The 125,422-nt window shown below is 49.1% G+C and overlaps 1 protein-coding gene and 3 long non-coding RNA genes across 8 annotated transcripts; 3 read left to right on the top strand and 1 right to left on the bottom strand.

The window, feature by feature from the left end:
• The first annotated feature begins 43,359 nt into the window (after positions 1-43,359).
• On the top strand, positions 43,360-44,483 carry LOC140691280 (uncharacterized). Its single transcript, XR_012066866.1, has 2 exons — positions 43,360-43,449; positions 44,038-44,483. It is a non-coding gene; the product is annotated as an uncharacterized lncRNA (long non-coding RNA).
• A 4,438-nt stretch (positions 44,484-48,921) lies between these two features.
• On the top strand, positions 48,922-50,050 carry LOC140691281 (uncharacterized). The gene is made up of 3 exons (XR_012066867.1): positions 48,922-49,100; positions 49,428-49,493; positions 49,958-50,050. It is a non-coding gene; the product is annotated as an uncharacterized lncRNA (long non-coding RNA).
• A 23,865-nt stretch (positions 50,051-73,915) lies between these two features.
• On the top strand, positions 73,916-103,952 carry PARP11 (poly(ADP-ribose) polymerase family member 11). Of its 3 annotated transcripts, none has more exons than XM_006210836.4 (8): positions 73,916-74,102; positions 90,495-90,623; positions 91,440-91,560; positions 93,952-94,027; positions 96,168-96,240; positions 96,322-96,452; positions 101,813-101,964; positions 103,482-103,952. In XM_006210836.4, exons 1-8 carry the CDS (start codon positions 74,085-74,087, stop codon positions 103,796-103,798), a joined length of 1,017 nt encoding a protein of 338 aa, XP_006210898.1. In that variant the 5' UTR covers positions 73,916-74,084; the 3' UTR covers positions 103,799-103,952. The 3 variants fall into 3 exon arrangements, with proteins under 3 accessions (XP_006210898.1, XP_072810378.1, XP_072810377.1); XM_072954276.1 differs by lacking the exon at positions 73,916-74,102 and adding an exon at positions 79,237-79,355; XM_072954277.1 differs by lacking the exon at positions 91,440-91,560 and having other exon boundaries at positions 74,014-74,102.
• An 8,045-nt stretch (positions 103,953-111,997) lies between these two features.
• On the bottom strand, positions 111,998-115,648 carry LOC140691271 (uncharacterized). 3 transcript variants are annotated; one of them, XR_012066845.1, is made up of 5 exons: positions 115,384-115,648; positions 114,618-114,807; positions 113,729-113,897; positions 113,052-113,430; positions 111,998-112,264 (listed from the first exon to the last, which is right to left on the bottom strand). It is a non-coding gene; the product is annotated as an uncharacterized lncRNA (long non-coding RNA). The 3 variants fall into 3 exon arrangements; XR_012066846.1 differs by having other exon boundaries at positions 111,998-113,430; positions 114,643-114,807; XR_012066844.1 differs by having other exon boundaries at positions 111,998-113,430.
• Between the last annotated feature and the right edge of the window lie 9,774 nt (positions 115,649-125,422).

The following is a 125,422-nucleotide window of genomic DNA, read 5'->3' on the forward strand; positions in this document are numbered from 1 at the left end:
AACATTAAGCATCTTTGCATCTAACTTCGCAGTTTGCTGGAGTTCTGAGCATAGTTTTCACGGACTGGGGCGTCTGGATTTATCCATTTCTTTAATTGGCATATAGTCAGTTACAAGGTGTCCATTTCTGGAGGCCAGCAGCGTGTTTCAGTCGTCCGTATACAGACACATGTTCCTTTTCAGATTCTTTTTCCTTGCAGGTGACTACGAGGTGTTGAATATAGTTCCCCGGGTTATAGTAGAAACTTGTTGTTTGGGTTTATTTTTAACAACCACGAACTAGCTCCTTTATTCTGTTGTGGTTGCTACCAGGGTTAATGTGTCTTTACCTCCTTTACACTCTCTGCTCTGTAATTTGCTGCCACAAGACACTTCTTTTAATGTTCAACCGAAAAACACATGCTGCTTATCCTGCAGGACTGAGGTCCCAGCCAGCCCCTGTCTACATTGTAGGGAATGAAGTTACGTTGTGTCTTTGTGATGGGTTTTCTCTAGAGAGATTTCAGCTTCCATTGTACACCCAGTTAAGTCCCCTTTAACATACTGCCGAAGACGCTTTCATTTTTTAATTTTTTAATTCAAATGCATGTTTTATTTATATAACTCTAGCCACAGTGTACCCCCATTCTTTTTTTTAACTGAAATATAGTTGACTGTCCTCTGTTACGTTAGTTTCAGGTGAACTGCAGTGATGTGACATTTGCTTACGTTGTGAAAGGGTCATCACAATGTCTCGTGACCGTCTGTCCCCATAAAAATATTACAATATTGTGACCGTATTTCTTATGCTGTATATTACCTCCCTGTGGCTCATTTCTTTTCTGTCTGGAGGTCTGTACCTCTCAGTCCTCTTCACATTTTGTGCCCTTTCACCCTTCTCCTCTCTGCCGAACGCCTGTTTGCTCTTTGTATCTTTGAGTCTTTTTTCATTTTGTTTTGTTTGTTTGCTTTGTTTTTTAGATTGCACATGTTAAGTGAGATCACACAGTATTTGCTTTTCTCAGTCCACTTAGCATAATACCCTCTAAATCCATCGTGTTGTCACAAATGGTGAGAGGTCATTTTTTATGGCTGAGTAGTATTTCATTATATATTTATCACATCTTCATTATCCATTCATCTATCAGTGGGCACTTAAGTTGCTTCTGTATCTTGGCTATGGTAAGTGATGCTGCTGTGAACATTTGCGTGCATGCATCTTTTCAAATGAGTGTTTTTACTTTCTTTGGATAAATACCTAGAAATGAAATTGCTGTATCCTGTGGAAATTCTACCTTTAAGTTTTTGAGGAACGTCCATAGTGTTTCCCACAGCTGCTGGACCAATTCGCATTCCCACCAGCAATGCACGAGGCTTCCCTTTCCTCCAGCCCGATTGTTTCAGAACAAACAAGCAAACCAACTTCATCTGAAGAGCACAGTAAATGTTAGCCAGCACCACTCATCACTCCGTGACAGCCCACAAGCTCGTAATCTTTAAAGAAATGCAAGAGCTGTGACATTCCTCACTAAGGATAATAGGCATTCTTTTAAGTGCTTTATATCTTTTAATTAACCCTAGTAGGTAAATGGTTTTCTTATGCCCAACTTATGGGTCATGAGGCTGAAACAGAGTCCGGGTAAGGCTCTTGCCCAAGGTCACTCTCATTTGTGGTGGGCTCAGGTTTGAGCCCTGGAGGTCTGACTCTGAGTGTCACCCAGGATGCTCGTCCCCTGTACGTATTCTGATCTCACTTCAGAACCTTCTTCAGGGAGGTTGAGTCCTTCCCCCCTGGAATATTAAAACAAAACAAAGCAAAAACAGAACAAACCTCCACGTAAGCACAGCAGAGTGGCAGTTCACCAAGTTATCCAGTTTTTTGTTATAGATAATAGAGGACCAAGAATGCTTAGACAGCATGAGCTTTTTCTTAACTTTGGAAATGACCTTATATTATTGCTGCTGGAGACATAACTCTAGTCCAAGGGTCAGCAAACGTTTTTGGTGAAGGGTCAGAGAGCGAACACGTCAGCCTTCAGTGGGCCATGTGGTCTCTGTTGCAACTGCTCACCTCGGGCACTGCAGGGCAGAAACAACCCTCGATCACAGCAAAACCCAGGGGCAGGGCTGGGTTCCAATAAAACTTGATCTATGCACACTGAGATCTGAATATCATGGAATTTCTACTTGCCACAACATACAATTCCTCTTTTGATTAAAAAAAAAAGTGTAAAACTCTGGCAGGCTTTACAAAACCAGGCTTTGGGCCACATTGGCCCAGCGGCCAGACTTTGGGAACCCCACTCTGGGTGCCTCTGACAGCCCCTAGTGAGCTCCCTGCAGGCAGAGACCGGATCAGAGTCAGCTTGGACCCTTACAGACTGTCAGTAGAAGTTTGCTGGATGGAAATGAACTGACCTTGGAAAAGAGGCAGAGGAAGGGGCGTTTTCAGAAAGCCCATCCCACCTCAAGCTCTGACAGGGACTAAACTCAAACAGCGGGGCCGACCCCACCTCCCTGCACACCGCCATTGCCTTTTGCAACAGCACCATGTTCACTTCTGATGGCGCTGGTTCCTGGCTTACCCGGTCTCCCCGGGGGCTCTCTCTCACGCCCTCTGGATGGCGGGTTTCAGGCTGCAATCTGCAGACAGAGCCCTCGGTGGGGGGACGCCGAGGCCAGCAGCACCCCCTGCTGGGCTCCCTGCCAAAGGGCCCCTGGCCCCGCCAGCCGGGGGGACCGGCCAGCGGTCCAGTGCTTCCTCATTTGGCTCCGTAGCAAAGCAGGATGCTGCTTTCTGATTCCTCCTCCTGATAGCAGGGCACCCAGATCAAAGGGCGGAGCGCTCCAAACAATACTGGGAACGTCTGCACAGTGACGATCTAGAAAGTGTGTGAAGCCAGAGGGTTTGCAGCTCCGAGAAGAGCAGAGGGCGCCTCACAGAAAGTCTCTGAAGATGTAGGACTGACCAGCCCCTGTGATCCCAGGACTTCTTAAGGTTGGGGGGCAGCAGGGTGGAGAATTCCAACTGCCCTGCGATAGACTCAGACTCTAGCCTCTGACGTCCTCTCCCAGCGGGCAAGCTTCATTTCTAGAAACAAAACCTCTTCCTCACCTGCAGGAAGTGAACAGCCAGAAGGCTGGGGAGGGGCAGGGCCTGCCGCTTGGAGGGGATGGGGCTTCCCAGGGGCACCCTTCTCCCGTGGGCCCGCGTGCCTGGAGTTTAGTCCTTGGCAAGGCAGGGTGAGAAAACTGGTGTTTTCAGTTCGGTGGGATATCTTCCAGCACGAGCGTGAGAATGGACCCCACACCCACATCCCTGAGACCCACTCTGAACAAGGAACTCCAAAGGCAGCCCTGCAGCGCCCCCCCCCCCCCGCCCCTCGGGCCGTCTCAGAGGGCTCAGCCGCAGGCGGGGAGACTCCCCTGGGCCGTCCCCGTGGACTTCTCCCTTTGATGGATGCACCACCAGTATCTTTGCTTTTTGACCGAAATAATTGGCGCTTCTTTTGCTTTTCTCTCTCGCTCTGACTGCATTTTTCTGTTCCCCGCTTGTCCCTGCCCATGACCCTAGTCTGCAGACTTGAAGGAATCCCCAAGGTTTTGCCCCAGAACTGCCTGAAATTCTACTATTTGTGACTCCCTTGTTTGGGTTTGGCATTGACCTTTTACTGTAATTCTTAAAAATGAAAACAAATGCAAATGAACGAAAGCCCGATGAGCAACACTGGCACTGGCTGCAAGGGCGGCCCCTCAGACTCGGGGCCCCTCTTGATCGGCTGTCTCACTTTTCTACATGACAAGAGCGATGACCCACCACGAGCACAGCGACAACCGTGGGAAAGGCCCGGGGTTCCCCCTGATGTGTTACAAAACAAGGGCAAGGTAGAGGCAGCAGCGTCTAAAGTACAGAGCACTGAGCTTCCGGAAGCTTCTGGCCAAGAAAGCAACCAACGGAGATTTGCCCAACACCCCAGTCCCCCCCCCCAGCCCATGAGCCCCCATGGGGCTTGGCCCTGTCTCCCCAGCTTCGGGCTCCCCTCTTCCCCTGTGCTTCAGCCATAGCGTCTTTAATTCTCTATCTCAGACGAGCTTATTCCCACCGCAGGGCCTTTGCACATTCTGTTCCCTCTGCCCAGAATGTGTCTCCTCCAGACATCCATGTGGCTGCTTCCTTCTTGGCCTTTCAGCTTCCATTTCAACACGGCTTCCCCACCCACCATCTCAAGTTGCCCGCAGACACTCTCTATCATGTTGGCTTGTATTGCTTTTCTTATTTTTCTTGAAATATATTTTATATTTTCTGGCGGCAGGGGGCGGTAATCAGGTTTGTTTGTTTGTTTGTTTATTTATTTATTTAAATGGAGGCACCGGGGATTGAACCCAGGACCTCCGCACCTAGGCAGGCGCTCTACCACTGAGCTGCACCCCCCTTGTGTTACGTTGACAGTAGTCATTACTCTCTGGAATTCTCTTGACTTCTTTCTTGTTGACTCTCTTTAGACTGTAAGCCCCGTGGGAGAAGGAACCTTCTCCACTTTGCTTATTAAACCAACGAATAAAAGAATGAGAGTCAGATATTCCAGCAAGGACTGAACGCAAAGAAACCGGAAGTTTAAGCAGAAGCTTCAGGGGACCTGAGGCTGTGACCTGGGGTCTTAGGCAGGTGGCCAAGCCGATGCTGGCAGCCCCGGAGGGTGACGCCCTTTAGGAGAGAGAGTCGGAGTGTTGACTCAATAAACAGCGCCCCCCGCGCCATCCTGCTCCAGGGCCAGCAGAGGAGCAGGGCAGAGGAGGACGTGCTGGGGCTGGACGCTCACCTCCGTTGTTGATAAACTGGGGAAAGCGTTCTAGAGCTACGGGCAAGAGGGCTCTCGGCTGGAGACACGGGTGTCGGGCGGACGGCCCACTCGGTCACAGCAGCTCTCTGCTGCCTCCTCTGGGGACAGGCCCCTCGTAAAACCGAGGACGGGGAGCAGCAGGGAGAAAGCACGCTTGCGTGGGCAGCTGGCTTCCAAGAGAAAAAGAGCAGAAAGGGCTGCCCAGTTTCTCCTTCCAAACTCGCCGAAGACGCCCCTCCTGTCCCCTATGTGAGGGAGGGGCGAGGCGGGGGCCAGGGAGGCCCCCGACGGCTCAGGGGGAGGTGCTTCCACGTGGAGGGAAAGGTCAGAGCAGGAAGGCCTGGCTCTAGGCCCGTCGCTGCTCACCTTGGGGGCTGGAGGGGACAGGCCGGGGAAGTGGGCCTCTAAGGATAGGACATCCGAGGGCTCTGCCCGCCGGGCTGCACCCAGCACCGGCTCCTCCGGCTGACTTGGTCCTTTCACTCATCTTTCTTTATTCATTTGCAGATTTGTTGCACAGACACTAGAGGCGATGCAAGGCTTGAGGTGAGCAGGACCCACCGCTTCCCCTGGTGGTCCCAGACTAGCGCGGGGGTCCGGCCCCTCCTGCTTCTCTGGCTCCCCCCAGCATCCTCTCTCCAGCCCAGGGCTTGGACCGCTTGGCTTCCTCGAGCCCCTGGGGTGTGGTGCTCCCTCTGCGGCGAGCCCTGCGGTCCTGCCGTCCCCGCCGCTGGAGGTGCCCTCCCACTGTCCTCATTCCGAGAGATCAGCTCGTTCACCGCCTCACCTGAGAAACCCTTTCCCACCTGCGGTGCTTCTCCACGTTCTGCGCGCTTCTGACTCCATCTCTCCCCTTCAGAATCCTCACCACAGATGTATATTTGCATTCAATGTTGTGATTCTTTCATTTACTTAAAAAACCCTTTTTATGGGAAATTTCAAACATTTGCCCAAGAAGAAGAGAGCAAATCACTCCACGCAGCCACCACCCAGTTTTAACGGCTATCAACTCACGACCCATCTGACCGGTTCTGGCGCTGCTGCTTCTCTTGGATAGAATTTAAGGCCAGGACGGCAGAGTGTCTGTTTCTTCTACCTGTTTCCCTAGTGCCTAGCACAGTGTCTCGCTCACGTAAGACCCATGTTTTGGAACGAATGACGGATTGAGTGGGTGAATAACGTACATTATGTAAAAGGACAGCCCAGGTTGCCACGAGAGCACAGGGGAGCAGGATCTAGCCTCGACAGAAGAGTTCTCAGTGTCCACCCCGCCAGCTTGGTTCTGACCCCGAAGCTTTGTGATGACAGAGGGGAGGGTGTGCAGGATGGAGAAGATGGGAGGTGGGGTTGGGGGAGGAGGAGAGGGTCCGCTAAACCCAGGAGAGGACAACACAGACCTGCCTGGCATCCTGGCTAGCACTGGTCCAGCGCACCAGTCTTTCCTCCATGACGGTCGTCTCTACACCAGGACTGATGCTTTGACACTGCTGGCCTCCAACAGCAACCCCCAAGGAGGGTACTCTGGAGGGCTGTTTCTTGAAAAAAGGGACCATCAGTCTAGCAGAACTGGGAACGCTGCTTTTTCTGCCTTCTTGGTTATTGACTCTGGCAGTTTTTTGGTTTTTTTTAAGTTTTAATTTGGTCTAAGACAGATCTCCCCAAATTTATTTATCATGGAACCCATCACCACTTCTGCACAACTATGACTACATGGAGAACCAGTGTCTGCAGAATGCACCTGGGGACACGTCACAGACGCATTTTCTCCAGGATTCGCCATTTCTAAAAAAGAAAAATTTTAAGTTTGCTCCTTTTTATATTTTAATCTTTTTCTCTTTTGATTATATAATTAACACCTGGCCCATAGAGGAGAAACAGAAAATAAAAATAAAGGAGAAATTAAAAACTGCTTAATGACTCCACGACATAGAAATAATCCCCTATTTTTTGGTGCATCTATTTCTGGACTTTAAAAAAATGTGTTATTACTGTACATATTTCTCAAAAGATATTTTAAAAAAGTAATGACTGACACTGATTTCCAGGGACAATGACAAAACAGTTTCAAAGGGGAATGCATCCCTGACAACTTAAGTAGGGGGTTCTTCTTGGAGAATTCCAAAGTGCTTTTTTTTCCTTTTAAACTTTTGTTCCTTTGTTTTATTGGAGTGAGTTTCTTTGCTTTCTTCTGTTTACCTGGCATCCCCCCAGGCTAGAGTTAGTCCAAGTTAACAGACAGATTGCTACTTCAAATGCAGGTAGGACACTAAACTTTTAATCACAGCACGGGGCAGGGAAAGAATGCAAATTGTCTCACCTGGTATCAGAAGACTTGAAAACCTCCTTAATCTTTTATAGGTGGAGAGGTGGGGGCTTTCCTCTGTGCCCCCCCTACTCAAGGGGAGCCCCGGAGACTTGGAAGTGAGCTGGAGTTGCTTCCAGCCACGTGCCTTGGGAGTCCTACAGAAAAGTGGCTTCCGACTTCCACGGTCTGCTCTGCCTCAGAAGTCGGGTCACCCAGCATTTTTGAGTTTTCAGTGCTGGCCACGTTCCTCGTCCTCTTCTCTGAAAATGTCCTGTAGCCTAGATCTATTTGTGTTTGGAGTGAAAGTGATTTGGAGACTTTTGAAAAGAATTTCCCTGACGCCCTGTGAATGGACCGGAAGCTACTTTGAGAGCTTGGAGACGCGTTGGGAGCATCTTTCTTTCAGACCTGACACCACGCGATTGACCGCTGGTCTCCCTGCAGTGCTGTCGGCCGCCTCTGCCTTCGCGCGGCCTCCTGCTGGGCAGGGTGGGCGTCCCTGCCCTGGGCTCTGAGCTTGGCCGTGTGACTTTCTCGGGCCAGCGCCCTGGAAGACATGACATGACATGTGTGAAGCCCTGAACGTGCTTCGACGGGGGGGGCTGGCCCTCGCGGGTGCCCGTCTTTGCCCCGAGATGAATTTCCCCTGGGAAACCACTGGCCCAAGGGGGAAGAGAAACACACCAAGCAGAGCAGAAACCAAGCCAAGGCCAGCTGACCCACAGATGGGTGGACCAAAGTGAATGCTGACAGCCGAACGCCGTGGCCTTTCAGAGGGTTTTCCCCACAGCATCTTTGCGGTGTCGCCGACTGGTAGGCATGTGGGAGGTCTGCACGCGGAAAGCAGAAATGACATAACAACCCACTAACAAGCATTAAAAGTAAACATGTAGGCGGTCTAGTGTGGTGGTAACACAAAGACTTGAATTTTTCTGGGACCAAATTACAAGTATTTGGCCCCATTTCCTTTTAAGAGATGTTCTTACCCAGGTAAGAATGATTTGGAAAAGACAGCAGTGTGTCTGTGTGCACGTGGGGGACGTTACAGACGGCGCAGGAAAGAATGAAGGCAGTTTGGTGTAGAGAGAAAGAGCTTAGATTTTGAAGTCAGAAAGATGTGATTTTTAAATTACAGCGTTTTTGTTTTTGTTTTTTGGGCTACTTACTGAGTCTGGGACCAGTGGCAAGTGACTTGACGCCTCTGAGATGCAGGCCTCACGGGGACCAGAGTGAGCTTTCATCTTCCCCTGCCTCGCGGGGGTTAAGCGTCTAACACGAAGCTGACACGCAGGAGGCGCCCAGAAAGATAGTCACTCCAAGAGTAATTGTCTTGAATCGAGTGTCTCAGGGAGCTAAGGGTCATTTCACACGTACACTTATCATGCAGAAACGTAAGAATGTCAGACGGGGTGTGGAAGATGCCGCCTGATCAGAGGTGTTGGCTGGGTTGGAGGGACCCACGTAGGAGTCAAGAGAGAGGGACTGAGAAGGCAAGTGTGGGCGCCAGGGGCCTTCTCAGACATGGACACGGCTGACCTCAGGCCCCTCGCGGCGCGGCCCCTCCCAAGCCCGGCAGAGGCTCCAGCCCTCTGGTCTGTGTTCTTTTTCTTAAGAAGGGCTTGCAAATTGCACAAGCCCGGACACCCACAGATGCCCCCCTCTGGGTGCGTCTGTCACCCGGTGATGTGGGCTTCGGGCTGGGGAGTGGGGATTTCTCCTGGGAGCCCCGGGAGCTCCCCCACGGGAGGAAGCGACGAGGCTGGCCCTGCTGGAGACCGCCCAGCCGCCTGGCGTGCAGGGTTGCTCGGCCCCTCCGGGCTGGCAAAGAGGCCTCAGAGAGCACGCCCGGAGCGGCAGACCGAGAGGAAACCCTGCACCCTGCGGCCCTCCCTGGGGCAAGCTGGTGCAGGCCCCTCTGCTGGTGTGGGATCCCGGGCAGCTCACCCACCGCTCTGAACAATCCGGGGAATCTGAGGCGCGACGCTGCTCTCCTGCGGGCTCCCCAGCCGGCTGACACCACCACCCGGCTAAGGAGATTAGCCAGGCTTTATTTACCCGGGGACAGCGGCACCCACCACACCCAGTAGAGCCTCGAAGAATGAAAGCACATTCCTTTCTTGTCACTGCCGAAAGCCAGGGCAAAGGCTCCATCAGCCACCAGGAATCCTGGCGAGGCTGCCTGGAGACCTCCCCCCACCCCCCTCGCTGTCAGCATCACCTAGGGGCAGGTGACCCCCAGGCAGGGGCTGGAGCACAGGGGCCAGTGCAGAGACCTGGTCTGATGTCCAGACTGGCCCACGCCACCCGCCGGAACTTAGCAGGAAAGAGACTCTGAGCATTTCCTGAATGCTTGAAGGAATGAATGAATTTTTCGACAAAACGCGTATTTTATAAACACAAGTCTTAATTTTAAAAAATTGTTATTTTATTAATAAGCAAGTGCAATGCCTCCCACCCCAGGTGTGATACTTTCCCTCGAAGACTTTGAAGGGACAGAAATAAATGACTCCTCGGTCCTTCTGCCACCTGCCTTTTACTTGTGTGCACGTGTGTGTGCACGCATGCCGGAAGAGCCGGTCTGGCACAAGAGGTGTGTGTGATTCCTAGAGTCAGATGCTTTGGGCTGGGGATCTGGTTCTTCCATTTATTAATGGAATGACCTTGGGCAAGTGACTTGACCTTTCTGAGCCTCAATTTTCTCATCCGTAAGATGGGATGATGACACCAAACACGTCCCAGGGTTTGTTGTGAGGTTCAGTGAAGACAGTAAAAAGGACCCTAACAACCGTGAAGGTTATTGCTGCCCACAGAGCAGCCCGGATGAGTGAGCAGAAATCTCCTGCTTTCTTCCTGCCCTCTGTCCTCAGTGGGGACCGGAAAAGGATGTGTACTCGTTCCCACTCCATGCGGACGGCGCTGGGTGGGTGCTGCTGCCCCGGGAGTATTTCTGGGTTGTACTGCGTTGCTAAACCTTCAGGGAGAAACTAGTGGGAGGCCGGGGGAGACATCCTGTGAAGGCAGTGATTCCGGAAAACTCCTGCGATGCCTGAGGGCTTGGCACTTACCCTCGCTTTTCAGAAGCCCAAGTACCTGGGTGACCTCTGACCCTGAAAATGACTGCGACTCGTGCTCCTGATTTCTGCTCCAAGACCCACGTGTTTCCCTGAACTTCTGCAGTTTTTGCAGCGTGGACAGGCTGGGAATTTCTAAAACCTACAAGTTCCGGGTTGTTTTTCTGGCTCAACAATCTCATCTTCATGGTGTCTGTCTCCCCCACTTTTTACTGGAAGAGTCCGGAGGAACCAAACTGATCCTCCAACACTTGGCTTAGGAATCCCCTCGGCTGAGCCCTCAATTCCACGGCTCGCACGCCCTGCACAGCAGCAGAGCGCGGAGACACGTGGCACAGGCGTGGGCGCGGCTCTGCCAGGCTTGCTGCCGCTTTCTGACGGGGCCCCCGTGTCTCCAGGTCCCACGAACGGGTTTTGCACCATCTGTGCCCGAGCCCTCCCCGGAATGCCCTCACACACCCGCGGGCCTGCTGGCGTTCTGTTCCTGGTGATCTCCGCCTTCTCTGGGAAGGTGGAAGCCCCCTCTCCAGCCCTGCTTGGACGCACCCAGCTGTCACGGTGAGGAAGCCCAGGCACCGGGTCAGAGCTGAGCTAAGAGACGTCGTCAGGGTGCTTTTCCTTCAGCCAGCTTGCCTTCCATTCTCCCAAACGTCCTCTGGGTCCCAGCCGTCACGCCTGTTGAGTGTGGCTTAATGTTTCCATGTTGGGTCCCTCCCTTTCAATCCTAGTGTCTCAGGGCTGGAAGCCATGGTTTCTTCTCAACAGGACGGAGAGAGGATGCCCATCTCTGGCGTGATTCTCGGTAGCCGCCCGCGTGGCTTTACTCTGCGAGGCGGAAACAGACGGCGTCGGGGGGAGGCGGCCCCGAGCGGCCCCGAGCGGCCCGGCTCGCCCTGGGAGAGCCTTCGGCGCCCGCTCTGTGGAAGGGGGAGAAGCGTTGGAGGACGGGTGGGAGTCATGAGGATGGGTTTGTGATGGGGAGAGGGACGGTGGAGAGCGAGTGGAGGTGGGCAGAGAGAATCGAATGATGTGATGTTGGGGGTGGGAGGACGGAGGTCAGGGAGGGTACCTCCGGAGGCCCTGGAGGAGCTTGGACTGCATTTGTTAGAAAACCAGGGTATGGACGACCTTGAACACTTGGGCCGGCTGGCTTTAAAGGAGAAAGGGGTCTCTCCATCCTTGGCCCAGAGCCGTGCCTTGCCAAAGCTACCTGCTCACGGAGGGAACCGGGGGACAAATGTGGATGCCTTGGATTCCTGGAAACCAGGCCAAACCCAGGTCCACAAGGGGGACAGCGGTGCTGGGACCGTGGGGCGCCTTGCTGTGGACATTACCCACCCTCTAAGGATAGCAAACATTCCACTGACCTCTAGTGGTCAGAATGGCACCCGAACGGTCCCACGTAGCCCTGTGCCACAAGTCGAGCCCCAGGGATGTCTGCTGGGGAGACACTGCTTAGAACAGAGCTTTCCTTCCAGCCGCTTCTTCTCGCCCTCAGGGCTTTCCCCTTCATTCAGCTCCATCTGGCCCCCACTCACACTCTGAGCAAGGGTGCCCGGCGAGGCGGGCACCGCCAGGGTGGGAGGAGACGTGAGCCTTGTCTCCGGCTCGGCCCCGCCTGCTGAAGCTCTTCTCGTCCCACGAGGCCTCCTGGTTGCCGCGAAGGATGCAGGTATTTGAAAGCCAGTGTTCCACTCGCAGTTGAATTCTATTAGCCTGGAAAGTGGGGCAGGTGTTCTCAAAATCAACCCTGATGCTTAGCGCCACGTCAGACGTCACTCTGAGCATTTGAGGTATAAAATTTTATTTCAGCTTCACAAAAACCCTTAGAAGCAGGCATTGTAAAGGTGAGGAAACTGAGGCACTGAGAGGCGAGTGACCAGCGTGAGAGAGCAAAACCCGGCAGTGGTGGGGCCGACCCCTGGGCCGGGCGGCATCACTGCAGAGACCGCTCTCAGACACCACAGCCTTTCGCCTCCAGTGTCACCGTGGACTAGCCGGGGGCATTCCCGAGGTCCCTGGGCCTCCGCTTCCTCACCGATCCCACGAGGGGCTTGAGTCAGGGTAGGTTGCAGCCTTCTCTTAGACGCGGACCAGACACTGACAGCAGGAGACAGTGTTTGCTTTAGCTAATGGGGGGCCAGTAACCCAGTTCACTTCTCCCGTCCTGCCCGCCTCCTTTTCCATCCAGGGGCCTGGGAAAGACCTGAGGACCCCAGGAAACTTGATGACACCACAGAATTATTTAGCAAGAAATTCCTTCTCATTTATTGTGTTTCTGGCACTGTGCTGGGTGTTTTAGAAACATTGTAGACTTAATCCTCACAACAGTCTCACGAGGTAGCAGTTATTACGCCCATTTTACAGAAGGGTAAAGCAAAGCAGAGAGAGAATTAAATAGCTAGCCTGGCAGGGGTGGGTATAGCTCAGTGGCAGAGCATGTGTCTAGCATACATGAGGTCCTGGGTCCAGTCTCCAGTCTCTCTATTTAAAAAATAAATAAATAAACTTAATTACCTCCCCCTACAAAAAAAATTTTTTTTTAAATAACTTGCCCAAAGTCACACAGGCAGTGATCTGCAACATTGGGCTATGAATTGAAGTCTCCCCGACACCAGGGCCTCTGACAGTGAGGGTGTGACCTGGGAATCGGTGTCCTGGGGTCTCTCCTCAGGCGCTGACCTCTCAGCCTGCGACCAGGTGAGGAGAAGGTGACAACAGTCCTTCCCAGGGGAGCGGGGGAGCTGCAGGTGGAGACGCGCTTACAGGAGGGACATCCCAGGCCAGCACAGCAGCTGGCACCCCCCGCCACCCCCCAGGGCCGTGCACGGCCTGTTGACAAGACAGAGGCCTCCCTGCCCTCACGGGAGGTTCCGTCAGAGGAAGCTGCTCTGCCCGCTGCTCCTGCTGGCAGGACCCCTTTGTGGATTCTGGTTCCCGCCCTAGGAGGTGGCAGAAGCAGCCGGTCTGCTGCCACCCCAGACACGAGCTGCCTCCTGGAGGAAATGCTGGCCCGGCTCAGCCCACCTGGCGGCTCAGCCCGCACCGCTCAGCCCACTCGGTGGCTGCTTATCTCCCCACGGCAGGTAAAGCGAGCTCGTGGGTCAGGGGCCCCTGGGAGGCCCCCTTTCTTGAAGTCACGTGTCATTTCTTGAGCTTGTGTTTCTTGCCCTAAATCCAGAGTCTGGATGGAAAAGTGACACCAAGGGACCCCAGATGCCCCCTCCCAATTTAGGAAAGACCCGATCAGTGCGTCTTAGGAGGAGGGGTCAGAAGACGTGCACGCCAGCCCTGCCTCTGCCCCTCCTGGCTGTGGGACCTGGGGGCCGCTCTTTCCCTCTCTGGCCTTAAAGTGGAGAAGCCACTGACCGGGCTCGCCCAGCCAGCGAGGCACACAGCCGGACCTTCTCCAGGAGGTCGTGATAGCTGGATTCATTACATCATGGGGCTCACCCGTGAAGGCACCAAGTGTTTGTGAAGTGCTACTTCAGAGCCGGGGACGTGCTGGGAGCCAGGAATACCGTGCTGCACAGGAACACGCACTCCAGACCGGAGGGCAGCTCTCAAGGCAGCTAGCTGCGCTTTCCCCACTTAGAGATGAAGAGAGGAGCCCCGGCGGGGAGGCGTGGCGACTTCCTCAAGGGAACCCAGAGAACCGGGTGGTGGCCGGGGGTGGGGGGGTGTCGTGGATAAAGTAACCCTGATGCACAGTGAGCAGGACGGTGGATGGTGGAAATTAGTGTATTTGGCTGAATTTTGGAATGAAGGGGACAAAAGTTCTGATAAAGGGAGAAAAGAGAGGAAGGAAAGACTTACTCGGAGCCCGGAAGTCCCAGGCTGAGAGGCCGGTGCCGGAGGAGCCCAGGCAGGCGTTTCACTCCTGGTGCGGCCTTGGCCCTGTCGCTCCAGGAAGAGCAGGCATGTCCACGTTCAGGGCAGGAGCCCGCGTGACGCGTGATTCCCCTAACGTGAGCTAAGGCTGGGAAGGAAGGCGGGGAAAACGGCACTGGGACCAAGTTCAGGGCAGGTGCTCCCCTCTGAAGTCCCTGCTCAGACGCCGGCCGTGTGTCTAAGGGCACCGTGCCCTTTCAGGGTTCCCGACTGTCTGAGCCTGGCGGCTCCAGGGCTGAGTCTGAGGCTGCAGGAGGACGAGCGCCTGGGAGACACACAGCCTGACGGCGCGCTGGAGCCAAGGCTGTGCTCTGTGACCGCAAGAAACGTGCTGCAGCTGACACTGGGCGAGACCCTTCTCTCCCCACGTGTAATCTGAGCGTTACTGTTCACGACTGGGGACAAGCTGGCTTCATCTGAATGGAACACCATGTAGTTTTGAAGCTCACCATTTCATTTCATTTCATTTCATTTCATTTCAATTTGCTCTGTAATTTAAAAAAATTTAGATTGAAGTACAGTTGCTGTACAATATTACATGTTACAGGTGTACAGCGTAGTGACTGACAAGTTTTAAAGGTTATCCTCTACGCGCAGTCACTATGAAACCTTGGCCACAGTCCCTATGCTGTGCAACGTCTCCTCGCAGCTCGCCCTGTGCCTGGTAGGTCGTATCTCTTACTCCCCAACCCCCACGTCCTCCCTCCCCACGTCCCTCTTCCCCCTGGTACCGCTAGCTTGTTCTCTACAGCTGTGGGTCTGCTGCTTTTATGTTATATTCACCAATGTGTTGTAGATTTTAGATGTCACATATAAGTGATACTGTGCAGGATTTGTCTCACCAGTGTGTAAATCAAAAGACTATCTTTCCAGCAAATGTTGATTTTAATCATTTCACGTCAGATTTTTTTTAACATTTTTTATTGATTTATAATCATTTTACAATGTTGTGTTAAATTCCAGCGTAGAGCACAATTTTTCAGTCATACATGAACATATGTATATTCATTGTCACATTTTTTTCTCCGTGAGCAACCATAAGACCTTGTATGTATTTCCCTGTGCTATACAGTATAATCTTGTTTATCTATTCTACAATTTTGAAATCCCAGATTATTTTGAGTGTCTGGACCACTGGGTATGACCATAGTTGAAACAGACTCTAAAGTAAATCCAAAGAGACCAGGGATGGAAGTAGGATTCCCTCCGGGCTGGCTGCATAGCTGTCGTCCTCAGTCACCAGTGAGAGGCCCAAGGATGGATAAGACAGGGCGCTTGTCTTTGAGGAGTCCACGGTCTAGTGGAGGAAACAGGTGTGTGAGGGACCATCTCAGTACGTGAGATACACGCGCTTACAAAAGTGAATTCAAAGTGCAGTGGTTAAGGCCGTAATTCTTAGAAAAGACAAAGCACTTCCATTTCTCTGTATCCTAAGCCCTACAAAAAAAATGTATTTTGTGTATGAAACACAGAGCAAACATGCCCATCAGAACAAGAATCGAATGCTTCTGGCACCTTGACCACTAGCCCACTGAGCATCCGCCAGCCAGCACGACTCCTCGGCGGGGACCGTCCAGCCTGTGGTCCAGGAGGGCCGGGCTCCTCCGTCGCCCAGTGAACGGTGGGGACCAGTGTTCGCTGAACCCCTGGAGTGTGGCTCAGTGGTGGCTCTTCCCACCAGCGTTCGCCCAGGCTCCCGGGTGGAGGGCCTCTCCCTGGAACAGTGACTGCGGAGAAGGGATGAGGGTGTCTCGGGGAGTGGGCCTGGGAAGTGAGGAGATGGGGGTCTGGAAGGAAATGGGGAGGGGGAGTGGAGTCAAGCCACAGTCTGTGGCTCTAGCCAGACCCTAACTGGTGGAGGCTCAGACCTCATCTGGGGGACGTGTCCCCCGAGGAAGGAGTGTGTCTGCCCTGAGCCTTCACGGTCAAGCTGGACCACAGCTGCACTCTCGGGCTGAATCCATCTGTGGAGGTCGGCCCACGGTGACCTTGGCCTCCTCCAAAACCTGTTCAGTCAGGCCAGGCGAAAGCATGGGGTTGGGGTGGGTGGGGAGGCAGGAGGCCAGATGGCCGGGGGCCGGAGCTGGGTGCACGCGGTGGCTGACGGGTCCAGGGCCCCTGGCTGGACTTTGTCCCCCTGCTCGCCAAGCCCTCCCGCTGGGGGCCTGCAGGAGGGGGCGGTGGCTGTGGGGGACTAGTAACGAAATAGGGAGTCGTTCACCTCTGGGTCATTAGTTCAAAACCAGGTCAGTGGGGAGTCAAAGTTCCTGACCGAGGGGCCGTGGCGCGGGCTCCGTTGCAATGGCTTGAAGGCGAGACTCGCGCTCTCAGCAGACAGCGCAGGCAGGCCAGCCTGGACCGCAGGGCCAGGGGCTGTGTCCCTGGTGACACACTGTGAGGGCAGAGAGGCCCCCACGTGGGGGCTGCCCGTCTGGCTCCATTCTCTCCATGACCCCGCTTCTCTGCCCTCAGGCCAGGTCACACCCCCCTGTGCACTCCCCGAGGAGGCCAGGTAGGCTGCACCCCGATCGTCCCTGGGAGCCCTCTCCCTGGAGGGCGGGGGCCACAACGGCCGCGTGTGCCGTGTGTGTTGTGCAGCCCCCCAGGCGCACTCTGAGCCCAGCAGTATTTTGTCTCCTCATTTTCTGCACTAGTGTATTTATCAGCTTACTGGCCTCTCCCCCAAACCGTACTGCGATCCTCACTGCGCTCTTTGAAAGCAGAGCTCTTGTCTGTGCCTGGCAGTTACAAGGTGCTTAAACATTGTTTACTGAATGAATCAATGCATAAAATAAGACATAAATTCCCTGCTGTCTGGTAGGATGTGCTCCAAGATTCTTGTTGAATAAATGAATGAATGAATGAAAGTTTTGAGAAATATCAGCTCCCAGCACGCCAAGGGTACCATTTTACTGCTAGAGGAGCCTCAAGTTTTTCTCAGCACAACACTAAGATCTGTCAGCCCAAAGCACAGTGCTTGGCTCACAGAAGATACCTGGAAGATGCTTCTTGAGAGAATGAATGATAAGTGGATGGGTGGATGGATGGATAGATGGGCAGGAGAGTCAGACAGGTAAGGCTAGCAGGCACGGATGAAGCAAAACCCAAAAGATTTAGGAAAATGAATTTTCCCCTTCTTATCCAAAATGTTGGCCTTTTGGTTTCTGTCTCCCTGTAACTCTAGATCTGAAATGTTCCCATTCACTCAGTTTGCATATAATTTGTTTTCATTCACTCATCCACTCGTTTGCTTAGTCCACACGCGCTGTGCATGTCCACCTGCCAGGCACCTACAGAGATGAATGCGATGCAACCGAAGCCCTGAGGCCAGCGGTGGAGTCAGACACATCTTCTGACTTCCTCTGCCTGCGCCTTGACTAACGTTCCCTTTTCCATCATAGCACCCCCTGCACACTCAGCCACATTTATTCATGTGCTCAGTGGACACTTGCCCCCTGCCCGCCCCCACGCTGCGGGGCTACAGCAGCTGTACCGTCTGTCCGTGATCGGGAGTAACGACTCACACAGCCAGCAAGGTGGAGTTTGGTCATGAATCAGGACCAGCACCTCGTGAGAATGATGGGCAGAGGCTAGACTGAACCTGTTTGCTCTGCCTTGTAACCAACCTAGCACCACCGACAATTCACAGTTATGGGGAGATTCTCAAAAACAAGACAGCTTAAAACACACAAAGGTATTATAATTTCAAGCCTGATTTCTCTAGGCAAGAGTTAAATGGCCTCATAATCTGAGACAATTGCTGTAGCACTTGGGGGGTTCTGCCGTGTGCCACATATGGGGCTGCGTGTCAGGGATGATGGGTGATATCTGGCTCCAGCCCCCCGAAAGATCTGAACAGACTGAAGACGTGAAAACGCTTCATTCAATGTGACAAGGATTCTAAAACAGATAGTTTCAAATGTAGTGGGAGCAGAGGGGAGGGGTGGATTCATTACGTTGGGGGAGGCTGGGGTGGGCTTTACGGAGAAGCCAGTCTGTGAGGTTTGCTCAGAGAACAGAAGGCTGTGTGTGAAAAGAGAGAAGAAGACAGAGCAGCCCCAGTCTGGCGGGGCAGGCGTGGAGCTCAGAGAGCTGCGAGTTGTCTGTGTGGCTGGAATGCAGGGCGTTAGGAGGAGAGAGATGGACCTGGGTCTTTATGTAAGAAAACAAAACAAAACAAAAACACCAACTCAAAGAGATACTAGCATCCCAATGCTCATATCAACATTATTTACAATGGCCAAGACATGGAAACAGCCTAAGTGCCCATCAACGGATGAATGGATAAAGAAAATGTGGTTTATATATACAATGGAATATTACCCAGCAAGAAAAAAGAATAAAATAAAGAATAAAATAATGCCATTTGTAGCCATGTGGATGGACCAGGAGATCATCATATTAAGTGAAGTAAGTCAGAAACAGAAATAGTGCATGACATCGCTTATATGTGGAATCTGAAAAAATACAACAAACTAGTGAATATAACATAAAAGAAGCAGACTCACAGATACAGAGAACAAACTAGTGGTTACCAGTGAGGGGGGTCAGTAAAGGGGGACTTAGAGGTACAAATATTGGGTGTAAGGCAGGCTCCAGGATGCACTGCACGACATGGAGAATACAGCCAGCATTCTGTAACAACTTTAAATGGAAAGTGACCTTTAAAAACTGTATAAAAATAAAATTTTTTTTTAAAAAATAGAGTAATGGGAAACAGAACGTATGGGCCAGACTGTTTTCTGGCGGTCAGGCTAAAGAGCTGGACTGTTAACATCTAGGTGATGCGGAATACTCAAATCAGCACTGTTGACTGTTATGTCTGGGTGGGTCCCCATTTCCTACAACAAGGCAGATTAGATGACCTGAAAACACTTCTATCTCAAAACTCCTAGAAACTCTGAACAAAGGATTAAAAAAACAAAACAAAACATTTCTCTACATGCAAAGCTGAGCTCACAAGAAAGTAAAAAAGATTCCCCCAGGAGAAAAGAAGCAGGAATTGAAAATGAGTGAAGTGATGTGGGGTGACCCTGGGAGTTGGGGCGGGCAGGGGGAGGGCTGGGTTTTTAGGCTTCTAATTTTTCTCATTTAGGTTGGGTTCTTTAGGTCCACAGAAACACTGAGTATGAGGCCTTGGGACTGTGCTGGGTGGAATGAGGGCTTTCAGGGAACTCTAGGGAAAGGTTTATAAGGAAGCATTCTGTTCATCCACCGAGGGAGAAGAACAAGGGCCCCTGTCATCTCACAGCTCCGCGCTCACCAGCGCGTGGCGCGGGGGCTTGTGCTGACACCACGTGGGTGGTCCAGGAGCCCTCAAGTCAACAGTGTAACGACAGGTCATCTCTGGTGGGTGGTACTGCTGGGACCCCGTGGAGAACTGTACAGAAATGGCCCTGGCAGGTCCCAAGCTCAGGGCAGCTCCTTCGGACCTCCCGTGACTGGTAGATGTAGCACATCCTCACCTCTGAAGTTACAGTCTCCTACCTGCCCCGGCAAACCTCAGCAGATGCAACAGGCCATGGGCGGGGACAGCCAGGAGCCTTCTCTCAGGAAGGAGAGCTACCGCAGAGAGACTATAACGTCATATTTTAAAAAATCATAAGACTATGGAAAAAAACCCTGACAACCTGGACAGATTTGCAGAAACAAACAGAACCTAGAAAAACAAAGTACACTAAATTGACATGGGTAACGCGGAGCGGACAGGAGGGTGTAACCAAAGGACAAAAGGCTGAGAATTTTCCAGAACCTATGAGAAACGAATCTTCAGAGGCAGGAAATGAGTCCTGAGAAAGACAAAATGAAACCTATATCCAGTAACATCATAGGAAACCTTTAAAAACTGAAAGTAAATAGAAGCTCTTAAAAGCAGCAAGAGAGGAATGTGGATTGCTCACAAAGAAGTCGTATTTGAACTGATGACTGACTTCTCAAAGGCGACGGTGGAAGCCAGAAGCCAACAAGAACATCTTCAAGGTGCTGAGAGGAAAAAAACGGTCAGCCTTTGTTTTTACCTTCTTCAACTGTCATTTAAAAACAAGAGGAAAGAAAGATATTTTTAAGCAATGACCCAGAGAATGAATCATTCAAGGACACTTGTGGAAAAGATTTCTGGTGCATGTGTTTTAGGAAGGAAGACACTGAACTCAGAGGGAAAGATTCAGGGGCAAGAGGGACTGGCAGTTAAAGATGCTGGTAAGCATCTAGGCAAAACCAGAAAACGCATTAATTGCTCAAAAACAACAGCCATGAAGATAAGAAAACTAAAGTGGAACTATCTAAAATGCTGTATGATAATGACAATTAAGATAGGCTAAAATATTCTAAATTCCTATTAACAACAAGGTCCTACTGTACAGCACAGGGAACTGTATTCAATGGCTTGTGGTGACCGTGACCTATAATGCAAAAGAATGTGTGTGTTTGTGTATATATGTATATGTGTGACTGAATCACTCTGCTGTACACCATAAACTAATAAAAGATTGTATATCCACTATACTTCAATAAAAAATGGGAAAATGTTCTAAATTCCTTATATTAGTTAGGAGGAGGGTGATAATATTAACTTTAGAATTTAGGTCCAGCTGGGTAGACAAAAGTTTCAGGTTAACCCCTCAAAGAGTAGAAACAGAACATGTAATTTCTAAGTTAATAGGGGGAAAGAGAGAAACAGAGAAATTCTGATCAATCCCAAAGACAGAGGAAGAGCATTAAAAAGCAGAGGAAATAGAAAGTACAAAAAGAAATGGTGGAGCTAAATCCAAATATACTAAGAAACGCAATAAATTTAAGTGGATTACACTCACTAGTTAAAAGACAATTGTCAGGTTCCACGTGAAAAAAAATAGAAAAGAAAACTTGCTCATGCTGCTTTCGAAGTACATACCTAAAACAGAATTCCAAAATACGGAAAGTAAGGGATAAAAAGAGGTACACTAGATAAATACTAATCAAAACAAAACTAGCTCTAAGGCGGTAGCAGAGTGAATGTCCTTAAGGCAAGAAGACGGTCATTGTGTAGTGATAAATACACAGGAAGACACAACAAATCCAAATTTGTATTCATCTGTTATGAACCCTCAAAATGTGTAACAGCAAGAAGTCAACTGACTTTCAGGGAGAAACCGACAAATCTGCACAGGAGATGTTAAGATATGCCTGGCTGGCAACTGACAGATCGAGTGGCAGGAAAATTGGCAAAAATCACACGATCTGAATGACACAATGAAGAAGGCGGATCCAACAGATCTCTACAGAATCTTGTACCCCAAACTGAGGTAGGTACGTGTTTTTTCAAACACACGAGAAATAATTCCAGTAACTGACAAGGTACTAAGGCACAGAGCACGTCCCTACAAACGCCGAAGAATCAAGATGTGGAGTCCACCTTCCCTGACCACAGCCTAATTAGTTTACAAGTGGGCCACAAAAAGGAAAAAAATATTTATCTAAAAATATGTATAAAATATATAGTCTAAAATTATATAAAATAAACATTTAGAATTTAAAACCATTCAAATTAATGTATAGGTAAATTAAAAATCATTATATAAGTGAACAAATATTTAGAACAAAATTTAAAATCCTACTTAACAAAACTTGAGGGATGTAGTTAAGAAGTCCTGGGAGCAGTGGTCCTTGGCTGGGGACTACGGAGCCCTCAAGGGGACATTTGACAACATCTGGAGACGTCTTTGTTTGTCACAACCACAGGCAGATCTGCCAGCATCTAGCAGGTCAATGCCAGCGATGCCGGTCTCCCTCAGTGCCGGGGGCTCCACCCACGACGCGGTGGGGGGCCGGACCCCAAGCCCCCAGGTCCCTGCCTTGCTCACATAGATGTTATGTAAGCCACGGAGGAACAGTTGACAATTCCGCCACGGCAGAGAAAGAGACAGACAGACACGACCACACGCACCACAGCTCAGAGCTTCAAAGACCACATTTAAGCTGCACTTCAAACAGTCGCTGTGCAGCTTGAGCTGGTCCCAGACCCGAGACCGTGTCAACAGTTACACTGACTAGCATGGGCCCCAAATAGAAATCCTGCAGTGAGCTCTCCTCTCATGAGAGGTGTCTCTCTGATGCCTCGGAGGGTACCCGTGAAGGGGCCGGTGTCAGTTGTTAACGCCAGCGACAGTGGCTGGTGGGGATGCTCTCTTTGCATTTTATGGGGAACTTCCAACAGCAGCAGGTTCATAGTCTGGCAACATGTTGGGTGGAAACGCTCAGATATTCTTCTCTCTGGCTGTGGCTGGTCTCTGTGGGCTGATGTTTGGTATCGGACGAGCCTCAGACAGGTGGCCGAGAGAAGCTGGAGGCTTACTGCTTAAAATAGTCATGAAATGAACTTCCCTGAGCCCCTTTCAGGGTCCCAAGACGCTTCTGACCAAACGAGGTTTTTCGGTTTTGTCTTTTCCATCGAGATAAAAGACAGTCTCTGAGCCAAGGTAGCTGGTCCTTCTTGTTTGTTTCTCGTCAGATTCTCTCTCTGATGCACATGCAGGTCTTTATTTGGTTTGTCCACGTGTGGGAGAGAGACACACAGACACAGATGCAGGAAGACAGGCACAAAGACAAAGACAGAGCCACTGGCCTGCTATTGTCACCTCCTCTCAGGTCGCATGTCCTGCTGAAGCGTCTGTCTCTGTGAATCTTACAGGGCGTGGGACTTTGTCTAATTAAATGGTGGTGAGAAGGGACCACAGGGAGAAGGACGAGAGGAAGGCAAGACTAAAGGGGCAGGAAGGCGAGGACCGAGGTGGCTCCTTGTCTCTGCTCTTAGCAACCAGTGTCAGGGCTCCAGGTCTGTCTGTGGACAAGTCACGCCCATGTCCCTGACGATGGACCCACTCGGGGCCTCGGGGTAACGAGGGAGGAGCAGAGGACGAGGTGCTGGCAGCTCCACCCTCCATCCAGGAGGGGCGGGGATGTGGGAGGGGGGAGGACGGAGACCTAGGACATCTTTAATGTCTGACCGCCTGGCGCCTCCTTCCTCCTGAGAAGGTCAGGAAGGGAGGTTGGTGAAACCGGTACAGACTAGTTAGAAGGTTTGTAGGCTGAAGTGATGGCTGGATCCCAACTTCAAAACGTGAGTCGATTTGAAAGTTTCCTCTCCTGCAAAGCTGCATTTACTTAGCACCCTTCCAGGAGAAACAAAGATGCTGCAGTGAAAAGTTTCCTCTTTCATCCTGTGAACGAATTCTAATACTACGCCCCCCGGCATATCCATGTTTCTTTAGGTGGTTTTCACAGCTGCAGTCTCGTTTGCGTCTGCAAGGAAGTGAGAGGCAGCCTCTGTTTTTATCCCTGGGGCATTGGTTTGCTTCCTCGTTTCTGATAATAAGAATAATGTGATTGGTCATAACTCATTCTTTGCTTTGGCTGCCAGGAAGCTCAGAACCAGATCTGTAGCCCAGACATCACTGAGTCTGTTTTTTCTGGGTTTTGATTCTTGCTGATATTCTTATTTTCCGTGGGTCAGTTTTTTTCCATTTCTGATTATATTTTGCCATTTTATCCTCCTTAGAGTTTTGGCTAGACGTTCATGGCATTTACTCAACAAATACTCATTACCCCTCACGCTCCCTAGTCCTCTGCCCTTTATTTACGTCCATAGCACTTAACTTCTAACACGCCACGTATTTTATTTCTTTGTTGTTCATTATGTATCCCCCCGACTCCCTAGCACTGCCAATGAAAATCAAGCTCCATGTGGGCAAGGATTTTTTTTCTCCATTGTTCTGCGTTGTTTTTCCAAAGTCTAGAGCAGTGCCTGGCACAGTGGAGTCTCCAATAAATATCTATTGAGTGAAGGAGTCATTGACTTCGTGCCAAGTTCTGTGCCAGGAGGTGGGAACCAGAGCTGGTTTCATGGACACGTGAGCCGTGCAGGATCGCGGGGCCCTGCACTTGGTTGCAAGCTCTTCTGTCACCATCTTGAAATTCCTAATACATTTTGGACAAGGAGCCCTCATCCCACTTGCACTGGGCTCTGCGAATTCTGTGATGAGTCCTGATGGAAACGTTCCAGTGTTACTACCTGTATAAATAAAGGTTTTGATCTGGAAGAAGGAATCAGGAGAAAAGATACATGCCACAAATATGTACTTTAACATAAAAGACATACACGTGTACACACACACACCCCTGCATGGATCTTTTGATGCAGAGCCAGCGCTTTTTCTCTGTCATCTTTCTTGTATAAAACACACCCTCAGAGTATCATTTATGATTTCCTGTTTTCATTTCTTGAAAGGGGAGGGAGAAGTTAAAGACACAGTTGAAAAGAAATCTTACTGCAGAATTGTATTGTTTTATAATCCTTTCTCAATCTTTTACAATTGTTTGACTCACTCCTAAGCAAGTTTTAGTGCCTGACCTTTACCAAGGCTTTCCGAATTATTCAGTTTCATTCTCTTCTAAATGGATACCTTTTTGTACTCACATTTCGTTGGCTTATATAATATTTAATTCAATTATGTAGATCACAATGGCATGCACGACTAGTATGAATCAATTTGGGAACAGATACAAATGGCTCTTGATGAGCAAACACTAAACAAGAGAGAAGTAGAGACATTCAGTCACGTTCAAGAGCGGCCTACAGGCTTCCTGCATGCGGAGTCCATGGGCACCAGTCAGAGAGGTACAAAGTAGCAGTGAATCTGAAAGCCGGTTAAGTGAATGTTGGTTAAAGGAATTTCTCCTGTCATTAATGCTATGAAAACTTATACCAAGGACATTCAGCTGGGCCTAGGAGGTCACAGAAGGCTTCCCTGAGGAAGTTATGGCTGAGATGAACTCTAAAAAATAAAAATAAAGGTAGAGTTTGCCTAGATGAAGAGAGAGGAGTGGTCCAGGCTGTAGGAACAGCATGTGCAAAGGCCCTGTGGGAGGGTGGGCTCACAGCAGATTCAGAGACCTGAAGGAAGGTTGTTGTAGCTGGATCCCACAGAACGAGGAGAATCAGGGGGCATGATGAGCAGAGAAGTTAGCAGGGAAGACCTGGTAAGCTTTATGGGTCATGTTAAGGATTAAGGGTTTTGCAATGAGAGCAAGGAAAGCTACCAAAGATTTTTAAGCAGGAAGTGTGACATTATCAGATTCAAGTTCATAAAGATCACTCTGGCTGCAGCATGGAGAACAGATTGGAGGGGACAAGGGTGATCTGGAAGATCAGCAGTAGTCCAGGTGAGAGGCTCTGTTAGTCGGCTTGGGTTGTGATGATGGACTTGAGGAGGATACTGAGAACTTGGTGACAGATTAGATATGGAGGGAAGGTGATGATTCACCAAGGATGACCCCTAGTTTCTGACTTGTAAAACTGCGTGGATGATGCGTCTATTCATTGAAACTAAATTACAAACTTATAGTAATCAAAACAGTATGGTATTGGCATAAAAACAAACACATAAATCATTGGAAAAGAACAGAGAACCCGGGAAGTAAATCTATGCATACATGGTCAATTAATTTTTGACAAGGAGCCAAGAATATACAATGGAGAAAGAAGAGTCTCTTCCACAAACAGTGCTGGGGAAACAGTACAACAATGTGCAAAAGAGTCAGACTGGACCGCCATCTCACACCACACACAAAAACACAAAAACTAACTCAAGAAGGATTACGGACTTGAATATAAGACCTGAAATTATAAAAACTTCCAGGAGAAAACATAGGAAGTTCCTAGACGTTGGTCTTGGTAACGAGTCTTTGAATTTGACAACTAAAGCAAAGGCAACAAGAGCAAAAACAAGTAAGAAGGGCAACATCAAACTAAAAAGGTTCCGCACAGCAAAGGAAACCATCAACATAGTGAGAAGGCAACTTACTGAGGAGGATAAAATATTTGTAAATCATGTATCTGATAAAGGGTAAATATCCAAAATATAAAAAACTGGTACAGCTCAATAGCAAAACAAACACACAAACAAACAAAAAAAACCCAAGCAATCTGATTTTTATAAAAAGAGCAGAGTATCTGAATAGACATTTTCCCAAAGAAGACACACAGATGGCCAACAAGTACACGAAAGTGTGCTCAGCGTCACTCATCATTAGGGAAATGCAAATCAAAACCACAAGGAGGTATCAACTCATAACTATCAAAAAAATAAATAAATAACAGGTGTTGGCGAGGATGTGGTGAAAAGGGAACCCTTATGCACTATTGATGGGCATGTAAATTGGTGCAGCCACTACAGAAAACAGTATGGAGATTCCTCCAAAAATTTGAAATAGAATTACTATAAGATCTAGTAATTCTACCACTGGGTATTTAGTCAAAGGAAATGAAGGCACTAACTTAGAAAGATAAATGCATCCCCTGCATTCTTTGCAGTATTATTTATAGTAGCCAAGGCATGGAAGCAACCTAAGTGTCCACTGATGGATGAGTGGTTAAAGAAGATGTGCTATTTATATTCAATGGAATATTATTTAGCTGTAAAAAAGAAGGAAACCTTGCTATTTGTGACAACATGGGTGGACCTTGAGGGCATCATGCTAAGTGAAATAAGTCAGACAGAGAAAAACAAATAACCGTGTGATCTCTAATATGTGGAATCTATGAAACAAAAACAAAAACACCAAAACCTGAACTATTACATACAGATAACAGATTGATGGCAGCCAGAGGTGGGGGGGAGGTGAGGGTGGGCAAAATGGGTGAAGTGGGTCAAAAGGTACAAACTTCTAGTGACAATATAAGTAAGTCTTGGGAACATAATATACAGCATGGTCACTACGGTTAACAGTACTGTACTGTACATCTGCAAGCTGTTAGGAGAGTAAATCTTACAGATTTTTTTCAAAAGGGAAAAAAGTTTGCAACTGTGTGCTGTGATGGATATTAACTAGACACCTTGTGGTGGCCATTCTGCCGTAGGTACAAATGTCAAATCACCGTGCTGCATGAAACTAATATAAGGAATAAATAAGGACTGTAAATATCCGTTGGAACTAGCAGCATGGAGGTCACTAATGACTTGAGTGAAAGCTCTTTCCTGGAGTGATGAGAGAAGACAAATTGGAGTGGGTCAATTAGGGAGCGGGGGCTCTGCAAATCCTTTCTAGCAGGGATATATATATGGGAAACACACACACACACACACAAATATATGGGTATATATGGATATCCATGTGGATATTCATCTCTCTCTCTCTGTATATATATATGTTTGTATACATACAAACAAATCCCTATTTTATTGTTGAGAAAACAGGTTCAGAGAAATCACATGATTTGCTGAAAGTCGTGCGGAAAACCTACAGCCAAGTGATGGCCATAAGCCATCCCTCTGACTCGTCGGAGATCGCTCAGAAGAGTGCACGAAGGCTGGGTCTCAGCGCTCCGGCAAATCACCTGCCTCCTCCAGGTCTCAGCTTCCTCGGCTGTACCTCACGTGTGGTGGGGACTAAATGCTGTGACAGCCAAGCAGCCCAGCCCTCGCTAGCAGAGCTCCGTATCAGTCTCCGTGTCCTTCCTACCCCTCAGTTTCCTTTTCACCTTTTCTTCTTAATCCAAGAAGAGAGGGATAACACGAAAGCAAAAGGAGCATTTGGATGTTTACTTTGAGAAGGGCGATGAGCTGGAAATTATGTTAAAATCAGCCAGCGAGACGTCCAGTGGATGGAGCCAGCACGTCGACTGCCGGAACACTGGGCAGGGGGATTATCGCATCGAGGAGAGCTTGAAGCTGTCCTTCCCTGGAAGTCTTTCAGCTAAGGAGACGATTCCTCTCTGCGTCCTTCGAGCCGTTTGTCTAGTGCCGCTGTCTCTGGCCTTCAGAGGGAGTGGGACGTTACTAAGTCTGAGAACTTTGTGAGCCATCCTGAAACCCGTCCTTCATTAGCGTTTCAGAGGAGCGTCTAAATGCAACCAGGGACATGCAGGCTCCTTGGCCCCTCAAAGCACATGTCTCCCGTGGTGCCTGGCCGCTGAGCTGAGTCTCCAAGGGTGACTAAGAGAACGAGGCTGCTCCCTCCGTGGCCCCACCTCTCCATTCTGTCCAGAGTCCAGAAGATGCAAGTTCCCCAGGCACCTATGAGCCGTTGTCCTCTCCCCCGTCCAAAGATGTTAAACCCCCTTAGATAACTGGGTTTTGGCAGAGGCATGAGTCTTTTCGCAAGTGATTTTCAGGCATTCTGTTAGTTCCCTAGTGGAGCCCAGTTTAAGAAGAGAACAGTTCCTGGCCAGCCTGAACCAATGCGTACCTAGGTTTACCTACAGGTTGGTGTGGAATGAGGATGGGCGGTGAGTGGCCCTCTCAAGCCCCGCCCGGCACCAGAGGCGTAGAGTCCGCAACCCTGTCAGTTACACTTGGGTTCTCCTACCAGGGAGCTCTGTGTGTATTTTTCCCATGAACCAGCCCCAGAAGTTGCAAATGTCATTCCACACGCTTGAGGAAACTATTCCCAAGTAATTCATTCAGAGTCGCCGTGATAGCCGGGGGCTCTGTTTCCTGCTAGCTGGGGGAAGGTGTGGCGGAAGAACCGGGGGGAAGTTAAGCCAGCTGGATTCCATCACAGTAAAGAAGAGAGCGCAAGAGCTGCCTGGCTGGTCAGACTCACCTCACGGGAAAGGTTAAGTAAATAACCTTCAGCTACAACCTGAGCGAAACAGGAAACTGAAACCTCCCATCGTATCAGAGAGGTTTCCACAGTTCACGGACTTCGCGGTCCTCAAGGGTCCCCCCCTTCCCACGGCTGTTTTCTCTCCGCCCCACACAAATACTCAGGTTCAAAGCATTCAGTCTTTTCTCTTAAGGCTTGGGTACTCAACCGTGGCGTCTCTTTCCTCGGTGAATTTTAGGCAGTGGTTCAACATTCGGTTACCAGTTTAAACATCACCCTTAAAAATAGCTTTGCGTATTTACAAGCAGATGACATTCAGCCTTCTCTTCTCATGGGATATTAAAGAAGGTTGTACAGAATCTAGAACAATTTGAGCATCAAGATAAATAATACTGCTAAAGGGATGATGAAGAATCCACGAACCCACCTGCCACAGGTGTCAGTCCTTTAGTGAGCCTGTGTCCGTGCAGTGTGAGCTCACGAGGGCCCCCCAGTCCTGCACGCCACGCCTCAGGTGGGATACGGCACCCACAGTGGGCTGGAACGCGCCCTCTCCTTCCCCCCACGGAAGGCTACAGGGGGGTGTCGGCAGGTATCTCCCTTCCCCCCCAGTCGGCCCCCACTGTCGGTAGGCTAGATTCTGCTAAAATAGTTTCTCTTGACAGCAGGTCTTGTTAAGAAGGACAGACCGCTCCTCCTTTCCCCCTCCCCTGCTGGAAGCATTTTTTCCTCCAATAATCCCTGTCACAACCTGGTCGAGATCCTGGAGGAAGAACTGACAACAGCGTGGGGGTCCCCCTCGCGTCGAAACTCTCAGGCTTGTCCATCCTGAGCCGCCAGCAATCTGCCAGCTACAGCTCTCCTAGCCTGGCTGGGGCGGGGGTTTCTCCTCCCACGAGCTGTGATCTCCTGTGCCTGCGTGTCTGTCTGTCCACTTCGCGGGGCAGCGCTTTGCCTCACGACTGCACATCTCTGGTGGATCTAAGAAGATCCGTCGATTTTCAGTTTGTTCAGCTCTTCACTTGTCAGGCTGGGGTGATGACTTCCAGGCTCTTTCTGTGCCAGACCAGACACTGGAAGTCGACACCAATCTTGGTGTGCACACAAATCTGGTCCACATCCTCCTCGGCCTCCACGGTGGTCCTTAACCAGGGAACGGCTGTCTCTGCCACCGCGCCAGGAAGCAGGTGAAGTGTGACTGCCCGCGTCTGCGTCCGCAGCACTCACCAGCTCCCTACTCTGCTTGCCTGGAGGGACTTCCCTTGCAGCAGTGGTGGTTCTCGGCTGGCAAAGTTTGTCCTCCAGGGAACACTTGGCAATGTCTGGAGGTGCTTACGGTTGCCACAGGTGGGGAAGCTGCTCCAGGCATCTGGCTGGTAGAGGACACCACCTGTCATCGACATCCTGCAGAACAGCTCCCTGCACCCCCCTCCCCCCGCAACAAAGGCCCACCCAGCCCCAGATGCCAGCGGCCGAGGCTGAGAAGACCTCCCCTAGATTAGCCTTGAGCTCCTCCTCCCCAGTCGCACTCCACCCCCCATCTTCAGTGCAACCAGGTTTGGACCCACTTGACGCCTTGATATTCACCTTTTCTCATTATTATTATTATCATTATCATCATCATTATTTTTGGTCTTTTCACCATTATCAGGGGCCAACATTTCACTATTTATGGCTCATTTTACTGCTTACTGTCTCGTTACCTTGTTCTGTTCATTCTCGTTAGAGATTAATGGAGCCTTTACTACATGCCAGCAGCACTGCTTCAATATGAGGGGAGGATCCTATCCCTGTTCTTGCAAATGAGGGGCTGAGGCTCAGAGAGGTTAAGCAATGGATCCCAAGTCACACAGCTTGGAACTGGCTTGTCTGCTGGGCACACGTGCTGAGAGTGGCCGCCACAGCCCTCTTCTCTGCTGGGACCTATGGACGCCTGGATGCTCCGGCTAACTGAGGCTTGCACCAGCATTTGCCAAAGTTGGGCAAAGCGAAGCAGGGTTGAGGAGGTGACACCATCATGGCCGAGAGAGGAATAGAGCCCCATGTCCCCAGGCCCCGCCCAGGCGCTCTGCAGGCCTCCCAGGGAGCGGGAGTGGGTTTTGATGGGGATAATAGTCTCCCTCCAAATACACTCCCAGACCAGCCTTTCTTACCAAGCAATTCAGCTTTCAAACGCTCGGTGCATTAGCCCCGGGATGGGTGTTTTGTCTTCTCTTCCCCCTGCCTTTTTCTTTTTTAGGGAAAGCAATTTGCTCCTTTCTGATTTAGAATGAGATCTGGCAAGTAAGTGCTTGCTCTGCCTCCTTTCCTTGTTCCCTGACTCCCTCCCCATCCTTCAGTTAAAAAAAAAAAGTTGTGGGGGGAGCAGGGAGGGGGAGGAACACAGGATCCATGCTAAGCAAAACTATTTGCATAAGCTGCACACTTGGTTCTTAGAGCCGGGGCTGATCTAACCTATGACAAATTCCTCCGTCTCGGCTACCTGCCAGCTGCGTTTTCATCGGAGCTGGCGAGGCAACTGAAGTCTACATTCTGCACTAATTAACGACCTTCAGGGAGAAGGCCACCGATGGCAATGCCAGCACACTCTGCTTGTTAAAGGGGACAGGGGGCCTTGTTGGACATGGCCCAGGATTTTTTCTTTAGGGTGGTGGGCGGGCAGGCCGGCCCGGAGGAGTGAGGGGTGGACTGGGTTGGGTGGGGGGATGTGGAACATGCCAGAGAGACAAACTCTGAAGCTGCGGGAACATTCAGGAGGACGTCTGCACACGTCAGACCATCGTAGTGAATTCTGGTGTCCCGCAAGGTGACTCCAGCAAGTAGGAAAGGGGCCTGGAGTAAGGGGGTCTTTCGAGGGGAAGGGATTTCTGCTGACCCTGAGAGCCACCGGCAGAGCCCATGGGACGAAGGACAGGTAGCCCCGTTGGAAACCACTGGGGCTGCCCTCCCTGCTGGGGCCACGCCCACCGTGCAGCCCGCTGGCAGCTTTGATGGCGTCACCTCCCAGTGTGGTGTGGAGGGCACAGACGGCGGCTACACGCCGCACAGGGAGCTAAACCTCTCCTCCTCCAGGAGTCCGCTGACTTCAGTTTTCCTCGCTGTTGGGGGTGGGGGGCACACTGGGAGGACGTTCCTGAAGGACATCCAGGGCGAGGAGAAGACGCCCATAATCTCACCACCTCCCCCAGGTGCTCGTGCATGTGTGGCCGTGGTGCCCGGCCCTCGGCCGCTTTATGTGGACTCTGCAGCTGTCCCTCCTTTCCTTCGGCCCCTGGAGGGAGGATACCTCCAACTCTAAGACAGGACAGCCTGCAGGGACCCCAGGAGGTCACTTCCCTTACCCTCCTGGCTCCAAAACCCACCCCTTAGAAACGAACCCCAGGCGAGTGAGGGCACAGCAGGTGTTCAAAGACGAAAGGGGATCCCCCAGGGTCCTGCCACACCTGCTCTGGGTTGGATGCAGCAGGGACTCTCTGCGGGGAGGATGGAGGCCAGGTGCACCTGGCTGATCCCCCTTCCCCCAACCTCCCTCCCACCTGTGCCTCATTCCCTTAAGGGAACCCTGCACCCTCCGTCTTCCTCCTACACCCCTCGGCCTCTCATTCTCCAGAGCCTCTGATGTGGACCTGGTTCCTCCTTTACGGGCATGTCCATCTGAACTGTGGGAGGTAAAAGAGGGGCCAACTGTCCTTTCCCCACAGGGGAGCCTGGAGTAGAAAGATGGGGTGCCCCAGCTCACCCCTCGCCCCTGCAGGCCCCCAGCCACCCCCATATCAGCAGCCCCATGCTTCATTAAGGGAGCACAATGTGTCCCCGTGGTCGCCTGCCAGCCGGGATGTCCTGTGTGACGGCAGATGCAAAGAGAATGAACAGGCGGCTGAAAGAGCCAGGGACAAAGAGAGCACATTGTCCAGGGCTCTGAAAGGGCTGCCTGAGAGGGGACATATGCATCTGAAAAAAAAGACCCCAGTGGGTCTCCCCCCTGCTGGCCTCCGCCCGCCCTCACCCAACCTTCCACCGAAACTGCACAAAGGGGTCCCCAGGCCAGGCAGGGCCGGGCCAGGTCCAGCCTGACGGCAGTACGAGTGTGGAAGGAAGGGTCTCAGAGGCACAGGCTCCCTCCAGGGAGGTTTTCCACCCAAGCTCCCCGTCCGCCATCAAACCTCAGTGGACAGGGAGCTGACAGCACCGGGAGAGGTCACTGGCCAAGCCCCCTCGCTTTACAAGTGAGGACGCCCAGGCCCGGGACAGGCAGTGCCCTGCGGCTCGGCAGGAGACGGCGGGCGGCCTGGGCGCCCAGCTCTCCCGCCTCCTGGTCCGCCGGGCTCCGGTACCATGGCCACACGTCCACTGGGGGAGGACGGGCCTTCCAGAGGGGCTGAATGCTACGGCTGACCCCCCTCCCCCGGCTGCTCTGCCAGGGTGCGGACCCCAGACTCAACTTGGAAAGTGGCTGCATCGTAACCACAAGACTCCCGGGCTTGGCCAGGTTTGCCAGGCTGCGGCCCCAAGTCGTGGGAGAAGGAGGAGAAGCTAGCTCACCAGCAAGCTACTGTTTGGTGAGAGGGGACTTTGCAGTTTCACAGAAGGAAAAGTGAATGGGTTTACAAGTCGGACGCAAGTGCCAGGCCCTCTGTTCTGTTTTGTGAACTTGGGCGATCCGTGAGACCTCCGTGGGCCTCAGCCCCCTCGTTGGAGAATCAGGGAGAGCTGCCCAGTCACCGTGCTCATCGCTGCCTCCTCTGGTCCCCACGCGGAAGCGAGCGCTGTCCGCCGCCTCGCCCGGACGGCCGCCTGCGGACCAGATGCGATGCCTTGAGTGAAAGCTCTTTGCAAACAATAGGAACACACCAAAATATTATTAAAATACGCATTAAAATATTATTTTAACACTAGAAAGCTGTCGTGACCCAGGGCCGTGCTCCTTTATGGGATATTTTCCAATCAGCAGTCGCTTCTTGACTCTGACTTTTTGGAGGAAGGGGGAGGGCTTGATGGGAGCGAAGGTTCCTTTTAAGATCAATTGTAAATTTGATAATACCGCCTTTCAAGCGCGGCGGACAAAGGGACTTTCTAGAAAGCAAGCTCCCTCCGTCAAGGCGGGCGTCCGCTGGCCGTCACCCGGCGCCTGCCTCCAGTGAGCCTCCCGACGTGAGAACGTCCTCCCTCCACCTGGGGCCGCTTCCTCCCTGCCCCGCGCCCCCCCCCCAAGGTGCACTTCAGCGGACCCCACAGACTCAGACAGCAGCCCCCGGGGAAATGAGCTCACCGGCTGCGCGCTAGCAGATGTGAGGAGTCTGTGTGGTCTCGCACACAGCTGTTCAGAATTCTTTTCCCCTGGAAGTTTCCATTCTGGAAGTGGGGAGGTGGGCAGGGGGAGGGCCAGCCGGCAGGCAAGGGCAGAACATGGCCCTCCGCCCTGCTAGGGAGCGGCTTTGCTTCTTTGAGACCTCGATGTCTCAGCGACGCTGTGCATGCTGGAAGGTGTCAGGAGTGAGTTTGTTTTGTTCCAGATGTGACACCAGGATCTCCGAATCAGATTATACATATTGTGTTGCCATGCAAACACACACACACACACACACACACACTTCCAGACACACACACACACACACATCAGTATCCCAAACTGTGCTCTGCGCTGAGGAGCAAACAAGGGGCCTAAGAGAAATCATTTTTCTCCCCAAGGAATTTCCCGTTGTGAAGTCAACTAACGTATTTCTAAACCTGTGAGAGGCCTGGTAAGCGTCACGCTGCCCAGAACCCAGAGGAAGGCGAGTTCCCTTCGGACGGGGCTGGTCAGAAGAGGCCTTGCAGAGAAGGTGGGGCTGCACCCGGCTGGAAAGAAGGCGATAACTTGGGCAGAAAGGCAGGATGGGGCGCCCTCCACAGGGTGACAGGGCGTGGGGGAGGCAGAGGCGGGGAGTCAGTGTCTCTCACCCGCGGGCCTCCACGTATGCCTGGAAGTCAACTTAACGACTCCCAGAGCTGAAGGCCACCGGGGAGCCAGCTGGTCTGTCCCCACCTCCAAATGGATCATGACCAAATCATCCTCCCTCCCTCACTGGTAAAACTCACCCAAGAAGAAGATTCTAGAATTTTTGGTACATTTTTCTGGAGTTTTATAACCATAATTGTCGATAAATCCTCCCCTGTATTTGCCTTTAATATCTCTGGCAGCCTGGTCTTCACACCTGAAAGCAAGTCTTAAATTTGGAAAACCCATGGCCCCAAAGAGGTACAGAGGGCTCCAAGGCCCTCGCCACAAACACGGTGAACTCCGACAGTGTGCCAGGCCCTGGGCCGGGCTCCGGGCCTTCACAGGCAAATGAGGACCTTCTTGCCTTCAGGATGCTCACAGTATAATAAGCAATTGTGGCATAATGTCAGAAAGTCTGTTATTAAATAGAGCGAAAAAAGAGTTCACAAGAAAGCTACTAAGTCTGCTTGGAGGTTGGGGGCTAATCATGAAGGCTTCGTGGAGGAGGTGATGACTGTACTGGGCTTGAAAGGATGAAGTGGGCTTTGCAGGGTAAGTGAGGGAGGAATGGGCATTCCAGACACAGGGGTCAGTGGGGGTGAATCCACTAGGGGTGCGTGAGCCTCTCTCTCATTTCCTCCAAGATCTTGCTCTTGGAAAGTCCACTGAGCATCTGATAAAAGATTAATCAGCAAGGGAACGAGCATATAAACAGTGTAGCATGTCACAGCATATCCAGCGGCTTTGTAAACCTTACAGGTACAGGCGCCCACAGGATCTTTTATTAAATGGCTGGCGCCCAAAGCAGCGGGTCCGAGAACCACAGTGAGTGTGGAAGTTCCCGGCAGAGGGCCTTGCTGGGGGCGCTTGGTCGCCGTTGGCGCAGGCACCGACCACCTGAGAATAGTGATGTAGCGGGAGGGGAGGGCGGCTTTAGTGGATGCCACGAAGGCTAGAACGATGGGGAGGAGGTGGGGCGGGGCGGAGGTCACAGAGCAGGTCAGGCAGGTCTACAGAGGGCCCTGGTCCATTGCCAAATGTTTATGTCATGTTGTCTGAGCCCCTTGTCCCTTCCTCGCTGGGCTGGGAGAGCAGCATGAGACAGTGACAGTAACTGCAAAAGTGACAGTAACGCCGGAGACTTCCCGGGAGCCAGGCTCTGCTCCAAGCACGTCACGGCTGTTAACTCACTGAGTCCTCAGGCCTCTGAGTACCTGCGATCGTCAGCCGCCTTCAGGGGACAAGGCAGCTGGGGAGGTGAGTGAAGCGATGGTATCGCTGACAGGTATCAGGACCCGCAGCCAAGCCAGGGCAAGGTGGTCCCAGGGCCTGGGGTCCCAGTCCCGACCCTCTGGCCCGTCCTCTGGTGGTGGAGGGCCTGCCGGGGCCCTTTCCGGCCCCCAGTGCCTGTCTACTGTGTTTAAGCTGTAAGAATCCTGGTTGTTGTTATTATAACTGCCTTTCCTACCTGCCCATCTCATCCTCTCAGGACACAGTGGGGGTGGGGCTGGCAGGAAAAAAGGTGGGCTTCAGAGTGAGGATGGGGGCAGGTGGTGCTGTATAGTCAGATGATCTGAAAGGCGTTCCAGGCCTCCCCATCTCCCACAGAGTCTTCTTTTACTGGGGGGACTAGAAGCTCCCTTTGACTTCACTTCTCCAAAACCCTAAAAGAAAGCTATCTCATGACATAGATGGGAAACTGAGGCACAGGGGCAAAAACTCACTCACAGGATGCTGCGAACATCTGGGCAAGACAGGACAGGGACTCCTATCACACAGTCTGGCTGACCATGCAGCGCCTGGCCCTGGCCCAGGGCCAGACAGGAAGGGACGACAGCCATGCGGCACACGAGCCTCCGTTTCCCACCCCCCATCCAGGACAGACTCCTCAAATCCGCGGGGACCTCCTTCCCACAAGCTTGGGTGCTGCCTCCGCAAACCTCGCAGTTTAACGCTGCACAGAGTCACTGCCTCCCGATCTGATCTGGCCTCTGAGATCCCTGGACTAGCCATTAGCTGTCTGAAGACCTTACTGGGAGCTCGACTTCCCTTCTCGCTCTGTAACTCCTGTACTGTCTCCAAGGAGAGCCGGACGCTTTCTCACGGCCAGGCTGCTGGGCCAGCTAGCGTTTCTTCCCTCTTTTATTGGACCAGTGCAGGAGAAGTAAAAATCTGAGCAGTGGCCTGACCTCGGGTTGAAAAAACAAACTTTTGTTGTGTGCCAGGTCCTACTAAAGATAAGATCTAACAATCCCCAAAGCTGCTGGTTAGGACTGTGCAGGATATATTTGCATGACAACATGAACGGCTTTCCAGAGGCTTGAGCAGTGCGCAACCTATACAGCTGTCCCCGAGGGCCTCCCGCAGGCAGCTCGTAGCCTGTCTAGTTGGGGGAATGATATCTTAACGAACAGGCATAAGTCGGTCTCACCAGCATCATCACTGAGGTACCGCCAAGGGCACAGGGAAGGAGAACACCAGTACCCTTCTGTCGGGAGCTGGGGAAGCCCTCCCAGGACAAGCGCCCTTGAAGCTAAGCACTGAGCAATGAACAGGAGTCGCCCAGCAGGGCAGGGAGGAAGGAGCTTTCTGGGCAGAGAAGCCGGAGTGTGAAAGGCGTCCGTACATGGGGGACGATTCATCATGTGAATCGGGGGCTGGTGGACGTCGGCTCACCCCGTTCCCAGACCTCACGGGTGATGCCAGGGTGCCTGCAGTGAGGCCGGCCCCACCTCCCCGCCAAGAATCCTCTTGTCTGTGCTGCTCGGGGCTGTCTGGGATGGAAAGTCCTCTGAGACAAGCACGTCCCATGCAGAGAGGAGGTGCAGAGATTTATTTGTTTTAAGGCAGAAACCCCAAGCCTCAGCCCCACAGAGCATCAGTGTGTAGCCGTGAGGGCAACAACACCCGGCCTGTGTGCAGGGGCCGGGAAGGGAGGCTTTCTGAGGGCGAGGTGAGGGCCAGGCTGCTCCCGGAGGCTCCAGGCTCTGTTTGTGCAGACAGCATGGAATCTTTTCAAGCCATGAGCATGTGGCGTCCGGTCCGCTGTTTCCCTCCAGGAAAACCCGCGACAGACCGAGGGCTGGGCGGCCTGGGCGGCCAGAGCAGGGGCGGGCGCCCGGGGGCTCTCTGCCCATTGAGGTGGTCAGTCCGCTGGAGAGACGGGCAAAGTTCAAAGACCTTGTAGCTCAATCGCAGGCTGAGCGTCAAACCTTCCCCACAGCGAGGAGAGGGGAGGGTGTGAGGATTCTCAAGGAAAACACTCCAAGGACAAGCAGATCCAGCCCTAAGCCAGATAAACGCACACACCCCGCAGCGGCGGGACCCGGGGCCGGCGCTGGCCGCCCGCCCGGACCAGCACTCGGGCATTCGGGGCGCATGCCACTGCTCCAGAAGCTTCAGTCTCTGTCCTCGCCTGTGAGTAGGACGCAACGTCCCCACTGTGGCTTATTTAGGTCTCAGGTGGTTCTGGCTCCCCGTGCCCCGCCGCCCACACCTCGCAGCAACGCCTTCCCTCCTCCTCTTCTGCTGAGGACGCGGCCTTCCAGCCGGAGCTGGCTCACGCGCGCCCCGTGCTGGGACCAGCACCCTGCGGCCCCGCTTCTCCTTCCTCCACACGCTGCGCTGTGTGGTTTGTACCTTATTTTAATCTAAAATAAAACTCAGTTTATACAATAAAATGATGAGCAGTTGTGTGTCACTCACTGGATTTTGAACTTCTTCAAGGCAGGAGCCATCATGTGATGGTTCTACAGGGCCTCGTACAGGTGTCTCACACTTAGTCATCGCGTACTGCTGAGGGAGGGAGGGAGGGGGGAGGAAGGGAGAGGGGAAGGAAGCCATACATTTCTGTGAAGACTCCTCTGTTAATGAGATGATTCCTTATTCTTGAAGGCAGACCGTACAAATGCTGCCTTCTCCTCTGGATAATAACAAATTCTGTTCGAAAGAGAAATCCTGTAAGCTGGATGCTTTCACAAAGGTATCTACCTGGGATGTGCGTGACATACTTGAACACATGAAGAATATCAGATACTTTAAATAAAATTTGTCCTTAATGATTTTCAATAAAGATTTCTCCAGCACCTGCGCTGTGTCAGCCGCTACGCTAAAAGCGAACTCAAACACGGGACAGAGGTGGGCTCCATCCTCAAGAGCTCAGAGTCTACAAAGAGAGAAAACAAGAGCCAAAATCCACACAAGGTCAAAGTCCTCACGTGGTGGGAGGGATGGAGAACGGGGAGGACTTACCTCCAGCCTGGAAGATCTGGGGAGGAATTATAAATCTGTTTGTTTATTGCCAAAGAACGCTCGCCTTGGAAACTAGAGAGCCTCAGAGGCAGTCCTAGTGATACAGTGTCTCTAAACTGGGTCAGGGACAAAAACAAAGGACGGATGATTCCATAAATAAGGAACTTACAGGGCAGAAGGTGTCAGCTCCAGCCTTGAGAGGCTCTCGCTGAGGGAGAGGGAGGGAAGCGGGAGTGGAAGCATTTGATGAGAGGTTTGGGAAGACTTCAAAAACCAGTTCATCAGTTCGTTCTCTAATTCAGCACCTGTCCCTCCTCCCTGGAACATTACAGCCCCTCCCGGACTGACTTCCCAACTTCAGCCTCTCCCTGGTCTTCTCCCTGCTCTACAGCATTGCAGTGTTGGTTTTCTGGGACGTGTCTTTGATCCTGCCATTTCTCTTCTTCCAAACTTTCAGTAGTTCCACTGAAAAAGAATAAAAGTAAAATTTCGCTGGGCACTGCAAGTCACTTTAGAGGCAGTCTTTTTAGCACGCCCTCCATGTGATGCTGAGGTCCACTAAGGTTTGCGAATTAGCCCCACGTGGCTTACCTCTTCTACCAAGGAAGTTTATCTCCCGGGGCAGGAGCCCTCCCTCACCCTTGGAGCCTCTCAACTCAGAGCCCAGCACAGGGCAGGTGTTCTGGAAATCATGGAGAGTTTACAAGCACCTTCTGAGCAAAGACTGCTCACCCCGTGGAGTTGGGTGCAGCAGAGAACAAAGCAGTTAGATGTGTTACTGGGCGCTGTTTAGAGTCTGTTGGAGGAGACAAAATGAACACATGTAGCATATGATGATAAGAAAGTGCTGCTCTTCAGGGCGTGGCTCCTGAAAGCAACACAAGCAGAGACAAGGGAAGAAACCCTGGGTGGTTCCCTTATATGTCCTTACATGGTTGGAGTCTCCCCTTGTGGTGCTTGTGTTATTCCTTATCTGCCCAGGAGTAGGACAGCAGCAAAGCAGGGGAAGATGGTGATGGTGGTGATGGTGGTGATGGTGGTGATGATGATGGTGTCGATGGTGATGATGTTGATAATGATGATGGTGATGATGACAATCGCAATCCCATCACCACCAGTGAAAAGAATAGCTAACATTTACGAGGTGCCACTCTGTGTCATGCCCTGTTCTCAGCATTTTAAACATTAACTTATTTCATCCTCATCACAACCCAACAATAGATATCAGAGAGACACTGGCATCATGAATATCAATTCAGAAGTTATGGCAAAGTGCTAGATAACCCAATGTGACAATGTTATTAACTGGTTTTACAGAGGTGGAAACTGAGGCACAGAGAAGTAAGGAAAGATTCTACCGATTTGAAGTGACGGTCAGGTTTGAACTGTCATGCACTAAGGAGGTTCAGAACGGAGAGTGAGGGCCCCAGGACCTTGGAGTGACCTGCATGGTGCAGAATGGGGTTTTATTCCAACATTTTCTTTTCTTTTTAAATGGAGGCACTGGGGACTGCACCCAGGACCTCATGCATGCTAAGCACATGCTCCACCACTGAGCTCCACCCTCCCCAGGATGGAGTTTTGAACATAACTAGGAGGTTCTTAGCGTCTCCAGCCGTACCTGCCTTCTGCCTGGCGGCCGCCCCTCATTTGGCCTCCGTGAGCTTTTTGGCTCTGTGATGAGCTCACTTTCTCACCTACGTGGGGGCGCGCTCTTTCTCTTTATCCACCCCACTTTAACATCTCTCTGCTATCCTCCTGCTCCTTGGAAATCCCAGCTGCCTCTGTCTCAGAGGAGCACATTTGCATCCCTTCACTCCCTGCCCCCACTCCCAGCCTGGATGAGCTCTCCCACAACATGGAGAATCTGTGAGGTCTCCTCCACCCTAGAACATTCTTTCCATTCCTTCTTTTACTTCATCCCATAAGGTGTAGAAAAACTAGGTCTTGTAGCCCGAGTTTGAAAACAGAGGCACAGAGTTATAGACCAATGTGGCCCCGCAGGGCCGGTCCTTTGGGGGACTCGCAGCCACCAAGTTTTAGGCCACCCCTGACTTGCTGTGTGACCTTGGGGCCAGTCACTTGCCCTCTCTGTGTCTCAGTCTCCCGCAGTGGAATCATAATATCTCCCGCCCAGCAGCGCTCCGAGCGTGAATGAATTATTATCCAAACGCCCTCTGAGCTTCTGGGACAAAGGTGCTGTGTTAACGCACAGGGTCCCTCTTCTTCTTCTTCTCATTAGTATTATTCAGACCCAGATGGCATTATTATTGCCGCTGATTGACAGCCCCGCACAGCCCCATTCACGGGTGTCGGAGAGCCAGGCGGTAGTTAACACAAGCAGAAACCATGTTTAAAACAAAGGCCGAGGAGCACTCCAATAGTGTGCGCCGGGGTTGCTATTAGAGCCAGAGCAGCTGCGGCGGCAACACGGAGGGACAGGGCAAGGAAACGCGTCCCGGAGCACAAAGGGGGAGAGTGGGTCTTGACACTGATCATATAATCGTGCTGGGCTTTTATAGACACTGGGAGGCCTCAAACAGAATAAATGCTTGAACTTTATCCACGGTTTACAGGCAGCGGCTGTAAAGGTCTTTGTTGCTGTTGCTACCATGTTAATGACCCAGCTTGGGGCGCTGCCGCCGCCGCCGGCCGCTTCTTCCAAAGAAAACAAATCAAAGTGAGTAACTCGATGTCCGGCAATGAGTTTTCCATTATAGAAAAATAAGTATAAATCTTTCCCAGTTGGGCCGCCACACCGCGACGTCGGAGGCTCGTAGAAGGGTCAAGGTAGCCAGGCCCTTTGAACCCCTGAACCAACACATCAAAAGGAGGCGCCTTCTCTTTGTTAATTGCAAAATAAACAGATAAAAATAAACTGTGGTGCATAGCCCTGTAGATGGGCATTTGCACCAAAGGAGAGAGGAGCGGAGGTGGCTGCGGAGGGGGAATGGGGTCCCTTGAACTGGTCCCCCATTACCTCTTCCATGAGTAACTGACCCTCAACAAGTAGAGACATTCATTTGCAGCTGTGGGCCAGGCCTCGCAGCGTTCAAGGTGTCCAGTAAAGCAGTGTCTTCGGCAGACGCAACTGAGCGCCTTGGAGATGTTAAAAAATGATTGTCGATGGTGGGGAGGGTACGGCTCAGTGGTAGAGCGTGTGCTTAGCATGTATGAGGACCTGGGTTCAATCCCCAGTACCTCCATTAAAATAAAGGAAGAAATCTAATTACCTGCCCCGCCCCAAAATGATTGTCCATAAATGTTCTGATTGTCTTAACAGAATCTGAGGGTCTTCAGTAGCATTAGGAAGCTGAGAAGTGGGGGCGGTATGGAGAAAGTGGGGGATTTGGGGAAACGGATGGATAAGGTGAGCTCCCAGGGCGGAGAAAGTGATGAACTGGGAAAGCTGGGATGAGGGAGTGGTGAGCACGTGAAATAAAGCAGGTGGAGATGGAGGAAGAGGATAAAGACACTGAGCAAGAGAGAAGACTAGGGGGAGCTTGTCCCTGGAGGTGGGTGATGGTTTGGGGGTGCAGCCAAGGGGAGAGGCAGGGGCAGAGACAGCACCCAAGGAAGGAAGTCAGGATCCGGAGGCCCAGGGAGTGAGGCCCGAAGGGGTAGGCAGACGATTCCTGAGTGGTGCTGGTTGTAAGGTCTGGGACCCCTACCCCCTCCCACCCCCTCATTGTTCCTTCAGATGCAGCAGAAAGGGCCTACATGCTTGGATGTAGGACTTGCCTCCCCTAAAATAGGAGTTACCAGCTCCCGCAAAAATAAATGTGTTTCTTTTACCCAAACACTTCGTCTTCTTGTCTGTATTTTCTCGTACTTTTCCTCACCAAACCTCCTTCCTTTCCCGGATCCCCCCGACCCCCTCTTCTTCGCACCACGTGAGCGTCCGTCCAGCCGCGCATTCACGCAGTCAGGGTGGAACTCCTTCCAGACACGGTTCTCGATGCTAATAAGGTGGCATCTCCATCCTCAAGCATCAGCCTGGTGCTGAGTGAGCTCTGAATCAGAGGTAAGTGCAAGTGCGCCTGGGTCAGCTTCGGGGACGGGGTGGCCGAGAGATTTGGATGCGTGGAGCTGGGGGCGCGTTGAGCAGGGGGGAGCGGTAACAGCCGGGAAGCAGGGAATACCGCGCATGCTCAAAAACCCCGACGTTAGCCCCGCAGAGAAAGGACGGAGTGGGAGCCGGGTCGACCCAGAACCGACGAGGAGGCCAGGCAGGCTCGGGTTGACCGGTTCCCTGGAGAGGCTGGAGCGGAGGATGGACAGAGGTGAGGCGGGGAGGTCGCAGGGGCCAGACCACGAAAGGCCAGACGCCACAATGAGGGGCTCAGAGCTGGGCTCCACCGCGGGGCTTGAGGGTGGGGGCCGGGGGCAGGATCAGATCAAAGAGAGGTCTCTGGGGGTGTGAGATGCATGCATGGGGCAGGGGTATGGGGGTGGGAGGGGACCGATTGGTCAGGAGGCTGTGTCCCCTCCAGGGAGAGAACCTGGGCTGAACTAAGAGAGAAGAGGGTGAAGAAGAGCATCTGCAAGGTGGACTCAGGCAGAGGAAGGCGTGGGAAGGCAGGGGAGGAGCCTCCCAGGACCCCAGCACGTCTGGGGAACCCTCCTCCGACTCCCTCCTTACCCCGCTTTGCCCTCGGGTGTCCTTCAGACCCCTCTCCTCCATCTCTGTTTCCGTCCACATCTTCCCCCAAGACCCTCCTCTCACAGACACACGGCTCCTAACATGCCTCCTCCCTCATCTCCTAAAATCCCTTCTCCAAGTCTCGTTTCCCCTCCGTCGTCCTCTCCTTTCCCCAGTCCTGCGCTCCTCCCCGCCTGACGCCACCGCTGGAGCGGGGCTTGCTTCTGGTCGCGGGGGTTGGCTTCCAGCCTCTGGTCTCAGGGCTGCCTGGAGGAAGAGCTGAACGCTTCTTCTGGGAAGCAGGATGGAGGAGATTTGGACTGAGGAGGAGAGAAACCCAGAAAGATGACGTCAAGGGTGGATTTAAGGCAGAAATAATAAAACGAAACGGGTCTTGTTTCTTCCCTGAAATCGTCCATTGGGAACAGAGTTAATGTGGTCCCTGGGGAGTTCCACATTCCATTGTCCTAAATTTGGGGTTTTTTTTTTTTTAGTATGGGAGAGATCCCAACTCCTGAGAGAGCAAGAGGGAAGCTGCCCTTCCCCTCCTCCTCTCCAGCAAAGCATCCTCCCCAGGGAGAGGGACTATAGACTCCTGATTCCAGAAGCTTCCAGAGCAACTGGTGGATGCTTCAGAGGAACCGTGAGGAGTCATTTCTGTGCTTTTCATGCTAAGGAGTCCAGAGCAGGTTCCTGATCATCTGCTGGATGTTCTGCTGGTTGCTTCACAAACATCACATCTCCTTCAATCCTCACAGCAACCTTATGAGATAAATGTAACCACAATCCCACTTTAGAGATGAAGAAATTGAGGTTTGTGGGATTAAGAAACGTACCCAAGTCTGTGTGAGTCCTCAGTCACAGCCCTTCCCACTTGGCTGTACTTGCCTGCCCCTGTGAAGCTGATGTTTGGAAATAAAAGTAAAACAATAATAACCCACATTAGCCTAACGTAAATTTAATCCCACATTTTTTTCTTTCTCTCTCTTAAAATGCTAGCCATGGATATCCCTGTCTGGGTTTTGCTTCCCAACAGAGAACTAAAAATGTTTCCCACGGGATTTTGATATTTTTCTCCAGACGAAATATTTAGTACCCTGGAAAGGGTTAAAGGTCACCCTTCTATTAAAATTTGAGGGCAAAGAGGTAAGTTCAAGAAAAAAAGTTAAATATAAAGGAGGCAGTATGCGCAGTTTGAAAACTCCCCTGCCTCTCCAGATGGAAGGCAGTGTTAAATTAAGAATGGCTTCTGTATTTACAATAGCCAAGACATAGAAACAACCTAAATGTTCAACAATTGACAAATGACTGGATAAAGAAGTTGTGGTATATTTATACAATGGAATACTACTCAGCCATAAAAAGACTAAAATAATGTCATTTGCAGCAACATGGATGGACCTGGAGATTATCATACTAAGTGAATTAAGCCAGACAGAGAAAGACAAATACTGTATCATATCACTTATATGTAACATCTGAAAGAAAAAGACGCCATCTGAGAAAATTTCTCAGTTGCAAATATCAGCTACCTTTTAAGGAAAAGTAAGAGTAGCCGTTGGGGCAGAACCGAGAACCACGGTGAGTAATGCCCAGGGCTTGATCTCAAATCAGGGAACCCAGCACGTGTTCCTGCCGGAGTTCAGAGACGCTGTAGGCCAGGGACACCTGGCTGCCTCTTGCTCCCCCCACCTTGAATGGGGGTGTCTGCAGCAGCTGTTCTGTGCCTGTCCCGTGTGGGTGTGGGTGTGAGTGTGGAGGAGGGGAGCAGATGGCTTGTCTCTTTAATCCCCAGGTGTTCCGGCGGGAAAGACTGCCCCGGAGGGACGGAGTGTCTCTGGGTTGTCCGGGGCCCCTTCCTTGACACTTTACACGTGATGCTCCCTCTGCCTTGAGCTGTCTTCCTTTGCTTCCGTGCCTGGTCAGTTCCCATCTGTTCTGTAAGGTTCAGCTCAAAAATTCTCTCCTCCATGAAGCCTCTCCAGTGCCATCAGCTCCAGCCAGTGGCTGTGTTTCCTGTCTCTCTGTCCGGATTATTATGACTCTTATCACCCCGACTGAAGTGGTTTACACACTTCCTTCCTTCCCCACTGGCCGGAGAGTTCAAAAGTGGTAGGGATTATGTCTTATCACTCTTTTTGTTTATCCAACCTTACTGCAGAATTGATACAGATGCTCAACGGATATCTGACAATGAACCAAGACAGACGAGGCTGCAGATGGCATAACGGCTTTGATGATGGAGAGGGAGGTAAGAAAATCTAAATCTAAATGGTGTGCTTAACAGCTGAGGCTTGGAGAGGAAGTTGGATGAGGGGAGTGTGGGGCTGGGGTCTTGTTGGTGACTTGGTGTCTGGGAGATCTGAACGCACTTACCAGGTGGGGAGAGGGCAAGCGCTGGGAAGACATAACCCCGTCTCTTTGGGGGAGGGACGGGCACCTTGTTCTCCCTGATGCGTAATCAGCGACTCACAACTAAGTCCCTTCAGCATTTGGCAACACATTGCAGAACATGAAGGGGGATCCAGAGGTTCTGGAAATCTGAACTTCAAATTCCCAGAGACCATCTCAGACCTAAAATCTTCTGTTTGGAGGAACTCATGTTAAACTGTATGAGACTGGAGAGCAACTGTGTCGTCCTTTGTTGCTGCTGGCACACAGCTGCTTGCACTAAGAATACATATATATATTTTAATGGCTGATCATTGGCATATGGGAAGGAGGAAGATGGGAGAAGGGAAGGGGAAGGGGACATTTTGGAAATTTTCTAACATTACTTCAATGGGTAGGATTTTTTTAAATGAACAGTGTGAGCTTACAGAGTGGGTGTGACATTGTCGGGGAGGTTTTATGCCACCAGGACGGTGATGTCCAAGGGCCGTGTCCCTCAGACCTTTCTCCAGAAGGTCTCCAGATGCCACTCAGTGCTCACCTACTTCTTAGTAAAACTCACTTCTGAGAGGGTCTGAGGCACCTTCTGCTGTCACGGAAGAATCATCTGAATGCCAGGGAGCCAGAGTCTTGAGGAGAGATAGGCCCCGCTGGGCCCCGAAGATGCACCGACACGACCGATATTTCTGTCCTTTTCCTGTTTCTCCCTGTGAGAATCTCTTGGTCGAAACCTAAGACTGATCACAAAGACACAAATACGTGTAGCCTAGACTCCACAGAACTTAGACAAAGACAATGAAGGGGGCCACTTGGACCTCTCCCCAGCCCCCAAGTCCCCCTTCAGCACAAGGCTGCCACTGGCTGATTCAGTGGCTTTGTGGAAATGAGAAAAGCCATCCTTTCCTTGAGAAGGACGCTGCTCTGTGCCGGGGGCGTGGCTGGCTGAGCAGAGCACAGGTGGGTTTGCAGGGTCACTCACCCCCGTCAGGTACAAGTTCCACATCAAGGACAGTCTGCATGGTCAGAGATGAAAGTTCTGTTGTCATGGAGCCCCAAAGTCCACCACTGGACCCGCCATGCTTGGATGGAGGCATTGTTCCCCGCTCCTGCACTGTTGGCGGGAATGTAGTTTGGTGCAGGCACTATGGAAAACAGTATGGGGGTTCCTTTAAAGGTTAAAAATAGACTCACCATATCCAGCAATCCCACTCCTGGGCGTATATCCAGTGGGAACTCTACTTCAGAAAGACACACACACCCCAGTGTTCACAGCAGCACTATATACAGTAGCCAAGACATGGAAGCAACCTAAGTGTCCATCAACAGATGACTGGGCAAAGAAGTTGTGGTACATATATGCACGGTGGAATACTACTCAGCTATGAAACAGAATAAAATAGTGGCATTTGCTGCAACATGGATGGACCTGGAGATTATCATACTAAGTAAACTAAGTTGGACGTAGAAAGACAAATACCGTATGACATCACTTATATGTGGAATCTGGAAAAAGACGCAAATGAACTTTTTTACAAAACTGGAACAGATTCATGGACACAGGAAACAAAATTGTGGTTACTAGGGAAAGAGGGTGGGAGGGATAAATTGGGAGTCCGAGATTTGCAGATACTAACTACTATATACAAAATAGATTAACAGAAAGTTTCTACTGTATGGCATAGGGAACTATATTCAATATCTTGTAGGAACCTAGAATGAAAAAGAATATAGGTATGTATATGTGTGACTGAAACATGATGCTGGACACCAGAAATTGACACAACACAACACTGAAAGCTGACTCTACTTCAATAAAGATAAACAACGAAAAGAAAGCATTGTTCCCCACTTTATAAAGTGCGAGTGGCCCCAGATACTGAGTACACATCCAGCTCCTACCAGCCATCCCTTCATTCTCTTTACCAAATGACACAGGTAGGAGCAGAGACGGGGAGGGCACACCAGGCAGATACCTGAGCTGCAGGGGTCCCCGGGGGGAAGGCCGGCTGTGGGAGGACCTGCAAGGCCAAGGAGGCCGACGTTCGGGGGGCAGGGTGGGAGCAGTGTGCGGGGAGGGTGACAGCGGGGCCAGACCACATTCATCTATTTCTTTTTCTGAAACATTTTTCCCAAATTTCAAATGCTATTTTTTAATCTTTATATTTTTTCAAATATTCAAAAATTTGCAAAACTTATTTCTTTTCAGTTGTTTTAGTGCGGCTCCTGGGACTTCCAGATTACACGCGTGGCTCACATTGTATTTCTAGTGGTCGGGGCTGTTCTGGAACTGGACTCAGCACTTGGCACCTCGCAGGTGCCCAGCAATGTCATTTGAAAAAATAAAATGAAATGAGCCACAGTTATGTGGCTAAGACCTGTGACTGACGCATCCTCTTTAACAGAACTTCCTTTTCTTCATGGCTCCTGCTGGCTCTCCTCTCTTTTTTTCTCCCCCAAAGGTTTACTGAGACATAAGTGGCATGCCTCCCTGTATGAGTGTAAGGTGCACGACATAACGGTTTGACTCTTGTATATTATGAATTTTGTTCTCCTCTTCAAAAATGCATAGCTGCTTAGCACAAAAGATCAAGACAATAAGGCCAAAGATACTTCCGGATATTTTTCCTTCCATTAAAAATATCCCCACGTCCCCTTCCTCATCTCCTTCTCCGGGATGTGCTGTCCCTGCAGTGCTGTGAGCTGGCTGGTCACACGAGAGAAAGACAGTTTGTTGACTTTGGATCCTTTCTGTCGACGTTGACCTTGATTCAGAATTCTGAACTGTCGAAACTCCAGATCCTTCCCCAGGGCCTCCCGTGGCTTCCAAGCCTTAATCTATAAGAAGCGAGCAGAGTACGTAGTTAACGGTTCTCTGTTAGATGAAGTTAAATGAATAAAGCTTTGAGCTCAGATTAGGAGTGCGGAGGAAATAGCAATTTGGAGACAAATTTAGGGTTTCTTTTTTTTTTCCCGCTGAATCACTGAGAAGAAGAAATCTCACATAAATTTCAGGTTTTCGGAAGTCTGTGACGACTCCTGGCAGGATGCAAAGTTCTGAAGATAAAGGGTAACTTCGTCTTCGCTTCCCAAGTCCTTCCCTCCTGCTCTCCACGTGTAGCTTCTGCCCAACACAGAAGAGCCCTTCCAGGACGATAAACTGGACCAGGCGAGGCTGGGCTCATGGGAGCGGAGACCACACTGGCTGGATCCGAGGGGTCGGGGGTACCAGCAGGGGACGGGTACAGGCAAGCACGGGAGGAGACTGTGGCTTTAGGCATTTTTTTTATTTGTTTGTTTAATTACTTGTTAGAGTGGATTTCATTTCTCTCCCCAGAAGTGATACAGATTTGGGATGAATTTTAGATGTTTTTAGAACAAAAATGCTACTCGGTTGAGTTTCTGTTTTTGCCGGAGCCGTGCGGCCGAGCTGGAGGGAAAGAGGGCACAGGTCACTCCCACGACTGAAACCCTTCTTGTTTCTTCCACGTCACAGAGCCTTCATTCTGCTCCCGAGGAAGAAACAGTGTCCTGGAGGAGTCCCGAAGAGCTGGACAATTAGGTAAATATTTTTGCCCCAAAAACATGCCATTTAATCCCACTTTCCTTGATAAATTATCTTTCCCCTGTCAAAAAGGGACCAAAAAAAAAAATAGAACCTTTCTCCCAAGACAGAATAATAATGGATAGAAAGATACAATCAGGTTTTTATAGCATAAAACATTGAAACCTGCTAGAGCTTAAAGTAATTTAGCCTTTTCCATCCTATTTTTAAGTTTTCTAAAAATAAAAAATAGAGTTCATGCCACCATCTTTTCTCCTCTTTAAAAGGATACGATGATATTGAGGAAGGAAATGAGACAGCTGGCCCCAATCTTTTTGCCTTAAGAGTTGTAAAAGCCACACTTTTACAAAAGGTGTGGTGGGCTATCTTAACCGGCTTTAATGGCCATGATGTGAGACAGTCTTCATGGAGAAACTGTCTCCACTGTTTCCCCTGTGTTTCTAAATGCTCTGGATTAACAGGAAGAAATTACAGTTGCTCAGAGAAGACCCTGAGAGAAACAGTTGACCGCAGCGGTAACATCATGGCAGTGAACCACACGTGTCTGCTCAGTCTTTTACACTATGTGAGTCATTCATTGATTCATTCATTCACACGTGTATTGAGTGCATTGTACAGCAAAGAAACACAGAACTCAGCCTGAAGGATCTGGAGCCAACTTCCCACTTGAAACGGTTTTTGGTCAAGGTCTTGGAGACAACAGGGGCGGCCGAGGGCCGTCCTGACACAAAGACCAGCACGTGTAAGCACACGGGAGAGTGAGAGCACGTGCCACACTCAGGGACCAGCAGGTAACTTCACGGGAGCGGAGGGCAGGATGCCTGGAGTGGAGTGGACAGCATCTGAGTGACAAAAGACCTTAAACCCCAGCCTGAGGAGTTCATATTTTAATTTTTAGAAAAAATATTACATGAAGTGGACCTCCAGTCAGGCGGGCTTCCCCTCAAATTTATGTCTACACATTCCCTGTGCTCTAAGCACAAAGCAGTGGAAGAAATGTAAAAAGAGAAAAACAAACCTAACAGGATATAGTCAAATTCAAAAAGGGGAAAGATACTGTCTTCATGGATCATGGCAAAGCAGAGAGGAGAGCTGAAGTCTCGGCTTTCAGGCAGCAGCAGAGAGGAGCCTGGATCCTTGAGGGTAACGGAGGCTGAGTATCTGTGCAAGACATGGTGGGCGCAGACCATCTGTCTGAAGACGGGGTCTGACACTCTTAGGAGCTGTGGGACGAGGCAGGTGGGAGATACAAGACCCAGCCTCCTAACGAGGAACTGATGGAGCTTCTGTGACTGGCTCTGCAGTGTTCTCATGATCACCGTGGGGCAGGAGACCCCGGGAAACCGTCATAAACCTGGCTACAGACTGACGGCTCAGGGTGCTGGGTAGAAGCATCCAGAAAGCTTTTCAGCCGGCGCAAGGGAGCAGAACAAACAAAGCAAAAAGCCTCCGGTACAAAATGAGCCCGAAACTCCCCGGAAAATACATGGGAAATGAGTGCTAAGAAAAACACTGAACAAAGTCAACAACTCACTCCAACTGAAGGTAATTTTACGATGCAGTTTGACAAAGACCTGAATAGTAAGTTTAGGAGGATCAAAGAGATGAAGAAGGAATTGGATTCATTACCAACAAACAAAAGATGGTCATAGTAATTCATAATCCTGTACTTGTGGATGGATTAAAGCCAACAGCTGAAAGCAGAGATTATCAAAATGAATGAACGAGAGAAAGAGACAGAGGTCCAACCATATAGAAGTGACACGAAAGAGACATCCAAAACTGCATCACTCCAGGGAGAGGGTGTAGCTCAAGAGGTAGAGCGCATGCCTAGCACGCACAGGGCCCTGGGTTCAATCCCCAGTACCTCCTCTAAAAATAAGTAAATAAACCTAATACCTCCCCCTCCACAATAGTTACAAAAAAAAAATCCAAAAGTTTGAAAATAAAGGGAGGGGATAAAAAGAGAGATCATTAAAATTCCAAAAGAATATTGAGCATGTCTTAGTATTAGGCAAAACAAAATTTGTGGCAAAAAAATAAGGAAAAAGAGAGACGTTCATAATAATAAAATGAATCGTCCCCCAAGATGACATAGCAGTCATGGCTTCACACACCCCAAACGACATGGTTTCAAATGATACAAAAGGGGGGAACTGACCATTTTATACAAACAGTAGATTTTTAAGTCTTCCAATAGAAAATTAGGAATCACAAAAAAACATTGTAAGACTACACAATATTTGATGAAAATGTCTATAAATTTATTTAATAGTGTTGTGTAGAACCCAGCACACAATAAAGATTATAGTTTGTTTTCATGTTAACATGGAACACTTGCAAACTTGACCATGTGACAAAGATTTTAACAACGTTCAAGGAATTTCTATTCTTTTCTGATCACTGCATAATTAAATTCAATATCTGCAAGCCAGGGGAGGAGGGTTTTTTTTTTAACAAGTGGGGAAAAAACATGTTTGGAAGCTTATAAAAGCTCTCCTAAATAACTTTTGGATTCAAGGCAAAATCATAATGAAAAGTCCAAAATAGTTTAAAGTGAGCAAACATGAAAGGATCAGTAAACACATGTGATGCAGTTAGAATAGACTTATCAGGTACAATTAAGACCTAAATTTAATTTATAAAAAGAAGGAAAAGTAAAAAAGGTAAATGAGTTTACAGTCAATTCAAGAAGCAAGGGGACAGAAACAGAAAAAGCCAAAAAGAGCAGAAGGAAGGAAAACATAAAGGTAAAGTAGAAAACAGTAAATCTGAAAACAGTAGAAAAGATCAACAAAATTAAAATTTGACTTTTTGAGTAAAAGAAAAATGTCTAGCGAGTATAAAAAAGGCACGAATAAACAATATTAAGAACAAATCGAGGCCCACAATCACAGCGCCTTAGAATGGAGATTAAACACATCATAAGGGAAAATGATACACTTATGCAAATAAGTTTGAAAATTCAGAAGAGAGGATTGAGGTTTCTTTTACAGTGAGGAAGGGAAGTATAAATACTGGAGCAAAGTTAGCGATCTCAGTCACCCCTTCTGGTCTCAGTTTATTAAGTTTTTTTTTTTTAATCAGAAGCCAATGATGAATTCTATTGAATGCTTTTTCTTTATCCCTTGAGAGAAGCATACCTTTTTCCCCCTTTACATTCAGGTGGCAGAGCAGCACGGCACTAGGAGCCTAGGTCTCTGAGACGTGATGCACCGTTTATGTCCCAAACAGGCTGGATTTCTTGAGCATGAGAAATAAATGTCCATCTTGTTTACTCCACTGCTGCTTAGTCTTTTAGTGTTACTCTCAGCCAAACCTAAACCTAACTGATGTGAAAAAGGAACATATTAACCTAGTAAAGAATATTCATTAAAATACTACAGAACCGCATGCGGTGGCACAGTAAGGTGAGCGGGGCGCCTGCAGTCGTGCCACGTAGGGACCCTGAGAGGTGAAACGTAATGCACGTTCTTGTCAGTCGGAAGGAAACAGGACTGCGCCCTCTCGCTGCCTCTTTTCAGGCCTGTACTGGAAGTCTTAGCTAATACAGTCAGACAGAGGAAATAAATAACAGACACAAGAATTTAAAAGCATAAAGGTAATGGTCTTTATGTGCAGGTGACATGACAGTCTGCAAGACATTTTATCAATAAACTTTTGGAATTAATAACAGTGATCACTAAGCTGGACGTAAGACCAACAGACAAATCAGTAACCTACTTAATCACCAATAATAGACTATTAGAAATGTAATTTAAAAGACGTCATATTCACAAAAGTGTAGACAATGCTTGTGGAGAAAATGATGGAATATTATTATTGAAGAAAGTGAAAAAATTAGCATCCTATTAATTAGGATGCTTTCACATGCAGGTAGCAGATGCCAACCAGAAATGTCTTAAATATAAGAATATTTATTATTTTGTGGAACAAGAATTCCAGGAGAGACAAGTGCGCTGTTTTTAATCTTGTGATGCAGAGGTGTCAGCAAACAGTCAAGCTCTTCTCATCTTTCTGCTGCGTCCTCTCCAGCGGGGGTGCTCCCCTCAGATGTGTCCTTTTGCGACTGCCGGTGGTAGCATTTGCTTTGTATGTGTTTGTTGGTCTGTATGTCAAGTCCCCTTCATACAGCCTTGTTCTGAAGGAAATAAAAGAAGTACGTCTTAAAAACAGACTTACCCTCTGACCCAGCAATCCCACACCTGGGCATATATCTGGAGGAAGTTCTAATTCAAAAAGACACCTGCACCCCAATGTTCACAGCAGCACTATTTACAGTGGCCAAGACATGGAAGCAACCTAAGTGTCCACTGACAGATGACTGGATAAAGAAGATGTGGGGTGTATGTGTGTATATATATATATATATATATATATATATATACACATACACATACACACATATATATATATACCCACACATATAAACACACATATGTACACACACACACACAGAGACACACACACACAGTGGAATACTACTCAGCCATAATAAAGAAAATAATGCCATTTGCAGCAACATGGATGGACCTGGAGATTGCCATTCTAAGTGAAGTAAGTCAGAAAGCAAAAGAAAAATACCATATGATATCACTTATATGTGGAATCCAAAAAAAAGACATAAATGAACTTATTTACAAAACAGAAACAGACTCACAGACGCACACATTTATGGTTACCTGTGGAGGGGGAAGAGGGTGGGAAGGGATAAATTGGGAGATTGAGATGTGCGGATACTAACTACTGTATATAAAATAGATAAACAACAAGGTCCTACTGTGCAGCACAGGGAACTACATTCCATACCTTGTAATAGCCTATAATGGAAAAGAATACGAAAACGAATATATGTGTGTACATGTATAACTGAAACATGCTGCAGACCAGAAATTGACACAACGCTGTAAACTGACTACACTTTGATTGAAAAACGATGTCCTGACACATCCATTTTTGCCACCCGTTTCTCATAGGACGTCACCTGATGTCCGGCTCCCCGGGGTTAAGCTGTGCCATCATGCCCCCCGGCAAGGGAGGCTGGGACAGTGTCTCCCATGTTCAGCCTTTATGAGGGAGGCGTGCTCTGCCAATAGGACCGGCGGTGGGCGGGGCAGGTTGCTGGTGAACAGGCCACCTGCCTGCCCTGCCACACCTGAGCAAATGGACAGAGGCACCAGCCGCCTCAGGTTGGCAGCTCTCCCCCAGTTTAAATCTATGAACTCAGTGCAATTACAATCACAACGGAAATAAGTTTTTTTTTCCGAGGAACTTGGAAAGCTCATACTAAAAATAATATGGAAGAATGAAGGGCCAAGAATAGCTCAGACAACTTTGGGGGGGGAAAGTTAGAAGTGCTTGTCCTACCAGAGATCAAAACATCTTACAAAGCCGTGATAACTAAGATGGAATTGCTCTGACACAGAAACCATAGACCAAGCGCAGAGAGGGAACGCTGACGCAGGCCCAGACGTAGCTGGAAATGTGATCTGTGACTGAGCTGGCGTGCCTTCACCTCCTACGTCAGTGTTGCTCAAGCAATGCCCACAAAACCTATGGCTTGCAGGGCAAAATCTCATGCACTTCTTTGCACCCTCAAAACAATATTTAAGGATAAATTAAGAGTTTGGGATTAACAGATACACACTGCTGTATATAAAACAGATACACAACAAGGACCTACTGTACAGCACAGGGAACTACATGCGATGTCTTGTAATAACCTATAATGAAAAAGAATCTGAGAAAGAATATATGTGTGTAACTGAATAACTTTGCTGTGCACCTGAAACTAACAGAACAGTGTAAATCAACTATACTTCAATAAAAAATGTTTTTAAATATATCCTCCTAAAAAGATTGAGAATTCTGGTATTGCCTACATAGCTCTACCAAGCAGGAAATATGTAAGTTCATTGCTTTAATTTTGTTTTCAGATAATGTTGCATTGCTTCGGATGCTTCTACACATCCTTTACTTCCTCCTAAGGCTCTGAAATGTGCACCACTCTCTTCTCCCGGCCCCTCCCCAACTGGGTGAGGAGCGCCTGTGGGAGGCTCCGGGGAGCTCAGATATTCTAAAGCAGGGCTGGCATGACCAGATCTGCGTTTTAGAGGAATCGTTGTGCAGGAGGAGGATGGGATGCAAAAGAAAAATAACATATAATCTTGCCTTAAAGGGTTTTTAAAATCTAGCTGCAGAGAGTCACTAAACACAGCGTGAAGGACCACAGACTCGCGTACAGCTGCCCATGAAGCGCGCGCCCAGGGGCTCGCACCAGAAGGGCGGCACCGTGAGACGTGCCAGGAAGCCAGGCTGGGGGGCTGGGCTTTGTCCCTCCAGCACTTCGGCTTCAATGCTCGCACCTTTAAAAGTGGGAAAATGACAATACCGACTTGGCAGAGCTGGCACAGGAATAAAGTGATGAGGTCTATGTGAATAACGCTTTACTGCCTGTGAAATGCGGTCTAGCTGGGAGCCAGTCCAGAGCACAAGGAGGTACCTTGCATCTCTGAGCTGCAACACTTGACTCTAGCAGTAAAATCAGTGGCATCGACGTCTCTGCGCCTTACCTGCCGTGAGTTCTCCATGTGAGCAAGGTCACAGGAGGGCAGGAAGGAAGCAGGAACGCCTCCAGTTGGGAGAAACCTTTGAGGTTATTGTTCTAGTCTCCCACTCACTGGAGGAAGCCTGTCTACACATTCCTGCCCCAGGTGGCCGTCCTGCCTTGGCTTGAACACTTGCCATGATGGAGGCGTTACTCCCCTACGGAGCATCTCGGTCCCTTGGGGGTGGGGGTACGAAGGAATTGTTATACGTGGGGCTGAAATCAGACTCCCTCCGGTCTCATTCCACCTACGTTAGTTCAGCCTCCTAGAGCAACACGAAACAAACAAACTTCCTTTCCCCCTTGACAGCAATTCGAGGGTTTGGATTGTTATCCGGGCTCTCTCAGTTGGCTCTCCCCTGGGATAAACGTGCTCAGCTTTTTTAGCTGCCCCTGTAAGACCCCTCCCTAAGCAGGCTGACCTCCCGGGCTGCTCACTCCTTTGCCAGTATCCCTTTAAAAACCCAGTGCCACCTCCCGGCCGTCACCTCCAAATGGAAACAACTTGAACGTCCACACGTGAGTCACTTTAAACAAATGAAGGCATATGCATGTGATAAGAGGTTGCGTGACTATTAAGACTGTTTCCAAAGAATGTAGAATGAGTTGGGGAAATTCAGGGTATGATGCCAGTTTCAAAGCAAGAAAGAAGTACAAACTCTACATAAGCCACGTGGTAAGGTCTTCGCTCCACGTGCCTTCATCCCACACAAACAAGACTTGATGGACTCGCACCAGCAATACAAACACGGTGATGGTCAGGTAGCTTTTATCTTCTTCTTTTCGCCTTTCTACATTTCTAGGTTTTCTGCAACAAATACGCTTTGCTTTTCTAATTAAAAAAAAAATGACAAAGGTCCGCAAAGCTGAATGTGGAGGAGAAACGGCGTCCGGCACCTCCTCCCCAGCCCGATGCTCCGGTGCGCGCGGCGGCCGGCACCCTCGCCACTTCGGTGCAGCTTTTACTCCTCCCTCTGCACGGCTGAGCGAATGTTAGGTTTTTGGAGCCGTCTCAGAGTTTGGGGGTCATATTGAGTTCTGTGTTAACCAAATCCTCAAGACTTTTTTCACACTGATGCTCGTCAGTGGTTTGGAGAACTGAGTTGTTTTCCTAAACCAAAACGAAAATCTTTCATTTTCCCCCGTGAAGTCCCACGTGTTTGTTTTGGTTCCTTGCTCAGCGCACCGCATCCTGCTTCCCGTTGGGCGACGTGTTTCTTATATTTCTCCATTTTGTGTCAGCCCACATTTATCCTTTGGCATATCTTTTGTGTCATTGGAAGATGCTTGGCAAAACCGGTCCCCACACAAGGACCAGCGGCATCTTGTACCGTACCAATTTCTTTGGGCGACTTGGCTCAGTCATTCCATGATTTCTGGATACAGGGGTTTGCCTTCACCCAGCTGTAGATTATCTAATCTTCATCTATTCATCTTTGTCCAAACTGCTGCTGAAAGATTCACTGCTTCTGGGACAATCTGGTGATTTTTGGTAACCTTTGAAAAACCAACAAAACCATATATGAAATGATGTTAGCATGAGGCACCTTGTGCTACGCAGAGCTGTGCTGGCTTCTTGAGATCGCCACTTCCTTTTTGAAGCAATTGCAATCTAACTCCTTAATAACCCCGGTTAGGGCTTGCTGGGGATCAAAGTAAAACTCAACGGCGCAGACTTTCCAGAACCTACACATTCCCCCTTTTGACAACTCGGACAGCTGCCCATCGCTAATCCATTGGCATCACTCCTATGATTCCTGACAGATTGCCGCCAATAGTTCTGTGATGAAATCTACAGGTGCGCTGTTCCCCCAGGGATGGAATCTGTCAGAGCCTGGAGACCCGAGCTCATTTAAAGAGGACAGGTATGGGCTGCCTACGGAGCGTCACATCTGGGGCTGCAGTTTCCTCTCAACCCCGTCGATAAGACCCTCTCCAGGCAGAATATCCTTCCTGGAGATGGAGAAGGCGGCGGGGACACAGGCCTGGAGCCGTTCCGCTCTGTGTCTCTCATCTGCTAGCATTACACCGTCTGCCCCAAGCCCTGGACCCGGCCCTTCCCTGTTCTTCCTGCTCAAAACATACTCACACAAAGCTCTTTTTGCTGTTCCTGAGCATCTGCGGCAAGTCTCAGCTAGATTCTGGGCCCCAGCCTTGCAAACACGGGGCTACAAGCCTGCGACACCCTGTGCTTTCCCCTCCGGTTCCGTGCTCCTCCCTCGCACTTTTGTGAAAGGCTCTTTGAAAAGCCGAGGGTGCTGGAGGGCTTCCTCTGCTGGCTCCGGGTCTTCTCTTCACTTCAGAGTCAGAGTCATGGGAGGTTGTACTGTCAGAATTTAATTCCGAGAAGAATGTTTTTTTAATTGAAGTAACGTTGATTTACAATGTTCTGTTAGTTTCAGGTGTACAGCAAAGTGATTCAGTTACTACATATATGTGTACATATATTCTTTCCCAGATTCCTTTCCATTATGGTTTAGTACAAGATACTGAATATAGTTCCCTGTGCTGTGCAGTAGGACCTTGTTTATCTCTTATATACAGTCGTTTGTATCTGCTAACCCTAAACTCCTAATTTATACCCTCCCTTTCCCCTTTGGTAACCATAAGTTTGTTTGCTATGTCTGTGAATCTGTTTCCGTTTTGTAAGTAAGTTCATTTGTAGCAGTTTTTGTACTACCACATATAAGTGATACCATATGATATTTGCCTTTCTCTGTCTGACTGACTTCATTTAGTTTGATCATCTGCAGGTCCTTCCATGTCGCTGCAAATGGCATTATTTTATTCCTGTTTATGACTGAGTAGTGTTCCATTATATATATATATACCACATCTTTATCCATTCATCTGTCGATGGACGCTTAAGTTGCAGGAAGAATATTTCTTTCATACTTCCTCTGTCCTCTCATCCTTTAAACAACCAAGCAACAACATAATAAAACAAGATACAGTAACAGCAGGAACCAGAAACCTCCTCTTCAGGCTTGCTTCCCGTCGCAGACACCGATGGAGCCTGATGAGCCCCTGGGATTGGGCATTTAGGCTCCTCCTAGTTAACGTTCCTAGAAAAACATATGACAAATGATTAAAAAAAATGTTCCTTAACTTGCTTTGAAGAAGAATGCAGAGGAGCTCTTCCTTCCAGTTCACTGTGCAGAGGCAGAGGGGAGAGGGCAGAAATGGAGGAGGAAGGGACGTTAGCGTGGAGTACCAACCCCATTGTTTCTTTTCACCTTCTTACCAATCCCGGAAGCACCCTCCTGACTTCAGAGATGGGAAAAACGAAACTTAGGTTAAGCAACTTGAAATAACTTTGTCTGTGGTCCATTAGGTAAGGCCAGGAGCTGAACTTGAGCGATGCAGTTCTCCGACTCATGCTCCTTTTCCTGCGGAACGGGTTGTAAGTGAGCAGCTCAGAGGACTACTCGGCCCAGGGATATGGTTCTTGGACAACACGGCACTTAAAAATTTTTGAATATACTGCCCATACTCACAATTTGGGAGATGTTGCATCAAATTCCAAATTTCCAACTTCTTTCACAAATCTCTGGACTGGCATTTCCCTCTACGGTGACCATCAGCCGAGCTGAATAGTGGCGATCCCTGTAGAGAGACCGTGCCCTTTCCAAGCTGCCATAATCCCCAGTCCTGCCCTCATTTATATTCTCTGCTTGGTCCTGCTTGGTCTTTGAGTTTGCAGTGCCCTTGGCCATGCTGCTGCTCCATTGTTTTTCCTGGTTTTGAAGAGAAAGATTTCTGCCACGTGGGAAAGTAGGAAGCAAAGGTTATGAAAACCACAGATGTGTCTCTTACACTCAGCTCAACCACATTGCTGCCCTAGAGGAGGGGCTCCCAGAACCAGGGAGCCTCTAAGGACCAAACAAGACATTTTGAGGGAGCTGGAGGGTGACATAAGGAAAGGGCCCCTTGGAGAGGGCGGGGTGGCAGAGATGGCAGTGGTTGTCACACCCGCGCGGTGATGCAGGGTTTCTGTCTCAGCATCGTCGCAGCAGCTTCTACAGGGCAAGTCATTTCAAGACCCTTCACGTGTCCCAGAGCCTCCCAGCAAGACTGTACAGAGGGAGGAGGTGGGAAAGTGAGATGCACTGTGTCCTAAAATCCCCCCGGTCCGTGTGGTTGGAGGGCTCTGCCGCTCATGTGAGACAATGTGAAGCAGGACGTGTAGATGTCCAGTCTCATGCTGCTTTCCTCATTCTCTTTGTCACTTACTGTCTCCGCATGCCTCTCAGTCTGGATGCAAATGTGTGTCCCTGGGGGTGTTCTGACAGGACTCCACTCAACATGAGAAGTCCCAAAATTTCTTCTTGGGGATGGTGCCTTCATGGCTGGACTCTGCAACCTTCAGGGAATAATAAAGCCTTGTGCCAAGACGTGGAAGCAACCTAAATGTCCATGGACAGAGGACTGGATAAAACAGTTGTGGTATATCCATATAATGGAGTACTACTAAGCCATAAAAAGAATAAAATCATGCCATTTGCAGGAACATGGATGGATCTGGAGATCGTCATACTAAGTGAAGTAAGTTAGACAGACAAAGAAAAATACCATATGATATCACTTATATGTGGAATCTAAAAAAGAGTGACACAAATGAACTTATTCACAAAACAGAAAGAGACTCACAGACATAGAAAAAAAATGTATGATTGCCAATGAGGGGAAAGGAGGGAGGGAGGGATAAACTGGGAGTGTGGGGTTTGTACATACTAACTATTATCTAAAAAATTAACAACAAGGCCCTACTGCACAGCACAGGGAACTATATTCAATACTCTGTAATAGCCTATAATGAAAAAGAGTATGAAAAGGAATATATATGTGTATATTCTGCTGGTGGAAGGCCGATTGTGCAGACACTCAGAGGCTCACAAAGGAGCCAGGTCACGGTCCACAGCCGCCCTCCCCCCACCCCAACCTACAAGTGTGACCTTGGGGCCATTTGCTCAGGAGGAAGGACGGACTGCTCTCCCCCTCCCCCTGGGAAAGGTCCAGCAGGGGACTGGGGAGGGCAGGAGCCCTCCCTGCCCAGGCATCAGGGACCAAGCTGGAGGGGAGGGGGAGAGGTGGCGGGACAGCCAGGGGCCAGGCCATGGACTGGCCTGTGGTTTGCGACCTGGAAAGCTGGGGGGATGAGGGTCAGGGGGTCAGGCATGTGAGGGATGAGATTTCCCAGGGAAAGTACTTCCCCCACTCAGAGTGACGGGACTGGACAGTGCTCTTTGGAAACAGGATGTGGCGTGACTGCGGTGGTGTCATTTCTGGATGATTGTAACTTAAGAGGGAGCCGGGGTGCAGGCGTTCATGTTCCCACACCTGATAATACTCTTCCAGCCGCGCACGCAGCTGGCTGTTTCTCTGCACGTTTTACTTTTGCTTTCCTGGAAGGGCTTCCACTCTTATCATTCTATTTAACAGTTATAAACACTCCCGTTTATTACGAGCTTACTAAGCCCTGGATGGACTTCATTCGCCTGGGAAATGTGGGCTTGTCACCCTCAACCACGGCAATGAAAGAGCAGTCCAAACACTGCTCTGCAGGCCGGGAGGGATGTGGTTTGCAGCGTTCTTTACAGCAGGAAGCGGTGGAGGCTCTCAGCTCCTGACTTCCTCTGGGAGATGGAAGACCCCCTCTCGGGCAGAGGTGGTGACCCCCAGAGAAGCCCGTGAGCCTCTTCTCCCAGTCAGGGGAGCTTGCGGGAGCGGGGAGGAGGGTGCTTGCAAGGGCACGCGCTGCAGGAGCGCTGCAGGAGCAGAGGTTCCTTCCTCCTCCATGGTGGCTTCGCAGTTCCCGGTTACAGCTCTTCTCATAGCACGCGGATCTCACCTGTTTACTTGGCGGTCTTGCCCCCAAGACCGTGAACTTCTCCTAAGGGAGGTCCGTGTATCTTCTCTGGGTCTCCGCGTCCCAAACGCCACGTCCCCAGCAGGGTCTGGTGCGAGCCGGATGCCCAGAGCCTGGGAAGCCAGCGAGCGGCTTTCGTTGGCTTTGTGAGCTTGTGAGTAGCTCATGTTTGGAAAGACCTTATTTTTCCTCTGTTACAAGCTCATCACAAGTCGTTTGTCACAACTGTGGTACTTTTATGGCAGTGGTGGGATTCCGAAGTGTTGTGCTGAGATTACTCACTACAATTTACAGTGTACTGGGACGCGGATTTCACACCTGTGTGGGGAGGGGACCGGGGGAGCCAATCCTGCCTCTCCAGGTGTGTGCGCGTTTGCGCCGTGCGCATTTGCTGGGACGTCCGCCTGGTTTGATGGGGACACGCAGAAGTCGACCCTTCGTGGCCAAGAAATGTGTCTGCACTGTTTATTAGATAAAGTATAAACCTGGCCTCCATCCCAGCGCCTCAGGCTGTGTCGCCACGCTGGCCAACAGAGGAAACGTCAGGTCTGGATAGCCTGGGCACCAGTGAGTCACACTCGACCCTGAACCAGTTGGTAACTTTGTACATTCAGCACCTCTTCTCCAGTCCCTTCCCTGCGCTGGCTTCGGGAGGAAAATGAGCCAGTTTGGGCTTCATTGTCAATTGTGTACTAGAATCCTCTTCTTGTCTTAAAATATATTAAGACATCAAGGGTTAAATGACCTGAGCTCACCTTTCCATGACTCCTAAGGTGAAAAAGACTCTTCCCCACTTTAGGTAATTACCTAAATGCTCTGATTAGGGAAGACTCTTAACAGCCTGGAGTTCATTCAGCATCCACTAGGGTTGACTGGGCATCCTGGCAGTGACCGTCAGGGAGAGATCAATAGCTGTACCGTTCAACCTCCCGCCCACGCCCAGACGCTGCCAGGGTGCTCTCCAGGAAGCGCCAGGGGATCTGCACCGAATGCGTCAGGCATTTAGAGGAAGGAGGGCACGGGGCTGGCAGTGGGTGGGAAACCCCTCCGATGAGAATTGGTACCTGAACTGGGCCTTAAAGGAGGAGTGGAATCTGACGGAGCCAGGTGGCTGGGGATGGTGGTCCACCCTAGGGAAGGGACCTTAGCAGAAGGACAGAGAGGCACATGCGCTTGGAAGATGGGCCCTGCCCATCTGAACAGAGACAAACAGACCCGGGAATGGGGCGAAATGTCCCGCCAGGTGTGTCGGCCCCGAGTGCCAGCTTAAGGCGTCTGGATTCTAAACCGAAATGTGTCCACCAAGCAACACAAAATGGCAGAAGAAATTGTACTGAGCAGAAACTGAAAGCCAAAATAAATAAGAAAAGTTAGTCAGAAAAACGTTAGATGGCTTGAGACACAGAACAAAGAGCATCAGACCTTGAAAGAGCCTCCAACGTCATCTGGTCCAAATGTCTTGTTTCCCAGATGGGGAAATTTCAGCTGAAATAAAATCAAAACCTGCCCACACGCACCCAGCTGATAAATGGAGAAGCCAGAGCGAGAGACTAGTGTGCTGTTTTTCACCCCCCTTAATAAATTCAAATCTCCAGACTCAGACAAATCACATCCCAGGTTGCTCAAAGAACTCCCAGAACCATTGTCAATAATCTTTGAAAAAGCATGGAGAATAGCAAAACGGTTAGCAGACGAGGGAAGAACAAAGTTGTCCCAATTCTCAGAGAAAGGGGGAAAGGGGCACATTATAAAAACGATAAGCCAGTCAGCTTGACAATTGTCCCTGGCAGAATTCTAGAACCGAATTTTAAAAAGCTATTTGCTCCACAAACATTATTATAATAATAGAAACGAAAGGGGAAATAGCCCACAATTTGACCACTTTAACCCATCAGCTGAACAGGTCATTAAGCAGACTCTTTGTAAGCCTTTAGAAAGCGGAGCTCACTCAGCGCCAGCCCGAAGTCTCAGGAAACAAAACATGTCTTCGTTTATTCCTTTTTTGATAGGGATATTAGACTGGTAGAACGAGGAGGCATCAAAACCGTCCTTGCTTTCAGCACGGCGTTTGACAAGATCTATCATAACCTCCTTGTGGGTGAGACGTGAGCTGGCTCCCGGCCAGTGGGAACGGCCCGGCTGGGCTGAGAGTGACACCTAAAGACTGCTGATTAGCGCCTCCACCAGCCTGGAGGGAAGCTAAGCGGTGAGCCGTGGAGGGCTCTCTCTGTTACCCGTCCACTTGCAAGTAGTTTTGTCTGTGTCTTAAAGGGGATGCTGATCAGACTGTCACATGCCGTGGACGGCGGGGAGAGCCAGCATGAAGGATTAGAGTATTGACAGTAACAGTGATAATCACGGCAAACGCTTACCGAGCGCTTGCCCCGTCCTGTGAACTGTGTTCTATTTACTTTTCCCACGGAACGATCACATTTAAATTGTACCACCCTAGGAGGCAGGTAGCAATGTTCTCTCCATTTCAGAGATGAGGGAATTGATGCTTTGAGATGAGGCCTTTGCCCGAGATGAGAGCTCAGGAGGGGAGGAACAGAATTTTCAATCCAGGTGTGTCTGTCACCAGAGTCTGGTGGAAATGGACCCAGTGTAACTCTGACAGATCACAGCTGTGAGCTTACATCCTGCAGCCACAGGGCATAACACCTGCATTTTACTTTCTTTTATTTTTATAAAACCACAAATTGATATTTTACTGGCATATATTTATGCTGCTTCAAATTTATAACATTTATTACTTATAAATACAATAGACAAATATCCCAAGGTTTATTTTTTTAAAATATATTTTTACTGAAGTACAGTCAGTTCACAATGTTGTGTCAATTTCTGGTGTACAGCACCATCCTTCAGTCACATAGGGACATTCATATATTTGTTTTCATTCTCTTTTTCACCATAGGTTGCTACAAGGTATTGAATATAGTTCCCTGTGCTGTACAGTATAAACTTGCTGTTTATCTGCTTTGTATTAGTTAGTATCTGCAAATCTCGGACTCCCAATTTAGCCCTTCCCTCCGCTCCCCAGCCCCCCTCCCCCGTAACCATGAGTTTGTTTTCTCTGCCTGTGAGTCTGTTCCAAGGCTTATTTTACTTCATAGAATCTTAACTACTAATAACTGCTCTACCAACTGATTTATTTTTCTAAATACTTATTTTAAACTGAAGCATAGTCAGTCTACCATGTTGTGTTAATTTCCAACTCCTGTATTTTAATTCTGAAAATCAGTTGCATAGACAGAGAGTGAGCCAGTCTGACTCACCACATTCAGGGGAATGACCCCGGAGTCTGTCCACAGGCTCCAAAGAGGAAATAGTGAAGAGAGTTAACCCAACTTCGGCTGCATTCAGAGATGCCTAGAGCTTAAATCAAGGCAGCTAATGGTCCTGCTGGCTCTGTGATCAGAACACTTGTTTTAAATTTATTTTTCACTTGTGTTTTTTAATTTACTTATTGGAGCGGTAATTAGTCTTATTTATTATTTATTATTTATTTGAAGCGGAGGGACTAGGGCTTGAACCCAGGACCTCGTGCATGCTAAGCTCACACTACCACTGAGCTACACCCTTCCCCGCAGAGCACTTTTTTAAGATGAATCAGAGAAAGGGAAGCAAGACAAGGACAGAAACACGTCATGTGGAAAAAGGTTGAAGAAACGGACAGCGCTTGAGGCTGAGAGACGGCCTGACCGTCGCCTGTTTCGGGAGAAGGCGTATGAGCGGAGGCCCCCGCGGGGTCGCCGGGCACCGCGCTCCGGCTCGCGCCCAGGGCGAGCGTTCTAACTACCGCGGCCGTCCGGAGGGAGGCGTAGCCGCCGCTGCTCCGCGTGGCCAGCTTGCCGCGCGTGTGAACAGACTGGACCAGCCCTCGCTCACGTGGGAGGCGTCCGCGCAGGAGCAGAGAGGGTGGCCGAGACCCCGGGAGCGCCCTTCCAAATCCTAAACCCCGACCCCACTTCGATGTTGGCTCATCAGAGCTGGGTTAGCGGTTAAAATGGAAACAGTGAATTATTCATCAGATGATCCACCGAATAATCCTCGGACAGACCCGGATGTGTTAAAGCAATACGGGTTGCTCCTCCTGCTTTAATTCCTACTTTAATTTGAGGCTCCCTGAGTCCGTGTCCACCTCATCTGTCAGGCAAAGGTCCACCCGTGTCCGAATAAGCATCTAGTACTTATCACCGCTGATCGCAGTGCCTACTTATGTCCCTGACTGCAAGTCTCTGTTTTTGGCCCCACAGAGATAGGAGGTTTATCATTCTTTATACTTCCTTTTACTCCTAAAGACATACCGTTCTGTTTTCATTCAGTCTTGACCATCTGGTTGATTTAGGGTAAAGCGGTACAATTAGATTATTGCTGCTCCAGAAAGCTATTCTGAAATGTGCTTGACCAAAGCTGATCTTGGTCACCCAGAAACAAAGGAAATCTCCGGCTTATTAGAAAGTTTATGCTCACATTTTTAAAAATCAGAGCCACTCTTCCGTGTCTGCCATCGCCATCTAGTGGTGACATGAGCACATTCTTTCCCAGCTGGGAAATAAAAAACCCAGTTTTGAACAATCTATGAGGGACCACCCTTCCTTTCTGGACCCCAGAATTTTGGGATTGGAAGAAACCTCTAGGGGCCAAATATTTAATATTCCTGTATCATCCAGGCAGGCCTTCCCCGAGATATTACCTAGAGATGCCAGTTTTCAGTCTAGTCCTTAGAGTAAATATTAATCCAGGAAGCCAGATCTCCCAGGAAAAATGAAAATGAACAAATTGAATGGGAGAGATCACAGTGATTTTTCCTCTCTATTTCCCTTTCATTTCACTTTTTTTTTTTTTTTTAAAGAACTCAGGGCAGTTTAAGATGACGAAAGGCCTGTGAGCAGAGACTTGTAGAAACACTCAGAAACAGCCTCGGGGAGTGTGAACAGAAGATGCAGGGAAACGCACAAACGATTTTTGCGACTTGGTTGCTGGGCAGATCCGGCCCCACTCTATGCCGATGATAAGACTCATCTTAAAGCCATTTCCTACGTCATCCACTGGGCTTTGAAGAGAAGGATTTTATGTGCATTCCTGTTGTAGCTTCAGGATTATACAGGATCAAGGATAATGTTAAGGACAGTCTACCAAATAAAAATATTATAAGCAGGAGACCAGCATCATCCCAAGTGCTAAGTGAAGATGGAGAGGTTTGGACTGGATGATGCTGAGAAGCGTCTTCTGCTCTGAGAATTTCTTATTCTGTGATTCGAAGCCTTTGTATCGACACAAAAGTGACCAGGAGTGCTTTTGTGTTAGGAGACCTGGCCCATGGGGCCCAGGATTTGGCAGGTTAAGAGCTCCCTTGTCGCTTTAGGTGCACAGGTGAGTCAAAAAGCAAGGTGATCTGGACCAGGGATCTGATTGCTCAGCATTCTCAGCTGCTCCCTGTCCTTGGCATTTTTTGGATGGTTTGTATATTTAACTCATACATTTGTCAAGACTCTCACGTGGCTCTTTTTCATCTCCTCCAGTAAATGAACCGTTCCTCAAAGGTACACAATGTATCTTTTGCTCCCTGTATCTCTGGGCATCTTGGCTGATGTCTCTGAGCCCAGCATCTGACTTCTCTCCTTATGACATCAGACCAGGGGCTGTGAGAGCTGGCAGCAAGCTTGGGTTTACCTGGTCCAATGATCTCATCTTTTATATGAGAAACGGAGGCCCCGAAAGCATGTGGCTTGCTTATTATCACTCGGCTAATGAGAACCAGCACTTGGGTCAGCCCCTGACGCTCTGGACATTAACATGGTGTGTCCCATAGTGGCCACCTCACCCCCTACTGGGAGCCGCTAGCCCGGAGCCAGGAACTGCTTCAAACCCACCAGTGTGTGTGAACACTGCCTTCTTCTCCACAATATGCGTGTGTTTGTCTTAACATAAAAAGGTTACTATTTGTAAAGAAAATTGGTCTTGAAGGTATAATGGGAAAGAATCTTCCTCGGCATAATGCTGTAAGCCTTGGAGTCAAAACAAAATTGTAACTTTTGTGCTTGCGGCTGAGGAATAGTGAACATTTTTCCGTGGGGGTTCTGGGTCCCAAGGGGACAGGTCAGAAGGTAAACCAGGGAGGGGAGAGCCAAGATCCTAGCCTTTTAAACAATTAATTGTTTTAACAGACTTATTGAGATATAATTCATATACCATACAATTCCTCCACTTCAGCTGCATTATTCAGTGGGTTTTGGTAGAAAAGTGCTGTGTCTCGAGAGAACAGGATAGAGAAGGTGAGAAGAGTGGAGACAAACACAGATCCCCACCCAGCGCCTGCTGGAGTAGAAGGCAAGGTGGTGTCTAGTTTTTAAATGCAGTTTATGCTCAGTCCTGCCTCCTTGTGGTCTGTGTTATTAATCACAGAAGAACCCCTTCACCCCCGCCCCTACTAAACTGAATCTATCTACCCGTAAACTCTCTCCATAAACCTGCCTGTTCGTAAACTATCTATCTAGCCATTTATCCATTTATCCATAAATCTAGCCATAAACTATCGATAGACATTTCTTTGATTTTCTGGGCAGAAGCAACGGACCCCAGTGATGAACTTGCAGGAAACAGCAGTTCTCGGGGTGGTGGGAGAAGGGGCAGAGGCTCAGGGAGAGGGTGATAAGCCATAAAGCAGGAAACAGCAGTGGGTTTTTTTTAAAGATCATAAATTTATCTTAGGGGAGTTACTTGAATTCCAGCTGCAACTGGGCAACCAGGGCTGGTGTCAGAAGTGGGAGAATTGAAACCATGGAGAGTGGTGATCGGGAGCTCTGAAGCCAGGCACCAAGGATTGGATGTCCCTAGACAAGTTCAGTGATCTCTCTGTGCCTTACTTCCTTTGTCTGTAGAAGTGGGTGATGAGAGTACCTGCTTTGTAGGGTTGTCGTGAGAATGATGCTTGTTAATGTGCACAAAGAGTTTACAACAGTGCCAGGCACATAGTTATACCGGGCCCTGTTCCATCTGCACCACACCCCCTCCACAAACACACACACCCACACACACACACGCATGCACGTGCTTTCCTTAGGAACTCCGAAGCAGCTGTTCCCTCTGCACGGAATACTCTTGGCCCAGATGTCATTAGGCATTTTCCCCCGTACCTCCTCAAATGTTACCCTCTCAGGGAGGACCACCCCGAACCTTCTCAATACCCCCTACCCCATCTACGTTTTCTCTGTGGCTCGTGTCTCCCCATAGCATCCTATACAATGTGCTTATTAATTACATTGTCTGTGTCCGTCCCCCCAACCCGAAGCCTGCCCACCCATCACCTCACCCAGCACGTAAATTCCACAAGGGTGGGGATTTTCCTCCAGTGTATTCGATGGTACCTCCTAAGAGGCCAGAGACGGCGCCTGGAACATGGAAGGCGCTTGCTGAATATTTGCAGAATGAGGAACGGAAGAGCGGCAGCTCACAGTGGACAACCTGGTGGATAATCTGCCGTGGTCTCTCGATCTCCCTCGGGCGCGCTCCTTAGGGACCGGCGGAAGCCCGCAGGTCTGCAGCGGCCCCAGAGCAGGCCGTGCCCCTCCCGCGGCCCTCTCCACCACTGGGGGTTGCACTTGCCTCCTCCGCTCCTAATTTTTAAAATGATTTCTTAGGGCTGGGCCTTCCTGCTTTCTGCTTTTCACCCCAAAGCTGCACACTCTCTCCTAAGCCGTGTCTGTTGTCCTTTTCCAGAGCATCCCTTGTTTACAGCGTGATGACCGAAGACGCTAAGCGGCGTTTCTGGAAGGAGAGCCCCAGCCAGGAGCGTGGCGGCCCAGCGCCTTGTCAGACTTGGCGTCCCCTAGTGAGCAGGGCCACACCCCGCCGCCGCGTCCGACCGCCGCTGTGAGCTGCATGCTGATGCCCGGCCGCGCGGGCTAATCGCGGCCGCGTTTGCAAGGGAGCCTTGCCATTTCGTGGGAGTGAATTAGTTAGCACTTCATTGTTTTTTCCGGTTGAATTTAATTCCTCGTCGTGTTTCCTAATTAGGAAGGTTTACGGGATTCATTTTGATGTTTTGAAAAAAAAATTCCTTCCCGGGAGTGCTCATCTCGGCTTCAGCAAACGTTTCATCCCCTCGTCCCGCTCTCGATCCCTGCCGGGCTGCCAGCGCGTCAGACCCCAGCGGCAGGGCTGAGTGTGGGCTGCCGCATTGTTGGCTCCTGTTCAGACTGAGGCTGGGTCTCTACATCCAGGGCCGCTGGGTACAGATGCAGCTTTTTCAGCCTCACTCCTGGACCCTCTCGTGGTCCCTGGCTCCCCCTCTGCGCCTCTTCCGGTCTCCCGCCGCCCCTTTCTGTCCAGTCCAGCCCGTGTCCCATATGCACGCCTAGTGCCCCCTCCCCGTTTCTGGCTGTACATGTGGCCTTTAAAAGCAAAAACAATTACGAAAAGAACATTCAAACAATAGTTAACCCTATATCCTGCACCCACCACGTGCTTGGTTCTCCTTTCTCTTTCTGTTGTCTTAGGGGATATTGTTTATTTTCTCTACAAATTTACCTGGCCACCCTCTTCCTTCCCCTACTGTCTTCTCCATGGATTATTTTCTTGCGTTCCAGAGGTGAGAGAGGTCTCCTCTGCTCCTCTTTTCCCCCTCCCCTCTCCTTTCCCCTGGGGCATGTCCTCCCTCCTCCCTTGGCATTCAGAGAGCTGCCATCACTCAGGATCCCTGGGCTGGGTTTAGCATCTGGCTTAAGACATCTCCACCCAGAACCCACGTAGAAAACGTGAAGGATAAAGGAAAATGTTTTCTGTTTGTCTGGCTTTCCTGAGAAAACCAGTGTCCATAGTCAGTATGCATAATTTTTTTAAACACTTTGTATGCTAAAGTCATTAGCTATCAGTTAGTGACCCCAGAAATAAATGTTAATCTAAGGTCCCTTCCCATACTAGCTCAACAGTGGTCATAAGCCCAGAATAATAAGAGAAAATCACTACTGAAGTGTTCACAGCTATTCTAGTTTATGAAATGTGTTCTCTTCGTATGACTTCGGGATGCAGCAGTCATTTTAACAACACATCCACCTGCTGTACATCCGGGTCAGCTGCGTTCTCTCCGACTTGCTCTCTGGCCACCAGCCCAGGCAACCCCAGGTCTTCAGGGAAATGAAGTACAGCTCCAACCCCACCAAACGCAGAGGCCTGGTCCTAGTCTTCCCAGTTAAACTAGCTTTGTGAAAAAGCATCTCCACCTTTGAGGAAGAGCTAATTCCTAAACTGTTTACATTGCTGCTGTTTGCTTTGCAAAACTCGTTCAAGACAATCACAAAAAAACACCGGTAGCAACAGACCAATTTCACCAATATAAATGTATTTCACTCCTAAATAAGAGATTAATAAATTGAACCCAGCAGTTTATTCAAGGAAAAATGAATATATGGCTAAGCAGAGTTTATTTCAAGAAGGTAAGTATGAGCTGAACATTAGGAAATCTACTGGTATAGTTCATTATATTAAGGAGTCAGAGTAGAAGTGAATATAGTACCAGAGCTCAACAGTTGATAAAACTTAACATCCTTTCCCAAATAAAAGCATGTAGTAAATCAGGAATATAAAGAAAGTTCTTTATTTTTTTTTAATATTTTTTATTGATTTATAATCATTTTACAATGTGTCAAATTCCAGTGTAGAGCACAATTTTTCAGTTATACATGAACATACATTCATTGTCACATTTTTTTCTCTGTGAGTTCCCACAAGATCTTGTATGTATTTCCCTGTGCTATACAGTATAATCTTGTTTATCTGTTCTACATTTTGAAATCCCAGTCTATTCCTTCCCACCCCCTGCCCCCTTGGCAATCAAAAGTCTGTATTCTATGTCTATGAGTCTGTTTCTGTTTTATATTTATGTTTTGTTTGTTTGTTTGTTTGTTTGTTTTAGATTCCCCCTATGAGCGATCTCATATGGTATTTTGAAAGAAAGTTCTTTAAAGATGATAGTGTGCTTAAGGAATAGCTAACACCGACTAGGGCAAGTACTTGTCATACCACATTAAAGACTGGATGCCTGTTATCTTGTCCTGTATTCAAAACTTTTCTGAAGTTTTGGCCAATACACCAGGAAGAGTGAACACTGCTTTATCTGTAGATGATACAACTGTCGAAATAAAAATTCAGAGAGATCAGCTGACAAGCTATTTAAACAAATAAGACACTTTCACAGTGTGGTAGGATTCAAACTGTAGATAAAAAACTACAGTTTTTCCAACTTACAGCAATGAAAAATATCTCATTCACATAACAACAAAATCTATGCAACATCTGGGAACAAATTAACAAGACACGAGCAAATCTCTGGGAAAAAGAAGCTTTAATGTATTTAAAAGATATGAGACCTCAATACATGAAGAGGTGTTGTTCCTGAACAGGAGGACCCATGACTGTGAAATTTTTGGAAAGTAGGGAATTAGGAGAGGACTTGCTTCATGAGAAAGCAGATATATTACTTACATAGAGAGAAAGCTATAATATTGTAACAGTGTAGCACAGCATGGAATGAATAAGCAGATGGTTAATACAACAATGAGAATATATATAGTGATTAATTTAGTTCGTGATTAATGGTGTTACTTCAAAGTAGTGGGGAAAGAACAGATTATTCAATAAGTGAGGCTAGGGTAACTCGTTAACCATTTGGCAAAAATTAAATTTACAGAAAGGTAAAGTGAAGGTCCTACCCCAATTCATTTATCAGCATAAATTAGAGATTTCAAAATTACACACTATTCTTGAGTGTAGTTTGGCAATATGTATTAAAATTTGAAATTTCCATAATCTCTTCTTGAACAATTCCATTTCTAGAAACTAATTTCAAGGTTAATGAACAAACGTACAGATACCTGTATGGAAGTGCCTGTTGCTACACTTTTTGGAATAGCGAAAAACTGAAAAGTACTTAAATATCTGTCACAAGGGATTATCTCAGATGCCTATGTGAGTAACATACATCAAAGCGCTGGAATGCTCGGAGTCTACTTTAAAATGGTGAAACATATTTCCCATATGTTTTGGAATGAAGGATATCCACATCATAGTAAGTGAAAAAAATCAAGCTCTAAATCTGTAGGTACGCTTTGATCAAATAAAAAATATATATATTTTTAATGTGTGGAGGTATAGGGGAGCTCAGGTGGATCTTAACATGTCTGTTTTCACACTTCCTATAGGCAGATGCTCCTTCTTTGCCTAGAAGATTCCTCCTCTCCTGCAGACTCTCTTTACTCAGGGAACTTCCTTAGGACTACATCCTTGAGATCTCAGCTTAAATGTCTTGGGGGTGGGGGAACGTATGGGGGCGGGCAGGCAGCCTGTGCTAGGCAAGCGCGCTCTCAAAGAGCCCTGTACCTGCCGAGCTACCCAGAAGCCACACTGCACCTTTTCATTTACCTACTTTACTTACTTCTTACTTTTTTCTCTAAACTCTAAGCTCCATGGGGACTGCACATGGGTCAGTCCCGTTCGTTCCGGAGCCTCCCTAGCACCGCGTTTGGCGAATGACCCTCGCTCACTGCCAAGCGCTGCGCGAGGCGTCGCCAGCGACCGGCCCACACCCTTCGACACCATTATCACCTCCGTTCTGAGCGCGAGGACCCAGGTCACTCTGGAAGCCTGCCCCACAGGCGACTACTTCCCACCCCTGTCTGCCTCTGGGCACCACACTCACTATACGGTGACAAGTAAATACGGGAGGAAGGACGGCCAGCCAGGGTCGAGCATCCCTGCGAGCGGAGGGAGCGGGGCCGTGGGGAAACAGCCCTAGGCGCCCTTTAACCTCCACTCCCAACCGGACCCTCGCAAGCCCCGCCCACTCCGCGCCGAGCCCGGAAGGGAACGTGGGGGCGGGGCGAGCTTCCGGGGGCGGGGCGGGGCTGGCGCTGATTGGCCGGCTTCGGCCGGAAGTCGGGAGTTGGGGGTCCGAAGAGGCCGGCTTGTGACAGGGAGGGGGAGAAGGAGGCCTGTGTGGAGATTGCGCCTCAGTCCCTTGACCTCCTGGGACCCTCAGGAAAAACCCAGCATCCTGGCCCCGCGGCCAGCCCCTTCCCCCAGGCTCTCTCCGCTCGATTTCGCCACCGTTATGTGGGAAGCGAATCCGGTGAGTAGCCGGGCGGGACGGGGCGGACCGATGGGCGGGGTTGACGGGAGAGGGCGGGAGGGGTTCCCGGGAACTGCTCCCCCTCGGCTGGCGCGGCCGGCTGTTGAGTTCCGGGGGCGCAAAGACCCCGAGCCTCCCGAGCGGAGACGGCGGCTCGGCGGGGTCCCAGCGCCGAGTGGCTGTCCTGTCCCGGTGATTGATTCTGACTTGCTGTGGTTTCTCCGCCCTCGTCCCCCCACCGTCTCTCTAAACTTTGCATTTCGCTTTCTGGCTGTTCCTGGGCTTCGAACCTGTCCTCGCCCTTGGCCTCAGGTGTACCTGCCAGCTTCCCCCACCCCCAGTCTAAAGCGAGGGCCTCAGAGGGACCGTCAGGGCTCCTTTTCCCTTCTTGGGGGACAGCCATTGAAAACGTAGGGGTGCCGAGCGTGTGTTCCAAGCCTCTGGACGGTGAAGTTCTGAGGTTTTTTCCAGTGGACAGAACTGATGAGCTGGAACGTTTCCGCTGCAGGTCCTGTGTCTCCCTCCGGCATTTGTATTGTGTCTGCGTGTGTTTTTGTTTAGTTAGCTTTTACACGTTCATTTATGTAATATGCAGCGTTGGGAGAATGGAATCCGCTTGCCAGGAGTATTCCGTTAGTCAGTCTCCTGTTAGAGATGCGGTACCCTAGTAACGGGGCAGAGATAGACTATTTACGCCTTCGAGGGGACTGGAAAAATGGCAGAATCACGTATCCGCAAATTGTTCAACTTCTTTTTTCCTTTCCTAGAATATATTTCCAGAAAAGTTAGAGATTTTTTCAGTAAATTCCCTTATGTTTTTAAATTTTTATCCAGTACAAACTAGTTTGTTGGTCTGGAGTTTTCGTTTCTATCCAAGGCCGTCATGCAACTGTGATCATCATCTAAGAACCTTTTTTTTAAAGTGCATTTATAAAGTCCTTTAACTTAAGGCCACATCAAAGGAAAGCACTTAATGGTATTTGATTTTAGTAAAAATAATTTCAAATTGTGAGAATGTACTCCCTTTTTATGTATTGACTGTCAACAGTCTTTATTCTATGTTATTATATAGGTATATGTGTGTGTGTGTATTGTTTTTATTGGCATTCCTTCTCTCCCTGGTTTTTCCGTAATAAGAATTTTTCCTCAGTCATCCGAGTACATGTCTCGCCTAAAGCCACATGTTTTAAATCCTTCACTACGTTATAAGCTCCATGTAGGCAGAGATTTTTGTCTGTTTCGTTTACTCTGGTATCCTCAAATTAGAGAACAGGGCCTGGCATACAGTAAGCGCTCAGTAAATATCCCTTGAATTAACAGAGGGGATTACATCAGGACTAGGAAGAGGCTTTTGCTCCCATGAGTCAGTCTCCCTCCTCCACCATATACATCAGGATTTGCTGTTGGATCACTTGTATGGCTGTGAGGATTATAAAGGTATTAATGAATATCTCCCATATTTGGTTTGTTATAGCATTATCTCCTTCCTTTGGAAGGAATGTTCGGTTTTCTCTGAAATCACCCCAGTGATTTTGCTTGATTTCAGTAGAGCAGGCTGACTTTGTTAACAGTGGTGAGCTTTCCACCTATAATCCCGAAATTTTCTTTTGACACTTCATGCCACACTGCTAGGTCTTAGTACTGCTGTGTTTTCTTACTGATACTGTTTGTCTTCCTCTGAGTATATAAATGCTGTCCATAAGGACAGTTTCTGTCTTTAAAAATACAACCCACATTCTGCAAACGAGTTTCCTCTTGTAATTTGTTAGTTTCTTTTCATAGAGGAGGCATCTGGATAGTATGTCCAGCTGTACTCATGGAATAAAAATTAATTTTAATGTTTGCTTAAGCCAGACATATCTGGGAGGCTTTAAAAAAAGAAACCACAATGAATGTGAAAGATAAATACAGATGACTTTCGTATTACCCATCAATTTAAATTACTGTTTACCATTCCTTTCCATTGAATGATATAATAAATTCTACTTTGTAGAGGAAGGCCATAGCAAACTGCTTTAAAATTGAAGCCTGCTGCCTAGATTCTCCCTGTAATTTTTTTTTGGTAGCATCTATGACCTTGATTTGCCACCTGTGGTCTGCAGATATACCCCCTACTGCAAACATGCCTTCTGCGTGATACTGTATTCCACTTGCAAGTGTTTTGAGGAAATAATGCGCTGACTCTGGCCATGGTAATACCCAGAAACCCCTTACATGTGGGAAGTCTCCATGACACAGTTTGAGTGTGGAAAATCACCGCTGAATTTGCAACATTTTCTTGGGTGCAAGAACCTAAAATACCATCATCAAGGAGCTATAAATAAGCTTTATCTCAGGACACAATTTTATTGTATTTTTCAAGGCAGTCATGAGGTCAGCGATGCTTCTCCTCCAGCCTTTCACTGACCAGACACCATGGAGTGAGCTTGAGCCTCCCCCCACCACCACAAGGCAGACAGACTGACTGAGCAGCAGGCGCTCGGCTCTGGTGTAAACCGGCCTCCTGGCCGTTCTCGCCCGCCTAGGGGAGGTGGCCCTGACTGACGTCTCCGGTTTAGGAGAAGGGCAAGATCTGTAGACAGGAGCTGGAGGGGACGCCATCGGTGCCTTGCCTCTGCGCACCCTGACTTGGTCCTGCCTTTCTCTGTTTCTGCCACTGTCTTATCCTTTGCTCGAATTAGAGTGAGTACACCAGTATTACAGCTTCTCTCTGATGAGCGAAAATGAAAAATGACAAACGTCTGTAAAAGTAACAAATCATCTATTGCAGTAATAAACTCTTACCTTATGGAGAGTGATGAACTCTCCCCAGATTCCTTTTCTCTGGGTTAGCCAAGGGAGGAGGGAACGGCGCGCCCGAGACCGCGCAGGTGGGTGAGAGACCGCGCAGGTGGGTGAGCCGCAGGTCTACACTAGGTCCGTGTCCTCGCTGCCTCCGTCCTGCCGCTCGGTGGGAGCCGTGATGACGCTGCTGCCTCGGTGCCGAGCTCCGCCTGCTGGGCCAGCGTTTTCTCTCTTACTTTATGTTCACAGCCGCTCGTGGACTCCCTTGGCGCTGCCGTTCTCTCCTTTCTCTGTCCCGCCTCTTGAGGGACTAGTCCCACACGTTTTGTCATTCCTGCCCATCCCTCAGCCCCAGCCCTGCGTCCGCTCCAGCACCTGACTTGCCGGGAGGCCACCAAGAACTGCGGAGCCACCACACAGCGCCACCGGGCCGCCCCTAGTCTCTTCTGTCTGTCTGCAGCATTCATGCCGTGAGAGGTGTTTTCCCACAGGCTCTTTCTTTGGATCTCCTGGGGCTGTGCTCCTTGGCTTCCTTCTCCTTCCTATGATTTATCCCTGAATCATAGTTTTGACCTGGCTGCGCTGTCTCCTTCTGCGCCTGAAGTCGCCTCCCGCAGCCAGTTTGTCCTCTCAGCACGTCCTTCCTGGGTGGGCCCCGAGGCTGCAGCTTTCTAGGTGGCAGCTGTGCCTCCCCAGTGCCCGTCTTCAGTCCCGGTCCCTTTTCTGAGCTGGGGGACGGGCAGCTCTGCTGGTCGTCCCTCCAGGAGTTAGTGTCTCCCCCAGACATCAAGTCAGCATTCACTCAGTCAGTCAGCAAATACTGAACAAGCACCGACTGCCTATAATACACCGCTCTAGACACTAGAGGGGCAGTGAACACGGACCTCAAGGGCCTGGAGATCAAGTTTGGGTGGAGAAGGTGTTGCCAGAGGGTGTCTGGGGGACCAGGAGGGTTTATTGACGTAAGTTACACTTGAGCTAGGTGTTGGAGTTACACAAGGGGTCTTATGGGAAGGTCAGGGGAAGCAAAATGACCAGAGCCCACTGAAGTGAGAGAGAACAGCCAGCGCGGCTTGGGTGGAGAATGAGTGGAGAACGTGCATGTCTGGCGGTCGTCCCTGCGAGGACCTCGTCCGTCCGAGGCCGAGGCCGAGGCCGGAGGGCTGTCAGGGGGGTGGGGTGGCCGCCGACCCCTGCGGGGCCTCTTGTCTGAGCGGGTGGTGTATGTTACAGACATACCCCTAGGCGGGAGGAGGGCGGCGGCAGGATGTGCTCCTGGCCGTGAAAGTTCTAGAGAACTTTCTAGTAGTGTCTATGGAGATGTGTTCCCGGAGCAGCATGCGCTCGGGGGTTCGTGACCGACAGCCTGGCCCTCCTGGCTTCCCCTGTAAACGTGCTGGTCGTGGGCTTAGCTGAGCTCAGAGAGAAGCGTGGCGGCCCAGTGCCCAGCGGCTGGGGCGGGGCCGTGTGGAGGCCCCCCAGCACCTCAGTGACGTGGGGACCAGTAAATTGTCCTCCTTTTTAGTGATAGTACTAAAGTTCAAAGTGTGATGTGCTTTCTGAATGAGGACACAGCCGGGTTCTAAACCCAGAACTTTCTGATTCCAGGACATACACTCCTTCCAATCTCACTTAGGATACAGGATTTAAAGTGAGTGGGAAAGAGCCTGTGGGAAGAGTCGCAGGGAGTCGGCGCTCAAGGAGGGACTCCTGAGCTGCATTTTTGCCACACCAGCTCCCGTGTGTTCAGAACTTTTCCAGCCTGTGAGCAGAAGGACAGAAACCATGTGGCCTTCCGGGGCTGGCATGGTGGTCACAGCAAGGCTAAGGAGTGAGGCTAAGAGCTTTCAGGATCGGGGAGAAACCAGAGTTGGGACCAGTCTGGAGACAGGTGTTTGTGGTAAAGGTCTGAAGTGGGGGCGAGGCGTTGTTCTGAGCGTGGCCCCCGGCCTGGGGCTCAGGCAGCATGCCCAGGGCCTTGGCTTACGCAGTTCCCCTCCTAGAGCTAGACCTGCTTGGGAAAGACTGTCTGATGCCCTGGTTTATTTATTCAGCACCTGCTGTAAGCCAGTCAGTTCCGGGCTTACAGTGGTGAGCAGAACCGAATAGGCCCCAGCACTCATGGGTTTGCAGCCCGGTGCAGGGAGGCAGATAGTGAGCCAGTAATCGCACAGTAGCGTTGAACTGCAACTGTAGTAAAATGCTCTGCAAGGAGAAGAGGACAATGAAATGTGTAACAGGAGGAGCTGGCCCTGGGCGGGGAGGACAAGTCAGGCCATCCGGCGAGAGTTACTTTCACAGAGATCTGAAGGGCTGAACCAGAGTTAGCCAGATAAAGGTTGGGAGGGAGGCGAGGAGGGCTGTTCAGACAGCAGAAATTGCAGGAGCAAAGGCCCTGAGGGAGAGAGGAGCTTGAGAGAGAAGCCGAGTATGGCTGGAACACGGTGAACCAGGAGTCGGGGCCAGTAGGTAAGTAGGAATAGGCCGTGCGTGGCTTTGTGGCACTTTTTTAGGATTTTAACTTTGTTCTTGGACGAGTCGGGGCCATCAAAGGGTCTTACATAGGAAGTGACATGAACATACCTGTGTTTTGAAAAAGATCATTCTGACTGCTGTGTGGAAAATGAATTGTGTACTAGAGGGTGTGCTAGGCAGGGTAGCGGCTTCCCAGAGATACCCACGTCCTCATCACCGGAAACTGCGGTGTGTTAGGTGACACAGCAAAGAGGAATTAAGATTGCTAATCGGCTGACAGATGGCAGGGAGAATATCTTGGATTATCCAGGTGGGCCCAATTCAAACACAAGAGTCCTTAAAAGCATAAGATGAAGACAGAAGTGAGTCGAGGGACGTGTGGCCATGGAAGACTATCGATGAGACACAGCGGTGCTGGCTTCGGAGATGAAGGGAGCTGCAAAGCAAGGAGCGCAGGTGGCTTTTAGAAGCTGGAAAAGCCAAGGAAGCAGGTTCCCCCGGGACGGCCGCCGGAAGGGGGCAAGCCCGCCTTGATTTCAGCCCAGCGAGTCCCACGTCAGACCAGCGGGGCTGTGCAGTTGTAGGTTGTGTTGCTGTGAGCCGCGGCGTTGGTGGCCATTTGCTTCAGCGGCAGTTGAAAATTTACACTGAAGGGCATCAGAAAGGCCATTGGAAGACCCCAAGGAAGCTCCAGTGTCGTCCAGGGTAGAGGGAAGGTGACCTGGACTGAGTGGGGAGAGAGGGGAGTGGGCCAGCCCTGGCTGCACTGGGAGTGATGGGGGCCGAGTTTCTGGCACAGGCAGCTGGGAAGAGGAGCGTCTTTTCTGAGATGGGGAGACTGGAACACAGCGAGACATGGAGGGGGCCAGGAGTTTGGTGGGGCCTGTTACAGGTTGAGGGTGCCTGTGAGACATTCCCGTAATGAGTCACAGAGGCAGTCAGATAAGGGAGTCGAGCTCAGAGAAGGCTGGGCTAGAAATTGCAGTTTTGTCCTCAGCCTAAATAGATAGATGGCTGTTAAATTCATCAAAGTCAGTGAGATCCCTGGGACAGTGTTTCTCAAATTTTCAGCACCCATGCAGATCACTGGCTTTAAACAATAATGCAGTATTTTTTAAATGATTAATGTTTTTATTGTTAAAAAGATGGTGTTTTTGCGGCCTCTTACAGAGTACATTTCTAACTTGATAGATAGCTTGAGGTGTGGGTTAGACCCAGGCACTTTGATCTTTTACCCTCTATTTCTGGTAAATCAGGAAATCCCACACTGTGTTATAGATTGTCAAGATTTGCAGCTCGTGTTCGCTGGCCCCGTCAGAGGTTTTGGAATACCGGACTGAGGAATTACTGGGAGACTGTTCCTAGTGCTCTGTCAGATGCCACACTGATAGGTTTAAAATATTAAATAATTGTAGGGGTGGATGTTTTAAGCAGCCTGAATGTTTGGAAGATGGGAGCAAGTGGATGCTCTGATTACTTCAGCATCTGGAAAGTGTCTGTTCGTGTTTGCTGTAATGCTGGCTGTATTCTGTCTGTATCCGCAGCAATGAGTCAGGCTCACCCTCTGACGAGCAGAGAACCATCAGATTCGGGGAAGGACTCACCCCCTAGCAGCTGAGCCATTCACAGCATCGTTTGGTGACTGAGAAGCCTGATATCTTATTCTCAGCGTTAAAAATTTGGGTATTTTGGTCTTAAAGGAGTAGGTTCAGGTTAATTTAAGATGCTGAATTTATTTCAGCTATACACTTCTGGAAATCGAGAATGACTCGGTATTTTCAGCACCGTGAAGAAATATTTTTATCTCGTCCCTCCTTTCAGAAGTTCTTGTCAGCCCTCTTGACCTTGCAGCCAGTAGACTTGTGTGGGCAGAGTATCGTTGCCAGCACCGCCGTTTCTCTCCTCAGCGTCTGGGAGGACACACTCTGAGTCATGAGGACTTGCTGGTGTTCAGTTCTCACTGTTCCCTCCAACACTCAGTTACAATCAGGAGGCACATTGTGTGTTCTTTTTGTAACTTAATTAATTAATTATTGAAGTGCAGTCCCTTAACAGCGTGCCAGTTTCTGGTGTCCAGCGCAGCGTCCCGGTCATGTACATACATACATATGTTCGCAGGAGGCGCACTGTTGACTTCATGCTGTCCCACATGTTTAGACATCTTTTGGGAACCTAGCATCACCTTTTCCTCTCTTTTCACCCTCTGTCCGAGCTCACAGAAGTATCATTGCCTGAATGAAAACCACCTTCCCTTGTACACGGGCCTTCACTGATAAAGGGAACGCAACGTCGAGCACCCCTGCCGCGTTGCGTACTGGCTGTACTCCGCGAGAGCTGGTCAGCATTTTCTCACAAGCACTTTGTTCAGTTTTAAAACTAAATAAACATCAAGACACTCAAATAGTAATAATCACTCTTCCATATCATGTGTCACTGATAAGCTGTGACTTCCAACAGAGTCATTCAATAAAAGGGTATTGTCAGTAGCTTGTTTTTCTACTCAGTGGTAAAACTGGGCATTAAATTCGGATGGACAGCTTCTCAGCACTATCAAGACTTCTAGCTGTGTTAGCCAGAGAACGCCTCACAGTCTTGGTCTCTTCTCTGTCCTTGTCAACAAAGCCAATTGATGTGGATTTGAAAATTATGTGACAGTTTCTTTGGTTTTACATCATCGTATTTGCTGAACACTCACTGATATGAACTGATTAATACAGACTGAATGTAATGAGGTATTACAGTGAGTTGGTGACTTAAAAAAAGAACTTTTGTGAAAATTGTTATTAATATTATATTTCAGCTTTGCAACCTGTATGTGAACAGATTTCTTTCATAATTTTTTCCCCTGAAAATGCCTGTGAACCACTTCCTAATTCTTGAGGACCAGGTTTTGATGGTGTTGAGAAAGACAAAAAGGGGCTAAGGCTGAGCCCCAGGAGCCCTAAGAGTTACAGGCTGAGTAGAAGTCAAAGTGCAAAGGATTGAGAATTTGTAGCCAAGGGCTAAGATGATCTGGAGGATGTGATTTCATGGAAACCAAGAAAAGAGTAATTCAGGACAGAGGGTAACCTGAAATGTTACTGAGAGGTCAAGTTAGATAGGAACTGATAAAAGTGCTAGGATTTAGTAATGTGAAGCTCATTGGAGATCCTAGCAAGTGCCTGTGTGTGTGTGTGTGTGAGAGAGAGAGAGAGAGAGAAAGTGAGAGAGGGTGGTGGGAGTTACTGTGCCAGAAGCTAGAAAAGCTCAATTAGAGTGGGTTTTAGAGTGTGTGGAAAGGCACCAAAAGAGATAAAGTGGAACCCTTAAAGTACTCAATCCAAAAGACGATAGAAAATGACAAGGGGAACAAAGAACAGATGGGACAAATAGAAAGCAAATAGCAAGATGATAAGCTTAAACCTAACCATATCAATAATCATACCAAAGTAAATGCTCTCCACACCCCAGTTAGAAGGCAGATTGCAAATACTATCTACTATATATAAAGTAGATAAACAAAAGTTTCTACTATGTAGCATAGGGAACTATATTCAATATCTTGTAGTAACCTGTAATGAAAAAGAATATGAAAAGGAACACATGTATGTTCATGTATGACTGAAACGTTATGCTGTACACCAGAAACTGACACAGCATTGCAAACTGACTATAGTTCAATAATAAAAAAAGAAGACAGATTGTCAGAGTGGATGACAAGACCCAACTGTAAGTAACTTGCCTACAAGTAACACACTTTGAATTTAAGGACACAAATAGGATAAAACGAAATGGAAAGAGACATACAGTGCTAACACTAGTCAAGAGAAAGCTTGAGTGGTATATTAATATTAATGTAGATTTCAGAAATAATGGTATTATTCATGATAAAGAGTATCATTTCCTGATGATAAAGAAGCGAGTTAATCAGTAACAATCCTAAATACTTATATACCTAATAACAGATCTTCAAGATACTTGAAGCAAAACTAACAGAGCTGTAAGGAGAGGTGGATGATCCCGTCAGAATTATCTGTTAGGTGGGGACTGTAATGCTCCTTTCTCAGTGATGGACTGAGTGAGCAGACAGAAGTGAGCCAGGCATAGAAGACTTGAACAGCATTGTCACCCAATTTGACCTAATTGGTATTTGTAGCCCATTATACCCAACAGCAGCTGAATACACATTTTTTTCAACTACACAGAGAAAATTTAACAAGATAGACCGTATTTTGGGCCATAAAAGAAGTCTCAATACATTTAAAAGAATTCCGATTATATAAAGTATGCTATCTGATTAAAATGGAATTAAAGTAAAATTCAATTAGATCTGTAAAGTCCTCAAGTATTGGTAAATAAATAGCACACTTGAAAATAACTCATAGGTTGGAGAAATAAAAAGGGGAAAAAGAAAGTATGAAGACATTGAATTTGTGGTATGTTGCTAAACCAGTACTTGGGGGAAATTTACAGCTGTACTGATGCTTATGTCAGAAAAGAACAAATGTCACTAATCAATGACTGCAGCTTCCTCCTTAAGAAGAGAGAAAAGAAGAGCAAATTAAACTCAAGCAGGTGCAAAGAAACTAGAGTGAAAATCACTAAAATGAAAACAACAGAGAAAATCAATGAATCCAAAAGAAAAAGTAAGAAGAGAATACAAACTACCAGTCTTGAGAATGAAGGCGAGAACATCACGATGTATTCTACAAGCATTAAAGAATCACAGGAGGAAGAGAATGTTATGAAGAACTTAATGTCAATCAGTACGGCAGCTGCGATGACATGGGCACGTTCTCTGTAAGACAAACTACCACAGCTCCCTCGAGAAGAAACAACCAACACGGACAGCCCAATAGCTACCAAAGAACTTAAATGTGTGCAATTTCCACAAAGGAAACCCTAGGCTCAGTGGTTTCACTGGTGAATTCTAACAAACAGTGAAGGAAGAAATAATACCAATTCTGCACGAACTTTCAGAAAATTGAAGAGAAGGTAATACTTCACAACTCACTCTATGAAGCTGTCATTACCCCGATACCAAAAACAGGCAAAGACATTACCAGATAACTACAGACCAGTATTAGTAATGAACATAGATGAAAAATTCTAAACAAAATTGTAGCAAATCAAACCTAACAATATATCAGAAGGTTAATGCATCATTACCGAATGGTGTTTATCCCCACAATGCAAGGTTGGTTTCATATTTGAACAGCAGTCAGTATAGCTCATCATACAAACAAACTAAAATGAAAAACCATATGATTATTTCAATGCGTGCAGGAAAAACACTGGACAGAATCCAGTATCTATTCCTGATAAAAACTCTGAGCAACCTAGGACTACAGGAGAACTTTCTTAGCCTGATGAAGGGTGAGGAGAAAAGGCTTAAGTCAGCAGGCCTGGGTTACTCAGACCCTGCACGTTCTCAAGAAAGGCCTATTTCCATGACGACCCTTTGTCCAGCTCCAGAGAACTGAACTCTTGGAGTGATTTGTCGAGTGAGTGTATTTACATGCCCGAGGCCTTCAGCCATGCTCTACCAGTTTGCCCAGATAGTTTATACTAGCAGTGTGACTTATGGTGGGTTCTTGCCCTCCCTCTGGAGGTCTGGGGCTTTGGCAACGAGGTCATTCACACAGACGCTGTATGCTTACATGACCAACTCCCAATAAAAATCCTGCATACCTGTGCTCAGGTGACCATCCCTGGTTGGCAGCACTGTACTTGTCACACATGGTTGCTGGGCAAATTCAGTGTATCCTGTGTGACTCCACTGGGAGCAGACACTTGGGAGCTTGGATGTGGTTTTCTCTGGGCTTCGCCCCACCTACTTTTCCCTCTGTATACATATATGTATATGTATTTATTTTACTCTGTGTACGTTTACTGTAATAAACTGTAACCATGCATAGAACAACTTCTGGGTCCTGTGAGTTCTTCTCTTGTGAGCCTGGTGGTGATCTTGGGGACCCCTGACACAAGGGACATCTGTAGAATACCTCTATCTAATATCCAACTTAATAGCAAAAGACTGCATGCTTTCCCACTAAGATCAGGAACAAGGATACGGTGCCCGTTCTTTACTCAGCATGGCACTGGAGATTATAACCCGTGCAATACGGCAAGAAAAAGAAAGCGCAAAAAAGAAACATGTGCTAGAAGCAAGCAAGCAAGCTATGTTTATGTTTATATATGATGCCTATGTGGAAAATCTGATGGAATGTCCAAAAATCTCCTAGAACTAGTGAGTGAGTTTAGTAAGGTTGCTGGATACAGGAACCATACCCCCAAATCAATGTATCTCTATATACTAGCAACACTCAATCAGAAATGGACATTTAAAATGCAGTTTCACTTACAGTAGCCTGAAAAATATGAAATACCCGGTCGTGAACCTTGCATAAATGATGTGCAGGATCTGTACACTGAAAACTACAAAACATCACTGAAAACAGTGAAAACATACCCAAATGAGTCACGAGATACACCTCGATCATGGGTTGGAATACTCAATATTGTTAATGGCAGTTCTTCCAATAGATCACTACTCAACCCCAATCACAACTGAAAGGACCTAGACTAGTCGAAGCCGTGCTGGGAAAGGAGGACAAATTTTGGAGTGCTAACATGACCTGATTTCATGAGTCAGTATGAAACCACAGTACTCAAGGCAGTGTGGTATGGCTATCAAGGTAGAGAAAATGGCACAGAATAGAGGGTCCAGAAATAGGCCCACAGACATATAGACAACTGACTTTGTATACAAGTCAGATCAGTGGAGAAAGGACAGTCGTGGGTCAGGCCATGCTTGGTCAGAGGTTATGTTTAAGCCCCTTGTGCCAGTGGGGCTCCCACCCGGCGTTGATGGATCCGTGTGCAGCCTTGGGAGTGTAGTCGCGTCTGCCACGTGACCTCTGACCGCTCCTGGGTGCGTGCAGTGGATGCAGCCGGAGCTCGTCAGCATCAGCCTTCCCGATGCCCACGGCTGACGGTCAGCGCAGGAGGGCTCTTCCCGGCTGCCCCAGGTTCCCTGTGTCCCAGCTTCGGGCCCATTTCCCGTTTTTCTGACAGTGCTGTTAGCACGAGGTTCTCTCCTCTGTGTTCGGCGTAGTCCCCTCCGGCAGAGAGATGGGCCTTTGTCCTTAGGGCTTGCCTTTCCACTGTGTCACTGCACCTGGAGCTGGAGGTGGGAGCCCACTCCTCCTAGAGTGACACCTCACTCTGAGTGGGCACTGGTTGGTGGGGGGTGGCCCATGGTCTTGCTGACCTACTCCGCCTGCCGTGAGACCGCTACCCTTATTGCAGACGGGGTGGTAGCAGCCAGGGCCCCGCGTGCAGGGCCGGCTGGGCCTGGACTAGGGCTTCCACCAGACGCCTGGGGACCGGTGAGGGGAAAGGAGACGGGCCCCTGTGCTGCCCTGCCCGGAAGAGACCTGCTGCGCCCCTGGGCAGCCTGCGCCGTCCAGCGTGTACCTGGCCCCAGACCGGGAGCTGGAGGGAAAGGGAGCCCGTGGCCCTGTCTGCACACGCCCGAGGTGGAGCCCTGGGGCACACCTGGCCGAGGCAGGCTCGCGGAGCAGGTCTGGCCTCAGTTGCCAGACTCTTGCCTGTTCTGAGATTTAGTAGATTTTCTTGAATACTATTTCTCCATTTGCCGTATGCTCTTAGGACGATTTTCAGAGACTCTGAATGTTGTCGTCTTAAATAACGTTCACCAGTTAAAATGTAGTTTTACTGGGGAGAGGGCCTGCTGCACCCCACTGTGTCATTCCAGAAGTTCCACTCTGTTTTTAAACTTTTGCTGTCAGGTTTTGGACCTTTTTCCTATAAGAGACAAGGAAGTTTTCATTACCAACTATTATTTCCTCAAGGTGTTATGTTTACACTAAATTATATTTAAAATAAGATTTTAAAACATTATATTTTAAATATAAAATAGATAAAATATATTTTGTACTTTTAAATATAAATATACTTAAATATAAATATAAAATAGATAAAATGTATATTTAATACAGTTTTAAATATAAAACTTTATAAAAATATTAAAAATAAATTACATTTTGTTTATTTTAGTAAACTCATCAGAAAGGGTTTAACCAGTTGGGAAGGCGGCATTATTTTTCTCCTATAGATCAGAATTTTGACTGTAAACTCATTTTCCATGTGGCCTTTCAAGCTGATGCTCCCAGGCTCTGTAAATACTCCCACTGGAGGAGCTAGCAGTGTCGACATGTGGCACCAGCATACTCACCAGACTTGAAACTTTACAGAAAGCCTGTCCACTTCTCACCAGCTTTTTTCCTCCACAGCCTGATGTGCAGTCGGTGTCACTGTCAGCCAGTTAAAAACTGGTAAATCAAGGCAGAGGACGGCGTACTGGCCGATCTGATTTACTCAGCTGACTCACATCCATTGCCACCTCAGAACGGACAGCTGGTGCACGCTCCCTTTCTCCCTGTGTGAATGTCCTACCCTCATTACTACTATGGTTACAGTATTTTAAAGGTTTTCATTTGAGCGCGACTGAACTCTTTGAGCCTGATGACACAGAAGAGCCACTCCTGTGGAGGATAAACTTGTGGAAAACCATCAGTGAGTCTTACGAGCTGAGTCTCTGAAAAAGAAGTAGCATCTGTGGAGCAGAGCAGTCACTTTGGCTCCGAGGCCAGAGGGACCACTGCCGGACGGGAGGAGGAGGCGGTGGGGCCGGCAGCTCAGGGAGGCCTCAGGCGATTCTGTAATCTCTCTGAGCCGCCAGCTGTGATGCTGCACAGCATCATTGTATTTTCTCTGCTCTTCTTCCTCCCCAAGATTAACTGGAGGTTAATGACTTCTGTACTGTAGCTTGTGGAGGAAAAAGCAGTGTAAACTGATGAGGAATTCTATACAATTTGAGGGGCTTCAGGAGCGCTCGGCGCAGTGCTGCCTGTGTGTCCTGCTGCCCCCCTGAACGGGGATGAATGTGAGGCGAGCCTGTCCTGGGCCCAGAGCTGGGTGTGACAGGGCGTCCTGGATGGCCTCGGTGAGACACTCCCACGTGTGACCCACCTGGGTCACAGCGTGGCCGAGGGGACAGTGTGACGCAGCCGAGCGCACGTGTTGCTGTGTGTATGCCGTGTTAAGGCTGCTTTCCTATTTCCCATTTCCTTTTCTACTAAAGATAGAACCCAGAAGCCAAATATTTATCTTAACCGTTTCCTTCAAATACATCCTTCCAAAATTTTCTGGCTGTTTTCAGCAGAAAAGCTCTAACTAGGTCCCTCTTGCTCTCTTGGTCTCTCACAGTAAAATGGGCAAACTGTGCGAACAGTAAGAGAAGAGAGAACAGGGCCCGTGAGGAGTTAACTGCACAGCTGATCTGAGACTCTAAGTCACTGGCTTTGTTGTTTGGTTAAAATACACAAGGCAAACGCGGAATTAAATCTGCCGCTCTTGCTCCAAGGGGGTCCTGGTTTCCATTTCTCAGCAGCCAGTTCGCTTTAAGACATGAAGGAGAAATCCAGAACATCATCCCAAAGCATTCCTTAGAGAGAGTTTCCAGACACGAATACAGAGTAACCCCACTTCGCTGAGCTCAGGCACTGTGCGTGGTCCTTCTTGCAGCGCCAAGCAGCACCACTAACAGCAGCCCCGCGAGGAGGGAGCCTTCCGCCTACACTTTACCAAGAGGAAACTGTGGCCCAGACAAGGCGGCGGAGACATCCCAGGTCACAGCGCTCCTGGAAATGGATGGGCACTTTAAATGATCAAATTTAAAACAAATATTTTCCAAATTACCCAAGGAGCACATATTCTTTGTAAAAAAGGGAAAGTCAAAGAAGCAGGAAATATAATTTTTAACAAATCACCAGTAATTATATGTGTTTGTATGTGTGAGTAAACACACACACACACGTGCGTGCATACATGCACACGTGCGCACGCACACACACACACACAGTCTGAAAGACGCACAGTAAGTGATCAGCATCGGGTAACCCTGAGGAAGGAAGACAAGACATTACCAGGATTTTCTGCAAGGAGAATATTTTCATTTATTAATTTGTGCACATTTAAATTATTAATTTTTAAAAAACCCTTGAAGAATGAGGACAGAAAGCCACATCCCAGATAAAGTTTCATCTTCCTTGACTCACCTCTTTGCCCCTTTTCTTATGACGTCCTCTTCATCGCAATCTCTACCCAAGAATGTTTAAAACTTTTCAAAAATAATGTGCACATGAGTCACTTGATAGAAACAAGATGATGAAGTCATTGACAAGGAAGTCTGAGGCCGGGTTCCGTGGTACCTGAGCGCACAGCCTGGATCCAGACTGCCTGGCCCGGAAGCCCGGCTGCGTCCTTGTGTGCCCTCTCTGTGCCCGGGCTTCCTTATTTGTAAATCTGGATATCGACAGTGCGTGTCTTCTGGGGTGGTTGCGAGGCCCAGGTGAGTTGTCACGCGTACATTTCTGAGAAGGGCACTTGGCACACAGTAGGAGCCATCTAAGGGTGCCAGTTACCATTATTATGCTAACATTCAGGGAAAGCTGTGATAAATGTTTGTATATGCATCCAGACCTCTGTGCGTACGTGCACATCCACACACCTACGTGTACGTGTACAGATGCACACAAACATTCACCTGGGTAAGTGTAGATGTATTTTTTTATTAAAATTGGATCATCCTATTTCTGTTTATTGTAACCTTCTTTGTACTGAACACTGCATATTATAAATGTCTTTCCATGCCCTTAAATGAAGTAATGAATATTTAAAACAAAAGTCAGCTGTATTGGGTGTTAACTAGTTGAGAGCCTGGATCCTTTTGTCCAAATACCTGAACATTTGATAAGACAGGAATTTCTTGGCCCTGTACTGCGAACCCTGAGTACTTATAGGTGCTGACAGAGCTTATGTAAGTGGCTGAGCGGGCACTGATGTATCCTACTGAAGTGTCTAACTGTCTGGCTTTTCTGTTAAGCAGCGATATTCAGCATTTTTAAATGCTTGTCTTCAGAGCCATGTGCAAGGTAGAATGCTGCTTTTAAACATCACGTGGGAAGGACACCTGGAATGCTGTTCTTGCTAAGAGGGGCAATGATGTTTGAGAAGCACGTGGCTTATTAAGGAAACTGTCTCTTCCCTGTCTCTTTGGCATTTCAGGAGATGTTCCACAAAGCAGAAGAGCTCTTTTCCAAAACAGTCGACAGCGAGGTGGATGAGATGGACACATCAGACACCCAGTGGGGCTGGTTCTACCTGGCGGAGTGTGGGAAGTGGCACATGTTCCAGGTACCCCTTCCCTCGCGGCTGGCAGGAGGGACTTGGACTCACCGCGGTATCATCCTTTCCGCGTAAGGAAGGCGCACAGGCGGCACCTGAAGGAAATCAGACCTTCAGGAGATCAGATAGCATGACCAAAAGAAGGATTAGAAATTCTTCTGGTCCTGCCCCCTTTTCCTTCCCCAGGCTTTCACGATATTTATTTTGAGGAGATGGTGTGTGTTCACTGTGTGTACAGAGAGTTGCACAGCCTGGGCACGTGCGGGCAGGTCCAGGCCTGGTCTGGCGGACACACACTGGAAGGGAAGACGGCCCGTGTTAGACGCATCCGTGCGCCAGGCGCTAGGTTAGGGGTTGCACACGTGTTTTCTCCTCTGTCCTGACAGCAACCGGAAAGCAGATGTCGACCCTCGGCCTTACAAAGGCAGTGAAACTCAGAACAGTTCTGTCACTTGTCCGCAGTCACACAGCCAGTTCACGGTTATGCCGCGAGGTGCACCTGCACGCCAAGCTTGTGGTCTTTTTAGACTTACAAGGCTGCTCAAAGAAGACGCGGTCTGAGCCACTTAGGAAGTGTAATGTTTGCCGTAATTTGGAAAAATGCTCATAACTTGGAAAAAGCCCTTCTAACCAGTTGTTGACGTTTCTTTGCCGGAAATCCTTGCCGTCATAGCTGGGGTGCTCCCTGTGTATTTGGAACTAGAGCAGGTGACTAGTAAGCTTCCTTGTCCCCTCTGTTCTGTCTCTGTGCCCACAGCACCACTGCTGTGGCCAAGCCATTAATGTGAACAGCTGGTAAATGAAACTTTCTGGTTTGTCTTAAAGCCGGATACCAACATTCAGTGTTCAGTTAGCAGTGAAGATATCGAAAAAAGCTTCAAAACAAACCCTTGTGGCTCCATTTCTTTTACTACTTCCAAATTCAGCTACAGGATAGACTTTGCAGGTATGTCTTTTTCCCTAATAGTTGTGTGTTCTTAGTATATTGATGTGGTAAAATCTGCCTTTCTGAAGGTCAGGGTTTACTGTAAACAGTAAAGTAAGTCCTTTTTGTAAAATGCCGCTGCAGAAATTCAGGCTTTGCAATCTTTTTGAGCAACGTTGCCTTTTATAAAGGTGTATTTACATGCTTGCAGTTACTGATGTGTGTGGAGATTGTCATGTATTTTGGGTTCATGTAATGCTTCTCATATGAGGAACACAAAACACCTATAAACTCTTTTACTCATCATCATCTTTTTATTTTTAAAGATCAATCAGACAGGTTCAGTGACAAAAGTCATACGTAGCTAGTTTAGTTTTAAGACTGAAGTTGAGCTGAATGACCCACCCCTTGGAGTCTTTGCCAGGAAACCGTGATGGGCGTTACCTCCTGCCACTTTCTGGTCTCAGTGGCTCTTCCCCAGCAGCTGATCTGGAAATCAGCCCCACTTGGATTTCATCCCCAGTACGTGGGCGTGTCTTTAGGGCTCCCACGAAAACCTGTTGGAGTCACCCCTTCAGTTTCAAGCTGCCAGCCGCAGCTGTTTTCTGCTTCAAGGCAAGCGAGACCTGGATGGGGGGGCTTTCTTAATAAAGTGCATTTGGGGTGCCTCACGGCCCGATCCTCCAGGCGTTCTGCCCCAGTTCCTGTGGGCGGAGTCGTGGCGACAGAGCTGGTGCTGCACTGCAGGCAGGAGGGGGCGGGGAAGCCGAGGGCGGTCCTTGGGTGTACCGAGGCCCAGAAGCGGTGGAGGGGCTAGTCCAGTAAAGGTGAGGCAGCCGGACCTCTCATGATTGTCGTCTCCCAGAGCTGTTTTTTTTTAATTCAAGAGTTAAAGCCATTAGATTCTTACTCCTAACTATAACATTTTTATGACATTAGGCAGATAGGCTGCCTTTAAGGAGCCCTGACGTTTGTCTTTCTGCCGCAGTCTAGACAGACGGTGTTGGTAGACACTTAACTCTTGCATGCAAGTCCCAGTTCTGCTGAGAGGGGCTAATTAGGGTTCTTCACTGATTCTCGCTTAGAGGAGGTCCGGGGGATTGAACCGGGGCCTCGTGGGTGCTGAGCATGCGCTCCACCACTTGAGTTGTACCCTCCCCCCCCCAAGTCCCAGTTTTGAAGCAACACTGAGACATAGTGGTACACAGACCTCAGGCATCATGCAGAGGGTAAGTCTGTCAAAGCACTTGGGCGGTAGCCCAGCACACCACATATTTCTGAAAGAGTATTTTCTAGCAAACTGTATTTTTGGAAGCTTTCTCTCAGATGGTGCAGTTTATTTAAAAAAAAAAAAACCTTTATCAAAGCATGGAAGTCACGTATGACAGCTCCAGTCCCCAGCCCTCACTGTAACGATGCTGTTTCAGCAGCGTCAGTGTTCGCGTTTCCCACGTTGCGTTTGCAAAACGAGCCCCATCCGTTCTGCCACAAGCCAAGCCAGCTTCCCTTCGTAAAAATCGTAAAAGTAAACTTGAAATGAGGTGGTACAAGGAGGCACCACAGGCTTCACTCCTCGTGCTGGGACCACCTTGCTTTTCCCTGCGCAATGCTCACGCCAGCACACGGAGCCTAAGGGGGCACGGAAAAAGCGGGGCACACCTGGAGCAGCATTTGCCTGGGCGGGGAGCCCCTTTATTGGGGGTGTTAGGATGCCAGTTAGACAAGATAGACTGGCTAGGCTCTTGTAGGAAGACTTAGCGCCTAACTCTGGGGGGATGAAGAAGCGGGTGTGATGGGTGTCACCGCCGCTGAGGGACAGATAGAAGAAGAAAATGATGCCTGCAGTGAGTTCTTCCTTTTATCACCAGCATCTCTTCTGTAAGTACACCTTGAGTCTAGCCAGGTTTTCTGTTTAGGAGTACACTTTAAAGAAAAGGCAAGAAAGGTACAAATTCTTGAAACTGAATTGTGCACATTTCATCATGGTAATGTATCTTTTTTTTATCATTTCCAAAATCTTTGTGGAGAAATCAAAGTGCATTTCTCACTTAGGAAACTGACCAGGAGAGTCAGTACTGTAATTTCTTCCTCCTTCTGGCACTCTAAATTTTCTTAGGTTGAGAACGTTCCTGTTTCCCTGTCAGTTTAGCCTAAGTATGAGGCGGAAAGGGCAGACCCTGCGTCCGAGCAGCGTCCGAGGTTAGCATCCTCGTGTGTGAGCTCAGATGAAGCCGCGAACCTGCTTTGCTGACCAGCGTGTCCACTGAAGCAGCCCGAGTGCCCTGGTTATGGCCGCTCCTTCCAAAGCCCCGCGGTCCCAGATCATCACACTGTGTGGCCACAGATCTTCGTGACAGCTGACAGCACAATGTGTTTCTGGGACTTCTCTAACATCTTTGTCTCCGTGTGCAGAAATGAAGCAGACGAATCTCACCTCTGGAAAACAGCGTCTAATAAAAAGAGCTCCCTTTTCCATCAGTGCTTTCAGGTATGGTGGAGAGCCTGGGGTGGGAAGAGCGGGCTTTGTCTCCTCTCCTCTGCCTTGATAGCTGACGGGGAAGTGGAGAGGCGGAAAGGGTTTGGTAGGTTATTTAATAACCTTCATGTTGATCTTGTCTCTCCCGAGCTCATGTCAGCTAGTGAACGAGCAATGTTGCTACCTTCTGCCGGCGTCTCCTTGCCTGCTGTCCTTCTTGTTTCCCTTTATAGAGTTATGCTTTTTAATTCTTTAGAACACTTGCATGTCTGGTCTCTGCTCTAAATCCTTAAAATAACCTACTGAGGTAAGTTTGAATAGGAAAGACTCTCCCAGAACCATCCAGTTATTTGAACCATACATTTTAGGTAATTACCCACTTTGTGTTCACCTCCACCAAACCCCATGGGGCAACCCCTGGACATAATTTCAGATCTGTAGTGACTGAGGGGACCTGGGGCGATGGGGAAGTGGGGGACAGCAGCCACACCCCCTGCTCCCTGGGTCGGGGCGGCACGTTCTCCTCCTTCCCTGTCCTGCTGTCTGTAGCCAGAAAAGACCGCCATAGATGTCCCAAGACAATACATATTCATTATTCATATGAATGGAATTGAAGGGGAAATCTTAGAGCAAGTCTCCTATTTTCTGAAATGATTTCCTCAAGCAAGTATTGAAATTCTTCCTGTTCAAAGAATTTTAAATGAAACAGAAAAAAAAAATTGCTAGCCTGTCAATTGTAGGAGAGACCCGTTTGCTCCTTCCAAGGAGATACTCTGAAAGGATTAAAGAAAGAAATGCTTAACGTTTCTGTCAGTTTGTTTCTCGAGACTTTTGGCTTATGTTTAGGATCATGATTTCAAAGATACTCGAATACTTATGTAAGGAATGCCCTAATACTTCCATGGAAGGTGGAGAATGTTGTTTCCTTACCAGCTTCATCATATCTCATTCTTAAGTATGAGGAATTTAATCAAGGAATTATTTATCTTCAAAGAACATGTGATCTGGGAGGAAGATGAGACCTAGTGATGGACGGGTCGCTCTAAGTGTCTGTCACTGCATCTGGTACCCTGTGGTGGGAGAGGAAGCACACGACGGGGCCAGATGCTCTGCTCTCACGTAGACTGTATGAGCCATAGAAAAAGACAGGGAGGGGAGAGAACGAGCCAGAATGGAGGGCACAGAGCAAGACAGTAAAGGACGAAGAACAGTTAGGACACAGAAGCCTGGTGAAGAGGAAGAGGTGCTGATCTAGAAATGTCTGCTTATGTAGTGTGCAGGACTACGGTGAGCATCTATGACACGCAAAGGGAGCAGTGCATTTCCTGCTGGCAAGGAATTCACAGTTAACTAGGGCTGCAAACACTTAAACAGACAAACAGACGAATACCTTTTCCATAGCTAAAAGATACTTCAGGCAAAGTGAAAAACAAACACCAAAACCCTGGGAAACTGTTGTTCCCCAGTACCCCGGTCTAAGCGCTCAGCTCTGTCGTGTACGAAGTACTTTTAGGAATCTCCAAGTAGAAGACCAGCAACCCCTCAGAAAAATGAGCAAAGATCGTTGTCTTTTTCCGTGTTCACATCCAGTGGCTTAAACATGGTGGACAGTTTTCAAAAGCTCGACTGTCTGCTGCACCAAGTGAGCTAATGTGGACCGCGGGCGTCGTGGGCAGTGAAGAGAGGAAGCTGTAGGTTTGAGTTCCATCCTGAAGGACATTGAATGTGTGGCTGTGAAAACTGGGTGTAATTTAGTAGGCAGTTTAAATCTGTTAAAGAGGTTTTTTTTTTTTTGACCAAGAATTTGATTTTCTTCTTGGATTTTCCTTTTCTTTACCTAATATCTTCCTACAGTTAAAAGACATTCTGGAAAATTCAGGGGAAAACAAAAAACAGAATTAAACAACAGCTTTTGAAATTTTAACGTTATGTAGGACTAGGTGTTTCCCATCAGGTTTCTCAGTTCAGTACCTAAAGTTGCACATGAGTAGGTATTCAAGAAATATTTGAAAAGAGAGAAACCAAGGACTGCACCTAACTGCATTTGTCACAGCGCCTCAGCGTGAAAATTCAGGTTGGGAGGAAACGTATAAGTCACTGATTGTGACTGTCATCAGCTTCTAATACTTCGTTTTGTCTTTTCCACGTACAGTTACATCTGTGAGAACGAGGCCATCCCCATGCCCGCGCACTGGGAGAACGTGAACACCGAGGTCCCCTACCAGGTGAGCGCTGCCCTGACCCACGGGAGGCGGGGGGGCCTGCAAAGGGCCCCATAAAACCACGCTGCAAACTTCTCTTTCCAGCTTATTCCTTTGCACAACCAAACGCATGAGTATAAGGAGGTTGCCGGTCTCTTTGGGAGAACGATGGATCGCAACAGAATTAAAAGAATCCAGAGAATTCAAAACCTAGACCTGTGGGAGTTCTTTTGCAGGTGAGACAGCTCCTAGTCTGAACCTTCTGCTTGGTGTCTGAGACGCTCGCTCGCAGTCCCGGAGCCGTGGGGCACCAGGGCTCTGTTGTGCTCGCTGTCAGTGTCGCCACGTGAGCCGTGCGGACGCACCAGGCTCTGCTCCTGCCGGATTTTGATGGGGTTTCTCAGCTCTGTCCTTTGTCATCTGGGGGGCGTGGCGGGTAGGGCTGCTGTCCCCGCAAGTCAGAGCCATGCACTGCACACACACGCTGTGATGGCAGTCCCTCCCACTCGCCTGCCAAGGGTTAGGCTGAACCCAGCATCACAGGGGGCCTGGGGAGCGCTTCAGCTGTGTCGATGTGACCTTGTTGGCTCAGACTTGCCTCCTGTAAGCCATCTGCTTGTTCAGTTTTGAAGGCCATTGTGAAACACATTTTCAGCTTTCCTGCTTAGCCCAGAGTTTATGTTGTAGATTTAAAATCTCGATTCATTACTCAGTTTAGGTTGGAAATGACCCATTGGATTGCTGAAAATAAAGCCCATTGCAAGAAACTTACAGGTGTTGTCCAAATTAACCTGTCATGCTGTATGTTTTTAATAACAAGCATTACTTAAAATAAGTGGTTTTCTGAAACATTTTTATTAAATTTGTGTTCGAGATTTGATTTCTAATGTTTTTTAATACAAACAGACATTGAATATTTAGTTGGGGATTTCGAATACTAGAATCTGATATAATGAACCCCCACGTATCCACGATCCTGACTTGACGCTGATCCAGATTTACCGTCATGGTCTGTCTCTCTTTTCTTGCTATGTTGTTGCTGCTGCTGAAGTGTTTTAAAGCAGATGCCAGGCCTTAACTCGTTTTGTCCTCAGATACTTGAAAATCGGCCGACTTCTGTCTGGTACTGATGTGTGGAGTTCTTTCACTCTTCTGGTTGGTCGGCTCCTGTGGCCTGAGTAAATTCCAGGTTTTATTCTCATACTGGCTTATATTATAAAATACTGGTTTTCAGCTTGTATTCTTGGTAGTTTTGAATCCTTGGGCCAAGCCCACTTTTACTTCTGACAGTCCTGGGCCTGAGTGCAGGTTTTATTTAGTTCTTATTTGGGTGATTCTTTTGTAGAGGAAGATGGGGGCCTCCCTCTTCTTTGGTTTTATTCTCTCAGTGAATAAAGTAAGTTTCGCTAAAAGGTTCTGATGAAAACTTAATTCCTTATTCTTAATCAGGCCTCTGAAGTGGAATTCCTACCAGTCTCTCTCATAATTGGAGACCCACATGGTAGCAGTGTTCCAGTGAATCCCCTAGAACAGTGTGTACTAAGGACGTCACTGGAAATGGTTCTACTCTGTGGGCGCCGTGCCTGGTTTTATGCAGTGTCGGCCTGTGGAAACCTGTGATGGTGAATGAACCCGCCACCTGCCGTGACGGCAGAAACCACTGAGTCTCATTTTCAGGACAGCCTGTCATTTTGACACCTGCCTGAAGATGGAGAGTGGCCTGGTCCTCTCATGGCACGTGACTCACCAGCAGGCGGGAGGCCCACGGGAGCCCGTCCAGCCTCCGTCTGCGTCGTCCAGGCCTTCCTCCTCCCCTCTTTGTCTGGCAGTCTGTCTGCCCACCAGCTTTGTGACAGGCGTGCCCAGGACCAGAGCTTGGACAGGGAGCCAGGCATGCAGCACAAGATGCAGGTGTGAGCAGAGCCGGGGCCCCTCACCCCTGCTGGTGAGCAGCGTCTGTGTTGTGGGGTGGGGAGTGTCACAGAGTGTTTCCTGAAGGAGGTGTCATGGAGCCGGACGCAGGAATGGGAGGGAGGGCACCCCGGGCGTCAGGAGCAGCAGGGGCCAAAGTCTGATGGCAGGTGGGGAACATGGAGCAGTGAGGGTTTCACACAGAACAGAGGGTAGGCTGCTGGGGGAAGGTGCTGGAGAAGCGCTCGCGAGGCAGGGCGCGCAGGGCTGGCAGGGGGCCCCTGGGGCGGGCAGGTGGCCATCTCCCTCAGCCTCCCTCGACTTGGACCGACCCAGAGTTGCGGTCAGAGTGGGTGCAGGCCAGGCCATGCAGGCCCTTATAAGCAAACCAAGGGGTTTGGATTTTCCCCTGGGATGGTGGGCAGCCATCGTAGGGCTTGAAGCAAGAGAGTAATGGATCTGATGTGCAATGTAGAACATAGTTTACCGGGTTGCACTCCACAGAAGGGGTTCAAAGCAGTGGTTTTCAACTAGGGGTGATTTTGCCCCCCAGGGCACGTGCCGCAGGTCACACTCAGCTGGGGGGCCCTTAGCACGTGGCGGCGTCTCCTACCTGTCCTGGTCCACCGAGTCAGAGCCTCTGCGCTCTGACATTTTTATCTTTGCGAATTTCTGTGCGTGGTTCTGGTGTTCAGCCAGGACGGGAGCCGCTGGTCCACGCCTAGGCCGGCTTACTGCGGTCCAGGGCGGGCAGTGCTCCCCACTGCGGTCGGAGTGCGCGGTGTGCCCCGCGGGGCCCCCTGGGCGCCTGGTCCCTGAGGGGGCGGGTGGTTTGAAGGCTCTGAGAAGCGGGTGTGGCAGCGTTTTCAGTAAGTTCGGAAATGAATGTGGGGTCAGGCAGGGTGGTTTAGGACTCTGTCTTGTTCCCTGAGGTCTAACTGAAGTCCAAAAGGCCCTGGACCCCAAGGTTAGCCTTTCTGGAACAAGGTCATGGCATGCACGTCCCCACGTGTTGAGGGCGCTAGAATACAGCAGGCAGGCCGCGCAGGGGGCAGAGCGCCCACACCCGCCTCCAGATGGGGGCCGAGCAGGGTGACGGCGCCCACACGCCCAGCTGTTTAACCAGCACTTCGTGTATAATATTTAAGAGAGACTCGGAATTCTCAAACAAAAGTTCCTGAGTGATGAGTGAAAATCCTGATTTTGGAGTGGATTCTAGTCATTACAAACCACGGAGCTCGGCATTTGAAGGACGTATATTAACAAATGTTTACTTAGGAAAAAACAGAATGAATCCACTAACACTCAGCGAGCTACGAGGGTTGCCGTGGTAGATGGGGGAGCCTCAGACGACGCAGCTGGATCTCTACAAGTGGCTGAGAAGGGCTCTCACGATGGGGCCAGAGAGAGGGGCTGGCCGCGTGGCAGGACGAAGGGAAAAGGAGCACCAGTCAGACGTCTTACGCAGAGAAACTTGAATGGCACGCGTGCTTTCTTCTTATGTTATTTCATTAACACCTTTATTGCGGTGTAACTCCTGTGAAGTAAACTGCACCTGCTTCAGAGGCTTGCTTGCTCCTTGAGCCCCTCCACGTTCTCAGCAGGAACTTGGCTGAAAGTGTAGGAGGCCCGCGTCTCACGCCTGTGAAAGGCTCGGCACTGAGACGGGCGGCTGGTGTGCGGTGCGGGCTAACCGGGAGCACAAAGGCCTTGGGAGGCTGAAACAGTGAGTCAAAACAAATGCAGTTATCTTCTTTTAAAAAAGATCTTTTTCTTGGTTAGACAAGCAACAAATGTTTCTTGTCAAAAAAGCTTGTCAGACAGAACTTGAAAGTCTAAAAAGAAGGTTGGCATAACTTGTTCTTTGTGAAAACATCCTGGCTTTTTCCAAAGTCAGCGTTTGTTTCATACACATCCCCTGATGTCATGCTTAATGGTCTGAAAAGCCTGTCTCCAGAGAAGGCAAAGACGTCTGAGTTGTGACGCTGCTGCCAGGTGACACTGGGGAAAGCCCGTGTGCGCTTCGACTTCTCCCCTCGTTTAAGGGCAACTCTCCTTCCCCCGAAAAGTCACTAAGCTGCGTGTCCTTTATAAATTCTCTGCTTTTAGAATTGCTATATCAAGATAAAGCTTAATTGAAATAAATCTACAGCTGTAGCAGTCTCGCAAGCCAAGAGAAGCATGCTTTGAGAAGGCCCTGGGAGTTGCAGTCGACTCCAGCCGTCAGCAGCAGCCAGGTGCCCGGGGCAGAGCGAGCTCAGCCCTGCGCCGGCTCGCGGCACCTGGGCCCCGTTTCTTAGCGGCGTTTACAGACAAGAAGGTGTCCGGCAGATTCATCTCCACTCGAGGCCGCCCGGGGTGGAGAAAGGCCTGGGAGCTGCGCTGTGTGAAGGACAGCTGAGGGATGGTGTCTGTCACCTGGAGAAGAAAGCCCACACTGGTACTCACAGTGATCCCTGGGCATTTGCAGAGTTGTTTTGTGTGGGGGCATTGAATTGTCCAGTGTGCAGGAGAGGACAACTAAGACCTCCCGGGAGAAGTACAGGAGGGCGGACGTGGCTTCCGTGTCCGGGTCGGGTGGCTGACTCCGAGTCACCCCGATCACAGGTGGGCTTGCTGTCCCGCGGAGCCTGACACAGACACGCTGAAGCCGGCGCTGGAGAGCTGTCATTTGCAGAGGTGGCGGGGGAGCGGGTGCCTTTTGCTTTCTCAAGTGTCTTTTTTATGAGATAGTTAAAAATGAAAATGCAGCAGATGGTTTACGGACATCCAGGTACCTACCCATCAGATTCGACATTTTAACATTTGTGGCAGTTTCTTCATCTTTGTATCCGGGCCTTTTTAGATACAGAGCATTACAGTTACAGGTGGGTGTTCCCCTCCCCCCGCCCCCGCCATCCTCCTTTCCTGCCGAGGCTGGTGTGAGGCCTTCTTGTCATGAGCTTTTTGTATTTCTTTTACCACGTGCGTACACCTCTACAGTAACGTTATTATCCTGAGCTCTGTGTCTCTTTCTGCAACGTTCTTTTTACGTTTGACATTATTTTTCAGGAGTTATCTATGTTAATACCTGTAGAGCTAGTTCATCACTGTAACTTTCATGTAAAAATATATAATTGTTCTTTTTTCGATGCATTTTAGGCTGTTTTCAGCTGATTTGTTTTTTTACCATTACACTAAATCCTGCATTGAATATCTTTTATGTGCTGGAAGAGATTTGTCTGTTGGGAAGAAGGTTGAACTGGATGGCTTAATGCCCCTTCCAGCCCTGAGACTCAAAATTCAAGACGCAGGGCGTGGTCCCTGCTCAGAGAATTCACTGTTGAAAGGCCCTGGGCACTAGGCATGATTTGTGGTTTGTGGTGTCATTTTTAGACGTCTGTAAACCTTGGCTGGCTTAGGCAGTCAGCCACCTTTACTACGACCGAGCATCGTCTGCGATAGCGGTAGTTTTGGGTGTAATTTTCAACCTTAAGTGTCAATGTTAACTAATAATTTTTGCTGAGATGATTTACGTGTCCAGGAGCATTTGAGATTATTTCTTTTCCAGAGCTATTTGCCCACTTAGGATTTAGGTTAAAGAGCTGTGTTCTGTTTCCTACTGGGCGGTGCTCCTTGAAGAACTAATAGTGCCCCGTAACAGTGTTATTTCTGTGTGTTTTGTGTCTGTGTGTTGTGTTTTCAGGAAGAAGGCTCAGCTCAAGAAAAAAAGAGGCGTGCCTCAGATTAACGAGCAAATGCTGTTTCACGGCACCAGCAGCGAGTTTGTGGAAGCGATTTGCATTCATAACTTTGACTGGAGGATAAACGGTATTCACGGTGCTCTCTTTGGAAAAGGTAATAATTCCCAGAATCCTGGGTCCAGTTTGGGTGCTCGGAGAGAATCTCCTCTCCTGAGAGAGCTGATGGTGACCCAGGGGTTTGAGAGTCGTTAAGTTCCAAGTTGCCGGCCGGGTCCCCGCGCAGCCCTGGAGCTCCTGGAGCCACTCCCCGCAGGTGCCAGGTGGAAGGAGGACTTGGTGCAGCTCTGCCCACGAGGCGCCTCCCCAAGTCCCGGGCCCCCTGACGGGCGGCGGCGTGCCCGTGGAAGCTGACTTCTGCATTACGTTTAACTTCCATGGATAAGTCCCTTCCACGGAGAAGCCTGTGCACCAACTGCTTTATGTCGAAAATACAGAGCGCTGTAAAGTAAACTAATCACTGCGTGCGTTGTGCGCAGGCCTCGGGGCTGGCAGTTTTGTTTGTTTTGTGTTGATGTTTAGAAAAATGACAGGTAAGGACATAAAAGAACAGGAAGGGATAATGGGGGAAATCCTCTGCTTTTCCCTGACTTTGTGAAAGTCCGACTTCTCCAGACTCAAGCCAATGAAGGAGAGAGAGGAGGGGAAAGGTGAGGGTGGACAGTTAACTGTCTGGTCCTGACTGTGGACCTTACCTCCAGCAAGAGAACTGGCTGCCACTCCAGATCAGGAGGTGCAGCATTTTTTAAAAAGTGAATTACTTTCAAAAATAACTCCTGCAAAGACCATCCCACTTAGTTACCCGTAAGAGGGTCAGAAAGGTGTTACATAATTCCCATCGGATTTGGGTAATATGAGGCTTTGCAGTTCACTTCCAGAATTTTTTAGGGTGAGTATTCCCTTGATGAGGTCTGTCTCCTGGGTCTGCCATTTCAGAAGAATCGGTCCTTTGTCAGGTTTTCGTCTTTAGGCAGAGAGCCAGGAAGCGCGCGTTCTTTAGGGACGTTCAGACGTGAATAACATTGCACTCTCTTCCGAAATCTTCTGCACATGGGGCTCTGTTATCTCCAGAAACATTATTGAACTGTTACCCTGCATCATAGAAATGTGGTTTCTGGGGTTTGAAATCATCTCTGCAGACCCACGTTTTCACCGTGCCCTCCAGCGTTTGGTGTGGCTGTTTGGAGGGGTGGGTGGCGGGGTGAGAAAGGGGTGGAAGGAAACAGCAGTGGGAGCGCGGTCCAAGCAGTCACAACGCGGAACCTGCCACTTTTAATCACGGAAAGTGTCCACAGCTGTCTTACTTACTGGATTTCTTTTTAAGCCTTTTTTTTGAAACACAAGTCTGGGAGCTACCTTTTGGTGGGGACGGGGGATGGTGTCGGTGGTGGGGACTGGTCTGTAGTAACCGTCCCAGGGGCAGGCTGCGTCCCGGCAGGCCATAACAGATAGATTTCTATTCGTTTTGTTAAAGCCTGCAGGCGAGGAGACCCCGCATCTGCTTCCGTTACACCCTTCCATGTGTCTGTCCCCCGACAATCACGGCGTTCGTGCTTGTGTCGCACCTGTCCCCCTCGGAGTAATCCTGGCTCTTCGGGGCCCTTTCTTTTTAAGGAACGTACTTTGCCAGAGATGCTGCTTACTCCAGTCGCTTCTGCAAAGATGACATAAAGCACGGAAACACGTTCCAGATTCACGGCGTCAGCCTGCAGCAGCGGCACCTGTGTCGAACCTACAAATCCATGTTCCTGGCGCGTGTGCTCATCGGAGACTACATCAACGGGGACTCCAAGTACATGCGCCCCCCTTCCAAAGACGGGAGCTACGTGAACTTGTACGACAGCTGTGTGGACGACACCTGGAACCCAAGGATCTTCGTGGTGTTTGACGCCAACCAGATCTACCCTGAGTACTTAATAGACTTCCATTGATCTCACTTCCACGTTTCAGTGGTCACGGACATTCCGTTCTTTTTCCGCAGGGGGATTTGATCTCCAGCTACTAAAATGTTAATTAGCTGATGCTTCTGAAGCAGATAAGAAAGAAAAAAGTGGCCTCCCTATAAAAAGACACGCTGACGCCGTGGCTGGTTTTTTGTCTTTCTGGTTTTGTCCATTACGAGTCGTGTTTGTTCCTTGTGTTTGTTAGCGACGGACACCGACGGGGAAGACAGCCCTCGAAACTGAACCAGCCGAGTCACTCTGAGTCTTGGAAGTTTACGGGTGTCTTTTCAGGGTCAGTGTTTTCAGTCCAGATAGACTTATTCCTATACGTGTCCAAAAACTAAAAATACAGACATGAACGCTCCCCTTCAGAGGAACCGGCCCTTTGTAAATTGAATTCTGAAACTGCTGTCCACCCATCAGCACGTGGCTTTGTTGGTCTTCTGAAGGGGGCGTTTAAAACCTCAGAGCAGCCTGACTCCTGAAGAAGTCAGCAACGAGAGCCTGGTTTGCAGGGCTGCCAGACAAGGCAGAAGGATGAAGCCGAGACCGGGTGCCCTGCTCCGGCTGCCTCGGATGGCGGGCGGGCGGGCATCAGACTGCCTCGCTCTCACCATGCACTCCTGTCTCCCAGCCTCACTGACACCCGCAACAGCCCGGAATCAGCCTGCACGTCACCCACCAGAGCTCCTGAATTCTCGCCTAAGACTGACTGCACGAGTGTTTACTGCAACCTCCAAGTGAAACTTTTATTTATTATTTAAAACATTTATTTTCCCTTTGTTTCAGGTCCCTACAATGATTGTCAGACATTGTAATCTGCTCCCCCCCATAGCTATTCAGCAATGAGTTGTAAAATTCACACTTCTACATTTTATCTCACTTGATGATTTTATTTTTAATGAAGGGACTGAGGACTGAACCCAGGACCTTGTGCATGCTAAGCACACACTCTGCCACTGAGCTACACCCTCCCCACCATCTCCCCACTTTGAATCACTGCAGCAAGCATGGGATGCTTGGAACAAATCCTGTTTATTCTTTTGAGTAGCAATTGACAATCTGCTAACTCTTGAAAAGTTAGGTACAATTCATAAATCGTGCTTAGTGGAAGTTTGTTTCCCCGTTCTGTCTGTGTTGCTGTTCTATTTTAAGGAGGAATAAGTAATGTCAGAACAGCTTCCTGCCCCTGAAAGTATTCCAGCAGAGGCTGGACAACAACTTGGCAGAGATGTTACACAGGAGTCCAGGTGTCAGTGGAGGAATTGGCCACAGGATTTTTAAGAGCTTTTCCAACCTAGATTTTCTATGATTCTACCTAAAAAAAAAAGAAGAAAAGAACACTGTCTTTTTTGGAAAACCTTTTCTAACTCAGTTTAATACTAAATTCTCGCTCCATTATCCTCTCCTAGTTTTGGCTGGAAGGTAGTGAGGGTAACTTAACTTCTCAAGAAAAACCCACGTTTCTGAGGCTCAGCTCCAGCATGTGAACTGGGCAGGCGTCTAGAAATGATACAAATACGGAGCATGGAGCAAGATTAGGTAGTTCTTCAACTGCCCCAGATCCCCAGGTTCTCCGCAGAGCCCACGATACACGTGATTGTGCCGTGGAAACTAAGTGGCACACGGCACACAGGGAAGGCATTCCAAGTTAACAACAAAGACTTCCTGACTCTGATGTGCAGACAGACAGCCGGTTTAGATGAAGGGCACGTTTTGGAGGCACCAGGATGCCATAGTGGAAACGATGGCGGGAAAGTCACCAGGCTGCCTCGTGAGACACAGCACACAGCCACTCCCAGCTCGCTCACAAAAATCCTGTTAGAGACATTAGGATTTCAGACCTTGAAAATCTTTTTCTTCTACTTATTTGTTATTTGCATACCAAAAAATGTTAAAATAGCCCCGCCTTAAATATGGCTATCTTTTTTTTCCAATTTAACTTGTTTGCCTCTCCCATCACTCGAATGGGATAACTTTGTAGCTTTCAGGGGTTGTTACTCTGTTAGACACAAGCAGGTCCTACCCCAGGAGGCTAAGAGCAGGAGGTTGAAACTTGCGAGGCACCCTGCGTGAACGCTGACCCTCACTGTTGGCCCCCCTGCTCACGCGGACCTTGTAAGAGAGAATGTAGCGCTATTCCTGAGAGCGTTCTCCAGCTCCCCTTGAAAAAGAAAGAGCGGATGTTGATCGACTTTTAAAACAACAGCATAGAGTTAATGGATGTTAGAGCTCTTGTTTTTGGTCAGTAGATTGAGCTGAGGATCGTATTGTCAGGATGTCCCGAGACTGGAACCAACCGTTTGCCGTGTTTTCCTCTGGTCATCACGTGGGGTGTGGAAGGGGGGCTGGAGAGACTATTCCAGATCCTCGAATAAATGATTTTCAGATTCTGCAGGAAAAACAGCTGATCGTGGCTTTGCTTTCTCGCTTTGGTAATAGCAGCCTTGGGGTAAAAAAAGAAAGTGTTTATAAGAAACAGTCTCCTAAATCTTTTACTTGCTAACAGGAAGGTTTTGCATTAGTGCCGCTTTCATTTCTGGACTGTTCCAGTGAGGGTGGTCAAGTCGTGGGAGCCGTTTTTGACGTAGGAAAGTGCTGTTTCCCACGCAGTGGCAGGTCTGGTTGTCTCTACCCCGTGTATTTATGTCTGCGACGTCTGTGTTCCCACCCTGCATGATTTAAACCTAAGTTTTCTGCTCAAACTGCATGGACTCTGGGAGTCTGCAGCCTGTAACTCTCACGGAACCGACTTGTAGGCGGGGGCGGTCTCTGGGTCTCCGAGTGAATCACGGGCCACAGCTGATCAAACCGCCCGTGGGGAAAATCGTTTCCTCCGCGCCTCTGAAAATTCCCGCAGAGCCCGAGACCAGCTGCCTTTGCTCCCGGCGGCTCCCGGCTCGGAGAGGAGCAGTTCGAGGGGCGTCTGCCTTCACCCGAGGTCTGCAGCCTCAGCCCCTCCCGGTGTGTGCAGTAGTTCCTTTTGGAGGAAGGTAGGCATGTCGCTTAAGCTTTAAGCTTCTTCTGGCCAAACATCTTAATTGTAGCGCTGGGAGAAATGCAAACAGAATGAGCAAGGCCTACCCGTGCACACTAGCCGAGTCTTCCGTTTGCTACAGCCATGTTTCAGTCTGTCTAAATGCTGGACTATTTCTAAGGCTCATTATGATGAAAAGTCAGCTGCACTTTGCTTGATGATGTAGAAAGGTGACAACCTTACAGAAGTGTGCCTAAGCCGTCCGGGTATCTGAGGTCACCTCCCAGGTTGCAGGAACTGCGCCAGAAATGACCTTGCGGTGAGCACTCCTGGTTGTGGTTCCGTCCCAGACCACCTCCCCGGCCCCAGGTAAGGGTGCTTTACTTATTTGTCAGAAATCATTTAATCTGGCGTAAAGCGATCCATTTGCAGATGAAGTTATACATTCTGGACTAGTCAAGAGAAAAATGTAATGAAAAACAGCCAGGAAGAGGAAAACAAATCCTTGTCAAAAATTATTTTTGATCAAAAACTCGGCGAAGTGATTTTGCTGAGCATCACCCTCCCCCTGCACTAAATGCAGGAACAGGTTTGGTGAAACACGCCTCCCTCCCTCACTTCCTGTGAATAATTCGATCGTGTTCCTTGGGCACCGCTGGCGGAAGAAAGGGCCGTTTTGAGAGACTCGGAGGTACACGGCTGTCGGGTCACAGCGTGGGCAGGGTGAGTGGTGCGCCCAGGAGAGGCGCCCACAGCTCCTCCCTCACCTTCACTTTGGCGCAGAGGGAGGTTTCCGAGACCCCGGGCTGAGGCAGGTGTGGGAGCTGTTTGCAGCCCCTCGCCCCTCGCGGGCTGCGCCATGCCGGAGCATCCCGGGTCGGAAGGTGTGCTGCGTGTTCCCAGCACCTGGCGGTGCCTCCCTGCTGTGACTGACGCCAGCCTCCTGCTGGAAGACGCTGCAATGCTCTCAGCTCTAACGGCCTGGCGCTCACTCCTTGGCCCCGCGGGCTGTGAACTGGGCTCTTATTCGAACCTTCTCACTGTGCGGCTGTGTATCTAAGAAATCAGCGTTGGTTTTACTTATTTTTAAGTGGCTTCCCTCGAGAATGGGAAACAGGGTTATGCCAAAGGCATCTGTGTTCCCTGCTGCTTTTTAGCTTTGCTGGACCCTCTGCCACGGAGAGGCTGCACACGAGCTGATCCTGACCCAGGCTTAGGCTGACCCCACTGTGGGCAGTCAGCTCAGGGCGTGGGAGGGGGGCAGACACAATCTAGACCTGAATTCAGGCCATCTTTACCATCTTAACCGTAAATCCAGGTTGTGCTTCTGGTATCTTCCTGTTCCTTTTTCATACCTTTCCTGAAGGGCTCATTAGCTTTAAAGTCTCCCTGGGGAGCACGTGGATGCTGCAGGCCTGATCAGTCCACATTTGATTAACATTCTTAGAGAGTCGGTGTTTGAGCCGAGTTCCTCCTCTTTATTCGTTAAGGAAAAGATCTGGCGCCGTCTTGGGAGCGCTGATCTGAGTTCTATTTCTGGGTTTGCTGCTTGACTCCATGTGACCTTGGATGACTTACCAGAGGGGGAAGGTTTGCTTGTCAGAAGGCGATTTTTTTTTTAATGTATTTATTTTATTTTGTGGGGGGCGGTAATTAGATTTATTTATTTATTTTTAGAGGAGGTACTGGGGATTGAACCCAGGACCTCGTGCATGCTAAGCATGTGCTCTGCCTCTGAACTATACCCTCCCCCTTGGAAGGTGACTTTTTTGAACAACTGACCAGGCTCTTGTTAAGAAAAAAGACCTGAGCGAGCTGGTGGCCGGATTTCTCTGGGCAACGCCTGAACGGACCAAGGATGGAGAGGCAGGAGTTAGGGAGAAGAAGCAAAAGGGATTGACCCGGCTCTCCCCGGATCTCTCCTGCCACGGGGCCCGGTCCCCTTCAAGTTCACAACCCCAGGTTCCTGGGGTGGAACGGCAGGATGGAAGCATCCTGAACCATCACAGGAGTGACAGGCTTTACCAGACGGGAAGCTGAGGCCACTTGGGCGCCTGTGACAAGGGGCTCTCACCTTTCCTAGGGAATCAGAGACGGCTTCCCTAAGGGACCTGTAAAAGGATGTTTGGATGCAGAGGCCTGGAAGATGGGCCTGTGTAAATGAGGTGATTCGGCCACACCCAACTACGCCCCCAGGCTTGCGGTGGGTCAGAAACAAGGTGTGGGCTGGGGGCAGACTGAGCGCTTTTTATCATCACAATGAAGGGGACAGAATCAAATCCACTTAAAGAACCAGGATGTGTTGCCCTTCTTGTCTGCACCTGGCCCCAGGGGTCGGCCTTGTGGGAGTCAGGCCAGGGCCGGGGGAGCACGGGGTCGGGTGGGGTCAGGGCGGGGTGGGGGGGGGCACGGGGTCAGGAGCAGGGCCCCCGGGCCTTTCCGCATGCCTTGCTCCCGTACCTCCCTTCTCCCTTCAGAGTCCTAGTTGTCTGAAGCTGGGGCTCTGGGGTCAGATGGTGGAGCTGAACCCTGGCTCCACCCCTTACCAGCTGTCTGACCTTGGGGAGGTAACTTCTCTGTGCCTCAGCTCCTCATCCACAAACAGGGCCAGTGACAGTGCCTACGATGCGTGACGAAATAACGCCTGAGAAGGGCTTAGGATAGTGCAGGGAAACGCGGTCAGGTGTCAACAGCCAAGACCCTCCTCTCTCAGGAGGCGCTCTGCAGCCACGCAGCTCTCACGGGTCTGGGGCTCTCACCGGGCCCGCGCGGCCCTGGGGTTAAGGGCGCTTTTCCCTCTTTGCTCACTTGGCCCGCGCCCTTCGGCCAAGCGCCCAGGAGCAGCCCTGGGGCTAAGCGGGTCGGGTGCACGGGGAGTGGGCCGGCCAGGGGCTGGGGGCATCCCAGGAGGAGGGGCTCAGAGAGGCCTTCTTAGGGACTTGGGGAGCATCTCCGGAAGGGGGTGGGCCCCATACTGGAGGCTGTCAGGAAGCAGGTATCTCGGTGGGTCTTCTCTGTAGGGAGGGAAGGCTGGCCCGAGGATAGGCTGTCCTTTGTAAAGAAGCGGCAAACACTCATTCTGGCTGAGACGGGGGCTGTCGGTGCCCAGCGGGTGGCACACTGACCTTATTTTCCTCTGTGCTTAGACAAAACTATGGCGTGGCCTTGTGCTGCCTGTGTCGTCACAGTCTCCTGGGACGCTCTCCTGGGCTGTGTTCGCCGAGGGCGTTTCCATCCAGGGAGAGGGAGGATGACCTGACCGCGCGCCCGGCCAGCTCCTCAGCGTCAGGGCTGCTCGGCGTTTCCTTCTCAGCCTGTTCAATAACAGTTTATTTGTCTAGTTTTCTGCCTCCAGGGAAACTGTAAGTGAATGTAGTCACTCATCCAACAAAACATTAGCTGAGCATCTATATCTGCTACACGCCAGGCTCTGCGCCGGGCAGGACGCAGCGTCCAGAACCCTGCCTCCAAGGAACTCAAAGTCAGGCGTAAGAAGAAATTTATCTTTATTTTCTGTATCTTAGAACCACTTTATTCTTGCTTGTGCTCAGTAGGGATGTGGAACAGTCACAGTGTCCCATCAGAGAATTTGTTGATTACACATAGATGACACTTTTTAAATTCCGTTCTTCGTTTTAACTGGTACAGACCTCCTATACCCTGATCAACCACTTTATGGGTACAATTTAAAACTGCAACTTCAGGAAGAGATTGAAAGATCGTCTCTGTCAGTCATTTTGCTGGTTTGTTTTTGCTTGTTTGTTCTAGGCAATCCCTGACTTTTTTACGCAAGTAGAGTTGACTTACGACGTTGTGTTGGTTTCGGGTGTACAGTGGAGTGATTCAGTTATGTTCACACACACACACACACACATTCTTTTTCAGACTCTTTCCCATTGTAGATTATTACAGGTTGCTGGATCTAGCTCCCTGTGCTGCACAGCAGGGCCTCGTTGTTTGCCATTTTGCTAGTTTAAATGCCTTCTTTGACCTGCCCTGCAGGAAGTACTCCAGCCGGCCTGGACACTCCCGAACGGCCAGCGCCATCTCCCCCCAGGCGGGGCTGGAAACTCAGCGTGACGGTGGGTCTGCCACCCGTCCCCGCCTCTCCCACCCCGCGGGCCGTGCCTGCCCGGCGAAGGGCTCGTGCGCAGGCGCCCTGCGTGTTCCCTGCAGCACCCCGCGTGGTCCGCGCACGGAGGGGGACGGGAACTCAGCGTCCTCACCTCTCCTCACCTCTCGGCGCTGCACTGACTCCTCTCATAATTTTCTCAAAAGAACATTCTAATTCAGCAAACAGTTCCGTGCTGATTCCGTTTTCTGAAAGGCTTCGCTGCCTCGGGCGACTCTGCCTGGCTAGGGGGCAGGGACTGCCGCTGGGGGTCCGAGCTAGGGAGGCGTCTGGGCGGGAGGTGCGGTTGAGGGCGACAAGCACCAGGTGGCGCCATCTCCCCCCAGAGCCGGCACCGCGGACGCGGGAGCCGAGCTCCCGGCTGGAAACTTCAGAGAACGGAGTGCGAGGGCCCTCGGGAATCGGCCCGGCCTCCTCCTCGGCCGCGAGGTGCGACAGCCCAGCCGAGTCCGCTGGGGGGGGGGGGGGGTCCATCCCATTTGTATGAACTGCCGGGAAAAGCGGGCCCGTTTCCGGCAGTAAGCGCTTCGCGTGCTCCGGAGCCCGGCCCGTCGGAAAGGCCTTGGCGAACCGCCTTTCCCCGCGCTGCCACGTAGCCCCCGTTTCCTTCCTTCTCTCCTGTGGGATTTTACGTCATCCAGCAAATTGCGGGGTGCCTCTGCGTCCATAGCTACGGAGATGGTTACTCTCCGAACCGTGCCTCCCCAGGCACGGAACACAGAAGCGGTCTCCGATCCTGGGACCCCCTCCCACCTGTCCGGCTCCTGACGGGCGCACGCGCTCCCCGCGGGGCTGCTCCGAGTCACTCTGAAGTCACCGAGCCCCGGGCTTCAGCGTCCCCGTGGGCACAACAAGAGACTCGGCTTCGTGCAGTTGTAATTGTCACCGCGAGGACCGGAAGGGCCGACTCCTGGGTCACCTGCCGGTGTCCGAGCTGGCGGAGACCCACACAGGCGTCGGGATCACCCCACACGGGCCGGTGATCTGTCTTTTCGTGTGACTTGGATGTGATGCGGCTGTATGTGCCTGATCTTGGCATGACAGCCTCCATTTAAAAAAATACACGTATTACAAGGTCAACATTTAAAAAACACTGTGTGTAGGTAGCAAAGCCCAGTTTGCTTCCGTCGAGTTCTTGGAGAACAGCAGAGAGCCAGCCCTGCGCACGCCGCCAGACAGGGGGCCGGCGGGTGAGCTGCCTTCTGGATACCTCGCCCAACCCGATGTCAGCGGAAGACTTGAACAACCGGGAGGAAAGGGTATCAAAAGACAAGGAAGCTTAGTGGTTGATGCAGAGGAGGAAAAATAATTTCCCGTCTCCCTTCGGCGTTCCTGGCGGAGACCCCTGTAATGACAGATTAGCAAAAGGAAAGCAGAAGTTTATTGACATGTGGACCTCATGCACACAGTCGCTCCTAGCAGATGGGTTCCAGGACACCACCCCCATCCCGAAATCCCCAGAGGCTCGAGTCTCTTGTGTAAGACAGAGAGGCATTTACCTATAGCCTACGGAACCCTCCTGTATACATCAGATCATCTCTAGAGTACTTGCTATACCCAATATAATGTAAATACTGCAAACATAGTTGTGACCACAATGTAAATTCTACATAAATAGCTACCAGCAGGTGGAAAATTCAGGTGTTGCTGTTTGGAACTTTCTGGAATAATCTGGAATTGACCGTATTTAGGTGCTACATCAGAAATGGCAAACACAGGCACCCCCAGCGCGGGCTGCCTTGGGCCTCGGGCGCTGAGGTCTCCCAGAGTTTTGTGCTTTGTGACCACGTATGATGGCTTAGGAGACTCCTTTTAGAGAGAGTTATAAACGCCCTCCCTGCGGTGACAGTGTAATTCACCAGGGAGGTATCGTTTCTCAGCTCGAATAAGTCGGCCTAAAGCAATTGTCCACTGAAGGTTTGTTACTACATCGCCGGAGAAGACTGTGCAGCGACCCTCTAGGGCAGGGACTGACCGGCTCTAAGGTGGGGGCTGAAGGGGGAACACGGGTTTATTTTTGGTGACGCTTGGTTTCCCAACACTATCATCCTCTATGCTGAAGCGATGACAGGGCAGGAGGGGCTGGAACTTGGGGCCCCGGTTCTGAAAGGATGTCAGCTCTGGGAACACACCCACTGAACATGCACTCCTTGGAGGGTGAGGCCGTTACATCTGTACCCAGAGCAGCACAGGGTGCTGATCAGCACCGCGGACTCTGAAACCAGACAGCCTGGGGTCCCATCCAGCCAAGCAGTCACAGGCTGCGTGGCCGCTCTGTGCTGCGGGCCCATCGGACAATCGGCACCGGCCCCCCAGGGCTGCTGTGACCGCCAGCCGGGTTATTACGGGTGTGTTAGGACGCAGCCTGGAATGATTAGGTGCCTGAGCGCTAATGCAGTGGGTGCCTTCGCCTCCCGGGCTCAGTGCAGGTCTGTGACGAGTCGCGCTGCTCACTGCCTGAATCCCTGCCAAGTTTCGTTGCCACTGGATCGGAAAGGCAGGGGCACCTGTCTGGAGAGAAAAAACTGCAACTAGGTGGAAATATCTTTCTTTGCGGTTCTTGTACCTGCCCTGACTCTCTTGGGTCAGGGAGTCAGGGGTGTAGTCCTGCGAATTTGCAAGGAGCTGGAGGCTGGGGAAGGGAGGGGCACCGAGTTCTCAGACAAGAGGAGCAGCTTCTGCTCTGACAGTGCCCCGGTCCACGCTGTCAACCACACTGAGTTCCACCAGAGGGCGCCCTGGGGTGGAGGCCCCTGAGCCCTGAACTGCTCACCACCTCCCAGGGGGGTCTCCCTGTTGGATGTCTCACCTGCTGACAGTGGTCTAGTGTGTCTGTACCTCCTGGAGCCTTGACACTATCAAGTGTCACCCCCTCTCCCAGCCTTCTTCATCCTCTTTCCTGTAACCTCAGCCTCTGGTTCAGAATTATGTCAGGCATGCAGAGACAAATATCCTATGATACCACTTGTACGTGGAATCTAAAAAAATGACACAAATGAACTTATTTACAAAACAGGAGCAGACTCATGGATATAGAAAACAAACTTATGAGGGGAGGGTATAGCTAGGTGGTGGAGCCCATGCTTAGCATGCACAAGGTCCTGGGTTCAATCCCCAGTCCCTCCATTAAAAAATAAACCTCATTACCTCCCTGCCCCCTGCCAAAGTAAACATAGTTAAATAATACAATAATAAATAAGTAAATAAAATATATATTAAAAAAAGAAAACAAGCTTATGGTTACCCAAGGGGAAAGAAGGGAGGGATAAATTAGGAGTTTGGGATTATCAGATACACACTACTATGGACAGAATAGATAAACAACAAGGTCCTGCTGCAGAGCACGGGGAACTACAGTCAATAGCTTGTAGTGACCTGTAATGAAAAAGAATATGAACAAGAATGTATGTGTGTATAACTGAACCACTAAGCCGTACACCAGATATTAACACAATGTTGTAAATCAACTCTATTTCAATTTAAAAAACATGCAAATATTTTGCAGTAAAAAAGAGAATTATGTTATGCATCAGTTCAAAATATTTAAAGATCGTGGTAAGTGTGATTATATGATTCCTGGGAGGGGGCGGTCTGGTGGTCTCCGAAGCGTGAGAGCTGTAGCTCATCCACTCAGCACCAGCCTGTCTTTGCTGTACGCGTTTGGATGAGTGTGCCCCCGTACAGATACACACACTTGCCTGTAATTTATGTGATTACACTCACCTGCCCTTCAAGCTGCGACGTGTGCACTCGCGTTGCCTCCCGCTGTACAGTGCCTTGCTTCTCCTGCTGCCCGGGGCCTCTGGCTTTCTGTGTGCCTTCTACGGTTCCAACATTGTGGTCTCCAGGACACTCACCTGACACCAAGTGTGAGGGGCAGTTCAGTGCCTGGAAGTGAGAGAAGCATGCGTCACGTCTGGTGTTCTGCTAGCGCGAGAATGCGTTCTGTTTTCCAGAAAAGATGGACTCTACCGGCAGATGCACGTGCCACTCCCACCAGGTGTGCTCGCTGACCGCGCCGCGCGCACGCCTCGGCCTGGCATCTGGGAGGCGGGGGCCGCCCTCCCGGGACTCTGCCCCCCAGGCTCCCTGGTCCTCGGGGAAGGAGACGCTGCTTCTCAGCCTTTATCCCCGCCCTCCCCGACAGCGCCCCGGAGACAGGTAGGCGCTGTCGATTGAGTGTGTTGGGGGAAGTTGTTTGGGGGGGACTGTGTGTCTTACTTGCGAGGAGCAGGTGTTTCTGCGTCTCAAGGGAAGAAAGGGGGAAATCATATATGAGAACCGGAACTGGAGAAATACCAGGACTTCAGCAGGTGTAAGACACCTGCCCCCCTTCTCTCTGCTCCAGCGTCTCTCTCACGGCAAGTTTTCTCAGCTCTGCGTATCTGCTCCCCTTCGCTTTGCTCCTCACAGATCCCCCCTCCTCCGCGTTCTCCATCCTACATCCCGATGGGCTCAACTCACTCCTGCTGCTCCGCCGGACAGCGGGCTTCTCGCGGGCCGCCTCACGGGTGGGTGCCCGGTCCACGACCGGGCTTCCTCGGCCCCATGCATGTTCATCTAATCAGTGGCCACTCCTCCCAAACAGACTGCCTGGCCACGCTGCTTTGACGGGCGGAAGGCGGGGGCTGCGGGCCACGCAGCTGGAGGCAGCAGCGAACGCAGCAAGATCGGCACAACCGACCGCGGAGCACCCCCGCAAGAGGGCGCTGCTGCGCCGCAGCAAGCAGGCAAACGCCGGCAGCCCGGCTCCTCGGTGACCGTCTGCGCCGCGTTTGTTTCAAGCCCTTCACACGTGGCCACTCAACTCACCGTTTATGACGCAGCGTTAGGGTTGCCGGATTTCGCAAAGGCGAACACAGGATGGATGCCCGGGCAACATCCGGGGCATACACGTACCAAGGAATTGTTTGTTGTTTGTCTGAAATTCAAATGTAACTGGGCGCCTTGGATTTTATCTGGCAAGTCTATTCAATCCCCATTTTACAAATGAGGACACTGAGGCACAAAGAGACAACCTGCCCAAGGACACGCAGCGAGGAAGTGGCAGAGCCAGTCTGGCTTCATCTCCTGTGCCCTTAGCCTGTGCTAAATTGCCACGTGAAACTTATGTTAGCGTGCAAACTCTAAAACAGAGAGTCCTTTGTGCAAAATAGAGTCCTTTATTCAAAAATGAAAATCAAACACCAAAGCATACTTAGATGGTTATCACTCGGAGTCCGGACAAGAGTGGAAGTCATCTTGTTGATTATAAATTTGATACAAAGACTTGTTGACTACACACACACACACACACACACACATATTTTTTTAATATAGAGACTGGTGGACTAGGTAGGGGTTGTGTACAATGAAGTGGGGTCCAAGAGAACTCTAAGGCATGGAGGGTCAGTAACTGCAGGAAGGGAAACATGAACAAGGAAGGAACTTCGAAATTCAGGGTAAAGAGCCCACACGCATGCTGGCCGCAGAACCCGGCAAGAGTTTCCCATGTCCCAGGAACACACTGCCTTCAGGGCAGTGACAGTGACAAGGACACCACTACTGAGCTGTCAAGGCAGCCGGCTGCCCCTATAAAATGCCCCTGGGAGGCCAGCGTGCAGACAGAAGACCAGATAGTGCAAAGGAGAGAAAGAAAAAGGCCCTTCTTTCTCTCCCAGCCCTGCCTGGTCCCTCCCGCCCTCTTGGTGTCCAAAATGCGCATCCGGCCAGCTGGCATCGAGAATCAGAGCCTGGCGGGGCCAGCTCCAGTGTTACAAAGCAGGAGAAAGACGCGAGGTTTGGAGCTGCAAGACATTGAATTAACGACTGGCACAGATGGGAAGTACATTTTTCACCCCAAGAATGGAAAGAAGCCCAAAACACCATCATGCAATAGGGGGATAGATTGACTAAGAGAGGCATTTGCACTGAAAAAACCAAAGGTTTGCATGAAAACATCTCTTGGAGTGGAACTCTTAACACGCGGTGTGCCGCCGCCGAGGTGTTGGTGAGCAAGACAGGGCGCGATAAAGCCGGTTGTGGGAAAACATGCAGACTGTTGAGGGGTTTTCAAAAAACTGAGCAAGTTCCCAACACAGAGTTAAGATAGCTGAGAAATTCATTCTATAAGAAGTTGAGTAAAAAAGTCTATCATTAGAGGGTAGATTGTCCTCGAGGGGGGAGCCTCTTTAGTTATTACTGTCAAAAGCGGTGATAAAATTTTACTCTGCAAAATAGCATTTACTCTTAGCATTTCTGGAGAGTCCAAGACTGACATTTGTAGGGGCTGGGGTGCAAACGTGGGGAGTGGGGAAGACCCCGCTCCCTGCGAGAAGGGAGTGAGTCCTAGGGTGGTGAATGGGGACAGTTCTGCCCACGTGATGAGAGGAAGAAAGTCGGGCATCCGTCCGGTCACCAGCCTCCACTCCGGAGGTGGTGGCCGTTGCAGGCGTCAGCAGCTCGCCTCTCTCCACGCAGCCGGGACTCTCCTGCTTCCATAGCGGCTCCTCTAATTGCAAAGTGTCCTCTCTGATTTGCTTTCCAGACAATCACGTCTGTCCCCACAAGTGCTGACTCTCAGCCTGGCTTGAGCAAATTGAACCCATCACTCTTTGAAATGCCCATGCTGCCAAGGTCAGTCCAAGGGGTGCTCTTCTGTATTGGAAGCATGCGTCACCTCCTGCCACCCCAGCGGTGGCGTCTCTTAGTATTCATGGGCACCTCACCCCAGCTGCGTCTGGTCCACATTGACTGAGTCACACCCCCAGCCATCCTGTAGGCATGGAAATACCGCCTACCTAGAGCCAGGCTTTAAACTCACCCTCTTTAAATTTGAAATCAGGGCTACATTCTACTCCTTCTTCAAATATCTGAGTGTGTTTTAGAGAGTTTTGTGTTTCTAGTGCTTACCTGAGAAGCAATATAGTCTAGTGTTTAAACTCATGAACCAGACTTCCTGGGTTCAAATCCCGCCTCTAACGTTTACCAGGTATATGAATTCGGGTGAGATCTTAAATTCCTCTATGCCTGGCTTCCTCATCTATAAAATGAGTGTAATAATAAGAGCATCTATTTCAGAGAGCAGTGGTGAGAGTCAGTGCACATGAAGGAGACTCAGAGTAGAGCAGCTGTTTGGGGAACTTCCCTCCTGCCCTAAAGAACTAGAAGGAGAAGACGAGGGATAGGACTCAGATCCCAGAAAGAGGAGGAACAGGCTAGGGGAGCCCTGTGATGCCCCAGCTTGCCATCTGGAGGCAGTTCACAGGCTGAAACGCAGGGCGAGGGAATGCGAAGGAGTCCTGCAGTCTCATTCAGCTGATTGGAGCTCAGAGTTGGGGAGACTGAGGCAGCTAGAATTTGTGATGCAGAGAAGCTCCAGACAGCTGCAGAGGGGTCCCCTTGTCTGTGGCTGATGACCTGCGTTTGTGTGGCGCAAACCTCCACAAGGCAGAGGAAATCATCACCAGAAAAGAAGTAGGCTGAGCAATTCCCAGAGCTCACACAAGGCTGAGGGTGATGCCCACTGCACCAGCCAGAACAGAGGAAAGTTGTAATACACAGGACACTGAGCAGAGCTCTGAAAAGGGTCATCCTCTATAGCAGAGCTTTGCTCTGGACCCACTTTATTAAGCTTAAAAACAAGCCTTTAAAGGAACAAACATATCTGCTAATAACTTAACCATATTCCAAGACAAAATCCAACATTCTTTAAAGGAATACAACAAAATCCAGCCTGCAACATCATAGAATTCACAATGTTTGTCATGCAATAAAAAATTACCAGGCATCCAAAGAGGCAGGAAAATATGACCCAGATCCAGGAGAAAAATAAATCAATAGCAATAGATAAAAAAAATAAGAGAGATGAGGGAATTAGCAGATAAGAACTTTGAACAATTACAAATATGCTAAAAGATGTAAAGAAAAACATTAATATATCATATAAGAAAATGGAATATATAGTAAAGACCCAAATAGAACTTTTAGAGATGCGAAATATAATGTCTAAAATGAAAACTAAACCAAATGAGATTAACTGTAGATTGAAAACTGCGGGAGGAAAAACTAGAGAAGTTGAAGGCATAATACGGGAAACAATCCAGCTGAAACACAGAGAGAAAACGTTAAAAAAAAAAAAAAGTGAGAAGAGCAGAGCCTCGGAGGCTGCGGGGCTGCGGGACGGGGCTGTGGGGCTGCGGGGCGGGGTCAGTCCAAATATCTGTAACTAGCATCCAAAACAAGTGAGGAAAGAAACAGCACTTGAAGAAATAACAGCCTCAAATTTTCCACTATAAACCCGTAGACCCGAGCATCTTAACAAACTCTAATCAGTGTAAACGTAAGGGGAAAAAAGCACAATATCAAATTTTCAAAAGCAAGTGATAGAATGAAAAAAATCTTAAAACAACTAGAAAAGGAAAAAAAATAAAGACACATCAGTTCAGCAGAATAAACAAAGAATGGCAGCCGACCTACTGTCATAAATTACTCAAGCCAGCAGACGATGCAGCAACATCCTTGAAGCGCTGAAAGGATTTTAAAAATTCAACCTTGGTTTGCATAACCAGCGAAAACATCTCCAAAAATGGAGGCAAAATAAAGCCATTTTTTATGCTTAAAAGCCAAGAGAACCCATCACCAGTGATCTACCTTAAATAAAATCTTAAATGAGATTTCCAAGCAGAAGGAAAATGAGGGCAAAAGGAAATTTGGATCAATAAAGAGAAGTGATGAATGCCAAAGAAATCATACATGTGGGTGAGTATAAATATGTCTGTGATGATATTTTTAAATCTCTAAAGACAATTGACTGTTTAGAACAAAAGTAAAAAACACTCTATTGTAGAATTAATAAAACATGTAGCAATAAAATGTCTGACAACAAAAACACAAAGGAAAGAAGGGGGACGTGGGGGTGTCATGTTTGTTGTACGCGTCTTAGGCTGCAGGTGGAGTGTGATACTAGGCAAGGGTAGACTGTGAAAAATTACAGATAGATCCTGTGAATCCTGATCCTGGAGCAAGCCCTTAAAAAAGAGTGGAATAGCTAATAATCCAATAATGGAAACAACATGGAATTATAAAAATTATTGAATTCCCTGAAAAGAAGTCTAATAAAGAAGGGAAAAGGGACAAAGAAAAGATGAGATAAATAGACACTGGTAGCAAGATGGCAAACATAAACCCATGGAAATTAAATAAAATTGGCATGTCTAAAAACCTAATTAAACGTCAGAGATTGTCGCATTGGATTAAAAAAAAAAGCAAGAACCAACTCTATACTGTACTCAAGCAACTCACTTTGTATACAAAGACACAGGCTGGAAAAGATAGATACCAGACAGACACTAACTGAAAGGAAGCTGGAATGGCCGTACTGACAATGGAGACAGCAGAATTCAGAAGGAGAACTGTTATCTGAGGTAAAGAGGGAGATTCCATGGTGACAAAGGGGTGAATTCATCGAGAATACAGAACGACCCTCAATGTACATGCACATGTAATAGCAGAGACTCAGAATACACGAAGCAACATCTGAGGAGACGGAAGGAGAAATGGGCCAATGCACAATTATAGTTGGAGATCTCGGTGCTACTTTCTCAATAATCGATGAAACAAGTAGAAAGCAACGAGCAAGGCTGCTGTCAGTCGGTGCCAACGAACTGATACTTACGGAAGCTTCTACCCGGCAAAAGCACGACACACGTTTTCTTGACGCCCACGGGAACATTCACCAAAGCGGACCCGGTAATGGCCCACGAAATTAGTCTCAATACGTTTAAAATATTTGAAGTACTTGGAGTATGCCTTTGGCCACGACAAGAATGAAAACATAAATACGTCAGGAGAACCCAAGTACTTGCAAGTTAACCCACTTCTGAATAACCCACGGTCAAGAAAGAAATCAAAAAGGAAATTAGAAATTACTTTGAACTGAGTGACAGCGTGCGTGTTCGAATTTGAGAGAGGCAGCTGTAACGGCGCTCACAGGAAGATTTAGCACACTGAATCATCATACGAGAAAATTTAAAAGGTCTTTGAATTCATAATCTTATCTTTCACCTTCAAAACTACAAAAAGAAGAGCAAATTAAACCTGCAGGAGGCAGAAAGAAGGAAATAATAAAAATGAAATGATAAACTAATGACACAGAAAAGCAATAGAGAAAACCAATGAAACCAAAATCGGGTTCCTTTGAAGAAATCAATGCAATAGGTAAGCCTCTCGCCAGCCTGATCTGCAAAAAGAGGGAGCACGCAAGTGACCCACATGAAGTGAGAAGTCAGGGGTGTGTTTGGATCGAAGCGCAGGCTGGGGAGTACTGGCTGAGAAGAGATCTGAGGTAATTTTCGGGGGTGGGGTAATGTTCCACATTTTGACTGACATGTGAGTTACAGGGATGTACACGCCTGTAAAACCCATTGAACTGTATACTTAAGACCCTTCTTCCTTCCTCCCTCTTGTTCAGCAAGTGTTACTGAGCACCTGCTATGTGCCAGGCATTGAAAATGCAAATGACACAGTCCTTTTCTGTGAGTTCCAGCTAATAACAGAGATTGATGTGTACCCAGGAAATCAAACCATGATCTTAAGGTGCTGTGGTCAAGGGGCCAAGGAAGAGGAACCCAGAAGGGAAGGTTAGGTCTGCGTGGTGGGCACTTGTGTGCGTCTAAGGGGCTGGAGTCTCTCTGGGGGGCAGTGGAGAACCTGGGAGGCCAGCAGGGAGGAGGCGTGAGCACCCCTGAGTCACATCACGGTCACCCCTGGCCTCAGCGTGAAGGATGGATCGGGGCCGTGAAGAGCAGAGCCTCCTGTGCTGACTCTCTGCTTCCCCCGACCTGCAGGTGTTGGAAGGTCTCAAGGCTCCGTCCCAGGCCTTCTCATACCTGCTTCTCTTCCCTTCTCTGGCTGCCCCCGCCCCCTGCAACCAGCTGACCTCGCCTAGTCCCCGCTTTAAATAGGAGCTACTGACGCTGACCCCCGGTTTTCAGGCTCCAGCCCAGACCCCTCCCGACCCCCGGCGTCCTGTATCTAAAAGCCCTCTTGGCCTCCACCTGACCGTCTCAAACGCGTCTTCCCCCTCGTTTTTCGCAGCAGAGTAACTGTCACCCCCATCCACCGGTCGGCTGCCCGCCGCACACCGGGAGACGTCGCAGCTCCGCGTCCTCCCTAAGGCCTGTCCTGGCTGTTCTAACCCGGCGGCTTCTCGCTTCCTCAAAACGCGGACGCCTTGGCTGGTAGTACTGCTCCCACGTGCCGCCTGGTGGTTCAGACGTGCGGGCGCACACCTCGCCTGCCTCCTGCTGTGATGGAGGCCGGCGCTCGTTGGCCACCTCCGGGACCCCCGCCGCATCCCAGCCAGCCCCCTGCCCGTCCGGGGGGCGCCCCGGACGTCTGGCGTGAAATGAATGAGAATCAAGAAATGCGTGGTTAAGGAAACATGAGATAAGTAGCTGAGGAATTTTGGAGCCCTGGAAAACTCAGCTGGTGACGGGGTCCGGAGTGAAAGAGAAAGGCAAAAAGCAGGACAGGTGCCAGTTTGACCTCTCTTTGCAGGAAGCCAGCTGCAGCCGCAGCGAAATTCTCCCCTTAAAAAAAAAGCAGAGAAAGTTGGCAGAGGAAGTGATGACGTCAACCTCCCATCATTTCACAGATGTATCCCTCAAGTAAAACTCAGCAGTTCAGACGCCAGATTGCCCCCCCACACACACTCACACACATACACACACACTCATACACACACTCACACACACACATACATACACACACACTCACACACATACACACACTCACACACACATACACACTCACACACACACACACACACTCATTCCTGGGAGAGAAACATCAAGTACATTTTATTTTATTTTTTTATTGAAGTATAGTCATTTCACAGTGTGCCAATTTCTGGTGTCCAGCATAATGTTTCAGTCATACATATACATACATATGTTCCTTTTCAGATTTTTTTCATTGTAGGTTACTACAAGATATTGAATATAGTTCCCTGTGCTGTACAGTAGAAACTTGTTTATCTATTTTATATGTACTAGTTAATATTTACAAATCTCGAACTCCCAATTTATCCCGTCCCACCCCCTTTTCCCAACTGTAAGTATGTTTTCTATGTCTGTGAGTCCATTTCTGTTTTGTAGATAAGCTCAGTGTCTTCTTCTTTTTTTTCTTTTTTAGATTCCACATATAAGTGATATCATATGGTATTTTTCTTTCTCTTTCTGGCTTACTTCACTTAGAATGACGATATTCAGGTCTATCTATGTTGCTGAAAATGGCGTTATTTTATCCTTTTCATGGCTTAGTAGTATTCCATTGCATAAATATACCACATCCTCTTCATCCAGTCATCTGTCAATGGACATTTAAGTATGTTTTAGGTGCTTGGTAAGTATTCTTGGTGGGGCAAAATCTAGGTTATGCATGTATAAAGCACTGAAGTACATGTTAGCTCTTTTCTTGTGTAAAGGCCAAGATTGTAGATCAGATTTGCAATAAATGCACTTGGATTATCACTGGTGTCAGAAGTATCTCCATCTGGTGATGCTGAAACCTGGCACCCTGTCCCAGAGCTCTCAGCAGTGAAATCTGAGCGTCTGCAGACACCATGAGCAGCAGAAAAGGATGTGACTTGACTGGTCAAGTCTACACTGGCTTTGACTGGGGCCACCGTGCAGTCAGCCGGGGTCGGTCAGGATGTAATTGTCTGTATGGAGGAGGAGCTGGTCACCCTGGGCTTACATCTTCCAGAGCTCGCATCTCCCTTGCTGAACCAGTCCTGAGCTTCAGATGTGACTTGTACAGATTTATTGAGGTATAGTTTCCATACCTTACAATTCACCCCTTGCAAGTGTACGATTTCATTGCTTTTAATAAAGGTATAGAGTTGTGCAGCCATCACCACAATCCAGTTTGGAAACCCTGCTACCATCCTAAAATTGTTCTTAAGTTCATTGGCAGTCAAGGTCAGCTCCCACCCCCCGACATAGGTAGTCACTTATCTGCTTTCTGTGTCTGTAACTTGCCTTTTCTGGACATTTAATATATATGGAATTAGAGAATCATATAATATAAGCAACCTTTGCATCTGGCTTCTTTAAGCACGATTTTTTTTTTTTAGGTTCATCCATGATGTAACCTGCACCGATATTTCATTCCTTTCTGTCACTGAATAGTACTCCACGGCGTGGATATACCGCACTGGGTTTATCCATTCAGCAGATGGTAGGCATTTGGATTATCTCCAGTTTGGAGCTACCATGAATCATGCTGCTCTGAACTTTCACTTACGAGTCTTTGTGTGGAAGTGTCTTCATTCTTCTTGGATAGATTCCTTAGAATTTGTGGGTTTGGGGTAACTTTATGTTTAACTTAAAGAAACAACCAGCCTTTCAAAGTAGAGGTACCATCTTCGTTCCTGCCAGGAACGTGTGAGGGTTCCCGCTTCTCTGTACCTTCACCCGTGCTGTCCTTTCAAACACAGCGCCTGGGAGTGGGTGGTGGGGCCGACTGTTTTAACCTGCATTTCCTAATGGCTAGAGACACTGAGCCCCTTTCCGTGTGCTTATTCGCTCTTCATATGTCTTCTCTGCTGAAAAGTTTATTCAGGTCTTTTATCCATTTTTTAATCTGCTTGTTTGTCTTCTTATTGAAGGGTGAACGTTCCCTTTACATTCTGGATACAAGTCCTTTACTAAATACACTTTTTGCAAGTACTTTATCCCAGTCCATGGCTGGTCTTTTTCATTTGTTAAGGTTGTTTCTTAAAGCACAAAGATTTTTAGTTTTAATAAAGTGCAATTTCTTCATTTTTTTTTTATTGGCTCTCTTTTGGAGCTGTAAAGACTTTCACCAGAGTTTGCAAAGATCTTTCTCCTGTTTTCTTCTAAAAGTTTTCTAGTTTTAGTTCTTACACTTAGGACTATGATCCATGTTGAGTTAAATTTTATGTGTGATGTGAAAGAAAAAACTAGGTTAATGGATCTCCCTTTTCCCATCATCATGTCTCCATTGAATTGTCTTGTCACTCGAGTTGGAAATCAGTGGACCATAAAAGTAAAGTTTTATTTCTGGACTCTCAGTTCTGTTCCAATAACCTGTACGCCCATCATGGTGCCAATACTACACTGCCTTGCTCACTGAAGCTTTCTGGTAAATTTTGTAAAATCATGTCCTGCAAATCCTCCAACTTTTCTCCTCCTCTTCTACAGTATTGTCTTGGCTACCCTTGGTCTTTGCATTCAACATTCATATTTTAAGTGATTTTTATATCAGTGGGTTAATGTCTGCTGCATTAATAACTGTCCCATTTCTTGCCCTTGTTCTTTGTTTCTTTTTTATCTTCCCCTCTTTTTCTTTCTTCCCTGGTTTTTATTGAGAATCTTTTAAGATCCTATTTTTCTCCTCTCTGGACATCAGTTGTGCTTCTTTTTAAAATATTGTTTAGCCCGGAGTTAGGAATATATGTTCACAAGTAATGTAAGTCCACGTTCAAGTATGTCTATAT

Source organism: Vicugna pacos, chromosome 34 (genome assembly GCF_048564905.1).
Source record: "Vicugna pacos chromosome 34, VicPac4, whole genome shotgun sequence".
NCBI lineage: Eukaryota > Metazoa > Chordata > Mammalia > Artiodactyla > Camelidae > Vicugna > Vicugna pacos.

What these genes read in the sequence shown, in the direction of transcription:
- PARP11 (XM_006210836.4), top strand. An exon ending in GGAAGTGGCACATGTTCCAG is followed by an intron (nt 90,624 to 91,439) that starts GTACCCCTTCCC and finishes TTTGTCTTAAAG; the next exon opens with CCGGATACCAACATTCAGTG. An exon ending in ACACCGAGGTCCCCTACCAG is followed by an intron (nt 96,241 to 96,321) that starts GTGAGCGCTGCC and finishes TTCTCTTTCCAG; the next exon opens with CTTATTCCTTTGCACAACCA.